General features: G+C 42.1%; 6 protein-coding genes, 2 long non-coding RNA genes and 15 other non-coding genes across 33 annotated transcripts in view; 10 read left to right on the forward strand and 13 right to left on the reverse strand.

Moving 5' to 3' along the window:
- Window positions 1-3,046: 3,046 nt before the first annotated feature.
- Window positions 3,047-54,587, reverse strand: RNASE9 (ribonuclease A family member 9 (inactive)). Of its 8 annotated transcripts, none has more exons than XM_047861532.1 (5): window positions 54,480-54,587; window positions 9,288-9,445; window positions 9,074-9,175; window positions 5,665-5,791; window positions 3,047-4,031 (listed from the first exon to the last, which is right to left on the reverse strand). In XM_047861532.1, the coding sequence occupies exon 5, from the start codon at window positions 4,014-4,016 to the stop codon at window positions 3,411-3,413; it is 606 nt and encodes a 201-aa protein (XP_047717488.1). In that variant the 5' UTR covers window positions 4,017-4,031; window positions 5,665-5,791; window positions 9,074-9,175; window positions 9,288-9,445; window positions 54,480-54,587; the 3' UTR covers window positions 3,047-3,410. The 8 variants fall into 8 exon arrangements, with proteins under 8 accessions (XP_047717488.1, XP_047717490.1, XP_047717489.1 ...); XM_047861534.1 differs by lacking the exon at window positions 9,074-9,175 and adding an exon at window positions 21,982-22,038 and having other exon boundaries at window positions 54,480-54,538; XM_047861533.1 differs by lacking the exons at window positions 9,074-9,175; window positions 54,480-54,587 and adding exons at window positions 21,982-22,038; window positions 26,403-26,524.
- On the forward strand, window positions 26,642-28,164 carry LOC125167427 (uncharacterized). Its single transcript, XR_007152783.1, has 3 exons — window positions 26,642-26,742; window positions 26,951-27,084; window positions 27,591-28,164. It is a non-coding gene; the product is annotated as an uncharacterized LOC125167427 (long non-coding RNA).
- On the reverse strand, window positions 29,141-30,415 carry RNASE11 (ribonuclease A family member 11 (inactive)). Its single transcript, XM_047861538.1, has 2 exons — window positions 30,374-30,415; window positions 29,141-29,871 (listed from the first exon to the last, which is right to left on the reverse strand). Exon 2 carries the CDS (start codon window positions 29,847-29,849, stop codon window positions 29,250-29,252), a length of 600 nt encoding a protein of 199 aa, XP_047717494.1. The 5' UTR covers window positions 29,850-29,871; window positions 30,374-30,415; the 3' UTR covers window positions 29,141-29,249.
- Window positions 34,150-58,496, reverse strand: RNASE12 (ribonuclease A family member 12 (inactive)). The gene is made up of 3 exons (XM_047861550.1): window positions 58,484-58,496; window positions 54,480-54,586; window positions 34,150-34,622 (listed from the first exon to the last, which is right to left on the reverse strand). Exon 3 carries the CDS (start codon window positions 34,585-34,587, stop codon window positions 34,150-34,152), a length of 438 nt encoding a protein of 145 aa, XP_047717506.1. The 5' UTR covers window positions 34,588-34,622; window positions 54,480-54,586; window positions 58,484-58,496.
- On the reverse strand, window positions 49,034-49,105 carry TRNAP-AGG (transfer RNA proline (anticodon AGG)). Its single transcript has one exon. It is a non-coding gene; the product is annotated as a tRNA-Pro (tRNA).
- TRNAL-AAG (transfer RNA leucine (anticodon AAG)) lies at window positions 50,007-50,088 on the forward strand. Its single transcript has one exon. It is a non-coding gene; the product is annotated as a tRNA-Leu (tRNA).
- On the reverse strand, window positions 52,211-52,282 carry TRNAP-AGG (transfer RNA proline (anticodon AGG)). The gene has a single exon. It is a non-coding gene; the product is annotated as a tRNA-Pro (tRNA).
- TRNAT-UGU (transfer RNA threonine (anticodon UGU)) lies at window positions 52,584-52,656 on the reverse strand. The gene has a single exon. It is a non-coding gene; the product is annotated as a tRNA-Thr (tRNA).
- Window positions 58,497-64,104: 5,608 nt separating the features above from the next.
- Window positions 64,105-65,998, forward strand: LOC125167426 (uncharacterized). The gene is made up of 3 exons (XR_007152782.1): window positions 64,105-64,172; window positions 64,755-64,873; window positions 65,611-65,998. It is a non-coding gene; the product is annotated as an uncharacterized LOC125167426 (long non-coding RNA).
- On the forward strand, window positions 64,916-64,997 carry TRNAL-UAG (transfer RNA leucine (anticodon UAG)). Its single transcript has one exon. It is a non-coding gene; the product is annotated as a tRNA-Leu (tRNA).
- A 2,678-nt stretch (window positions 65,999-68,676) lies between the features above and the next one.
- Window positions 68,677-68,768, reverse strand: TRNAY-GUA (transfer RNA tyrosine (anticodon GUA)). Its single transcript is given in 2 exon segments — window positions 68,677-68,712; window positions 68,732-68,768. It is a non-coding gene; the product is annotated as a tRNA-Tyr (tRNA).
- A 669-nt stretch (window positions 68,769-69,437) lies between these two features.
- Window positions 69,438-69,510, reverse strand: TRNAT-UGU (transfer RNA threonine (anticodon UGU)). Its single transcript has one exon. It is a non-coding gene; the product is annotated as a tRNA-Thr (tRNA).
- Window positions 69,511-71,059: 1,549 nt separating this feature from the next.
- On the forward strand, window positions 71,060-71,131 carry TRNAP-UGG (transfer RNA proline (anticodon UGG)). The gene has a single exon. It is a non-coding gene; the product is annotated as a tRNA-Pro (tRNA).
- Window positions 71,132-78,107: 6,976 nt separating this feature from the next.
- On the reverse strand, window positions 78,108-79,280 carry LOC125167399 (olfactory receptor 6S1). Its single transcript, XM_047861494.1, has one exon. It carries the CDS (start codon window positions 79,278-79,280, stop codon window positions 78,291-78,293), a length of 990 nt encoding a protein of 329 aa, XP_047717450.1. The 3' UTR covers window positions 78,108-78,290.
- A 22,336-nt stretch (window positions 79,281-101,616) lies between these two features.
- On the reverse strand, window positions 101,617-101,707 carry TRNAY-GUA (transfer RNA tyrosine (anticodon GUA)). The gene is given in 2 exon segments: window positions 101,617-101,652; window positions 101,671-101,707. It is a non-coding gene; the product is annotated as a tRNA-Tyr (tRNA).
- Window positions 101,708-102,963: 1,256 nt separating this feature from the next.
- On the reverse strand, window positions 102,964-103,053 carry TRNAY-GUA (transfer RNA tyrosine (anticodon GUA)). Its single transcript is given in 2 exon segments — window positions 102,964-102,999; window positions 103,017-103,053. It is a non-coding gene; the product is annotated as a tRNA-Tyr (tRNA).
- Window positions 103,054-108,891: 5,838 nt separating this feature from the next.
- Window positions 108,892-108,973, reverse strand: TRNAL-AAG (transfer RNA leucine (anticodon AAG)). Its single transcript has one exon. It is a non-coding gene; the product is annotated as a tRNA-Leu (tRNA).
- Window positions 108,974-114,648: 5,675 nt separating this feature from the next.
- On the reverse strand, window positions 114,649-114,730 carry TRNAL-UAG (transfer RNA leucine (anticodon UAG)). Its single transcript has one exon. It is a non-coding gene; the product is annotated as a tRNA-Leu (tRNA).
- Window positions 114,731-127,231: 12,501 nt separating this feature from the next.
- Window positions 127,232-127,304, forward strand: TRNAT-UGU (transfer RNA threonine (anticodon UGU)). The gene has a single exon. It is a non-coding gene; the product is annotated as a tRNA-Thr (tRNA).
- A 1,098-nt stretch (window positions 127,305-128,402) lies between these two features.
- Window positions 128,403-128,493, forward strand: TRNAY-GUA (transfer RNA tyrosine (anticodon GUA)). Its single transcript is given in 2 exon segments — window positions 128,403-128,439; window positions 128,458-128,493. It is a non-coding gene; the product is annotated as a tRNA-Tyr (tRNA).
- Window positions 128,494-129,641: 1,148 nt separating this feature from the next.
- On the forward strand, window positions 129,642-129,713 carry TRNAP-UGG (transfer RNA proline (anticodon UGG)). Its single transcript has one exon. It is a non-coding gene; the product is annotated as a tRNA-Pro (tRNA).
- A 494-nt stretch (window positions 129,714-130,207) lies between these two features.
- ANG (angiogenin) overlaps window positions 130,208-142,396 on the forward strand; it is a 16,052-nt gene continuing 3,863 nt past the window's right edge. The window contains exons 1-2 of one of the 3 annotated variants that reach the window (XM_047861544.1): window positions 130,208-130,343; window positions 141,939-142,396. The exon at window positions 141,939-142,396 is cut by the window's right edge and continues 3,863 nt beyond it. In XM_047861544.1, coding sequence (XP_047717500.1) covers window positions 141,957-142,396 — 440 coding nt within the window. In that variant the 5' untranslated portion in view covers window positions 130,208-130,343; window positions 141,939-141,956. Of the gene's footprint in view, window positions 130,372-136,678; window positions 136,701-141,938 lie in introns of those variants that run through there. The other 2 variants (XM_047861545.1, XM_047861546.1) reach the window with 2 other exon arrangements.
- RNASE4 (ribonuclease A family member 4) overlaps window positions 130,211-142,396 on the forward strand; it is an 18,766-nt gene continuing 6,580 nt past the window's right edge. The window contains exon 1 of one of the 2 annotated variants that reach the window (XM_047861548.1): window positions 130,211-130,343. The gene's annotated coding sequence lies outside the window, so the exon portion shown is untranslated. The other variant, XM_047861549.1, reaches the window with a different exon arrangement.

A 142,396-nucleotide genomic window follows, 5' to 3' on the forward strand; every position in this document is an offset into this window, starting at 1 on the left:
GACACAGGGTTATGGTGACCAACAATGAACAAGTACATGAAAACACTTTGAAATCTTTATATTATAGAGCATATACAGTGTGAGGTATTATGACTGCTATATACATTATAATTGAAAAACCGTTCTTGTATGCTTCAAGTCAACCAGAAATACGAATTCAACTTCGCACAAAAGTATGCAGGGGTAAATGGATAGGGTTCAACTAGGCATCATCAGTTTTCTTCAGTAAGGAGCAGGATAGGGATAGCGACAAGCTTTGGTTCTATACTCCCCCTAATGTTGTTGGAGAATGTTGTGCTAGAATAGAAGATATGGAACTACCGTGCTCTCTGCGTATTGGATTCTACTCTTCCACTCTTATTCAATAACATTATGTGCATCATAAATTTTCTAAAGACAATACCGATTAGGGTTTATTTTGGTTAGGAAACAAACACAATTTTTTTTTCTTACTGTTACAAATGTGGTGGCCTACATTCCTTCACTGAATAATTAAAATTTAAAATTAATGTTGTATCACCACTTCACACCTATTAGGATTGCTATTATTAAAAAAAAGAAAGAAAGAAACTGACAAGTTTTGGTGAAGATAAGATTGGAGAAAATGAAAACTTAGTGCGCTGCTAGTGGGATGTCAAATGGTGTAGCTGCTATGGAAAAGAGTGTGGTGGTTTCTCAAAAAATTAAAAATAGAATTACTATATTATCCAGCAATTTAATTTCCGGTAATAGACCCAAAAGAATAGAAAGCAAAGGCTCAAACAGATATTTGTACATGCTTGCTCAAAACAGCATTGTTCACAATAGCCAAAAAGTAGAAGCAACCCAAGTAAGTGTTCATTGATGGATGAATGGATAAACAACCTGTAGTGTCTACATTCAATGGAATACTATTCAACCTTAAAAAGGAAACAACTTCTGACACATGCTAAAATATAGATGAATCCTGAAGACATGGAATAAGACAGTCACAGAAGGACAAATACTGTATGGTTCTACTCATATGGGGTATCTAGAATAGTCAAATTCATAAGAGACAAAGTGGAATGGGGGTTGCCTGCGGCTGAGAGGAGGGGTAAATGGGGGAGTCATTGTTTAACATACACAGAGTTTTGCTTTGCAAGATGAAAATTTTCTGGAGCTGGCTGGTGTGATGGTTGCACAACAGTGTGAATGCACTTACTGCCACTGAAGTATACACTTAAAAATGGCTAAAGAAGGGGCGCCTGGACGGCTCGGTTGGTTAAGTGTCTGACTTTGGCTCAGGTCATGATCTCACGGTTCCTGAGTTTAAGTCCTGCATGGAGCTCTCCACTCCCAGCACAGGCCCGCTTCAGATCCTCTGTGTCCTTCTCTCTCTGCCCCTCTGCTGCTCATGATCTCTCTCTCAAAAATAAGTACTTTTTAAAAAAGTGGCTTAAGTAGTAAATTTTGTGCTATGTATATTTTATAACAATTAAAAAATTAATGTTGCATCAACTCAAGGGATTCTAACATAAAGAATAAATTGTGATATGAGTCAAGGTTATGGACAATATTCATCTTATTAATTTGGTATTAAGGAAGAGAGAATGCTAATGGAGACAGGATGATAATCTTTTGAAATCATACAATGGGTAAAGCTAAAAATTAGTTTTGATATATCTTAAAGAATCTCATGGATTGAGGCCAGGACCTGGATTTTTTTATGCATTATTAGATAAAAAGAACAATCTGTATAAATAATCTTTGTTCTATTTCCATGTCTCTAATGTGTATGGATCAGATCATTTATCTGGAGAGAAGGAGATATGTTATGGTCATTTCCTGCCTTATTTACTGTACTATACCATACTCTCACAAATATATTATATGTTGGATAATCCCAAGATAGGTGAAATGAGCATGTCCCAGATGAGATGGTCCATAGCACGTACTCATGCTAGCCTATATGCAGAACTTCTTCAGCTGAAGGTTGACTTTTAGAGATGGAGATTTCTAAAGTTTGATGGGATCCTCATTCACTCAGACATTACGATTAAAAGCCACAAGTCTCCATGTGAACAGTGGTTCTCCCTTAGTCACTGAAATGGGATCTGAATCTTTGTCCCTAGACCCTTATTTGCATCAACTAATTGATAAAGTAGGATCTTAGCTCTGAGTCTGAAGACAAGAATAAGGACTGGGGAAGAAATAAGTGGATTGGATTTCATTACGATGTGCAAAAGTAACAGACACTCTCCCTACCATCTCCCTTCACTCCTTCTTATCCCATTTGCCTTAAGTTATTGAAAATAATAACAAAAAGATATTAAGGGGGGGCTGGGTGGTTCAGTCAATTAAGCATCCAACATTTGATTTTGGCTCAGGTCAGAATCTCATAGTTTGTGAGATTGAGCCCCGCCTCGGGTTCCACACTTACAGCTCGGAGCCTGCTTGGGATTCTCTCTCTCCCTGTCTCTCTTCCCCTCTCCCATTCTCTCTCTCTCTCTCTCTCTCTCTCTCTCTCTCTCTCTCAAAATAAATAAACAAACTTTAAAAAAGATGTTAAGAGATTTCACAAAGGGAGAGAAATTATTACCTGAACTGGACAAATAGATTTCCTTCATCATACAGATTCTCCAGCCTTTTTTGGAAGTGGTGTATTCTCAAATGAAGCCACATCTACTGGCAAGCCAGGAAAAGGATTGTGAATAAATGTGACTGCCAGAAAGTGAGGAATTTTTTGTAGTTTTGTGAACAGTGTTGCTGCCTAAGCTAAAGCAAAGGTGTGGGAATTTACAAAAATACTATTGGACACTTGAAAAGTACCTCGGGGAGCTTGCCATCCTGAATATTTCAGTATTTATCCTGAGATGTCTCTATTAGAATCTACACCTTTATGTTTTTGTTGAGTATTTTGTTGTGTGGAAAGAACAGAATGGGTGAAATATCTACAAATATAGCACTGGAAAGTTTAATTGCACAATTTCTTGAGAAGCTTTAGGTTCTTTTTCTTTCAAATTACATCACAGAGAAAAGTAATTCCCAACCCAGAAACCCCACATAACCATACCAGAGACACTTCACTAGGTCAATGCACTTTATTATTTCTACTGAGCTAGAGATGTACATGAAGACAACATAGGAGCACACTCCAGATAACCATTTCCTGTCCCTCTTGGAGCCAGCCACCCTTTCCCTTCAGGCATTCACCCTCCAAACACATCCAAAACGTGCTAAATGACGGACCTGTTTGAAGCCACATCTCAGAGCACCGTCTGTGAACTTAGCCCACATTGTTTGCATGTTGTCAGGAGAAGAAGGGAAGAAGGTGGATGATTAAAATTGATAGTATCAACGTTACCGTTCTCAATTTTGAACTGTAAGGATCCATATGGCGAGCGATGTGTCCTACTCTTGACTTCTTAGAGAATACTCTTTTAGAAGGGTCACTGGAAGTAACCGTGGAGGACATGTTTCTCCTTGATAGTATCATTTATCTCCATAATATCATTTATGTAAGCAGGGATAACTTCTTGAATATCATTTTGCCATCGACAAGTCATAAGGACCTGTCCCTGCCTGTAAGAAGATTCATAGACACAGTCTGTCATTACCACTCCTTCGATTAAATTACAGTACACTCCTTTTATTGATTGCCTGCTCCTGTGACATCTCTTCACCCCATTCTTACAAGACACAAACAGGTTGTTACAGATGTCTTGCAGTTCCTCAAATGATATCTGGAGGAAGAAATGTTCTTTTACACAACGGAATCTGTTGTGGACATTTTTCATCTTTATTTCATCAGTGCAGTAGTTGGAATCAGTTAAGGGTCTTCCCGGATCAATAATGGTGCGCCTTTTGAAAACATCCTTAGGGGTTGGTAGGGTAGGTCCTGTGCTGCGCATTTCCTCCAAATAATCTTCAAATTGCTCTATCTCTTCCGCTGACAACGGAACATATTTGTGCAAGATTTTCAACTGCAGTGGCTGCAGTAGCAGGAGCAGCAGGAGCAGCAGAGTGAGGGGCCGCAGGGTGATCAGAGTCCACATGCTTTCCAGGGGGGACTACGAAAGATAAGGGGATGTGAGCCATTTCCATACTGTGCCCACTTCTATTCCTGTGCTGGGCAACATTCCTTTCTGCCACTTACCGCCGTTCTGAGCTCGAAGACTTTGGGCAGTATTCAAATTGACAATTCAGAATATATTTAACCATTTCTGAAGTATGGACTAAAAAGTAACCTTCCTAGGCCTGTACTCAGTCGGGAAGACTGTCGATATGAAAGGAAAAGGTGAAGGAAGGAGGGAGAGAAAAGGAGAGAGAGCGGTGAGCAAACAAGGAAGGATGAGGAAGAGAGAAAAGGAGAGATGGAGGGCAGAAGGGAAGGAGAGAGGAGGTCAAGACAGCAGTGGGGAGAGGGGAGAGAGAGAGAGACAGACAGACAGATAGACAGACAGGCAGAGAAGAGGCTCCCACCATCTGGAACAAATGCACCTGTTCTCTTCTTAGGAGTTGTGAACTCACACCGTAGAGAGCTGTAAGTGATCCTCCCTCCCCTCTGCCTGCTGCTTTGAGGAAAATTCTTCATCTTATGACTTCTCCTCTTGCTCATCTCAGACCATAGACGCCCTGGGAGAAGGGATCAAGCAAGGTACATGGGGTCGGGTGAACACCATCTGCTTTTCTTTGTGAATATGCTTTCAGCACGACCTCCTTGCCTGGAGCTGCTCGGTCCATTTTGTAGCCTCTTCTGCCTCCTGTTACCACTCAGAATGGCTCTGCCACCAAGGGGCATCACTTACCTTGTGGGGGTGTTTTTTTATCCTATTTTTTTCTTCTCTTAGATAGACTTCATGGTTCCTGCTGTGATCAGGTTTCGCATCCCTAAACTCTCTCCACCCTGTGAGCCTGTCTGCAGAGTTACGGTAACCTCATCAGGAGATATTTCAGTCCTTACTTTCCTCGATGTCAGTGCATCCGCCTGTCTATTCACCCCACAGCAGGCTGCACCAAAATCCCCCAGTACTTTATTTATTTATTTATTTATTTATTTATTTATTTATTTATTTTAAGTTTATTTATTTTTGAGAGAGAGAGTGTGAACAGGGGAGGGGCAGAGAGAAAGGGAGAGTGAGAGAATCTCAAGCAGGCTCCTCACTGTAAGTGCAGAGCCTGATGCAGGGCTCGAATTCACAAACCCTGAGATCAAGACTGGAGCTGAAATCACGACTTGGATGCTTAACCAACTGACGCATCCAGGCACCCCAATACCCCCCAGTACTTTAAATACACGTGAGCAAGTGTCTCTGCAACACAAATGCGTAAAACTGAGATGAGTTACATTATTTAAAAAATTCTTCTACCTTAAAAAGAAATGAAAATGTTTAATTTGGTACATACTAATGAAGCACATTATTACTAAGCTTTGTGGTTGTTATGTTAAATAATTATTTTAAAACTTTCCTTGCAAGAGTCTGAACAGTAGTAACATGTGTTACAGGAATTGTGCCCAACAGCTAGATACCAGGGGACAGACTACCCTTTAGTACAAAGTGTCATCTCTCACAGAGAACTCCTGGGCCTATCTATCATTTTCCATTTCTACTCCAAATCTGGCTGTTAATCAATTCTCCAAGGAGACTTCCCAGACAAAGGCAAGTGCTTTAGGTACACTGGAGAACAGGCTTCCAGGCCTACCTGTGCCTGGAGTCTCTTGACCTTGTTCAGTCCTTGTGGTGACTATGCTTCAGAGAATGGATGCCTCAGGGCTGGGCTGCAGAGATCCTGATATTAGGGGAATTGGCCTCCCCTTAGAGCACAGGAGCTTGGAGTAGAAAGGGAGAAAAACAGCTGTGAGCAGCTGAAATAAATACATAAGTAATATGTAAAATAATATTAATTTGTACATAAATAAATATATATACAAATAATAAATAATAATGGCTAACACAACAAGCAATGATGTACAAAGCACTATCTATACATTACCATCTTCATCATCCAAACAGCCTTATGATGTTTTCTAGTATTGTTTTTGTCTTCATTGTAATCAGCATTTCTTTGTGAAAGGAGGTTGCTTAAAATCTTACACTGGGCCTGGCAAAACCCTGGTTCATGCTCAGGTCACAAGTCTGTCTGACATCTACGATTCGATTCTTCACTGCTATTTTGTGGCCCTTATCAGTCTAGTTTCCCTTCCTGAGGCCAACCTGTGCTTCCTTCTCTAGGCTGTCTTTGTAACTCTGTCAGAAGAAACTAACAGAAACACAGAGATCACAAAAGTGGCAAGAACCAGGGGCGCCTGAGTGGCTCCGTCGGTGGAGCGTCTGACTCTTGTTCTCAGGTCTTCATCTCAGGGTCGTGAGTTCAAGCTCCACATTGGGCTCTGTGATGGGTGTGGAGCCTACTAAAAAAAAAAATAAGTGGGGAGGACTAGAATTGTGTTTGAACCACTGGAGTGCTGTAAGAAATTGGCCCACGTGCTGGCCCACGTGCCATGAAGCCTAGCTGAGCTGCTGCAGGAGAGTTTCCTGGGTTTTCTTACTCCACTGTGGCCTTGGCATAAGAGAAGTCTTCCCTTAAGGCAACCTGAGTGATTCTCCAATACTCATAACCCAGAGACTCTGAGCTATGTGGAGATGGAAACAGGTTGGATCTAACCTTTGTATATGTGAGTAGAAAAAGTCAGAGAATGGAGGAGTTAGAGACAGGCAGATGTTGGGGGTGCCTGAGTGGCTCAGTTGGTTAAGCATCTTACTTCAGCTCAGTTCATGATCTCAAGGTTTGTGAGTTCAAACCTGTCATCTGGCTCTTTGCTGTCAGTGCAGAGCCCGCTTCAGATCCTCTGTCTCTCTCTCTCTCTCTCTGCCCCTCCTACTTGCTCTCTCTCTCAAAAATAAATAAACATTTTTTTAAAAAAGGCAGATGTGGGGGGCACATATGAGAAAGTAGAAAGAACAGGAGGATTGAAGGCAGGAGAGCAGAGAATGGGACTGCAAAGAAAAACTGGCCTGCAGTGGTGACGTGAGACTGGGCAGTCTTGGTGTGGCCATAAGCATGAACCCTTCCTCCCACCCCTGCTTCTACACTCTTATCAGACTCCCCTGGGGAGTCTCTTCAGGAGAGTGAGACCATTGTGAAAGTCCAGGGAGCTCAGCACACATTCCCATAAATGAGAACCTGGAGTGTCTGTGGCATCTTGGGCTGCAGAAAACGGAACAGCAGGTGCATGGAGAGCAGAGTTCAGGCTCCTGCTGAGGACATGCCTCAGGGCCTGCCCAGGATACCTCCTTGACTTTTGTACCCTAAACTTCTTAATTTTTTTATTTATGAATTCAGATTGTAGTTTCATACTTGTCAAAATCCTTTCTGACCCCAAAGTATATGCATTTTTGCTTCTATTCTAATGTATTACTTTTATGGATTTTTGAAAAATGTTAAGTCTTTTACCCATCTGGAATTTATTTTGAAGTATAGTGAGAGGTGGGTTTTGTTTTCACATGATTTTTCCATAATCCCGGTACCAATGATTTGGGGTCCCTCATCACTAATTTAAAAGTTAGCTTATATATTAAACAATTCTATTTCTGAACTATCTGTTGTGTTTTGATGATGGTTTTATCTATTCACTTGCCAGTGATATGCTTTTACTTATTTTAATTTTATAAAATATTTTAATATCTAATAAAGCAACTCACATTCATTCTTCTACTTGTTCAAAAGTTAGTACTGAGACAGAACAGAAAGTAGATTAGTGGTTGCTCTGGGGCACAGGGTAGGAATGGGAATTCGCAGTAAATGGGCAAGACAGATAGACAGACAGAGACAGAAACAGAGAACAGAGAACAGATGGATTGAGACATGCTCATGCAATGCTTCTTAAGTTTTTGCCTGGCAACCTCACACAGCAGAACCACCTGGACGCCCTGTGGATTGCAGATTCCCTGGGTTTTCCTCAAACCTCATTAATCAGAACCTCTGTGAATGGGCCCATATATCTGCACTATAAACAAGTTCACAAGGTGAGTCTTAGCCCACTAAAGTTTGAGAAGGACTGCCTTTGTATACATAAAAATGTAATTTATGACATAGAAAACATCCCAAAATAGTGGGGGAAGTTTTAGACCTTTTCAGTAAATGTTTTTGGGAAAAAATTGAGATGAATTGCTTTCACTGTTTGGCTATAGTGAATAATGCTTCTTTGAACATGGGTGTGCACATATCTGATTGAGTCCCACTTTTCCTCTCCACTTTTAAACGTGCTTGGGAGGGTTAGGGTAACTTATAGGTGTATAGGCAGAGAAGGGCCTGAGAGGGGTTGTCTATCCTGGGCCTTTTCTATTATGCAGGTCTTGAGTCCCTGGTCACAATTAAAAAAAATAAAATAAAAGAGTAAGATGGGTCAAAGTCTCCCCAGGGAGACAAATACATATTTCAGAGAGATTATTAGGTTGTATTTTAAAAGTAAATCATTTTTAAAATGCAAGACTTTTAACAGACCTTACAATAAGGCATCAAAGGATTATGATTGTGTAATAGTTATATAGCTCAATCACAAAAGGAAAAATTAAAATTGTATCTTACAAATTGGTAACAATTACAATACCTCATAAACTCAATGCTGGTGAGTGAGATAAGGTGGGCAATCACTCATTTGTGATCACAATGAAAAAGTTGGCAAATATAATAAAAAGCTTTGAAAATCTGATAATATCCCCCCACTTTTAATAGCTAAGATTCTAAGCAGCAATAGTTTATATAGAAATATGGACAGTAAGCTTTACTTAATAAAGACAAAAATTTGAAATTTGAAAACATAAATATCCAAAAATTTGAGGAAAGGTTAAATTGAGTCTGATATGTTCATAAATATGGTAAAAACAATAATAACCACTGTAGTAAAAGCTAATATTTGAGATAGTATTCTGTAGTCAGAGAATTATATATTATAGAATAGATTGTTTTCCAGAATTTACAAATAAATTAACCAATGAAAATTTTAAAATATGAAATATATTTAATATTATAGTAGTAGGATTATCTGGTCACAAGTGATAGAAGTACCAAACAAATTAACTTAAACACAAGAGGAACTATATTGACTCACAGAAAACAAGTCCAAGAGGCACAGCAGGATGAAGAAATTAAATCTTTCACTGCACTCTTATTTTCTCTCTCTTCCACCACTAACTTCATTCTCATGCAGGGTCTCTCAATGTAATGGCAGAGAAAATCATTGTTACCTTTATAGCCTATATTTAAGGTCACAGTAGGAAGTGTCATCCTCTCCCACTTTCATCCAATATAGAAAATAACTTTACCGATTGGCCTTGTTTCTGTCACATGCGTAAATCCAGGATTGTGAGGTCTTCTGATTGGTCAACCTGTAACACATGTCCTCCTCGGGGAAGTAAAGGCAAAACCACACCATTAAAATTCCAGCAGAATTCCAGTTGCTGACCGAAGGAAGGGTTGTTACCTACGAAACAAGAAAGGGATGGAGACCAGTGGCAAATGTCCATTACAAATGGCTGGGCAAAAAATAAAACATTGAACTGCATCTACAACATGATCCCAATTAATGGAAATATAGATTATGTGGTGGGGGTGGAGGAACCAAAACAAAACCTCAATAAACTGTTATTTCTGAATGGTTGATTTCTTATTGTTGTCTTTAAAGCTATCTATTTTTCAAATTTAAAATAAATTAGTTCTAAGAAATGTCACTTACGAAATGGATTTTTAAGATCTGGTTTTGGACGTGTTCTTAAATATGAAGTGCCAATTTCTCAGACTGCCACATTTGGTATCAGTTAACTTCCACTTTTGCTCAGTAGCAGGAAGAGTCAGTTCCTAAGTTTGAGTGGTTAAGCAAAGATAAAAACTCAGTCTTTAGAGTTAGACTTACCTTTATGAGTAAATCCCAGAGTACCTCTTCGTTGAATTCCATAAGAAAAATCTAGGTTTTAGCTAACCTCAAATTTAGACTCTGTTTAAACATTTTGAGGCAATATTTATGCTTCTGACCTTTACACCCCTAGCCAAACTGAGAATGGTGTCAGGTTGAGAAAATCTAGAGAAAAATGTGATTTTTGTAGGTCCTAAGAGGATCCGTGACTTCCCTGAAATGCACATCTTTTGTTCAAGACATTTACTAGGGTCCAGGCCCTAGTAAAGACCTGAATATTTGCGCTCACAGAGGGAGAATACAGAAAGGAACTGACTTTTCCTGATGCAAAAGTGGAAGTTAACTGATATCAAATGTGACAGTTTGAGATACTGGCGCTTCATATTTAAGAACATGTGTCCAAAACCAGATCTTAATAGACGTACACAAAATAATAGTTACTCAATAATTGAAAATCAATCTTCACAGCACAAATATAGAGTAATTTTGACATCTTATATTGCAAAAATGGAGTCAAGCCAGCTCCGGGATGACAAAAATCTCTTCATATTTGCAGTTTCCTGCAAGTTTATATTTATGTATGCCTTAATTCGCTTTTTTATTGTATGATTGTATATAAAAATTTTTTTTTGAGATTTGTTACATTGATATCTGCTATTTTTTTTTCTGTAATGTCAGTGTGAGCTTAGCAGGTACAGACTAAGATATCGTCACTGATATGGCTTGATCTCATAATTTGGTCCTTCTCAGTGATCAGAAATAACAGGAAAATAGAAGCATAGAATATATTAGGATAGAATATTTCATAGATTTTGCCAGGGAAAAGGAAAATAAAGCCCAGTGAGACAGTGGGTTCTATATCAAGAAAAAATAGGGGAACCTGTCTGGCTCAGTCAGTGGAGCATGTGACTCTTGACCTTGGGGTTATGGGTTTGAGCCCTGCATTGGGTGTAGAGATTATAAGAAAGAAAGAAAGAAAGAAAGAAAGAAAGAAAGAAAGAAAGAAAGAAAGAAAGAAAAAATAACAGATTTCAGTGTTCACACCCACCCACCCATACACACACAAACACATTCTTCCATGTATGATGGACTAGAGGTCAAAGTAATATTTTTAAAACAACATTAAGGATATTATAATGATACAAGTATATATAGTAGAATATTTTTCACAATTTTGGAGCTAGTGAAGGATGTCTTTCTTAAACCAAACAAGAGCACAGCCACTAAGAAAATTATTGAATTATTGAAAAACTTGATTACATATGCATAGACTGAATTACATACCTGTATACATGAGTACAAAGAAAATCTGACCCCAAGACAAATAACATGACAATGATCTCTAATAGAAGACACCAAAAAAATGAACTTCAAAAACCAGCAACAGCTTGGGAAAAAAAATGTTTTGGGGGTGCCTGGGTGGCTCTGGTTAAGTGTCCAACTTCAGCTCAGGTCATGATCTCACGGTTAGTTACTGGGTTCCAGCCCCGTGTTGGGCTCTGTGCTGACAGCTCAGAGCCTGGAGCTGCTTCAGATTCTGTGTCTCCATCTCTCTCTTTGCTCATCCACTGCTAGTGCTCTGCTCTCTCTCTGCCTCTCAAAAATAGATAAAAAATGTTCAAAAAAAATTTTTAAGTGCTTTGAAAATGTGATCAGTGTGAAAGTGCTTCTCAAACTCAGGTGTAAGAAAAGTATGAATTTCTTTTCTCAATCCATTGTATCTGCACCAAAACCCTAGCTCTTAAGGGTGGCAGCACAATTTACCTCTGTTACAAAACAGAAAGTTACAGTTTTGTACATGAGTGTTGATCATCATAGTTTCATAGTTTCTCTTTCTGTTATCATCATAGTTTCTCTTTCTGTTATCAGTTGTCTTAATATGAAACATAGGGTTGTTTTTTCCTCCCCTTTTAAACAACTAACATTTTTGAAACTTAACACAAAAGCCATTGACATCCCTTTGAGCTACCAAAGAATTTGGTAAAGAATTTATTGTGCTGTAAAGAATTTCTCTCTTTCCCAATATTCTACAGCAGTAAAAGCAAAATGCTCATCTATGCCTTCACAAAGTATTCTTATTTCCTATGAGATCTTCATCAAACTCCTATATTTCTTAGCTTTTGCATCATTAACTCATTATGAGTGCAACTCTGCCATGATATATCTACCTTCTCACTAGAAAAGCAAGGAGAGGTGGTTTATCTCCAAAAATTTTAAGGAGCCTGTTTAGACAAACACACTTTAAACTTGTTTTGTTTTTTTTTTAAGATTTTATTTTCAAGCAATCTCCACACCCAACCAACGTGGGGCCCAAACCTACAAACCTGAGATTAAGAGTTGCAGGATCCACCGACTGAGCCAGCCAGGCTCCCCTAGACTTGGTTTTATTTATTTATTTATTTTAATTTTAATTTTTTTAAATGTTTATTTATTTTTGATAGAGACAGAGCACACGTGTTGGAGGGGCAGAGAGAGATGGAAATGGAAACCGAAGCAGGCTCCAGGCTCTGAGCTGTCAGCACAGAGCCCAACGCAGGACTAGAACTCACCAGCCGTGAGATCATGACCTGAGCTGAAGTCAGATGGTTAACTGACTGAGCGACCCAGGCACCCCTAATTTTTGTGGTTTTTTTAACATATAGGTTTTTAAAAATTTTTTTAATTTATTAACTTAGAGAGAGAGACAGAGAGAGTGAGAGGGAGAGGAGCAGAGAGAGAGGGAAAGAATCCCAAACCAACTCCACGCTGTCAGCACAGAGTCCAACATGGGGCTTGAACTCGTGAACCATGAGATCATGACCTGAGCTAAAACCAAGAATCAGACACTTAACTGACTGAGCCACCCAGACACCCCCAGATTTGGTTTTAAAATGAAAGCATACATAAGGATGAATATAATCTTCTAGTCAAGATGGAATAACACGGACCTGATTTACCCTCCCACCTGAAACAATTTTTAAAACTGATAAAATGCTGGAAAAATTAGTTTCAAGACACTAACATGAGACAACCAAACACACTGATCTTTGAGATACAGGAAACTAACAAGGTGAGTCCTACAATTTGCCTGGCTTACTGCCTGGAGAGAGATTTCAGGCACAAGTGAAGGGTTGGCAAACAGGAAGAGCCTGAAAACTACAGGAGATGAGGAGGAGGAATTGAGGAAACAAGGAGGCCAAGAAACTTGAGACCACAGGACACAGTACTAGAAAGGAAAGAACTGCCTTGAACAGAAATGTGGAGATCTGCACAGGGTTCCTTTCAAGTATGCAGCAGAGTACTGTTTATCATGAGTGTGGGAGAAAACCACCTGAGGCTGGGGAAAGAATTATCTAAAAGGATCAGAGAAGATAGTGCCTAATCCCATAACCAGGCTGGAAAAAGTCAAGATGCATGGGATATTAGGTAGAGTACTCAGGAAGGTCTTGCCTCAGTAATGGGCAATAATTAGCCTTAGGCTGCAACTGCTCTGTACCCGTCTAACAAATCAAAAGGATCGAGTGGTTCCGAATAGCTTATGTGCATCCCAGAAAATAGTTCAAGAAAATTTATAGGAATGCAAAAATATCCTTACCTGGTAAACCAACAAGGTAAAATTCACAACATCTGGCATCCAATCAAAAATAGCTAAGCCTGGGGGCACCTGGGTGACCCAGTAGGTTAGGCGTCCGACTCCTGGTTTCCGCTCAGGTCATGATCTCACAGTTCATGGGATTGAGCCCTGAGTCAGGCTCCATGCTGATGGAATAGAGCCTGCTTGGGATTCTCTCTCTCCCTCTCTCTCTCTCTGCCCCTTCCCCACTCACACACACTGTCTATCTCTCAAAATAAATAAATAAAAACTTTTAGAAAATTACTAAAAAAGGAAGCAGATAAACAAAAACCATACTGAGGAGAATAAGCATTCAATTGCATTTGGCCATAAGAAGGCATAGAATAAAGACATTAAAACTGTTATTATAAGGGGTGGCTCAGTTAGTTAAGCATCTGAGTCTTGATTTTGGCTCAGGTCATGACCTGATGGTTCACAGGTTTGAGCCCCTGTGTTGGGCTCTGTGCTGACAGCTCAGAGCCTGGAGTCTGCTTTGGATTCTGTGTCTCCCACTTTTTGCTCCTCCCCTCCTCATGCTCTCTCAAAAAATAAATAAACATTAAAAAATTTTTAAAATTATTATTATAACTGGATTTCTTCTGTGCAAAAAATTAAGTAGATTCATAGACAATAGAAAAAAACAAATCAAACTTTGAAACTTTTAAAGATAAAAACTAAAATGTGTGACATGAAAAATACACTGGATGAGATTAATGGCAGATTAGATATTGTAGAACAAAGATTAGTGAATCTGAAGGCTATAGAAATGATCCAAATGAAACATCAAACAAGAAAACAAAACAAAGAGTGAAAAGAGCATCAGCAAGCTGTAGAATGAATTCAAGTGACTTCAGATGAGTAATTAGAGTCTCTGAAAAGGAGAAGCAGGGGGATAGAAAAAAAATTAGAAGCAGTAATAGCCAAACACTTTCAAAAGTTGATGGAAAGTATCAATTCACAAATCAAAAAAAGCTCAATGAACTCCAAGCACAAAACGTGAAGAAAACCATACCAAGGTACATCATAACCAAATTGGGAAGAAAACAACCCTGACCTAGTCATGAAAAGAAAACCTTAGAAGCAGCCTCAGAAAAATGGCATGCTAGGATTGGAGAAGCAAAGAGAGGGGTGATGTTAGATTTCTTTTCTGAAATAATGTAAGTAAGAAGAGAGCAGGAAAATATTAAAGTACTCAAAGTAAGAAAGCTGTCAAGGTAGAAATTCTATACCTGGTAAAAATATCTTTAAAAAACGAAGGCAAAATAAAAGCATTCTTAGATTGCAGAGTTTACAAAAAGTCATCACCAGCAAACAGGGAAGGTAAACTGGCAAAGAGAAAATTATACCAATTGGAAATGTGAATCTCCACAAAGGAATGAAGAACACTGTAAATGGTAATTAATTAAATGGGCAAATACATATGATTTTTTTGTTATTATTTTTTAATATTTATTTATTTATTTATTTATTTATTTATTTATTTATTTATTTATTTTTAATGAAATTTATTGACAAATTGGTTTCCATACAACACCCAGTGCTCATCCCAAAAGGTGCCCTCCTCTATACCCATCACCCACCCTCTCCTCCCTCCCACCCCCCATCAACCCTCAGTTTGTTCTCAGTTTTTAACAGTCTCTTATGCGTTGGCTCTCTCCCATTCTAACCTCTTTTTTTTTTTTCCTTCCCCTCCCCCATGGGTTCCTGTTAAGTTTCTCAGGATCCACATAAGAGTGAAACCATATGGTATCTGTCTTTCTCTGTATGGCTTATTTCACTTAACATCACACTCTCCAGTTCCATCCATGTTGCTACAAAAGGCCATATTTCATTTTTTCTCATTGCCACGTAATATTCCATTGTGTATATAAACCACAATTTCTTTATCCATTCATCAGTTGATGGACATTTAGGCTCTTTCCATAATTTGGCTATTGTTGAGAGTGCTGCTATGAACATTGGGGTACAAGTGGCCCTATGCATCAGTGCTCCTGTATCCCTTGGATAAATTCCTAGCAGTGCTATTGCTGGGTCATAGGATAGGTCTATTTTTAATTTTCTGAGGAACCTCCACACTGCTTTCCAGAGTGGCTGCACCAATTTGCATTCCCACCAACAGTGCAAGAGGGTTCCCGTTTCTCCACATCCTCTCCAGCATCTATAGTCTCCTGATTTGTTCATTTTGGCCACTCTGACTGGCATGAGGTGATACCTGAGTGTGGTTTTGATTTGTATTTCCCTGATAAGGAGCGACGCTGAACATCTTTTCATGTGCCTGTTGGCCATCCAGATGTCTTCTTTAGAGAAGTGTCTATTCATGTTTTCTGCCCATTTCTTCACTGGGTTATTTGTTTTTCGGGTGTGGAGTTTGGTGAGCTCTTTATAGATTTTGGATACTAGCCCTTTGTCCGATATGTCATTTGCGAATATCTTTTCCCATTCCGTTGGTTGCCTTTTAGTTTTGTTGGTTGTTTCCTTTGCTGTGCAGAAGCTTTTTATCTTCATAAGATCCCAGTAATTCACTTTTGCTTTTAATTCCCTTGCCTTTGGGGATGTGTCGAGTAAGAGATTGCTACGGCTGAGGTCAGAGAGGTCTTTTCCTGCTTTCTCCTCTAAGGTTTTGATGGTTTCCTGTCTCACATTTAGGTCCTTTATCCATTTTGAGTTTATTTTTGTGAATGGTGTGAGAAAGTGGTCTAGTTTCAACCTTTTGCATGTTGCTGTCCAGTTCTCCCAGCACCATTTGTTAAAGAGGCTGTCTTTTTTCCATTGGATGTTCTTTCCTGCTTTGTCAAAGATGAGTTGGCCATACGTTTGTGGGTCTAGTTCTGGGGTTTCTATTCTATTCCATTGGTCTATGTGTCTGTTTTTGTGCCATGTTATTATTTTTTAATGTTTATTTATTTTTGAGAGAGAGAGATAAAGTGTGAGTGGGGGAAGGGCAGAGAGAGAGGGAGACACAGAATTCGGAAGCAGGCTCCAGGCTCTGAGCTGTTAGCACAGAGCCCGACGTGGGGTTTGAACTCACGAACTATGAGATCATGACCTGAGCCTAAGTCAGACGCTCAACCGACTGAGCCACCCAGGTGCCCTGCTTTTTTTTTTTTTAATTTAAATTTATTTAAAATAAAACAGACTAACCAAAACTAGTAGCAATGTATAATGGGATTTATACCATATTCCAAAGTAAAATGCATGAAAATAGCATAGAATCTGAGAGGAATCCAAGTATACTAGCATAAGGTTTTTATACTGAGTGAAGTAGTACAGTATCAGTTGAAAGTAAGCTATAAGTTATAGATATATACTGTATATCCTAATGAAACCACTGAATTAAAACAAAGATCTGTAGTTAAAAAGTCAACAAAGGAGATAAAAGTGGAATCATAAAAAAATTCATAAATCAAGTGAAGGCCCCAAAATCAGAAAAAGGGAGGAAAAAATGGAAGGGACAAATAGAACTAATAGCAGGAGTTAGACTCCAACTAACTGTATCAATAATCTCATTAAATGTAAATGGTCTTAGCATACCAATTAAAAGCTAATGATAGACTGGGATTTTAAAAAACAAAACAAGATTCATTATATACTGTCTACAAGAAATACACTTTATATGAAGACACATAAAGAAGGTAACAATAAAGGATGTAGAAACATATACCATGCTAGTGTTCATCAAAAGAAAGCTGGAGTGCTATAGTAATATCAGATAAAGCAGATTTCAAAACAAAGAATATTACCAAGGCTAATGAGGGTCGTTTCCAAATATGAGGTTCAATTAATCAACAGGACGTAACAATCCTAAATTTTTATGCCCCTAAAAATTGGTCTTCAAATTACAAGATGCAAATACAGAAAGAACTATAAGGAGAAGTGAAATCCATATATTACAGTTTGAGCTTCCATATCCATTTCTTAATAGCTGATAGGTCAAGTAGGCAGGAAATCAGCAAGAATATTGAGGACTTGAACCAAATTAACAACCAATTTACCCCCAGTTACATTTATAGAACATTCCATACAACAAAAGCAAATACATATTTTTTCAAGCTCCTGCAGAACACTTACCAGGATACACCAAATTTTCTGCCGTGAAACAAGTCTTAATAACCTCAAAAGGATCCAAGTTAAACAAAATATATTCTCTGACATTGGAAGGAAATTATAAATGAATAAGAGAAAGACCTCTCAAAAATCTCAAAATATATGGAAACTAAACAAACCGATTCTAAATAATCCATGGGACAAACAAAAAATCAAAATGGAAATTAGAAAATATTTTGATCTGACTACAGTTGAAAAGAATCACGTAGCATAGCAAAATTTGTGGGATGCTGTTAAAGCAGTATTGAAGAGAAAACTGATAAACACTACACATCCATACTAGATGCAATGCATATATATATATGCATTAAAATATATATGAATGCACATATATGCATTATAATATATATGAATGCACATATATATGCATTACAATATATATGAATGCACATATATGTGCATTATAATATATATGCACTGTAATATATATGAATCCATATATATGCATTGTATACAAATGCACACATATATGCATTATAATATATATACAAATGTACATATATATGCATTATATATATACACACACACACACACACACACACACACACATATATATATATATAAAGGACTTGTATCCAGAATATGCAACAATGAAAATGCAAATAATCCAATAAAAAAAATAGGAAAATGTTTTAACAGGCACTTCAGAAAAGAAGATATATGGATGGCAAACAAATAAGCACATGAAAAAGTTGTTCAATATCCTTAATGTTCAAGGAAATGCTACTTAAAACCATAATGAGATACCACCAGACACCTACTAGAATGGTTACAATGAAATTGGGGCGCCTGGGTGGCGCAGTCGGTTAAGCGTCCGACTTCAGCCAGGTCACGATCTCGCGGTCCGGGAGTTCGAGCCCCGCATCAGGCTCTGGGCTGATGGCTCGGAGCCTGGAGCCTGTTTCCGGTTCTGTGTCTCCCTCTCTCTCTGCCCCTCCCCCGTTCATGCTCTGTCTCTCTCTGTCCCAAAAATAAAATAAAAAAACGTTGAGAAAAAAAAAAAGAAAATGACTGACTTTACCAAGTGTCAGTAAGAATGTTGGTGAACTGGATTTCTCCTAATAGTGCTGGTGACAATATAAAATGATACAAACAAATTTGGAAACAGCTCAGTAGGTTTTTAGAAAGGTAAATACACATCCACCATTTGAGCCAGCCATTCCCCTAGTAGGTTTTACTCCAGAGAAAAAGAAATGTATGGTCACACAAAGACTTTTACATGAACGTTCACAGCAGCTTTATTTGCAATCACCAAAAACTAGAACCAACTCAAATTTCTACCATTAGGTAAATGGATAAATGAATTGTAGTATATCCATTTAATGAAATGCCACCCAGCAAGAAAAAGGAATGAGCTATTGATACACACAACAGCATAGATGAATCTCAAAATAATTAAATTGAGTTAAAGAAGCCAAACAAAAGATAGTACATAGTGTACGATTCCGTTTCTATAAAACTCTAGAAAATGGAAATTAATCTGTAGTGAAAAGAAAGCAGATCAGTGGTTGCTTGGGGATTGGGGGTAGGGAAGGTGAGAAGAAGGAATAACTAAAGGGCATGAAATTTGGTAAATGTTGGATATGATTTAATGGGCATAGACATATGTCAAAACTTACGAAATTAGACAATTCAAATATGTGCAGTTTATCATATGTCAATTACATCTCAATAAAACTGTGTTAAAAAGTTAAAATGTGGGGCACCTGGGTGGCTCAGTCGGTTAAGCATCTGACTTTGGCTCGTGTCATGATCTCCCGGTTTGTGGGTTTGGCCCCACATGGGGCTCTGTGCTGACAGCTCAGAGCCTGGAGTCTGCTTCAAATTCTGTGTCTCCCTCTCTCTCTGCCCCTCCCCTTCTCATGCTCTGTCTCTCTCTCTCTCTCTCTCTCTCTCTCTCTCTCTCTCTCTCAAAAATAAAAACATTAAAAAATTTAAAAAAATAATAAGTTAAAATGTGAAGAAATATAATAAGTCTTAGTGGCGATTGGCTTACCACTTGCCACACCCGTAGAATTCCGTCGCCAGGGAGAAAAAAAACAAAGTCTTGGGCAGAGGCTGCAGTGTTGGAACAAGGATCACCGCATGAAGATGAGAACTATAGTCTGAGGAATCTGGGGACTGATGAAAGAAAAAGATACGACCACAGTGTGGCAGTAGCACACAAGCTTTATCTGGGTGCCGCTTGGCAAGTGGGTGTGTGGGTGAGGTCCCTCGCAGCAGGAGACCACCCAGAGACCACCATCACCATGTGGTGGTGGTGAGGCACCATCCTTAAGGCCAGGGCAGGGAAGCCGGCTGGGTGGGGGTGGGGGGGTGGGGGGGTGGGGGGGGGGGAGGGGGCAAGAAAACTCCCAGGGGAGAGGGAATTAAGAGGGGGGCTTATGTGTCTAAAAGATGGCGCTCTGCAGAATGAAGGGGAGTCTTTGAGCTCCAAAGGGCAGCAGCAGCTTGTGCGTTGTTGTTGTTGTTGCTGCTGTTGTTTTATAGCTAGAGGGCTTATTTTACCCTGTGGCTTGCAGATGTTGGGTGTAGTTTTATTGGTATGCAAAGCATACATGCTCTAAAAGGCAAAAAATATGCTTACCAAGGTGACATTTAAGACAACCAGATGGGTAAAAATTTGAATTTGACACTGGTGACCTTTTAACCCTATGAATCCCACTTGTTATAAAGAAATAAACATAGGGCCTATATACAGTGGCTATGTTTGGTTCATTTATATAATAAGAATCCTCCTGAGAGTGCACAAGAAAAAAAAAATCCACACGCCACCTCTGAACTTAGAATCCAGCCAACTCACATCTCCTCATTTGGGGGCTGTATGAATACTGGGTCACTACTTTCTTCCAGTTGCAGGAAATAAACCATCCCCAAAGATAATTCTCCTTTCTATCCACTTTCAAGGAAATGTACTCTCTTCTTTCACTCTTGGCCATACTTTCTTCATGGGGCCTAACACTCAAATTAATCTCTGGGAGACTAGCACACTCTTCATTACTATTCACTGCTGTTACCTGGCCTGAAATACAAAAGATGTTAATAACCCACAAGGTTTATTTACAAAAACTTGCCTTTTTTGGTAATGGAAAAGAGAAAAGTGATTATATTGGTTTTGTCTCATAGAGAAGGACCAAAAAAAAAAAATAAACAAATAAGTGTCTTAATAAATTATCCTGCCATGTCTGTAGTATATAAAGAAAATTACTTCCTATTTGTTTAAAAGAAAAAAAGCAGCCACCCAACAGAAAATAAGTAGAGTGTTTGTAAATGGCCAGATGTCATCTGAAAAGAATCCCAACTTAAGTAGACATGAACAGATTTATATTTTTAGCAGAAAATTGTGTTTGCACACTAGAGAACGGCTAGGCAGGCACAAGGGTGTGCCAGAAGATAGGCAATTATTGGGAATATCTTAAACAAAAACTGGGCAGAACAGAGGCATCTGCATGGCTCAGTCGGTTAAGCACCCAACTCTCGATATTGGCTCAGGTCATGATCTCATAGTCGTGAGATCAAGCCCTGTTGTCAGCACAGAGCCTGCTTGGGATTCTCTCTCTCCCTCTCTCTCTACCCCTCCTCTGCATGCACACATGCTCTCTCTCTCAAAATAAGTAAAGAAAATCTAAAAAATATTGGGCAGAACAAAATTCTGTTATTAAGGGCATAAAAATCACAGGACTTGCTATTAGGATGGATGAAGGAGATCAGGAAAATGTGTCAACAATAAATTCCTTGGGTTTTTCCTTAGCAGTTTTATTGAAGTATAGTTCACATAATGTAAAAGTCACTCCTTTAAAATGCACGATTCTGTGATTTTTAGTAAACTTAGAGGTGTGCCGTTGTCTTATAATCCACTTTCAGGACATTCCCATCACCCTCAAAAGATCGCTCGTGTGCACCTCCATCACTCCCCATTCTCCCGCCAGTCCTAGACAACTATTCATCTATTTTGTGTCTTTACTTGTGATGGTTTGGCTTCATGATTTTTTTGACTTTGTGATGATGTGAAAGCAATACATATTCAGTAGAAACTACTTTGAATTTTGAATTTGGACCTTTTCCTGGGCTGCCTAGCGATATGCGATATACTCTCGTGATGCTGGGCATTCTGTACCCATCCAAGCATTCTGTTTTCACTTTCAGTACAGTATTCAATAAATTTCATGAGATATTCAACATTTTCTTATAAAATAGGCTTTGTGTTAGATGACTTTCCTGACTGCAAGCTCATGTAAGTGCTCTGCAATTGTACTGCTTCAGTCAAATTGCCTTCATCTGAATCTCCGCAGGTTCCTCTTACAGGGGCACTTACAACTGTACTCAGGAGCAACCCAGATAATCCACATCTCAAGATCCTTAACTTAATCACATCTGCAAAGTCTCTTTTGCTATATAAAGTAACACTCACCAGTTCTAGGGATTAGGACCTGGACATCTTTGGGAACCATTATTCAGCAACCACAATCTTGTAGGTAAAAAACATACAAATTATTTATTCTAATACTCCTCTGTCTATAACAATCTTTCCACCTACTTGTACTTATGTGCTACTTCCCATTTCTAGTACTTTTTTTTCTCCTATCCAAATCTTAGCTATTTGAATGGATCATCCATCAAGTTCAAAATTTTAGTTCTTTTACAGGTCCCTGCACTAATCACCCTAGACAAAAGAGATATGTCTCGCTCTTAAGATATTATTCTACTGTCCTGTATTCAATACCTTGTGCAGTAAGGGTACATTTATTTATGCTTTTTCCCCCACAACAGCTGGTATGGACAGCCTTACATATGGAAATTTCTCAATTGCTTGCCTATAAATATCTTCTGCTCATTAACTGCTCTAATTACTCTGCCCCCGTAATGGACCACATCACTGTAATCTCACTACATTTCTCTCCCCAAGGTCCAAATGCCTATTCAACCAGTCTGGGCCTACATAGACATGCCTTTAAACTTTTATAGTTTATGGACAGGTGACTGCCTGACATGAGAAATAAAACTACAAAAAAAAAAATTATGGACAGATTGTTGAAGTGTGATAAAAACAAATTTACATCAATATAATTTGCCACACACTGAGCGATGTTCACAACCATAACCGTATTGTCTGGCAGTTAGGCACAAAAATATGTTGTTTATTAAAATGATTACAATGAGTTTTATAAATATAGTTGAGAAATTCCAGTGTTTTCTAAAGGAAGACAAAGGGGAATTTAGTAGACTGGGAGGTTGCTAGAAGACTAGCTGAGGCACCCACTAAAAAGGCTCGATGTGTACCCAGGGTGAGTTCATCAATTCATGCTGTTCTTGTCCTTTTCCACCTGGGCAACTCAGAGCCACGTGCTCCATGAGCCCCAGATTCACAGGGGCTGGAACCATGACAGATTGAATAGTGGCCTAAGTCTTATGGGTGACTTGATTCCAGAACCCTTGTCACTCTACACCTGATGGGTGAGTATGAATGCAGGACACACGGAGAACACATAAAGTCAAGTGGGGCAAAGCCTAAAAGGAAACTAGAAAGCAAAAGGCCACGACAGGGTGCGAAAAGGAGATGCGTGTTGCAGGCACAGTCTGGGCAAGAGAAGAGAATACGGATGTAGGATGAGGAAGGGATGGTTGGGGGGGTGAGTGTCAGAAGGGGAAAAGTAAAGGTAGGTCACTCTTTGTGTGGGCATCTCCCAAGAGATCAGCCTCTCAACCTTGCTCTCATGCTCCTACCCCTGCTGATTCCTCCTCTGACAGGCCCTACTTCCTGAGGCCATGAGAGCTCTCAGAAGGCATGTTTAATGGGATGGGTCTGAAAGCTCAGCCCATGTTCCTGGAAAGAACATGGAGTTCTCAGAACAGCCTGAGCTGGGGAGAGCAAGGAAAGTGAACCAAGCAGCATAGCCTGGAGCTTTCATGCCTGGGGTTCTGCCCTGTTCTTTGACCATCTGTAGGACAAGCCCCAGGGCCCACTCAGGCGCCTGGGGAGATCCCCAACTCAAAGTCCTAAGGGCCAGAATTAACTGAGTTGAGTCTCTTACCTAAAGGATGTATAAGAGGAAGGAGGATTGTCATCAGTGAACTAAAGAAACCAAATGTGCAGAGAGTCTGAAAACTAGAATAGGGCTTAGTTCTATCTGTTCTCCAGAGAGATGGCAAATGTACTAATTTGTTTTCCCAGGAGGAGTGCCCAAGAATTGTCCCTTTTCCTGTACCTATGCCACCACTATGTTATTATTTTAAGTTATTTCTGTTTAGTGGGCAGGTAAACAATGATATCACACCGCTTTTATCTATATTACCTTTAGAAGAAAGGGGAAAAAAGATCTCCAAATGTTTAATGACTATTTATTTCTTTTGTTAATTTTCTGTGTCCCTGGTTTATTTTTCTTCAGGTATGTTCATCTTTAACTTATTAAATAGACAGAACTCTTCACATATTGAAGACAGAAACCCTTTCTCAGCAATAGTAAATGCTTTTCTTCAGTTGTGTGTTTAACACCGTGCCCTGATCTAATCATAATGAAAATAATAATGGCAGATACCATTTAATTATTGGAGCACCTGGGTGGCTCAGTCAGTTAAGCTTCCAACTTCAGCTCAGGTCATGATCTCTTGGTTCATGAGTTTGAGCCCCACGCCAGGCTCTGTGCTGACAGCTCAGATCCTGGAGCCAGCTTCCGATTCTGTGTCTCACTCTCTCTACCCCATCCCTGCTTGTGCTCTCTCTCTTTCTCAAAAATAAATAAATAAACATTAAAAACCTGATTTATGATCAGGAGACTATAGATGCTGGAGAGGATGTGGAGAAACGGGAACCCTCTTGCACTGTTGGTGGGAATGTAAATTGGTGCAGCCACTCTGGAAAACAGTGTGGAGGTTCCTCAGAAAGTTAAAAATAGACCTACTTTATGACCCAGCAATAGCACTGCTAGGAATTTACCCAAGGGATACAGGAGTACTGATGCATAGGGGCACTTGTACCCCAATGTTTATAGCAGCACTCTCAACAATAGCCAAATTATGGAAAGAGCCTAAATGTCCATCAACTGATGAATGGATAAAGAAATTGTGGTTTATATACACAATGGAGTACTACATGGCAATGAGAAAGAACGAAATATGGCCCTTTGTAGCAACGTGGATGGAACTGGAGAGTGTGATGCTAAGTGAAATAAGCCATACAGAGAAAGACAGATACCATATATTTTCACTCTTACGTGGATCCTGAGAAACTTAACAGAAACCCATGGGGGAGGGGAAGAAAAAAAAAAAGAGGTTAGAGTGGGAGAGAGCCAACGCATAAGAGACTGTTAAAAACTGAGAACAAACTGAGGGTTGATGGGGGGTGGGAGTGAGGGAAGGGTGGGTGATGGGTATAGAGGAGGGCACCTTTTGGGATGAGAACTGGGTGTTGTATGGAAACCAATTTGACAATAAATTTCATATATTGGAAAATAAATAAATAAAAACTAAAAAAAAACCTGATTTATGGAATCAGACCATCCTTGTTTGTTCCTGGGGGACCACTTATTATGTGTGTGACTTTGTATATTTCCTGAAGTCTTTATGCTTCAGTTTCTTCATCATTGAAGCAGGGATAATAATAATCTACCTCATGGAGGTTGCTCTGAGAATAAAGAAACCATATGTACATTTTAGACAAGCGCCTGGCACATTATAAGATCTCAGTTGGTAATTAAATATTGCTATTACCTATTAACCATCCCTGTGGTAATTATCATATGTGATCTTGAAAAAGTTTAACATATTAATAAACATGAAGGTCTGCCATTTCTCTAGTTGCCGGAGTAAAAAGGATGCATTCCATGTGTGTGACGCCTCTTCTAACATCTCAGCCACTCTCGTGTTTTTGGAAACATGAGTCCCTCTTGCAGTGTGTTTACTTCCAGGGAGTTTGAAGACAACAATGCCGCCTTGCTAGTTTGGGACACTGCGAACGAAGTTCAGAGTCAGTCGGAGTTAAACTGACTTGTTTTGCCCCAGTGCTGTCTGCAAAAGCTCTGAACACATACGCAGCAACCTTTTTTCCCCTCACTGGGACTAGAATTAGAATGTTCTATAACTAGAAGGAAAGATTTTAAGCCATCTAATCTGGTGGTGTTCAAACTTCAAACCACATCGCAAACCTAATGCTTGTAAAAGTCCTGTATGCTGTAGTCGTATCCCAGATCTATAGAACCCAAATCTCCTGGACCAGGGCCCAGGGATTCATATTTCATAACAGCTCCTACGGCTAGTAAATTTGTTAGGGTAAGGCTAGGCTAATGGAACAAAATATGGTGAATTTAAAAATATACATATTGGGGCACCTGGGTGGCTCAGTCAGTCAGTTAAGCCTCTGACTCTTGATTTCAGCTCAGGTCATGATCTCACAGTTCGTGAGTTCGAGCCCTGCGTCAGGCTCTGCCCTGACAGTGGTGAGCCTGCTTAGGATTCTCTCTCTTTCCCTCTCTCTCTCTCTAAATAAATAAAAATGTAAAAAATGTATATACATATGTATTTCTCTCTCATATAATTAAGCAGTCCAGATTGGTGAGATATCTCTGCTGCACACAGTTATTCAGGTACATGCCTTCCTTCCCTTTTGGTGTTCAGCTCATTCCTAGAACGTTCCTAGAACACTATTATCATCTAAGGGATGAAAGGTGAGTCACACTCATGTCCATTTTGGGGATCTAGCAGTTGGGAAGAAAAAAAAAAGCACAGAGGAGGCCAGTTCCATGTCACAAAACCTAGATGTAGAAGTGGCACACATCACTCCTGCTCAGAGATCCTGGGAAAAGAAGTCTGGCTGGGCAGCTCCGTGCCTCACTGTACCTCTTTGGCTTGAGGCCGAGCGGGTAGTTTGGGGCAGGCAAACAGAGAACACCACCACACTGATCCTGATGGCTATCCAAGTCAGAGAGCCCCGAGATCTAATCCAGCCTCCTCATCGTGTAGATAAGGACATTGATGTGAAGTGAGTTGGGGGTGGGGGAGCATGATGAGGCAGTAAAACATATGAGGACTTATCTGTGATGTCACAAAGGCTCCCCTTACTTCAGCATCACCCTGGGCCTTGGGAGTCAGGACTTGTTTCGCTTCAGAATTGTTGATTAAAGGGAATTTAGTGCCCTTCATGTTGGGAAAGCAGAGGGAATGGCTAAAGACAAGATGGGTATTACTTTTGTGCTACATACCCCCCTTAGTATCCCTTTCTCAAAACTCTCTATCATTACATTCCCAGCTTCCTTTCTCTATCCAACTCTCCCTTCTGTGGCCCTTGGGATTGGATCTGTCTCCTTTATTCCCTCATTTCATTCCCTCTAATGTCTCTCTGTAGCTGCAGAGAAATGACACATATCTACCCTCGGTTATCTTTCTAGGAAGTCCAAGAGACACTTGTTTGGCCCTTTGTAGCCAGGCGGGCTTGTGCAGTTGAAGGGGCTGAGGTGACAGAATGAGACCATGAAGAGGAAGCCAATCAGGACCAGCCCACCAACGGAGTGAAGACAAGGAGGTGAGTTCTGGGGACTGTGAAGACAGCAGCCTTAAAGCAACAGAAGATGGACAGTGCTGGGGTCAGGCTAGGTGAGATGAGAATGGGGCATTAGTAGCCTTGGAAGCCAGGCCAAGAAATTTAGGTGTAAAGCTACAAGAAAAATGAAAGGGAAAAAAAAGCTCTCTGTGGTTTGGGAACAGAGAAGGGACATTACAAAGACTCAAGGTTTTAAAATGTGAAATCCCTTGCCTATCATCATCATGAGGGACCTCAGGCTGCACATTATGTCAAAGGGGTGACAGGCTTTGAGGGTGGGAAATGCCAGTAGTTAGGAGTCTCAACTCTCGATGGCATCTCCACATTTGACATCTTTCAGACTTCACAGTATGATGATTAGATATGCCCTGGGAGCTCCCAATTCCTTCAGAGAAGTGGAAAGATTTGGTCTTAAGACTCTTTAGAGGATGGTCCTGGCCTAGAAAGAGGTATCTATTATGGCTCTTTGCTCTTCTCTTCTGGTGAAGGAAGAAGTCTGTACTAAATTCTGAACGAGGCTGGATTTGCGTTTTCTTTGCATATTACCAAAAAACTTTGCCAGGGCTTGAATAGTTATTGTCTCTGGGGCTGACATGCCCATCACCCAGAGCTTGACTCTACAGTAGGACTGTACTGTAGGGAAGAAGTGACTCAAATGGAACCAAGTTGGAACCAAGAAGAGACCCGATGGACCGCTCTGCTCTGGAGAACCTGTCCCACGTGTGATGAGTGGCTGGTAGCACCAGCCTTGCCACATAGAACTATCCCCAGAATGGACCCCAGGGAGCATACCTCTCCTCCAGGGCTCTAGGTTCTCCTCCTATGGAGAAGAAAACTCTGGGTACCAGGCATTTCCCTCTATCACCTTCTCCTCTGGCTGCCAAGAGAAAATTGAGTGCTAACCACACACCTATTTGGCCAAGCTCATAGTGACTATTTAAGCAGGCACCATACTGACAAGGAAAACCCAGCTGAAAGATATAAAACTATCTGCCCTAATGCTGCATATTGGTTGATTGTCAGAGTCTTGCAGTTTTAATAAAATGAGAATCCTGCACATGATGTGAAAAGCATTAGGAAAATTGATATATTAAGAGTGCTGTACAGTAAGAAAAGTGTTACAGTGATGTAACATTTGCTATACATGTATTTATTTAAAATCAGGACATTAAAAGAGTGGTCTCAGGATGGAGAGAACAGGAACACAAAAGCACCCACTAAGGAACAAGATAATTGCCCATACTTTGTGTAGAGTGTTGAACCCTAAAACTTACAAATAAACAATTGGTAGTGAAAAAAAAAAAACAATACAACATCAGAAACAGGATCGAAGACTAACCCTGACTAGTACTTGGCAGAGATGTCCTGTTTCCCATCTTTCTACCTGCTCTATTTCTCCATGGCTTGCATCCCTCTCCCGCAGTCCCAGGGAATCAAGACCATGCTGAGTAAAAATTGCAATAAGAGCTTTATCATTCCATCTGTAGCAACTTGTGACATAGATAGGAACAAGGATGGAGGAATGGAGCTTGCATAGGGCCGGAGCTGTTGACTGAGGGCAACAGCTAAGCCAAAAAGCATCTTTTTCTTCTGGCATCTTCTGGAGGACAGGCAGCACCTGGTTGCATGGGTGGGTGCTCACATTTTTGAGCATGGATGCACACACTTATTTGAAAAACGGAGATAATAGTATCCCCTATGCTCATTCATTATTTCTCTGAATAGTCTCAGAGGCAGTACAATTAACTTTCAATTATCAGTATTTGTTTTGGGCCTTTTCTCTTAATTTTGTCAGGTTGGATGGACTCTGCTTCTTGGCTTAATAGCTGAGCTAGGATAGAATTTGGTCTGGTTCCAAGAAAGTGTGTGTGTGTGTGTGTGAGAGAGAGAGAGAGAGACAGAGACAGATACAGAGACAGAGAAGTGGGGCGGAGAGAGGGGGAGAGAAAGAATCTGTACTCCAGGATCAGTTATAAATTTTAATTGAATTCACAATTTTGCATTTTTCATTCCTCCAGTTAGTATAGATAACCAAGAGTTTGCTATATTGCTGAAATGGTAGATACGGATAATAGAAGGAAATAAACAATAATGAGAATAAGGATGTCTTTCTTTAGAGAGACTCCGGTCTCAAAGCCCTGTGGGATTTACAACTTGGAGCCACTAACTAGCCAGCTCATCAGAGAATGACCTGTCAGCATTGCCAATATTTTCTTTAATGAGGTATCACTGTGGTATTGGCACCTGGTGAACTGTTTGTCCATAGTAAGCTGGCACATAGTGGTCTCCAGACGTGGGCTCCTAGAGCAGTTGATGCCAAGATTCTGTCCACACTTGCAGCTGGAGGCCTTGGGGACCCCGTGCATCACTTCCATGGAGCCATGGATGAAGTTATTGCTCAACCTGCATGACCCATTAGCTTTGGAAACTTTTCTCCAGACCACCACATCATTGCAATACTCTTTGTCGTTACCTGGGCTGTCTCCTCCGTGGAAGCTATAATGTAATCTTCTGAATGTCAATAATGAGGAAGACAGACTATCCTTAGACGTACTGGCACTAATATTTTTATGTAACAGAGTCAAGTTCATTAATACCTCACTAGTCCGTTTTTCTTGGTCCCTGTTTGCCACATCATAGTACATCTCTTCCCCCGATAATTCTTCGTTAATTATCTCCATTATGCTTTCTGGAGCTCCTGCAAGAACCAAACCCAGGCCGAGGAGCAGCAGAAAGAAAGAATCCATCTCAGATCTGGGGTACTCTCTTCTGCAGTAAAAATAAAAAAGTAAAAGATGAAAATAAGGAGAATATTAATGAGATAGTTCTCTTTTCCTCAGGGCAGTTATTCCCAGGATTGACTCCTGCATGTAAGTTCAGGCTCCTTCTATGGAAGGATGATGGCATGAAAAGATACTCAGCTGTGGAATCTGAGGACCCAGCTCCAAATCCCCGCTTACCCGCTCATACGCGATTTACTCGAACTCCTTTAAGCTCAGTTTGCCCCATGCAGAAAAAACGAAGGGGGGGGGGATGTGAGAATTGTACAAGATAGTATGTTTAAAGTGCCCCAAACCAAGTAGTTATTTCTCTCTCTTTTCTCTTTGTCTATAATCTCTTTGGGAGGGACTGTCATCTCCATAGTGGTCACAGTGATCTCACCCAACACATTCCTTACTACTTCTGAGTTTCCTACGGCCTCAAAACATGTTATTTCCCCCATCTCTCATTTCTTTCCCCACCCACTCGCAGTCATAGAATTTCTCTTTACCAGTTCCTCTGGCAAGTTGGTCCTGCAGAGAAAGAATCCAGCTGGTTACAGGGCTGAGAAGTGAAACTCTATTTGTTTCCTGGGAGTTTCTGTTATTGGTCTAGCTGAATGAGGAAGGAGGGGCAAGAAAGGGGTAGGTAGAATTGTATGGGGTAGAAGGAGGAGACAACGGGAACCAAGGATGCTCAGAGAACTTAATAAAGTGGGCATTTGGCAATGCCCAGTGGTGGTATCATTGTTTCTTCTTTGAAGAAATCATCCCTGTTTATATTTTAACCCACAGTGATTTGTTTTCAGCTTTTTTGAAACCCCACAGCATAGATTACATTGCACTTCATTTTATATGTTCTTTTTTTACTTTTCAAGTTAGATGATGTATGTAATTTTCTCCCTCTTTTTAGGGTTGAAAATTCCTTGACCCTGGAACTTTGTTTCTGCTCCTTTTTATTTGGTACAGAATCAAACACTGAACTGTATATGTGCTAGTTTCTCAACATTTGTTAACAACATAACATGTAGAAAATCCTCTACTTGAGCTCAATACTGGAAAATTCATTATGAGAATCTCAGAAAAAATGCTTATTCAGGGTGATAATTCCTTCTCTTGCTCTAGAAAGAATTTTTTTCCCTCCCACCACTGAGAGATTCATCCCCTTATATCTCCTGCATTATCACTCTAACCTCCTAACCACTGCTCCTGGCCCCTCCGATTCCTTCAATACACTGCTTTTCTAAAAATACCCCTTGCAATGACACTATTTCAAAAACCTTGAAATATTCCTCATTGCCTACTCAAGGCCATCTAATCCCCTGAGGCCATGTAGTCAAGGCTTTCTTGATCTAATCTCAATCAGCTTCTCAAGGTTTATCTCCCATTATTTTGGTACATGAACCAAATCAGCACTATCCACCCTTCTCCAAATGCACCCTATTCTGTCTCTCCATTTTTGGTCCTTTCTTGAGTGCCTACTCTTTTCCGCCTCTTGAAATCCTTCAAAGCCCAATTCAGATCACATTCTTTCTTTAACACATTTTTCACAACTTATGTCTACCAACTCTATTGTTCACTTCCCTAATCTTCTTATCACTCATTTCCTTTTTTATTATTATTGAAGTATAATTGACATGCAATGTTATATTAGTTTCAGGTGTACAACATACTGATTCGATAATTCTATATAATCATTCCCTTCTTATATCACTCATTTGACATTAACACACATGGACTTGTGGTTTTTATTATAGGTAATTTAAAAATGTTCTGTGTGTGAAGTTAGAGCAAAGACTCAGCACTAAGAATATATAAGCCTCAGTAATTGGGTTGATTGATTATTGATAAATGATTAGGAATTAAGTGGATGTGTTTGTGTGTGTGGCTTAAACCAGACTTGCTGCAGATTGAAGGTAGGAGGGAAGAAGGATTTAGATTTTTTTTCTAAATATCCTCTACTGTCAACATCAATAATGAGGTGATAACAGGAAAACAGAAAGATACTGGGGAGAAAAATAAAAAGGAAGAGCAAGGCAGAGATTCTTGACTGAAATCATTTTTCTGAAACATCCATTTCAAGTGGATAGAATTCACAGCTACTTGGGTTTGATTGGGGCTGCTAGGTGCCCATTAAAAAAAAAAAAACCCTCCCAAACTACAAATGTCTAAAACATCACAATTCATTTGAATTGGGTTTTGATCCCTATTGAATGAAAATATTCTGAGAATAGATTCCACTGGACAGTCTCAGTTACTAGCACCTTAATGAGAATGAATTTATCTGCAAAATTCTGTTTCTACTTAGAAGGAGGGGGCTTATGGGAGGAAGGGAAGGAAAAATAGTGAGAAGGAAAAAAAAAAAAGGACAATAAATCCTGGGGAGAGGGGCAGGAAAAGGAATCAGAATTCAGAATATAAAAACAGGGTCTTTAAAGACACATGTCAGTGACTTTAAAATTTTGCCCAAGAAATGATGCTGCTACTTAGACTCTAATAAGTCATCTGCCAGGGACCACCTGTTCCTACTCAGCATCTGAGGGCTCTGCTTCCTTGGTGACATCCAAACTTCCACGAAGACGACGGTGACAGTGGGACTCCCATGGAGAAATGGGTAATGAGTAAGCCTTGTCTACTTCCCAGGCTGCAAAGTGTCCTTCATTCACAAGTGTAGATGTCCTCCCTCCCTCAATCAAATCAATCAGTTAGAACTTGACGCTTGCAAAAGACAGAGTTAACAACTAGCACAGGTGTACCTCCTTTTTGGATCTGACCCTGAACTAAGTTCGAATAAATAATGCAATAGTTAAAATCTCTCAACTGAAAAGATGAGAACAGAAAGGGCCCTCTAAAGCTTGTGCATAGCCTGTGCCAGCTCTAGCTCACTGTGTTTCTGGCTCTCACAGGATCGAAATGTCATAACTCAGAATTAGTGACCCCGTAACCTGGCACTCAGCTGCCAATTATCCCTTATTTCTCACTACTCCTCAGTACTAACCCTTTCGTCCAACAAGGAGAAGCACAATTGTGGAGTAATAGGCCTGGAAAGCTCAAAGACTAGCTGGTCCAAGCCCCTAACTTCCCAGGTGAGGGGGCTAATGCTCAGAGAAGAACAGGACTTAATCAAATCCCCAGAATGAGGAACCTCTCCTCTGCATTCTTTGGGCTCACCCTCTAACTCAAAAGACACCCTGCCCATAGCTGGATGTGGGGGAGTTAAACAATCAGTTCCACTGTAAGATCTATAAGGGGAAAAGAGTCAGGAGTTAGGATGCAAATTCTCTATTTCCTCTGTGGACGCAAGCGTCCAGGTACTGAGCTCTGAGAGTCTCAATCTCTTCCTGGGAAATCTGGATTCATTTCTCACCACAGTCTTTAAGGGAAATGGTTTCTGACCCATCAGGCAATCCTTCCACTCTCCCTTTCCCCTTCTTTCAAGGCACAGAGGCAGCTGCTAAATGTAAACAGACGCAGCTTGAATTATATATGCCCTCTTCAGAGGAGACCCTCATCAATGACTCCAAATGCCTCCACACCTAGGATCAAGTCTGGGAGCATTGTGAAACAAAAGGAGGCACTCACTCCGGGTACAAATTTAAGGGGGTACCCAAAAGCCCAGTAATCAAGATAAATACTATTTTAATGCAACACTTAAAAAATATTAATTTAATGCAAAGTAATCTCTGATGACAAATACCAAAATGTCAAATAATAGGATCTGACCCTGTACTGGCTAACTCACTAATTCATGTCACCTTAAGTCCAACCCTGTCAGATTGGGTGTTGATTTAAAACTCAGATATTTTATTCATCAGAAAATTTTTGCATTAATTTTGATTTTTTAAATGTTATTTATCCAGGTTACTGGGATTTTGGGCGCCTTTAAACTGTGTACATGAAGTGAGCACCTTGCTCACTTTACCTGAATCCCAGCTCTGCCTCAGATTCACTCTTGGCTCTCAACATGTGACCCAGAGAAAAGGGACAAGAAATTAAAACACATGAAGAGTTTATGATTCAATTCAGTCGAGTTTTTATTATTATTATTATTATTATTATTAAACCAGAATGAAATTATTCCAGCTTAGCCGTACCAGCAGGACAGATGAATTACTAGTGGCTACCCAATTCACACAAAGCATTACCCCATGTCCACAGTTGAGGTGTGCTCCAGGGCGAACCAGTTACTGGTACCCCTGAGAGAGGAACCAATATACCAGTACCCCATACAGAAGTCTGCAAGAGAGGAGAGTACCAGTACCCCTCAGACCCAGGCAGTGGTCTCAACTTATTTAACATATCTCTGGAAAGTAACTGGCCCCACGTCATCACAAGTGACAACAATAAACCCCTCCACGGAGGAAATGTGGTACCTGCAGGCAGGGTATCTGGTGCCTCCAATGAGCTGACACACTGTCATTTTGAACTTTGTCAAACTCTGGAAACACAAAGTGGAAGAATGGTTCTGACAAGTCATTTTCTTGGGAGAGGTGCAAACACTGTTGATATTTCGAGGCCTCTCATGGATGAAAACATGCTCCTTTTTGCAGGTATTGTCAGGTCCCCTGATGACTCTTTGTAAGACCATGTGGTTGCAGTACCTTACAAGAGAGTCACTCTGAGGGTAGTCCACATGCAGATGCTCTATGGTGGACTCCTCTCCTTCCTCATTCTGCTCATTTTCCCAGAACAAAAGCATCAGGTAAATTATCACCATTAGTATCATCACGGGTGAGATTCCCTTCACATCTGCTGTAAGCCCTACAGAGTAAGAAGAGACAGGACATAGCAGAAGGTGATCAGATTCCTCCAGCCCCATCCCCTGACTTTGCTCCCCCACCCTTGGGATGTTTTACTTCCTTCTCTCTGCTAATCAAAATCTCAGGCTCCAGCTGGAGGAACAGTTCCCCAAACAAGCCCTTTTGATCTATTTCAGCTCTCAGCGTTTGGCATTGAACTGTTCTCTGGTCATTCCCATTGTGTCGTATTTGTTTTGCTTCTGCAAGCTCCTTGAGATCTTCCGTTTCTCCTGAATCCATCAGAGTGCTTAACACAGAGCTGGACATGTAGAAGGATGCTCAAAAGTACCCATGGCTGATTGTTTTCTTCCTACTGCTGAATGACTTCCTTTATCCTAATTGTCTCAACACTAATTCCATCCAGTTCCACATGTTTTCAGCACTATTAATCTCTTCTTCCCAGTTCTTCCAATTTCTCCTACCAAGCTAACTCCTCTCACCTTGTGTTTTTGCTGTAGTTCTCACAGGTAACATGTCCTTGTGACCATAGATCTGAGAAAGTCCTTTGTGTCTAGCTGTTCCTTGGCAATAACTGATAGGAAGCCAGGTGAGTGTGGGGAGGGCCAAAGTGAAAAGAGCAGAAAGGGAGGAGCCTGTGAAGAATGTGCTTGGGTGTCACTGGGAAGGATGAGAAGTTATCTTCAGAGGGAGAGTTACATAAGGCAGGTCCTGAATGTGTCCTCATTAAACAAACGTGGATTTTCCAAAGCATTTATTAAAGTCCTGCTGTGTGTCAGACACACTATCATCTATTTCCCAGATTTGCAGTCAGTCTTTCCTGCAAACCTAGGAAGTAGCTATTATGCCCATTTCATTCAAGAAGAAATGTTGCAGATAGATTACTGTGGAGATAGAAGAGGGCAAGAGGAACAAGAGTCTCACCCTCTTGACACTTAACACTTGAACATCGAGTCCTAGCAAGCCTCATTCTCACGTGGTGTGCAGGACAGAAACAACTCCCTGACATTAACATTAGCCTTGATCAAGCCCTGGGTTCCTGGGGAAGTATGGCAATGGTTCCCAAACCCATTGTTGAACGCTGGAATCACCTGGGCATTTTTAAAGGCCACCTTGAGACATTTGGCTTTAACTGGTGTTGGCTGTGACCTGAGTCTGAGATATTTAAAGCCCCCCCAATGATTCTAATGTGGAACAAAATTTGGGAACCACTGGCCTATGGTATTCTTGGGAAACTGACATAGGGAACCAGTGGACGAGGGTTCGATTTAAAAGACCGCGGTATAAGACACTGAGAAAATAAGAGCTTTTTTGTTGCTATCATCTCCTGGTCATTTGATATAGAAATGGGAAAATGGACTTAATTTTACTACTTCTTGCCCTAAAGTGATTTCTTTTTTGGAGAGACAGCTACATAGTCTCCTCTTTCTAACTGGTAAGAAGAAAGTGATTTTGGGGATGGAAAATGGTCTGCAATACTGGAAAAGTCTTCAAAGTCTTTCTATACATCAACAACCAAAGCGAAATCCCAGACCATGGAAATGAATGACTAAGGGGTTATTATTTACTTTCCCAAATTTTGTAGAATGGGTGTTCTTTTGGAACTCAAACTGTCCTTTTTGGGATATGTGTTGCACAGTGCCACAAAGATGTAAATGTAAATAATTAATTACCTCTAGTGACTAAATTTTGCTTTGCACACTATCTGCAGAAACATTTTCATCTTATAAAGAGAAATATATATACACATTATAACATGTTCATTATTTCCTGCCAGGACTTCCAAGTACCTGAACTATAGATGCTATATTAAGTTTACAGAAGGGGGAGGCAACATTTGTTACAAAATTTATCCTCACCTGAGGCAGCTAGACCTGTCTGTACATTTCAGAGTATTACCCTGCAGAAATTGAACAGAGACTGGGTTCACATGTTAAATAATGCTGGCAGTCTGGGAGAAAACACTTGTAATGCCTAAAACCAACAAGAGTTAACATCTAGATGTAAAGGACTCCCTAGTGTCAGCAATAAAAAGACAAGAAACTTACAAGGAGAAAAAAATGCCAAAAATTATGAAAAGCCAATTTGAGAAGAGAAAGTCAACATGGGTGATGAACAATGCTCAACCTCACTTGTAATCAAATAAACAGAAATTCAGATAACCAAGAGATAACAGTTTATAACCATCAAGTTTTCAAAAATTAGAAAATCTTATATTTTGGGCTGCCGGCTGGCTAAGTCAATGAAGGATGTGACTCTTGGCTTCAGGGTTGTGAGTTAGAGCCCTAGGTTGGGTGTAGAGATTACTTAAAAAAAAAAATGAAATATTCAGGGCGCCTGGGTAGTTCAGCTGGTTATGCAACCAACTCTTGATTTCATCTCAGGTCATGGTCTCAGGGTCGAGAGATCGAACCCCAGGTTGGGCTCCATGCACTGAGCATGGAGCCTGCTTAAGTTTCTCTCTCTCTCCCTCTCTCTCTGCCCCCTACCCCACATAGACTCTGTGCCTCTAAAAAATAAAATAAATTAAAAAATATATATATTTTTAAGAAAATCTTTTATCAAGTGCTGGCAAAAATATTAGTGGGCATGAAAATTGGTGTGGTGATACTGGAAAGTAACCTGGAAGTGTTTAGTGAAATTAAGAGTGGGTATACCTGGGGCACCTGGGTGGCTCAGTCGGTTGAATGACTGACTCATGATCCCAGGCTGGTAGGATTGAGCCCCATAACAGGCTCTGTGCTGAGCGTGGAGCCTGCTGGATTGAGATTCTCTCTCTCTCCCTCTGACCCTCTCCCCCACTCATGCTCTTTCAAATTAATTAATTAATTAATTAATTTAGAATGAATGTGTATATGCTGAGCCCTTGTGACCCCATCCTGGGCACAGACTCCACCAGAATTTTTCCAGGTGGAGCACATGTACAGTTGCTCATGGCATGACTGGTAGCAGAGCAGGCCTGGAGGCAACTTATGTGTCCCTCTTGAGGGGAATGGATGAGTGAAGATGTGTTGAATACATAAAATAAAATAGTATAAAGCAGTTTCAAAAAATAGATTTAGAAATAGCAACATGGATAGAACTAGAAAACACAGTGCCATGTGAAAAATGGTAAGAACCAGAATGAAAGTTCTATTTATTAAAATTTAAAACATACATGCTCCAAAATAATACAATGTATTTTCCAAGGCTATACAATACATAGGATGGAAGAACATGGATTAAATACTCTAGCACACGTGTCCATGAGGGTGAGAGAAATAGAAGCAGTCACAAGGAATAAAAAGAGAAATAATAAAATTGAATAAAACAAAGGAAAGGCCTAGCATAGGCTACAAACAGAATATGATAAACTCAATTTTGTGTGCCTGAAGAAGGAAGGGAGGAAGGAAAGAAGAAAGGATGGAGGGAGGGTGGAGGAGGAGAAGGGGGAGGAGGAGGAGCTAGAGGAGGAAGAAGAGAAAAGGGAGGAGTTGAAGGAGAGGGGGAGGGGGAGGGGAGGGGAGGAAGAACGAGGGGGAAGAGGGAAAGAAGGAGAGGGAGGAGGAGGAGGAGGGAGAGAGGGGGGGAGGGGAGGAAGGAAGAGGGGGAGGGGGAAAAGAGGGAGGGGGAAAAGGGGGAGGGGGAGGAGGTAGAGAGGAAGGGGAGGAGGGAGAGAAGGAGAGGGAGGGGAGGAAGGAGGAGGGGGAGGAGGGGGAGGGAGAGAAGGGTAAGGGGGGGGTAGGGGGAAGAGGAAGAAGAAAAGGAAGGAAAGGGAGGGAAAACTGGATCTATTTTTGGACTACTGAATTTTTCCTAAGACTCCTCCCCACACCCCAACCCCCCTTTGCTGAGCTTTGGGGCAAAACCCAGGGACTACAGGAGGCACATAGCTGCTGGAAACTAAAATTAGTGTCAGGATGTAACACATCATTTGCAATTCCCTAATCACTCATTTCATCAAATGAATAAGCTGTCCTTCAGGACAGCTGGGGAACTACCCAGCTCCAGTATCCCATGATACCAGGCAAGAGTCTCAAAGTGACAGCAGAGGAAGTGAGCACTTTCTCTGGGTGCCTTCAGCTGCTGTGTACGAAGTTCCACTGTGCTGAGGCCACCGCATGAAGAGGACACTTGGATAGAGAGAAGTGCTCAAAGAGCTCCCCCGGTTTTGGCTCTCCCACAGGAGACTGTGGAGGTCATTAGTGTCCTGTGGATGTGGTTGGCTACTCTTGCAAGGCGTCTGCAATTGCCCAATGCCATGCTCAACTTAAGGCTATATAGCAGGTTGTAGTTTCTAAAAATGGCCACAAAATGTTTTCCATTCCACATTCTCTTCCAGAATCTTGCGACTCCTCTATTAAAAGGTAGAGTCCACAGTCTTTCCTGAGAACTTGGGTGGGCCTTTGTGCCTGCTCCCACTAATTTAGACTGGTGCAATTGATCCCATCTCTTCTGATGACTTCTGAGACTAGGTCTGCTTGGCCATGGTTCTCTTGGGGCATTCACTCTGGGTGCCTTCAGCCACCAAGTATGAAGTCTGGTAACATTGAGGCCACTGCAAGGAGATGCCACATGGATAGAAAGAGATGCTCAGATTGCCCCACCTGTTCCAGTTCCCTGATGCTCAGGTCTTCTCAGCCCAGATGCCAGATGGCTGAGTGAAAAAGCCTGTGGGATCATTGAGCTCCAGCCGCCACGTGAGTAAAAACAGGCACGACCTCAAGTAAGAACTGCCTAGCTGAGCTTGGTCAGCCTCCAGATTGAGGGTCAACATAATTCTTATTGTTGTCAGTCACCATTTTAAGGTGATTGTAAAACAGCAAGTTGATCAACAGAATAGAGGGCTCATCACTTTGCTGAATCTCCCAAAGCAAATCTAATTCCACAAGTTTTTAGCAAGTTGTAGATACCACTGAAGTGTTCTTGGGGGTAGAGTATAGGTTATCATACCAACAATAATAAAAACTAGTTTCTAAATCTCCATCTGCTGTAAAAACCCCAAAAGTTCCTTTTTGACACCCCCATCTCTCTCCATTCCTGTCCTGAGAGCCTCCCTTGCTTGATGGGATAGCTCATGAGGTCTCCTGGATTCCACCTTCCCCTCCCTGCCCCCCACCTTCCCATCAATCTACTTATGACCAAATAAAGACCCTTTTCTGAGCATCCAGTCACTTTAAAAGATCAGTGAAGTATAGTAAATAAATATTTTGCTACCTAGCCAATATGAATCTTATTCTACAAACATGGGAAAGAAAATTACATTTCTTAATTGCTTCTATATCAAGTTGAATCTAATTCTAAGTCTTCTGTCCTACTAAGCTGGGGAGAAATTCAACTTATGCCATTATTAAGTTTCTTTTTCCTCCCTAGGTAGGGGACCAGGAGAATCTGGAAGGCAAACAATTCTTGCTCCTTCTCACTATGGGACCTGTACTAGCCAACAGCACCAACCAAGGGAAAACACTCTTCTTAATTTCCCTTATATAAACTCTCTATGTATAGAAACTTTACAAGAATACTTTCAATAACCCAATTTATTACAATTAGCATATTTATTGTTAGAATACATCTTTTAATCCTAAATTCTTTTAATAGGAAGGGCCCTCGCCTTATTCCAATCTTTCTTAATATCCTTTATTATTTTTCTTGGCTTCTATATACATTCCTAGACTATACATACATCCTAATACACAACTGGTTTTGAAAAAATATAAAAAAAAAAAAACCAAAAAACAAAACCACTGGTGCCTAGGTGCTCAGTCAGTTAAGCATCTGACTCTTAATTTCCACTCAGGTCATATCATATTCATGAGAGCAAGTCCTGCATCTGGCTCCGTACTGAGCATGAAGCCTGCTTAAGATTCTCTTTCTCCCTCTCTCTCTCTCTCCCTCTCTCCCTCTCCTGATCACGCTCACTCTCTTGTCTAAAAAAATTTTTTTTTAAATTTTTTTAAAAAGAAAAAAAGGGGTGTCATTATCTAACGGTTCGTGGTTTCGAGCCCCACATCAGGCCCTTTGCTGACAGCTCAGAGCCTGGAGCCTGCTTCAGATTCTGCATCTCGCTCTCTCTGCTCCTTCCCTGCTTGTGCGCTCTCTCTCTCTCTCTCTCTCTCTCTCTCTCTCTCGGCTCTCAAAAATAAGCATGAAAAAAAATTACAAAAAAATCTAAAGAGATTATCATTATAAATTTCCCAAATGGCGGCTAATGACAGAAAACACAAAGTAACAGCAGTATGAACAAGATGGAAGTTTATTTCTCATGTAAAAGAAAGCCAGGGGTAGTTAGTGCAGGATTGGTGAGGTGCTCCAAGGTGCTGGACTTCTATCCCAGGATGTGGTTTCTATGTTACTGTTCAGATGGCCCAGATGGCCACTTTAGCCCTAGCTAGCATCTCCAGCCAGCAGGGAGCAGGGAGCAGCCAGCAGGGAGAAAGGCACAAAAGGGGAATGGCAGTGCCTTCTAAGGGTAGATCCCAAAGTGTCACACACCATCTCCACTTGAATCTCATTGACAATGACTTGGCCACACGGTCATATTCAACTGCAAAGGATAGCGGCACACGCTGGGTTTATTCTGGGTTGTCATGTGCCCAGCTAAAATTCTGGTTGTTATTACTGAAAAGAAAGGGGGAATAAACACTGGAGGCAAAGCAAGCGCTTTTCCCACTTGCCTTCAGGTAAACACTGTTCTGGAAAATGGTAACAAGTGTGCTTCAAGAAAAGTGTCCTGATCAAAAGCTTCAGAAACATTGTTATCATATTCCTTCCCTCCAAGAGTCACGAAATTCACAAAGCATGAGATTCTGAGAGGCTTGACTAATTTCCTTTGATTTGGAACTTGACAAACTGATTTGAGCATGGAGCTTCATTTGAGCGGCACCACTGTTAGCATCCAAAGGAACAGGGTTCTATGGAATAGCAGTTTGGGAACTGCTGCAAGGGACTAGGAGCCATAGATGGCACCAGAGTGCAAACCAAGGAAACTATAAACAAAGGGAATGTAACTTAAATAGTCCCAGTTTTTTGTTTGTTTGTTTGTTTGGGGGGTTGCCCTTCAATATTCATATAAAAATAATCCAAACCCCATCACTCACTACTACTAGAATTTTAGTGCCCTTCCCAAAGGCACTTTAGAAGCTCGTTGAGGAGTGCTTTTTAAATTTATAAGTCCTGCATTAACTTCTTTAATGCCCACCAAACACAAGTATATAGAGCTGAGAAAAAAATCTTAACACTAACTCACATGCACTACTTCCAGCAGCCATCAGCAGCCCTTCACTAGAACTCCTTTTGAATGTCCCTTTCCTTGGTCATTCTGATATGGGGTTTGCTTATTCCCCTTATCATCCTTTGTTTTATATCTCCTCTTCCCCAAGGCCTGGGCCCCTCTGTCCTTGTAGTGGTGACCACAGAGTTCCCATAGAGGAGCGTGCAGGAGACAGTGATCATGCCACAAGAGGGCGCTAGGGGCACTCTTCTTGAAGATGGATTTTCTGAGTGCTTTACCTAAAGCTGAGGAAACATGAACTGCCCATAGGAAAGAATGGGAGTGGAGTTTGCAGAGTTATTAGGGAAGGGTTAATGACCTCACCACCAGCCCTTAACCACTCCTTAGTCTGCCCCTTCCTGGCGCATCTGGGTGTCAGTTGGTTAAGCATTCAACTTCAGCTCAGGTAATGATCTCACGGTTCAGTTCGTGAATTCAAACCCCACATTTGGCTGTCTGCTGTCAGCACTTAGCCCGCTTCAGATCCTGTCTCCGTCTCCCTCTCCCTCTGCTCCTCCTCTGCTCACATGCATGTGCTCTCTCTCTCAAAAATAAATAAACATGTAAAAATAAATAAGTAAGGAAAGAAAGAAAGAAAGAAAGGAAGAAAGAAAGAAAGAAAGAAAGAAAGAAAGAAAGAAAGAAAGAAAGAAAGAAAATATATGGTGGCTCAGTTGGTTAAGTGTCAGACTCTGGATTTTGGCTCAGGTCATGATCTCACTGTCAGTGAGACTGAGCCCTGCACTGGGCTCTGTGCCAACAGTGTGGGGGTTGCTTGGGATTCTCTCTCTCTCTCTTCTCTCTCTGCTTCTCCCCATGCTGGCATTCTCTCTCTCTCTCTCAAAATAAATAAACATTAAGAAAAAAAATTATAAATATATATAGTGAATGGAGGTGGTTTCTAAGTGAAAGCGTCCCTTTCTTGGCTACTAACTAAAACTACAGAAACCTGGGCCTTACCCTGGACCTACTGAATCCAAGTCTCTGGAGGTAAGGCCCTGGAATCTGCATTTGTAATCAGTAGGCCATCTCTGGTGATTATAATGCACACTGAAATTTAAGGGTCACCACAATAGATGAGCCCCAAATTGGTAAGCAGCATAATACTTTCTAAAGACTTGCAATTCCAGGATAGAACTGACTTTTACATTACAATACAGAGTACCTGACACCTCAGTCTGAAAGCACCACATCTGGATTCCTGCCCTGCTGCAGAGCTTCCATCCCACAAAGCCTGTGCAAGTGCCTCACGTCACATGACTCAAGCAGCTCCTCAGAGGGCCCCCTCCTTGGACACTGGGAGGGCCTGCCCCCAAATGCACCACACCCTTGGAAGAGGAAGGATTGGTCTGTATTCCTTAGCTGTGGTCCTCAATTACCTGTGTTCTTTCAGCAAATCTGGAGATCATTTCACAGGGATCATAGACATGAGCTAGGATGATCTGGGTTCCACCAGGGAGAGAATTTCCGGGGCTAGGCATAAGTGTGGGAGAAGTGACAGTGTGCCTGTGGCCTGGAAGCAGGGCCAGGGGGTGGGGGGTGGGGAGCACTGGCAATGAGAAGCTGGGAATGGCTTGGATTCAGTAAGGTCACTTAGGGCACAGGGTGCACTCCTCCCCCCCACCCCACGTCATTCTCTAATCTTCTTTGTGCCCATTTTTCTATCACCCAGATGCCACCTTTTAGCACCTCCCTAAAGACTGAAAGGTTGGAAGCACTTCTAAATTGGGATCTGATTTCTTTCCCCCTATTCATTTTCACCAAAGAACCCTCCCAAACCATTTTCACCTCCTATCCTGGTGTGGAGAACAGTCAGATGATGGGTTTCTTTCCAACCTTGGAAGTGGGCCTTGCTGGTGAGGAAATTTGTGCCGGTTCCCACAAACTTTCATGCAACCAAAGTAAAGCCCTGGTGTCAGGAAATATCTCTAAGTGCAGGGCAAAGGGCATGGGGCCTTACCAACTCCTCCAGGAAGCCTTCTTTCAATTAACCACCTCCATCTCCTCCTTGCATCTCCATAAGAAGCCTGTCTCCACACTCCCTGTACATAATTTGGCTTAGTGATTGCTGTGTGGAGCAGCGAAGGGTTTATTTGGCCTTCTTTCCCACATGTGGGCTTCTGGAGAGCCAGGAAAAGGAACCTGTTTGCTCTAGCACACTGCCTGGTACTTCACAAGAGATCAAAAGTTGTTTGCAGAGTGGATGTGTGAAAGAAAATTCGTAAAATGGAGTCAGACACGCTAAGGGGCCATAAAATGGAGCCTGGAGCCTTTGGGGAAGTGAGTCTGAAGCACGTCTTCACACCGATGAAACCCAAACCTCAGCACTGTACAAACAACATCCTGGAAAACATCCATACGCTTTGGCCAGAAGGCCGGAAAAACTCTTTTGCAACCTTTGCTTGCATGTGACTCTCCAGTAGCATTCTAACAGCTCAGCACTTTTGCAGCTAGCACCAATCACCTCTCATTGAAAACAACTCATGTAAATTCTCTTTCCTCTTGAAATACCCTGACCTCCATTGTCTCTTCGGGGCACACTTTTCTTCCACTCTGCGCCTTCCAGGTGGCAATCCCCAAGACCCCAAATCAGCGCATACATTTATTCTGCAGTTGCTGCTTTGTCTTTTGTTGGCCAACAGATGAAAAAGTAAAAGACTTCAGTAAAAGACTTGTTCTCCCTCTGCCATGAACTACCTAGGCGATCTTGGGCAAGTTGTGTTCCTTCGCAAGTCTGAGTCTATATTTCTAAAACGGACGTGGTAACAAAGGAAGAATTTGACTCTGAGGTTCCTTTCTGCTATCACAAACTAAGTTTCTGAGCTAAACTGAAATGACACAATTCCTATTCTCTTAAGGCGACAAATTTCTGGCAACCAATTCTATTCCCCTCCCCCCCCACACAGGGCGGGTAGAGATGTGGTCTCCGCCCCCTGGCCTGGAGTCAAGGTAAGCAGTGGGGAAACGGAGATGGAGCCTGGCTACCAGGCCCGGAAGTGGGGAGGTGGGGCTCTGATTCAGGAATGTGGTAGAGGTGGAGGAGCCCTGTGAAATGGCTTAGGAAATTGACATTTTGGTCAAAAGAACACACACTAAATCAAGAACACTAAGTATTGGCCAAAAAAAGGTGGGGAGGAATGAAGCACCACTATTCTGGTGGGGTCATCAGCTACCTTTGGCAACTGGAGAGCTGTTCCCTAAACACACTGTTAACTAGTAGATTCACGCAATACCTTTCTAAGTCTCTGGCCAGCTGCCAACCTGCCCTCCCACCACCTCACCTGTCTCTTTGTCCAGGTGAGACCATCAGCCTAGAGCTTGCATGTGTCCAAGAACAAGCAGCTCCTGACTTGGGCAGGACATGTTCAGACTCAGATCAGAGGCTATCAATCTCAGCCTTACACTTAAAAGCCTCAAGCTGTGAACATGGCAGATCCTGTTCTCCCTTGGGGGCAAAGTAAGCCTTTTTTTTTTTTCTTGGTAACTTTATGTGTGTCCCTGAAATGACTGCCAGCAGGCCATAACCCAGGGGAGGCCAGGTTGAGGGAAGCTGCATAAACATGTCTTTCTAACAGCTACTTGGTAGGCCCCCTGTCCCTTAGATTTCTACTTCTGAAAATGCTTTGATCTTAGCATATCTGGCTTCTCATGTGTGTCCCTGGACTGAGCCCCAGCAGCTTCCTCTGCACCCTCATTGAGGAAGGACCATTAACCCAGCCTTCCCCACAGCACCTCCGAGGACATTCAGATCCTTCATACCACTCCTGTCTCTGCCCTCCTCTCCGGGCCAGTTCCAGCTCCCCTGAAAATCAGTAAGATGCCCTTAAAGAATATGAATGATTGTCCCCTGAGCCCAAATAATCAGCAAGGCCCCAAAGAATCCAGATTCATTAAACAAGCAAACAAACCATCTCCCCTTTCAGAAGCACCCAGCCAGGGCAGAATGAGCAGCGGCCTGGGAGTCCTGAAAGCTAGATTCCTGTCTTGACACTGGCTCTGCCACTAACTAGCTCTGTGGCCCTGAGCTTAATTCTGTGGTTCTCACCAACATTCTTTAAAAGTGGTTGGGAACTGGCAGAGTTGGTGGAATGCACGAGCTGAAAACAAGCAGGAGGTGAAAACAACTAATAATTTTAGAGTTGGCAAAAGACATCCAGCCATAACATTTCCTGATGCAGGGCTCTAGGCCTATTAGACACAGAAATGGAGCTCCCAGTGGCTTTTTGTCAACCTTACTACCACAGTAATTTTTTAATTAAAAAAAAAATTTTTTTTCAACGTTTATTTATCCTTGAGAAAGCAAGAGAGAGAGAGACAGAACACAAACAGGGAAAGGACAGAGAGGGAGACACAGAATCTGGAGCAGTCTCCAGGCTCTAGCTGTGACCACAGAGGCCAAAGCAGGGCTCGAAGTCACAAACTGTGAGATTATGACCTGAGACGAAGTTGGACACTTAACCGACTGACCCACCCAGGTACTTCCCCCTCCCCCACCAAGTAATCTTTTTAAAACACAAATCTAGTTCTGGGGTGCCTGGGTGGCTCAGTTGATTAAGCATCCAACTCTTGATTTCAGCTCAGGTCATGATCCCACAGTTTGTGAGATGAAGCCCCACATTGGGCTCTGTGCTGACAGTGTAGAGCCTGCTTGGGATTCTCTCTCCCTCTCTCTCTGCCCCTCCCCACTTGTGTGAGCATGTGCATGCTCTCTCTCTCTCAAAATTAATAAAACACAAATCTAGGGCAGTGCCTGTGCTGTTCACCCCTATCCCCACCAAAAAGAACCTTTCAACACTTCTTCAAAATATTGACAGGGCCATATCGTGGCCTAAAAGGGGGGCTGCCACAGAATATTTTCCAGGCATGCCCCAATGATGACCCATCCCTCACACTGCAAGAGTGCTCTCTCTATTCAAGTCCCCAGAACCTCCATGCTCTTGTCTCCCCTGATGCAACAGGATCTGGCATTCTTTAAAAGCCTGTATAACTTTGTGATTTAAAGCAATTCTTGCAACTCATTAACCAAATATTTATTGAGTATCTATTAGGTGCTAAAAACTGTTCTAGCCTCTGAGGCTTCAGCAGTAAAAAAAAAAAAAAAAGAAAAAGAAAAAGAAAAAGAAAAAGAAAACAAAAAACAAAAAAAAAACCCAAACCTGTTCTCCTGGAGCTTGCAGTCCAGTGGTGGGGGGTGGGAGGAGAATTAAGAAAAGCAACAGCAGCAGCAGCCAAAGTCATGTGGCATGTGCAAAGGGGGTGTGCAAAATTAGAGAACGGGGGACAGAGAGCAAAGGGGGTGGATGCTATTTCATGTGTGTGGTCACAGAAGTCCTCTCTGATAGGCAACATCTGAATAGGGATCTTAAAAGCAGGGAGGAACTGAGCTACACAGGCAGGAGGAAGATAAGATTCAAGACAGAGAGAAGGGCATGTGCAAAGGCACTGAGGCAGGAATTTCTGAGGTGCTCAGAAGGCTAATGTAGTTGGAATGTAGCCACCAAAGGGAGTGAGCTGTAGGAGATGAGGTCAGTGAAGTGAAGGGAGTTCAAGAAGCAGCAAAGTCATGTAGAGATTTTTTTAAGCCATGGCAAGGAGCTTTGACTTAATGCTGAATGAAATGGAGATGCACAGAGGGTTTTAAGCAAAGCAATGACCAGCTCTGACCTAGGTTTCAACAAGAGTATTCTGTCTGCTCTGTTGAGAATGGACTGAAGGGGCACAAGGACCAACCAGAGAGACCTGCGAAGGGGCCATTGCAACAGCACAGGCAGAAATGGTGGCAGCTTATGCGACAGTGGTGGTGGTGGAGGTGGTGAGAAGTGTTTGGATTCTGGAAATGTTCTAACTGTGCAGCCAACATCATTTGTTAAAGGATTGAATGTGAGAACGCTAAATAATCTTGGTTTGGTTCCAAGATTATTTTGCAGTTCTTCCAAATGTTGAAGAGGTACCAGAAGTTAAATACTCAGCAGTATAGCTAAGAGTGAGGTGAAAAATAACTGTGGTTTCTAGCTCTTGTTCATCAGGTGAGTCAGGGCACATCTGACTGAGGGGGATGTAAGCACCAAACACAGCAGGCAGGGAGTGCAGGTGAAGGCTTGATGTTAGCTAGGGTCTCGACCCTGTGTGAGGAATGAGAGCCATGTACCTATCCACCTGTCCCCTTCAAACCAAGCAGGCTGAACCACTGGGCCGTCTCTTATCTTTTGGAGTTTCCTGTTCTTAGCACAGTCTGTTTCTGTGGCCTGGGGAAGTAAGGAGGGTCACAGAGAAACTAAATTTGGCATGTGGTTGCTCCCAGAACTACCCTTATCCAGGGAAGATGAAGTCCCAGCTGGGAGGCAGTGATTCTGAGGAGGGTGGATGGGATACAGGATCCGTAGAGTTACTGGGGGTACTGGGTAGAGTCTCCAGTTGTGGCCTGTGGAGCAACTGCGCAGCTGCTGTAGTTCCTAGGCCAACCCTAATTATAGCTGAGGAGCTTTTAACAAATAGCCATGCCAAGGCCCTATCATCACAAAATCCAATTTAATGGGTTGGACTCCAAACCAGTGAATGGTAAAAAGCTTCACAGGTGAGACTAATAAGCTGGCAGGCTTGAGCATCCTGCTTAGAAGTTCATTCCCAAGGTGCTACCATGCTTGAGACTCCCCCACCCCCACAGGCACATAGCCCAAGTCCCTGGAATGTTAGGCTTGAAGGAAGAAGGGACCCCAGGCTTTATGTGACAAGACATCTTGCTGCATTTGCTGACCCTTTGTGGTCCCAGTACCCGAAGAAGGGCCCCCATGATTGCAGTGGAGGAAAATTGAGGGTTATGCAAAATGATTGAGAGAAAATACAACTCTCCCAGTCCTGAATGAACAATTTTTGGATAACAACAAAAAACTGCAAAAGTGAAATGCTGGTCAATTTTAGAAATAGTGATTTTTGTCAAAGACCATATAAATGATATGTAATAACATCTGGTATTTATCCAGATTTAATAACACAAAGAACATTTGCCTGAGGATTAAGTATATAAACCTGAAGTAGTGGAGTATACAATGGTTTTCATCCAGTGACTTTAGCTACAGAAGGTGCTCCCTTCAGTGGGAAGGTGTTTAAACACCAAGAAAGCTGAAGGTCTACTGGGGATGGAAGACAACAGACAGGAAAGAAAAACAGGGCTCGTCCGGGATTTGAACCCGGGACCTCTCGCACCCTAAGCGAGAATCATACCCCTAGACCAACGAGCCACACACAACTGCTCTCTCATTTTTAAACTTTAGTAAAGAAAATTTTAGCCACGTAGACGGTTGGCCCAAAAGTCCCCTCTTTACAATTGTGGGCACGGGGTGACGCCTAGTGGATAAAGTGATCACTGCAGTCTCTCTCGCCCAAATTCCGGAAGGCGATGCCCCTCGACTACAGATTTTTTCAGAAAAAAAAGCCCAGGCATCAACGAGAATATTTCGGCACGTTTTGGCTTCCGAATGAGCCAAAGATGCTATACAGGAATGGTGGGAGGCCATCGCATCCAGGACAGTCACGGGCTGCGGGGCGACCCCGGGGGCGTGGGGAGGGCTGCCCGCGTTGGCGGGAGAGCTGGGCAACGGGGAGGCTCCTTTCGGACTAGGCACTCTGCAGACCGTTCCTGCGCTCCGACATCTCCCGCCCTGCCTCACACTCCACGGAGCGTGCTTTCCGGAAAGCTTTCGCGTGGTGTCTCCTCCAGCCGCGTCAGGGCGCCCTGCAGCCGGACGACCCCAAACTCAGTATCCTTCGCGGAGAAACAGCTCCCGTCGTGTGACGCCCTCCCTGGGGGGGAAGGGAAGCCATGAGACAGGAGAGGGCCCTGACTCTTCCTGGTGACCAGCTTGCGCCTGGCCCAGGGAAGGTGCTTCGAACGTCAAAACCTAACAGAGGTGGTCCTGTCTCTCGGGACAGGACGTGTGTTACAGCTCTTTCCACCAGTCTCAAATACTGCGGCTTAAAAGACGAAAGAAAGCAAAACAAACCAGGAAGGGATGGGCGAAAAAAGAGATACGAAGAACCCGGGAAACGACAAAACTACGAACCACACGGCGGAGGGTGGAGGGCGGGGAGCCGGGAAGAGATCGAAGGGTAGAGAATATGCTTCCTCACACTCCACCAGCAGGTAGCGTGGCCGAGCGGTCTAAGGCGCTGGATTAAGGCTCCAGTCTCTTCGGGGGCGTGGGTTCGAATCCCACCGCTGCCATATGCTTTTGAGCTAATTTGTAACAGACAGCAGCAGTGTTTGCATCAGTGTGGCCACATAATAGCACTGAATCTCTTCGCGTTCCTTTCGAGCCCCAACCTCTTTCTCCAGTTAGTGGGAATATGGGTATATGCTGTTTTGTAACTTCACATTTTTTACTCTTTCAAAACTCAAAGTTCTTATTAGTGAAAAACAATGCCATCATAAGATTATAATGATGCCTTTGAACCCATGGTTTCCCAGAGGTAAAGTACTAGTACTTTAATATCATATACCTATAACCTTTGCTTTGCCTTTCTTCACTCAAAAAGCATATTTTGATCACTTGTTTTTGGCACTGTTCTATTGAGGGGTGCAGAAAAGATGAGTAAAACATAATGCCTGCCTGTTACAAGGGAAGCCCACTGACCAAACTGGAAAAGTAAGCCATACGATTACAAAACAGTGTTGAACCATGGTAAGACATCATCAAGCAGAAAGCAAATGTCCTATAAGGAAGGCAATGTGAGGGTTTGGGGAGGATGCTGAGGACAGTGGACTCTGCAGTTAGACTACCAGAGCTCCAGTTCTCACGTTACTAGCTGTGTGGTGTGAGGCAGGTGGCTTATCTTCTGTATGCCTCAATTTCCTCATATGTAAAATGAAGGTAATACTGTATATGTCATGGAAGTGTTATGAAAATTAGTTCATACATATAAAGGTGCTTAGCACAGAGTCTGGCAGTCAAAAAAATGTTAAGTATTTTCATTACTTAAATACATATTTTGCCACACTTAAGACTACCCTTTCTTTTCTCCCATCTGGGTTGAAATTCCACTACAGATTAAATAATAAAAGATCAAACATTGTCTACAGAAAGCTACATGAAGTGAAAAAGTCTATATGATAGTCTTGTTATTATCAATACAGGTATTTGTAATTCTGGTGTCTGCAGATAAGCAGTTAGGTAGTTTCTTTCTGAGGAGGAGAAGCCTGAATTGGGTACTTAGGCCCAAGTGGAAAGATCAAGATCAGTTTAGGCTTTCCATTTTTAATGTAAGCCCATTGCCATGGTTCCTACCCTTTGGGAAGACTTTAATATGAGTCTATAGAAGCCAGAAATAAATGCTGTTTAATTGTGGCTTCTGGAAGCCAGCAAGTATGTCCAGGAATATGGTAACATTCATTCATCCATTCATCCATTCTTCACCTACTATGTATCGTATACAGTGCTAAGTGCTTAGGGCACAGCCACAAGCATAATAAAACTTTAGGCCTTTATATCTGGAATTTGTATCCTAATAGGGGGGAAAGAGAAGACAAAAGAAACAAACAAATGTGTGTAATCATGTCAAATAATTATAAGTGCTGTGAGGAAAAAAATAATGTAGGGAATAGTGACAATTGGGGGCTATTTTGGAAAGGGTGATCAAGGAACATGTCTCTAAAGAGGTGACATTTGAGCACAGAAGGAATTAAAGAGGAAGTCATACAAATATCTGAGGAAATAATATTCCAGGAGGAGGAAACAGAAAGTAAAGCTCAAAACAGGAAACCAGTGCCATGTATTTGAGGAACAGAGGGCCAGTGTGGCCAGAACAGAATGACTGAGAAGGAGGAGAAAAAAAGAGAGAGAGAGAGAAAGGGAGGGAGGGAGGAAAAGAAAAACAGAGACAACGCTATGTGACAACACATAAAAACCCTTGTAAAGGATAACACATTGTACATTTTTAAAACGATGACAATGTTAGCATGCATCAGCCCCCAGTTCCCTCTCAGGAAAGAAAACAGCTCGGTATATGTGGCACCATATAAAGTTTCCAAGAAATTTCCCATACACTGTTTTATGTGACTGAATGAGTCCCTGGAGTCAGGCAGGGGAAGGGAACGCATTACCATTTCCATTTCACTATGGAGGCACTCAGAGGCCAAAGAATGATCTGCTCTCGTACCTGCCCGCCGGCCTGTTGGCCCAGGGGAGTGAGGAAACACGTCGTGGGACAGAATTCAAAAGCTAGCTTGGAGCTGTCTCTCCTTTGCTATTTCACATCGCGTAGGGAGCCTTCGGTTGCATCATTTTAAGCAGAGAAGAGAGGACAAAATGCAGCGACAGAAACATAAACAAGTTGAAGGAAGCAAAACTGGGCTCGTCCGGGATTTGAACCCGGGACCTCTCGCACCCTAAGCGAGAATCATACCCCTAGACCAACGAGCCAGCCTACAGATACCTTTTAACTCTGCCTCAAGGCTCATTCCCGTCACTAGGGTATCCAGAACCGTATCACTCGAGTGCCTTCTGTTGGAAGGAATGCGTGTTTGTTTACCCAGAAAGCGTAAGCCTCACAACAGTCCTTTATCAGCTGCTATAATCACCAGACAGAAGCAGGGAAAGTATCGGGCATTGCCTCAACGTCTCAGTAGGTGCGGAGGACCTGGGAGATTCTGAGGTGCCAGGTCCTACCCTCCTATATCTTCTGAGGCGTCTGGAAGTGAGGTTCGGAGGAAAAAAGGACCAAAGGCCCCAGCGAGATTTGAACTCGCGACCCCTGGTTTACAAGACCAGTGCTCTAACCCCTGAGCTATGGAGCCTCATCCTGTGGGCTCTTTCTCTACCTCTCATCTTATAGAAGCACACAGTAAAGCCAACATCCCAAAACACTAAGAACTTTGACCAGAGCAAAAATCCAAGATATTCTTCCATAAAATGAGAATTTCTCCATGTCCTGTCAACCTTCTTAAAAAGTTCCTTTCGAGTAGAGCCACCACCAGGCTGTCTTGTCTTTCATCTTGATACTCTCCTGAGACAGTGCATCCCTGTGCATCTGGAGCCACAGAAAGGATGCAGATATAAGAATCTCAGATATTTGGGCACATGGTAGACCCACCTGAGAAGTAAGAGACTCCTATAGAGAGTGTCCGATGGACAGATTATAATACACTCCTTTCATTTAATATTGTGATAAAATCTGGGGAAGGTGAGAAAAGATTTATCATGGTTTTGTCCTTTCTAAAAACCTTAAGTATTTTGGGATCAATGCCTCTCTCTCAAAGGCTTAGGGGTAGGAGCATGTAGGGAAAAGGGGTGTTAGGGAGAAAGAGTTTAATCCTTCCTTAAAGGAAGATTTACCTACATCTTCGGTATGAAAATAATACAACTTTTTAAAAAGGATTTTCACTTTTTAGAAACCTTGTTTATATAAGCTAGTAAACAGGAACAAAAAAAATTATTTAAGAAAGATATTGTACTTATTTCTTACTGGAAATATAATCATAGCTGGGAACACTGGAAAAAAGCACTGATTCATGCAACCCCCAAAAGTGGACCAATTCTGTTTAGCAAGATTTCGACTCTGTCCACACGCCTGTTCTTGTGCCCACTATTTTTTAATGTTTTCATTTGTCCAAGATCATGAAGTTTCTAAGAAATCTGTAAGCTTATCTGTAAGCTTATGATTCATTGTGTTAGAGTAGGCAGTAGTTAGATTCTAACAGGATACCTGGAGGCCAGCAAGGAGGAAGTCATGGTCAGATCCAAGAAAGTCAGAGGCCTGTCCTGGAGGCATTCCATACGAAGGGGGACCAAACCCAACAGGCCCAAGATGGAGGATGCCAAGACAGGAAACCCCTGACCCAATTAGGAAGAAAAAGTGGGAAGCCCTGCTTCCAGCCCCAAGTAATGAATATTCTATGCCCTAGTTAACAACTGCTGACAAAATATAGAATCCCAAACCCCAGGGACACAGTGCTCTCTCAATTTCGCTCTTGCTCTCATATCTCGAGGGTACTTTTTGCCTTAATAAACTTTCCTGCTTGTGTCGTTCATCCGCTGTGTTGTATGTCTGTCTTTGGGTTATTTTTCATGACAAGACCAAGAACCTTCCAAGACTTCTTCAGGTGTGACTGGGTTTAAGCCCCAGGACCTCAAGTCTCTGCAGCCTAGAGGCCCCTTTCAGGCTCAGGCTTGAGCAATGGAAACTTGATCAAGGCAAAAGGGCCTGCAGTAACCCTCTGGGTGAATGCAAACAGGCCCATAAGATGACCCACTTCAAAATATCCATAGGCCCTAACTGACCAATGGGCTACTTACACATAGGCACAGTTGCCAAAAAGGGAAAGTCCATACATGCTCCCCTTCCCGGTTTAGATACATTCCTCCCCACCCCCACCTCTTGCAAGCAATCTCTCCCCTGCTCTTCCTCCCGCTTCTCCCTTGAGGTGTATTCAATAAACATCTACCACCTTTGTTTTGCCTCGGGTGTTCTTTCACCCCTCAGGCTACCTGCTTCCACCTGACCTTGCCCCACATTTGGGGGCCCCCATCCAATCAGGAAAGAAACCACACATAGTTCACCTGGCAACAATTGGCAACAACTATTTTTCATTGTATCAATGTAAAACACGGTGCCACTAACCTTACAAATCTTGAAGGAAGAGAAATCTCCATACAGGCAGAATCAGGCATTTATGGCAGATATTCTTGGTTCAGGGATGAGTCACGGAGAGGCCTCACAAGGTTGTCCTAAGACGAGAGGAACATATCCAACTGTTCAGGGCCAAGAGGGTAATAGGATCTTCTGTGGCTTGACAATAGCCATTCCTCCCAATGTTCCCTTGGTGTGCAAACCTCAGTCTTTCTCCAGACAATATCCTCCTTGTCTGTAAGACAACTACAAGGCTTTGAACTGACTGCTCTGCTTTAGAGAATCAAGAATCGGTCGCTGTATCCCATTTGCCTACACAAGGCATTTCACTGGTAGAAACTTCCAAGTTAATCAGCATGGTCATCCCTTTGGACTTGAGTATGTAGCATAGTGGTTAGAAAACACCTGGGTCAGTTAGTTAACCTTGCAAAGTTGCTGTATCCTTGTTTTGGAAATGAGAGTTCATTACTATCATCACGGTTATTACCATCTTTATTATTGTTATTTTATTCAGAGACACGGGCCTTAGGCAACATTGCTAAACAGTCAAAACCAGCACCCCAACAGCTTTCTCATCCCCTCCCTACTTGCTGTTTCTCCTCTCTTTTTCTCCCATTGCATTCTTGGCTCCTCTTAACCTTTTCCTGAAATCTGTTCCCTCATCCTAAACTGTCACAACTGAGCAAGCTTCTATTCTTTTCTATTCTCTGGATGGACTGAATTCTTCCCTATAACTGTAGACTGCTTGTTACACATCTGAAAGGAATTTAAAATGCTCAAAGGAGCCTCCAAAAAGAGAAGCTAGGACAACAACCATGGGCCTGATGGTTTTTGTTCCCCGTCACAGAGGCTGTCTTTGGGTTCAGGGTCCTCCCTCTCTTCACAGGATAACTAAACCTTTGCCCAAGAGACCCTATCTACATTCAGTCTATTTTCTACCCCTGAAGTTTGTCCCAGGACCTTACATCAATCTCTCTCATTCTTCCAGCCACTCACTGCCCTCAGCTCACTTGGGTTGGCCTGACCCAGGAGGTTCCAAGAGCCTGCTCCACTAGTCTGGTCCAGAGAGCAACATCAAAAAGGCCTGTTCCAGAGTGTTCTGGCCAATTAGAAGTTCTCTAGAACAACTTGACCCCTGGTAGGGATCTTAGAATTACTTTTAATTACTTTTTTGCATATTTGTCTGTATTTCATCCATTTCCCCTCAACTTTTTATTGTGCAAAGTTTTTTTTTTAACGTTTATTTATTTTTGGGACAGAGAGAGACAGAGCATGAACGGGCGAGGGGCAGAGAGAGAGGGAGACACAGAATCGGAAACAGGCTCCAGGCTCTGAGCCATCAGCCCAGAGCCCGACGCGGGGCTCGAACTCCCGGACCGCGAGATCGTGACCTGGCTGAAGTCGGATGCTTAACCGACTGCGCCACCCAGGTGCCCCTATTGTGCAAGGTTTTAATTCTAGTGTGGAAATAAAGGAAGACCAAGTAAATGACAACAGCAAAGGCTATTTATTCAGAGTTTGCTGTAGCAAGGAAGTCAGCCATCATCATTTGAGTTTTGTCAGAGACTCAAAGGCAGACAGAAAAGTGGGAAAGCTTTATAGTGGAAGGCTTCAGGTGTGCCTTGATTGGAGACCATTGGCATGGGGAAGCTATAGACAGTCTACCTAGAAGCAAAGCATCCTATGTGATTGGTTAGGGGTGCATATTTGACTTTCTCTGGTTGGTCCTAAATTGGAAGCAGGGACAAATATTAGGAAAGCTGTCAGTTGCTAATCAAGTCTTGGCCATTTGGGGCTGATTATTACAGAATTATTGCTTGGCTCCCTGGCTTGTTACTAGAGATAGTGGTCTGAGTTCCTAGAAGTCTGACTTAAAGATAGTAGGATGGTTTCCTGAGCTGATGAACATTGTAAGGGAAAAATACAAGTTAAAAAGAAGAGGTTTGATTCTCCCTGTCAAAACTGAGAAAAGTGATTACCCTTCTCTCCTTTTCCTTTGAACATTTATTTTAGAAAACTTGCAAGAATAAGTACATCACAGTGCTTTGCATTACTATGATGAACAATGTAGGGGCGCCTGGGTGGCTCAGTCAGTTAATGTCTGACTTCAGCTCAGGTCATGATCTCACACTTTGTGAGTTCGAGCCCCGCATCAGGCTCTGTGTTGACAGCTCAGAGCCTGGAGCCTGCTTCAGATTCTGTGTCTTCCCCTCTCTCTGCCCCTCCCCTGCTCATGCTCTGTCTCTCTCTGGCTCAAAAAAAAAAAAAAAAAAAAAAAAGAACTATGATGAACAATGTAATTAACATGTGAGACCATAAAGGAACTAAATATTTAAGTAGGAGCTCAATAAATACTCAAAAGACTATCTATTACATTCATCCAAATACATACAAATACATCCAAATACATCCAATACATATCATTCACCAGTATTTAATTTTGAGCACTATTTTTACAGTACAGGCCACTACTTGGCTGGCTCTGTACTGGAGCTAGAGAAAGAATTTTACATTGCAATGTAATGCGAGTCTCCTGCTGATCTAGAAGGATTCTGGTGGGAACTTTCAAATGCCCTAAATTGACCATGGGGGCATTTGATACATAGACCGGAACAGAGAGTACCTGTCAAAATTCTCTAACCTTTGGGTAGCTTATTAAGATTCCAATTCAATAGACCTAAGACCCTGCATTTCTAATAACTTACCAGGACATGCTGATCCTGCTGGTGCCTGGACCACAGTTTGAGTATCAAGGTCTTGAACTTACTGCTTGTAAATAAATTTTCATCATCTGGACTATTAACAAGGTAAAGATAGCAGGAAATTCAGGGTTAAACTCTCTGGCATTATTGCAGAATGCTAGAGCTTAGAATACTAGCATTCTGTGTTGAAGAGGGAAGGAATAACCATGTGTCAGATAAACCCATCACATTTATCTGTATCAGGCTTCTTTCCAAAGGGGCCATTATGTATTTGCTTCAGATACTGGACAATTAAATGTGTGACAAAGGAAATCTGAGATACCTGGCTTGTGAGTCTCTGGGCATTTCTTTCTTTTACTGTGCAATTCAACATAGCAACCACTTCTTGAGGGAAGTAGACCAAGGCTCCTCCCTCCACTGAAGGATCCAGTGAGTTCAAAGTAAGCAAGGAGTACTCAAGCACTATCCAGTGATTCAATAGGGGAAGCTATGCACACTGGTCAGTAAAGGAATTTCAGCCAGGTACGAGAGAGGGTAATACTTTCTCTCCTGATAGGAAACTGATCTCAAGTCTGTCTGTTTGGAAGCTGAAAATGCAGCATGCCAGGATCAAGGGGAGCTCTGCTGTAAACCAGGTTCTTTCCTGTTGACTGGTTCTTTTTATTGCCTGATCAAGAAGGGCCCAGAACACTTGCACCTTATGACATGTTGGTGTTGGTGGTGTTTTAACTTAAAACATAGTTACATAAACTCTGGTTTATTTAAATGTGTGTGTTTACCAAATTAGCCCTAACATACACATACACAAGTATGCCTGTATAATCGCATCTGTAAGAGCTCATCAAAAGACCTTCCCAAGGGAGGAGCCAAGATGGTGGAACAGAATGGAAGTTTTTTTGTGTGTCTCACATTCATGAAATACAGCCAGATCAACACTAAACCATCCTGCACACCTAGAAAACTGATTTGAGGATTAACACAACAATCTGCACAACATTTACCACAGAACTCAACAGGTACACAGCACAGCGAGGTGAACTGGGGGAGAGAGAATCTGCAGAGGGCAGGGAGCTGTTTATGCTTGCAGAGCGAGAACAGAGACGGGGGCGGGGGGGAGGGTGTGGGGAGAGTATGGGAAAAGCACCCCCCCCCCAAAGCAGCTGGAGAGAAAGTGGAAAAGTGGAAACAGCTACAGGGACTGAACAAAAAAGGGAGAAAGGAGAAAGGAAAGGGTTTAAATTTCATTAAGACTGTAAACAGGGGGAATGCAGAGTCTGAAACTCAGCTCAATACCTGTGGTGCTCTGGTGGGAAGGGCGAATTCCCAGGAGCAGAGTGGGGTCCGGGAAGTTCTCGGGCCACATGGGGAGAAGTGGTTCCCCTGCTAGGAGGACATTTGGTAGAGTCCGTGTGGCCACCGCTGCCGATTCCAGAGGTCTCAGCTGACTGCAAAGAACAACGACATTCGACATTTGCTGGTGCTGGAACAAGTTCCTTAAGGGTGAAGCCTGGTGCCAGATGCGTGTTGTGATTTTCCACAATTCCTGAAACGCTGCTGCTACACAACTGCGTGAACTATTTCTGGGATGGGCTGGCGCCCAGCCTCAGTCTCTGGGCAGCAGCAGCAGCACAGTCCCATAAATGTTCCTGGGTGCAGCTGGCACTGGCCATTGCTCGTTGACACGCTCCTACAGAGGGGCAGAACGGGTCAAAACCACAGTCCCTCAGAAGTGAGGGGCCGGGAAACACAGCCGCATCTGAGATAAAATTCAGGAGGGAGGTGCCGCCTGGCAACCTGACGGCTTGGTCATGGACAGTGTGAACGCGGGGAATAGACAAAAGCCAGAGACAAAGGACAGGTGTGCGATTGCTGGTCGGGGAAAACGGAATTCAGATACTACAGACCAGGCCGTTGGGTGACGCCATTTTGACCACTCCCGCGCACGCGCATACACGCCTACAAGCTCCGCAACAATCCGCCCCAGTAAGCTAAGCAGCGCCATCTAGTGGAGAATGGAGCCGTTACACTAACCCCACCCACTGGGCCAACCTCACTCTTCAGGAACACCACAAGTCTCTCCGCCTGCTTAGTTTACAGATTCTAAAGTGCTTCATAGTTTAACTTCTAGGGGTAAACAATGTAATTTCAATCGTATTTCAGTCTGTTCGCTGGTCCATGTATTCAATTTTCTTTTTTTTCTTTTTCGTTTCTATTCCTTGAATATAGAAAGAGGAAAAAAGTATTTTTATTTTCAATTTTTCTTAAAATATTTAAAAATGTTTTCTAGTATATTTTTTACTTTTTTGTAAATTTTTCAAATTCTATTTTACTTCCATCGTTTCATTTATTCTATTTCATTGTAATCATTTTTTTTTCACAGTTTCAAACGTTTTCCTTTTTTTTTTTCTTTTTCCCTTTTTTCTCTAATCTATCAACCTCCTTTCAACACCTAGACCAAAACACACCTAGGATCTAGCATCATTTATTTGATTTGTGTGTGTGTGTGTGTGTGTGTGTGTGTGTGTTGTTTTTAATTTTTTAATTTTAATTTTTTTACCTTATTAAATCCTTTTCTTCTTCAAAATGATGAAACGAAGAAATTCACCTCAAAAGAAAAAGCAGGAAGAAACAACAGCCAGGGACTTAATCAACACAGATACAAGCAAGATGTCTTAACCAGAATTTAGAATCATGATAATAATAATACTAGCTGGGGTTGAAAATAGTTTAGAATCCCTTTGTGTGGAGATAAAAGAAGTAAAAGCTAGTTGGGATGAAATAAAAAATGTTATAACTGAGCTGCAATCTCTAACAGATGCTGCAGTGGCAAGGATAGATGAGGCAGAACAGAGAATCAGCGATATAGAGGACAAATTTATGGAGAATAATTAAGCAGAAAAAAAAAGAGGTAGACTAAGGCAAAAGAGCCCAATTTAAGAATCAGAGAAATCAGCAACTCATTAAAAAGGAACAACATCAGAATCATAGGAGTCCCAGAAGATGAAGAGAGAAAAAAAGGGATAAAAGGGTTATGTGAGCAAATCATAGTGGAAAACTTTCCTAACCTGGGGAAAGACACGGGCATCAAAATCCAGGAAGCACAGAGGACTCCCATTAGATTCAACAAAAACTGACCATCGACGTCAAATTCACAAAATACTCAGGCAAGGAGAAAATCATGAAAGCAGCAAGGGAAAAAAAAGTCCCTAACATACAAGGGAAGACAGATAAGGTTCAGCAGACCTATCCACAGAAACTTGGCAGGCCAGAAAGGAGTGGCAGGATATATTCAATGTGCTGAATCAGAAAAATATGCAGCCAAGAATTCTTTATCCAGCAAGGCTGTCATTCAAAATAGAAGGAGAGATAAAAAGTTTCCCAGACATACAAAAATTAAAGGAGTTTGTGACCACTAACTGCAAGAAATTTTAAGGGGGACTCTGTGAGGGGAGAAAAGACAGAAAAAAAAAAAACAAAAGACCAAAATCAACAGACTAGAAAAGACCAGAGAAAACCATGAGAAACTCCAACTCTACGAGAAACATAATGGCAATAAATTCATATCTTTCAGTACTCACTCTAAACATCAATGGACTAAATGCTTGAATCAGAAGACATAGGGTAACAGAATGGATAAGAAAACAAGATCCATTTATATGCTGTTTACAAGAGAGCCACTTTAGACCTAAAGACACCTTCAGATTGATGGTCAACAAAAGAAAGCCGGAGTAGCCATCCTTATATCAGACAATCTAGACTTTAAAATAAAGACTATAACAAGAGATGAAGAAGAGTATTATCACCGTAAAAATTTATGCTCCAAATGTGAAAGCACCCAAATATATAAATCAATTAATCACAAACATAAAGAAACTCATTGATAATAATACCACAATAGTAGGGGACTTCAACACCCCACTGACAACAATAGATAGATCATCTAAACAGAAAATCAACAAGGAAACAGTGGCTTTGAATGACACATTGGACCAGATGGACTTAGCAGATATATTCAGAACATTTCATCCTAAAGCAGTGGAATATACATTCTTCTCCAGTGCACATGGAATGTTCTCCAGAACAGATCACATCACACACTGGAACACAAATCAGCCCTCAAAAAGTACAAAAGATCATACGTGCATATTTTCAGACCACAACACTATGAAACTTGAAATGAACCACAAGAAAAAATTTGGAAAGGTAACAAATACTTGGAGACTAAAGACCATCCTACTAAAGAATGAATAGGCTAACCAAGAAGTTAAAGAGGAAATTAAAAAGTACATAGAAGTCAATGAAAATGATAACACCACAGCCCAAAACCTCTGGGATGCACCAAAGGTGGTCATATGAATAAAGCATATAGCAATCCAGGCCTTCCTAAAGAAGGAAGGTCAGATACATAACCTAACCCTTCACCTTAAAGAGCCAGAAAAAGAACAGCAAATAAAACCCCAAACCAGCAGAAGACAGGAAATAATAAAGATTAGAGCAGAAATTAATGCTATCTAAACCAAACCAAAACAAAACAAAATAAAAACAGTAGAACAGATCAATGAAACCAGAAGCTGGTTCTTTGAAAGAATCAACAAAATTGATAAACCACTGGCCAGTTCGATAAAAAAGAAAAAAGAAAGGACCCAAATAAAATCAAGAATGAAAGAGGAGAGATCACAACAAACACAGCAGAAATACAAACAGTAATAAGAGAATATTATGAGCAATTACATGCCAATAAAATGGGCAATCTGGAAGAAATGAACAAATTCCTAGAAACTACCAAAACTGAAACAGGAAGAAATGGAAAATTTGAACAGACCCATAACCAGCAAAGAAATCGAATTTGTAATCAAAAATCTCCCAAAAAACAAGAGTCCAGGGCCAGATGGCTTTCCAGGGGAATTCTACCAAACATTGAAAGAAGAGTTAACACCTATTCTCTTGAAGCTGTTCCAAAAAATAGAAATGGAAGGAAAACTTCCAAACTCTTTCTGCGAAGCAAGCATTACCTTGATTTCAAAACTAGACAAAGACCCCACTGAAAAGGAGAACTATAGACCAATTTCCCTGATGAACATGGATGCAAAGATCCTCAACAAGATATTAGCCAACTGGATCCAACAATACATTAAAATAATTATTCACTCATGAACAAGTGGGATTTATACCTGGGATGCAGGGCTGGTTCCATATCCACAAAACAATGTGATTCATTACATCAATAAAAGAAAGGACAAGAATCACATGATCCTCTCAATAGATGCAGAGAAAGCATTTGACAAAATACAGCATCCTTTCTTGATAAAAACCTTCAAGAAAGTAGGGATAGAAGGATCATACCTCGAGATCATAAAAGCCATATATGAAAGACCCAATGCTAATATCATCCTCAATGGGGAAAAACTGAGAGCTTTCCTCCTAAGGTCAGGAACACTATAGGAATGTCCACTCCCGCCACGGTTAATTCAACATAGTATTGGAAGTCTTAGGCGCAGCAATCAGGCGACACAAAGAAATAAAAAGCATCCAAATCACCAAAAGAAAAAAAAAAGACCTTCCCAAGAGCTACCCATAGACTCCAAGTTTCTTATCTGGCTCAGTAGGAGGCATAATAGTTTAAATATTTTTAATATTTCAAAAATATTTTAGCAATAATTTATTAATATTTAAATTTTTTATTTTAACATTTAAATATTTTTATTTTAAGTAGGCTTCATGCCCAACATGGGACTTAAAGTCACTGAGATCAATGGTCGCATTGTCCACCCATTGAGCCAGCCAGGTGCCCCTTAAACTATATTTTAAATATTTGTTCTCTCCCTCCCCACTTTTTTCAAGTAATGAAAAGCCCCAAGGTCTTTTCTTTCTTTCAAACTGATGCTTCCTTATCTTACACTTAGAGGTGGCTATACATGACTTCTATGTTCTCCACAATTTGAGATTAACAACAATCTTCCCACATCATTCTTTCCAAAGTGGCAAAGACTTTTGTGCACTGCTGAAGGCAATCAGTTCACACTCGCTTTTTTTTCTGAGGATTCTGAAACACAAAGTGAAATTTCTTAGAAGTCCTACACTTCAGCCAAAAGGGCCAGGGAGGGGTATTGGAATCCCTCTGCCTCTAGAGTAGGGAGCAGAAGCCACACCCTTGACCAGTCCTCTAGACCGGTGGATCACTGGCCTCCCGTGCTGACCACCTCCAAGCTGACCATTGCACCTCACTCTTAACTCTGGGAGCTTCTGGAGAGAAAGAGAACTTGGTTGGAGCCTACTGGGGGACACCCAGTTCTGCTCAGGTTGCTCAGATTGCCCATGAACTCGAACTAGAGAGAGGAAAGCAGAAGGCAAAAGAAGCAACCAGGAGGCACTTAATTTCTTGTGTGCAAGGAGGGATCCGGTTGGGGTCGGGTGGAGGTGGCGGAGTGAAGGGGAGATGACCCACCAGACAGCCGGGCCTGGCTGGAATGGGGTGCTGCTGATGAGGCGTCTAAGAAGACCCCGCCTCTGACCTTGGACCGTCCAGGACTCTTCCTTCGCGGACCCCAGCCTTCTACCCCCATTTCCCCGCCTGGGTCTACCTCCATCAAATGCTCTCGACACCCTATTTCCAAGCAACTTTTCTAGAACTTTTCTGTTCTTCGTCCCCCAACCGTGGCAGCGAGGGCGGGAGCTAGCGGGACACTCGCCCCGTGAAGATCCAGTGAAGAACAATTTTGCCTCTCTCGGCGCACCCCCAGCCCCCGACCCTCAGGCCACCAAGTCTCGGAAAACCCTCAGGCAAGGAAAGGCAAGAGGAGGTGGGTGGGGGAGGGGCCCTTGAAGTTCGGAAACAGATTCCTGGGAGAATTTCTGGTTCTGAAGACCCAGAAATGGCCAATCAGAAACCGCAAAGAATAGAGCTAAGGCAGAATCCAGGGCCTTGAGCCGGGTAGAGTTCATGTACAGGTACAAGATCCCACTTTGGGTCAGCAGACCGCAGGTATCACTCATGAAACTTTTATCTAGATTTCTCTCTGCTCCTTTTAAAAGAAATTGAACGGAGCTAGGGGCGCTTGCACCCAAGGGAAGCCCCGAACCCACCCCTTCCTGGGCTGGGGACGCTCCTGGAACACAACCTCCCTTGGTGGGGTGGGGGTGGGGGGTCATTTCGGTCCCTACGTAAGGGAAATAGTTCCGATACTACAGCAGTGCGGTAGTTACTGACCCAGAAGGCCGCACCTCGACCCAATCTCTCCATTCTGACTGAATCTTCAGGAGGAGGAGACCAAGGAGTTCCCTGGAATTCTGTGTTAGGCTGGCCAGATCTGTGAATGAAAGGGCGCTTCCTTCTGGAGCTGAACTCAGACTCCATTTGCACTCAGGCTCACAGCCACAGACCAACGACGCAACGGCAAGGAGGCCCTTATTCAAGCTTCTCTAATCACGGGCAGTAAGTCGCCGGCGGGATTTTTTTTTTTTTTTTTTTTTCCTGCGTCTTATTGCCTAGGTTACAGAAAAGGTAAAAATCTTCTAAGGACATTCACTGTAATGATCGTTGACTAGTTTATGTTTCACTTCACAGGCGTGTGAGAACACGATGACTCCTCTCTTGTTCAGATCCGTAGGGTTGAACGAAAACCCTGCGGGGAAGTCCACTAACCGAGAAGAAAACTCCAAATTTTGAGCTCATATGCTGCATAGGTACATAACTTAAAGGTTAAAAAAAAGCTCTGTATAGCAAGCGGTAGTGTGGCCGAGCGGTCTAAGGCGCTGGATTTAGGCTCCAGTCTCTTCGGAGGCGTGGGTTCGAATCCCACCACTGCCATTAGTGTGTTTTAATCTAGCTACAAACCCCGAGCTCTTCGGCCCTGAAAAAAGGGTTACGTAACAATAATTCACATAACTCGTAGTAATTCCTCTTCTCCGTTCTTCCGTACTTCCATCCACCGGACACTGATTTCTATGTTTGCAATCAAACCACCTCCGTTTACTACACGATAATCTCCCACTTCGAGCTCCTCTGACATTCCCTTCCAGGTTGTATTTGCACCCGACTTACTCCTTGTCAAAGCTTTTGCACTGCTTTTGTGTTCCCTCACTCGGCAACTCCTTTGGTCTCATTCTTGTAAAATCCACATTCGCACTGATTCATTCTTTTGACCCGGTTTAGGCATCATCGGGTCAGGAACACTTCCCAGAAATTGTGTGGTTGCCCCCATCAGCCTACTGCTGACACTGGTTTAAGAGCTGCAGCTCTATACTCCGAAAATAACCTGCACAGATCCGATTTGGATTTCAATCACATTACTTTTGTAATTGAGTATGATGAATGAATGAGAAAACCAATACTTACCAGGCTTCAAGCTTTCACTCAGGCTTGATTGCTTCATGGGGGTGGGGTTGGATAGGTAAACAGTTACTTTGAATTTCATTTGCAGGTGGGTTTCTGATTCCAAAAACACTTCCAAGCTGATTCTTGGCTGACTCCTTGCATCCGGCCCAGGGAGTGTGTGCTGTGAATGGTGTTGACCTAGCCACTCCCCTGTCCTTCCAAATGAATCTACTTATCTTGGAGACTACTTAGATTTGGAGACTAAACCACTCAACTGCAAGAACTGTGCAGCACCTGATTCAGTGTGGGAAAGAGAAGATACGCTCAGGGACTACTTAGTGGCGTCTTCTCAGAAGGGCTGTCCCACTGCATTTTTCAGCCATGACAGTCCCTATTTCCTAACAGTAGTACTTCTGGATTTGGGCAGTCTGCTCCCCTCAAGAAGGAAATCCCCTGCAATTTCCCAGCACTGTCATGAAGAATGAATGAAATAAATGGAGGAGGGAACTAGGATTCTGCAAGAATCAAGGTCTTGGGGCTTTTCATGCTACATTTTTATTGTGTCTTTTTATTATTATTATTATTATTACTTTCCCTCTCCCCATTCAAATCCTCTTCCATGTTTCCTAGGCCACCTTCGTGTCACTTTGATGACTCCTCTTTGATGTTCACTTCCTTTTCACCCACCTCTCACCAAGAAATATCTTGGCCACCTGAGGTTTTCACAAAAGAGGCCATATTTTTCTCAGAAATTGAGAGATTTCTCTCTTACCCATGCAAGGATACAGAGGCAAGGCAGTTGTCCACAAGCCAAAAAGCAGGGCTTTGTCAGACACCATGTGTTAGCCCCTGGATCTGGGACTTGCCAGTCTCCAGAACTGTGAGCGATACATTTTGGTTTAAGCCACCCAGTCTATGGTACTTTTGTTATAGCAGTCTGAACTATGACTAGCAGTTTTAGGTTTATAGCAAAAATGAGTAAGAAAATACAGAGTTTCTATGTACCGTCTCTCCTCTCTGCCCACCCACAGCCTCCTTACCATCAACATTCTGCACTAGTGAGATTTGTTACAGTGAATGAACAATTATACATCACTATCAACTAAAGTCCATAGTTTATGATGTGGGAAACAAAGGCAAATGAAAAATTAAATTCCTTTACTGCCTACAGCCCACTGACAAAGCCTTGAAACAGGCAGAGTGACCTTCCTCTGAGGCTCAGCTGCCTCAATGATGACACTTTGCTAAGGGCAAAAGGCAGTCTTAGCTTAACACTTTCCCAACCCCTCAGGATCCTGTATGTCTACTTTAACATATAAAAATCCCTTTGGAAGCTTCCTTTATATCTTACCCCCCCCCCCCCCGCCCACCCTCAAGATATATGTTGGCAATCATACTCCAAGCTTATGGCCTCCTGATATACATCTGAAGGGTGTCATGACTGAGTTTTTACTAAACAGTAAGAAATGATCTTTTCCCAACAACAGGCAGCCCCCTCAGGATCCTGAAAACCTTGTTTCCAAAACACCTTAGAGACTTAGACTATCCCTAAACTCTCCCAATCTGAAGGTATATAATCAGTCACCCATCACAACCCCAGTGCAGCTCTTTCTGCCCATGGGTCCTGTCCCTGTGCTTCAATAAAACCACCTTTTTGCACTGAAGACATCTCAAGAATTGTCTCTTGGCCATAGGCTCTGAACCCCAACATTTCCACATCAGTTTACACTAGGATTTACCTTTGTATTATACACGCCATGAGTTTTGACAAATGTGTAATGACATACATCTACCAGTACACTGTAGTATCATACACAATAGTTTCACTGCCCTAAAAATTGTGTTCTGCCAATGCACCCCTCCCTTCTTTCAACCATTGGCAGCCACTTTTACTGTTTCCATAATTTTGCATTTTCCAGAATGTCATATACTTGGAATCATGCAGTATGAAGCCTTTTCAGATTGGCTTCTCTCACTTAGTGAATGTGCATTTAAAGTTTCTCCATATCATTTCATGGCTTAATGTCCCATTTCTTCTTAGTGCTGAATATTCCATTTGTATCAATGTACCATAGTTTATTTACCTAATCACCTGTCAGAGGACATCTTTATTACTTCCAAGTTTTGGCATAAAGCTGCTATAAACATAAATGGGCAAGTTTCTGTGTGGGCATAGTTTTCTACCATTGGGGTAGTAGTTACCTAGGAACATGATTCCTAGATTGTATGATAACAGTATGTCTAGTTTTATAAGAAAATGCCAAAATGTCTTCCACAGTGACACAGAGTATGTTTAGACTTCATTTTGTAAGATTAAAACACTGTTTTTTATTAATGTAATGTATCCACGTGATATATTTTGAAAAAAATACATAAAAATATAAAGATACAAATCACCCACAAATAACTATTTTGCCATATATCCTTTTTTCATGTATGAATAAATTTCTAAGAGTAGAATAGAATACTTGATCAAACATTATCTTTTTAAGGTTCCTGATTTACTTTTTTTAAAGATTAAAAAAAAATTTTTTAAGTATCTCTACATCCAACATGGGGCTTGAAGTCACCCCAAGACACCCCAAGGTTCCTGATTTATAACACCCAATGTCCTCCAGAAAGTAGTACCATTCTACAAGAAAGTCCTCACTGCATCTTGGTCAGTATTACATATTAGTCAACATTTTCTGATTTGGTGATGAAACAATATCCTCTTGTTTAAATTAGTATTTCTTTCTTATTAATGAAAGAACATCTCCATGTGCATATTTAGTCTTTTGCATTGCTCACTCTCTATTGTGTATTTACCTTTTCCAAAGGCAGACTTTCTAATATATTTCTCCTTAAGCCCTGATTTGCCTAGTATGCATTATTTGCGCTTATGAAAAAATATAGGTATCTGGTGAGGTGGAGCGCAGTTACCCCAATATTTAATCAACGTAAATTGGTTCTAAAGATTAGAAGGTAACAGATTCAAATCTAATATGAAAGCCATTAGTTCACATTTCCTGAGTGAACCACATCTACTCCATGATCATAAAGATAAGTGAAATTAGGTTTCTTGGCAGGTGGAAAGCTCTTCTCTTGTTGCCTGAAAATAGAATCAAAAGAAACCGGAGGGCAAAAGTTTCAGGACGTTTGAGTACGGGATTACATCAAAACAGCAAGCACCTCCTTCGAGCCGGAGTCGAACCAGCGACCTAAGGATAACAGCAGACGTCGTTCCTCTACAGTCCTCCGCTCTACCAACTGAGCTATCGAAGGGCGCGACTCCTGCGCGTTACTGTAGATTTTTGTGGATATAGTACCAGCTAGTGAGAAGTCTGGCTTCTTTGTATTTGAGATTCAGACTAAGACTGAAGCTCGTCAAGTCCCCCGAGAGTCGAATCTATAATAAATCGAATCCCAGGAGTAGCCTGGGGCGTAGGAAGCAGACTCTGAGTCGGAGAAAGTGAGTATGGAAGCAGAGCAGAAGCCGGATTGGGGTTTATACCTAGTTTCTGGCCTAAACTGGCCGATTAACCCACGAACCAGTTCTCCAGGAGCGCAGGAGAAACTGGGCGCCCGGCTGGTGTACTTGGGAGGTGTGCCGAACTCCACCCCGCCGGGGGTCACTGCTATCAATGGGCCCGAGCTGATTTGCTCTCTTCCTCAAATACGGAGGTGTGGACTCCGCCAACCCATCCAGTCTTCTAGCAGAAACTTGAGGAATCTGGTTCCTCTCCTACTTACCGAAAGGTACACACACACATTGTCTTTTCCTTGGGATCCCAGGAGCTCCGGTTCTATAACCCTCCGTCCCAGATCTCCAGGATCTGATTTTACCAAAAAGATTACACAGTGCTTCCCCCCCCCCCCCTTCCCCCATCAAGACTGGGTCAAGAAGTAGACAAAAACGGAGAATGACGTTATGGGAAAACAAGCACCCGCCTAAGGCTCCAGCGAGATTTGAACTCGCGACCCCTGGTTTACAAGACCAGTGCTCTAACCCCTGAGCTATGGAGCCGCCCTACAGGTCCATTTTTACCGTTGTATCCCTTGTTTTAAAAACTGCAGCCAAACTGGCTTTTACATCTAAACAAAATTTAATAGATAAATCTAAATGAAAACAAATTCGTTTTGAAGGAAGCATCTTCAAACAAGAGAATGACTAAGAACCATGTTCCTGACTAGGCCTAAACTCGAATGTAGGTCTCTAGAAGACCACCGGTAGAGCCCATAGCACAGGCTCCTCAGCCTCAGTCCTAACAAGTCATTGAGCTCCGCCAACACCCGGGCTTCCAGTGAGCCCTGGGGTAAAGTGGGGTAGGGTGAGGGCTCCTTACAGAAGAGGATGCAAGATATGTCCGCGACCTCATGTCTCCCATCTGCTTGGACTCATAAAACTTTTTTTTTTTTAATGGAGATGGTTTTCTCTAAGCACAGTTCATACCCTTCGGACCCTCAGAATTTGGGGACCGCCACAGTGAAGGCGCCAAGGCATCCAGACATCCCTCGCCCCCTCCCCAAGCCTTTCAGCGGAATCAGACCCCGTCACAGTCGATCTGGACCTGAGACTCCTCCAGGTTTCCTGAAGCAGATGCTGGCTAAAAGAGTGTAACCCTCTCCTCAGTCCTTTAACGCTCTTCGCTAACAACGTGGACTCCCCCGAGACAGCTTCTCTCTGGGCCTTCAGGCTCTCCTGAAGTCCAGAACAAATACAAAGTGGAGACACATGAAAGGATTGGAAAGGGAACGCTCCTTTTTTCCTTTTCTCTCCTCTGGTCTCAGCCCGCCCAGGAGTCTGGGGCCTGGTTCAGGAGATTCAGTAGCTATTTACCCAGTGTGCCAGAAATGTGCTCAGCACAGGGTAGAGAGTGTGACCAGGGCAGACAAGCTAGAGCCCAAGAACATCGTTCCCTTTGCAGAAAGCACTGCAGAGCAAGGACAACGCCCTCCCTTCCTTTTCCACCCACCATCTTCTGGGTGATAGAGAAGCAGGAGGGTCCAGCCTTCTCAAAAAGACGGTATGGAAAGGACAACCCTTCCCCAAGGTCACCTTATGCCCACCCTTGAAGGGTGCCTTAAATCTAGACCTAAAACACAACGTTTATTAAATAAAGCTGAAAGGAACAGCAAAAGCAAGCTCAGTGGACTAAAGCAGTAGTTTTGGGATTTGACTCCAAGGGTGGGGTGGGGTGGGGGGGCATAGTGTCGAGCTCCTCTGTTGGTCCTGGAGGTAACCTTTGCCTCTTAGTGAACTCGGTGGTTCCTATTTTTACTGTGTCCTTACACCCCGGTGCGCCTGCGATGGTTCTGGTCCTAACCCCGTAAGCAATCAGACCCCACCTCAGGAGGGTCCGCGGACAGACTCGCAGCTCAGCCTGAGCTCCATAATGAACATTCCTATCTCTGGGACGCTGTGGCTCAGATTCCTTCGAATGCGCTCATTGATATTCTTGGGGTCTGGAAAAAATCAGTGGGCTTACGAGAAGCGTCAAAAACGGTCCAGTAGTGTGATGCAACAAACGAGGATGAATGATCATTTCAAGAGAGGAAAGCCCACCTTCAGGGCTGGCTCGTTGGTCTAGTGGTATGATTCTCGCTTTGGGTGCGAGAGGTCCCGGGTTCAAATCCCGGACGAGCCCCGTACTTTTTGGTTTTGTTTCCTTCTCTTCCCCGTCCTTTTAGAGCCAAATACAATTAATACAACCCAAGCTTAAGTCCACCTAGGCTGAGGTCCGTTCCAACCTGGACCTGTTTCGAGATCAGCTTGCGAGCAAGTTGGACACTTCTGTGGACCGATGCAAGGACAATGAAGATGCTACGGTGAGCCAAGGGTTTCATGAGATAGGGGTGCCCCAGTCTGGCTCTGACAGGCTCTTTTGTCAGGAGTAGCTTGCTCCGGCAGTGTTTAGCGAGGCACATTTCGCGGGAAAAAAACTCGTGCAATTCTCACTACAGCATTTCACACGGAAGAGAGTGGTACCTGGAGGTGTGCTGGGAGCACAATGCCGGGCCAGAACCCTCTTCCTGGGGCCACTGGTCCCCTGCAGTGATCCCTGGGCGGTGCGGAATCTAGCACCCGCCTGGGAGCAGCCGCGCGGTTAGGAGCGCGGCTGCGCTCTTGGTTGCGGACACCGTCTGCCGCACAGTCACAAGTGCCCTGGAAATCTTCCCAATAATGCAAAGTTGCGGCCTGGGAACCCTTGGGCTCCAAAGGCTCAGACATCCGTTCTATTCAAAGAGAGCATAACTGAATTTTTTCCAAGACTCAATATAACCTAGTGATAGTAGTCTTGCCATTTCTAGCAAGAATCCACGAGCCCCGTTGGTATTCTTTGATTGCTTACCTGGAAAGCCAGCCGGCTGTAGTGTGAGGTGTCTACCTGAAACCTTAGAGTATGGTTGATTCCGGCTTGTAGAAGTGGCCCAAACCTGTGAACTGTTGGAATGATAGGCCTTCAAACCTACTTATCGTCTCAAACTGCTTGTACACTGGGAATCTTCGAGTTTCTGACTGACTCCATAATATTTGTCCTTTCCGGAGTTGTTAGGTTATGTGGCCAGGCAAGAATAAAGAGTTTTGTGATTGGTTATTGGATGACGGGAAAAGAAAGAGTAGAATTTTCCAGGATGCCCTGACTTCCAGTTGGTTGTCCCGTCAGAAATGCGATACACCTAGCCTGGGCTTTGTTGTGTTTGATGTATTTGCTACTGGGGAGATGCACAGTAGGAATCTGGATATAAAGGCATGGGGTTCCAGAGAAAGATTCAAACTAAAGGAAGGAATTTTAGGAATTAAAAACATCGTAATTGTACATATGGTGACAGGTGGTAGCTACGTTTGTGGTGAGCACAATATAATGTATAGAGTTATTGAATCACTGTGTTGTACACCTGAAACTAATGTAATATTGGGTTTCAACTATACTTCAATTAAACACGCACACACATACGCACAGTGGCGGTTAATGTTGCTTTGGCTAAAAATGTGCAGGGAAGAGCATTCACAGAGAAAGAATTTAAGAACCAGCCCTGGTGATCATCGGTGTTTAAAAAGTTGGGAATGGAATCCAGTGAGTAGAAGAACTAGAGAAGGAAACCTCCTGACAGTCACTTGTTCTGACAGCTGATTTGGTTACTCAGGGGCTGTTGACAGCCTTTACCAGCATTTAAAACAGAAAGTATAGGGAAGATGACAGAGCTGGGTGGGTTGAAGAATGAGGGGGAAAGTGTGGCCATGTAGGTAAAGAATTCTTTGTAGGAGTTTGGCTGTGAAGGGGAAGACCTAGTCCTTTCACATGTTTGGTTCAAAGGTCTTAGGGGTAGTTCGTGATTATTTAGTGAGTCCTTGTCTTTCCCTGCCCTTAAAGGTTCCTTGGGTTATCAAGAACTTGTAAGGACTTTTAAGACCAGCACACATGAAAGTGGCGCTATTACTGCTCCTATTACTGTGTAGAAGGCAGGAATACTGGTTGGGTTGACAATCAAGACAGGAAGAACTCAGCAGCACTGGAACAAAGGCAGAAAGGAGCAAATTAAAGGGGGATGATAGCTCACAGCCTGAGGAGGGAGGTAAAAGAAGGAAAGCCAGTTCTGAAAAAGCAGAAATAGGTGTAAGATAATCTTAGGTGGGAGAGAAGTGCGGGTTTCAGAACCCAAATAATAGTTATATTAACTGAAGTTCCTAACGGTCTAAGTCTGCTTTTCATTGTTTATCTGTTTACTCTTAGAGTCCTGATTGCTTGTGTTTTATAATATAACTGCCTTTTAAAAAAATAATATTGATTTGTAGGAGCTGGTGCGGGCCTTTAGTACTCTCCACTATTATGAACATGACCTGTCCCCCTTGAATCATGCAAAAGGGTCCACAGCAAATCACCAGTGAGCATGACTAGTTGATACATATGTAACCCTTATGTAATCTGTGCTTTCAAAAAATAATGTGATGAGATTTTGCTGTGTTCCAAATTATCAGGTACTCTTCTGATTGGCAAGAAAGCAAACTCAGGTATGACCCAGTTTCTGTCTTCATTTTTAAAAATAATGGGATACAGGGGCGCCTGGGTGGCGCAGTCGGTTGAGCATCCGACTTCAGCCAGGTCACGATCTCGCGGTCCGGGAGTTCGAGCCCCGCGTCAGGCTCTGGGCTGATGGCTCGGAGCCTGGAGCCTGTTTCCGATTCTGTGTCTCCCTCTCTCTCTGCCCCTCCCCCGTTCATGCTCTGTCTCTCTCTGTCCCAAAAATAAATAAAAATGTTGAAAAAAAATTTAAAAAAAAATGGGATACAGGGAAAATGGGGGCTGATTACCAGAGAAAATGTATCAGGATTCAAAGTGGAATCACTATAAGTGATGAAGCATAAGATCCATTATAAGAATTATTGATATAATTTATCCACTTAAAATACACAAATGTGGTTTTTTACATATTTGCATATTTTCAGATTAATGTAATCAATTTTACAGCATTTTTGTCACTCCCAAAAAACCCCATTATGCCCAATTAAAAGTCACTCCTCATTTCCTCCCATCCCTCTCCTGCAGCTCAGGGCAACTACTAATCTACTTTCTCTCTATACAGATTTGCCTATTCTGGATACTTTAGGTGAGTGGAATCATACAATGTATAGTCTTTTATGACTGGCTTCTTTCACTTAGCATTAAGTTTTTAAGATTCATCCATGTTGTAGCATGTATCAATACTTCATTCCTTTTTGTGAAGCAATATTCTGTTGTATGGATATACCACGTTTTATGTATCCATTCATCAGTTGATGGGCACTTGAGTTGTTTCCACTTTTGGCATTATAATGCCGCTATGAATGTCATGTCCAAGTTTTTGTGTGGACACAAAAATTTTCATTTCTCCTGGGCATATACCTAGAAGTCGAATTGATGAGTCATATGTAACACTATGCTTAAACTTTTGAGGAGCTGCCATATTGTTTTCTAACGTGGGAATTTACATTCCCCTTATGAGTGTTCCAATTTTTCACATCTTCATCAGTACTTATTATTATGTCTTTTCCATTAAAACCATCTTAGCAGGTAGGAAGTGGTCCCTCATTATGGTTTCATTTGATTTCCCTCATGACTAATAATGCTGAGTTTCATGTATTTATTGACTATTTGTATAAATTCCTTGGAGAAATGTCTCTTCATATCGTTTTGAGGTTTATATTTATACTGCCTATGAACATTAAAAATATTAAAATATTAAAAATTTTAAAAACATTAAAAATATTTGTGTCATCTGGGAAAATGGGAATAATGTTATATTAATGTATTAGTTTGCAGTGTCCCAGATGACACAAATATTTTTAATGTTTTTTTATAATCCTTATTTTTTTAATTTTTTGTTTTAACTCTAGTGTAGTTAACATACAGTGTTATATTAGTTTCAGGTGTACAATATAGTGATTCAACAATTCTGTACATCACTCAGTGCTTATTACAAGTGCACTCCTTAATCCCCATCACCTATTTCACCCATCACCCCACCCACCTGCCCTCTGGTAACCCCAGATGACACAAATTTTATGTAGCAAGGCAGAGCTTCCGTTGAGAATTTTCAAGGATGACTTTTTCCTAGAGGCAGAAAATTTTGTTGATTGCTGCAAGGGAAATTTTTTCTAGTCTACTGTTAATAACCCTCTAAGGGCTCTAGCTACATGTGAGAGGTTCAGTTTCTAATAGTCACTGGAGTGGGCTGAGTGTGGGAATGAGTACTAACACTCAAGCTGCTGGATACTTGAGCTCAGCATCTCTCTCAGGGCTGTGGCTATCATCTGCTCATGAGTCTTTAATTCATTCAGCAAATTTTTCTTGGTTACATTCAATGGACCAGGCTCTGTTCTAGGTGTTGGAAATACATTCTTATTTTCAGCGTCCTCTTAATTTGTGATTTCTAGAAATAACTTTACAACTTAGCTAATGTTTAATAGCTTTATTGAAGTGGATACACCTGCAAAACAAAACAAAGTAGCTGGAAATGTGGACAGAAAACCAGGCAAGTGCAGTCCCAGGGAAACCAAAGAACAAAACTATATTCAATACAAGTCCAAGATCAGTTGTGAGAAGTGCTGTTGAGATTTAAGATGAAGAGTAAAAAATTCATGGGGCACCTTGGTGGCTCAGTTGGTAAAGTGTCTAACTTTGGCTCAGGTCATGATCTTCATGATCTTCATGATCTCCATGATCTTGTAGTTTGTGAGTTCAAGCCCTGCATGGGGCTCTGTGCTGACAGCTCAGAGCCTGGAGCCTACTTCAGATTCTGTGTCTCACTCTCTCCCTGCCTCTCATTCTCTCCCACCTCCCCCCTCTCCCCGCCCCGCTCAAAACTAAACATTAGAAAAAAAAATTTTTTTAAGAGTAAAAAATTCCTATGGAACAGGAACTTGTAAAGTAAGATTGAAAAAATAAAATCACAGATTGCTCCCTAGTACAATTTTTATTGTGATATTTCCATTCTTAATCACATTCAATTACCTAATATTTGTTCTTATGCTTTGTTAGTAAAATGTCATTTTGTCAGACCCACTTTTAAATTTTACAATGGTCTATTATATTTTGACCCACAGTCATATATATATTACTTTTATTTATTAATATAATTTTATTATATATTATAATATTTATACCTATATAGTCTGTGAGTTCCTTGATGGCAGAGATCATGTATTTGTACTTCTCCATACCAACTTATTTCCCAGAATATGGTATTCGATAAACTTTTATTGAATTGAGTCCAAAGTCATTTCCTACAATAAAATAATTTTGAAAATAGATGGTTTAACACACTTTATTGCCAAAATATGGGAGTGGTTCCTTCCAAAAATATCATAAACTGTGATACAAATTCCTCTCTTTGGTCAGTGCCTGGAATTGGCTGAAGGTTTTTAGGCTTCATGAAATTAGGTAGATTTTAAGGTAATAAATAGTTCATCTGCTCTCTGGGCAGCGCTCCTAGATCACTCCTGAAGAATTCTTTTTCTCTCTCAAACCACTGGTCATTCCTTCCATCCCTTTCGTTTTCACTCAGAAATCTTTGGGATTGAATTATTTAGTGTGTGTTTGTGTGTATTATTAATAGAACTAGATGAAAGCATTACTATTTCCAGAGCCCACTGAAGCTTTATGGCTATCTCTTTGCATGCTAATGCTCAGCTTGCCAATGTTGAGGTTGATGTGCTGTTTCTATATATATGGTGTCTGTGTATACAAACACACTCTAACATGGAATTAATCCCTATTTAATGAATGACAGCCTCTGAACATTTCTTTTTTTTTTTTTTAATTTTTTTTTTCAACGTTTATTTATTTTTGGGACAGAGAGAGACAGAGCATGAACGGGGAGGGGCAGAGAGAGAGGGAGACACAGAATCGGAAACAGGCTCCAGGCTCCGAGCCATCAGCCCAGAGCCTGACGCGGGGCTCGAACTCACGGACTGTGAAATCGTGACCTGGCTGAAGTCGGACGCTTAACCGACTGCGCCACCCAGGCGCCCCTCTGAACATTTCTTTAACAAGAAAATACGAGAGGGTAAATCAGTTTTCATATAATTTCCAATGTTGTTTTATAAACGCCTTTATCATCCCCATTCCTTTGCATAATCATTTGTCTCTCAGTCTTCCCCTCTAAAATCAAAGCTGCATGAGGTGAGGAACCATTTCTTGTTCCTCTGAGCATATATCACTATATATGATATATAGCATATGTCAGATGCCTAAAAGACCTTTGCGGAGCAAATGAATAAATAAATGGAAAAAAAATAAGTGAATGAAGAAATAAGTGAATATTTGTCCAAGATTTCCAGGGGTACCACAAATAGGAATCTTCACTCCCTTTCAAATATCTAGTGAAGTACATAAAACGTACCACAAAGTCTGGTTCCTGGCAGGTACAGCAATAGTTGACATTTGTAATTCTTTGATATTAAAGGTCCTTGCCCCAATTCCAATTTTACTAAAAACAAAACAAGACTGAACACAACAGATATAAGGATATAAAAAATGGACAAAGGAAAGGAACACAATCCAGTGAAAAAATGAGTGATATCTTTAAATCATCTTTATAATAAAGTGCAAATTAGAAAACCACACTAAATGCTAATATTCATGAACTTTATTTTGGATCTGCTTTTGCAAAGACACTGGGATTACTGTGGGGAAGTGCATAAGTCCCTTACTCAGTTTGCTTTACCTCTTTTCCACCTGACAGTAAATGCAATGTTTTCCATAAAATGTATACAAAAATACACAGGTAATCTATTTTATTTTTATTTATTTTTAAGATTATAAGGAAATTTTTCTTAAAATTCTTGTTTTTCATAAATAACCAAAAGATACTACCGAAAATTTTAATCAGTTTCTAACTTTTGGCAAAGGTCACACAGATCTCCCAAGAATTGGATTAAAACTGTGGATCCTCTTCCCAGACAAATGCATATGAAGTCAAACACATAAAATTTAAATAGTAAGGCAGCTTATAAATTTTCTGAAGTCCATCCCTAGACTCCCTGGTGACCATGGACTCTTAGGTTAAGATCTCACCGGCTGGAGGATCTTAAGATGTAATGATGGTATTGATCATGATATATCAATAATAATATGGGGTATGTATGAGATAGAATCAAGAAATTTTGCCTGAAGGAGAAGAAGGGTAGACTTGATGACTTTGGAATTCTTTTGGGATTACAGAATTTGGTCATTTGGTGATGTCCATGATAACCACAGGAAAAAGAATGACAATGGAGAAGACTTGGACTTATGACTGGTTATTACATCCCCCTTCACTTTCACTTCACTCCTTCCTACTGAAACTCTTAGGAAGCAAAAGTTCCCCCCAAAAGCCTTCTACCACTTTCCTAAACATATCCTTCAAAGCTTCCTTGACTCGCTCATTGCGTAAGGCATAGATGAATGGATTCATCAGTGGTGTCACAAATGTTGTTACCACTGTCACTGCCCAGTTAGTATCCACAGAGCCACTCTGTGATGGTCGCACATAAAGAAAAATGGCACTTCCATAGAAGAGGGTCACCACCATCAAGTGGGAGGTACAGGTAGAGAAGGCCCTCTGTCGGCCTGAAACAGAGGGTATGCGCAGGACAGCCAGAACTATGTGACCATAGGACACAGCAGTAATCATCAGTGAGGATACAATGACGAGAAAGGCCAGTACAAAGTCTGTTTCCTCCAGCTTCTCGGTGTCGGTGCATGCCAGGCGGAGCAGTGGACCACTGTCACAGAAGAAGTGCTGCACCATGGCGTCCTGTTCACAGAAAGGAAGTAAGGCCACAGCCACTGTGGGGCCAAGCACAGGAAAAAGTCCCCCCATCCAGCAGGCCAAGGCCACCCGAAAGCACACAGTGCCATTCATGAGCAAGGGGTAGTGCAGAGGGTGACAGATGGCCAGGTAGCGATCCACAGACATGGCAGCCAACAGCAGGAACTCCGAGGCCCCAAGAAAGAAGTAGAAATAGAACTGGGTAATACATGCAGCAAAGGAAATAGTGTGTTGCCTTGATAGGAAATTGCTCAGCATCTTGGGAATGATGACAGAAGTGAGCAAGATCTCTAGGCAGGACAAGTTACCCAGAAAGAAGTACATAGGAGTCTGCAGGCGAGTGTCAGCTCCTACCACTCCAACAATCAACACGTTGCCTGTTAGAGTCAGCAGATAGACGAGAAGGAAGACAGAAAACAATTCTGCTTTTGTGCTGTTGAGATTTGGGAAACCTTCCAGGATGAACTCTGTAACACCAATGCTCTGGTTCCCCCCAGGAACCATTATCTTTCCCACCTGTGCAACAACATGAACATGATTGTGGCGAGGACACATCATCTCCAGAACAATCCTGAAACTTATTTTATCGTGATATGGCACACACTTCCCCACTTTCTCCAACCACTGTTAAGATCTGAAGAACCTGAGGTCCTCATCTAATTACTTTTAAAGCTGGAGAAGATTTTCCAGAAAGGGTGGCAAAAACTTAGATATGAAAATGCCAGGAGTCTCCTTCTCAGACCTTAAATAGTGATGCCCCATTGTTATAATACTGATATCACTGAGTATATGAGTTGGACAAAAATATCAAAAACTTATTTCATGAAGAATATGATCCCCATTCTACCAGGATCAGGACTTGAGCCAGACTGCCTGGTTTTGAATTCCATTATCTCCATTTACTAGCCGAGTAGCCTCAGAAAAGTTACTTAACCACTTCTGCGATCCTCAATTGTAAACCGCTAAAAGAAGCAAGTTAAATGAGAGTGCAAAGGATTCAAAAGAGTTTCTAGATCTTAGTCAACAAACACTGTGGTATAGAAACCCCTGTAAGTTAGGGCACCAGACTCTAGGCTTGACTTGCCATTTGCCTTGGAAGGTGTTCAATGCATCCATCTCATTTGTCCTTGAACTGTTCAGCTATGAAATGAGTCATAGGAATCTAGGTCATTAGTACATCTATTACATAAAATTACTCTTTTTGTGAAGAATTTCCACAGCAACCCAAGGGTCTAACTGAAAGCTTGTCATAAAATGCTTGCCTATCTAAAGCAAGTTATGGCATATTTAAAAGGGAGAATAGGGCTAAACTACATTGAATCATCCAGTCAGGTTTCCACATCTATTTATTTAGTGTCAACTTTAAGCTAAGTATTCTGGGTAATATTAGGATGAATTTCTTATGCTTTTTCAGTCCATGATACTAATCCAAAGGCCTTTCACAAACTTGGGCTCTATTAGATGGCTTGTCAGAGACAGAACTAGGAATCCCTGAAAATCACTCATGAAATCAGAAATTAAGTCCTTGCCATCTGACTCAAGTCCTTCTAGTTTTGAAGACCACCAACAGTTGTAAGGACCAAATCAATGATATTCTGAAAGTGTTTTTAAAACGCCTCAGTTATTAGGAGAATACTGATCCCCTTTAGCCATGCAAAGCATGAGACTTGACCTTAAGGCCTTGATTCTCAGCCCTACTATTCTCTGGCACACCGCAGCAGTCCTTGCTCCTAGCAAACAGGAACCTCTTTACTTACAGTGTCTCAATTGTGGGTCCTACCTGAGCAGAAAAATATTTGTGCCTTTTCTCTAGGATAAAGCAATTCTGTGGTCTTTCTCCTTAAGGATTCCATTCAGAGCCTCATCTCCAGCTTCTATAGAAATTGCCTTACTATCAGTAAAATCATTCAACTCTTGCTCTGTATTGATTATGTATCGGATGCTATATGTGGTGATTCAGAAATAAAGGAGATGTTGTCACTACTCTCATGTAGCTCACTGCCTAATGAGAATGATGGAAAAGTTAATATGTGTCACAGGTGGAATGTCACAGGTAAGAATAGGGTCTAAGGGGGCACATGGGGAAAAAAATCCAAACTGAGACTTTAGAGAGATAGGAAGTATTTTGGAGAAAAGTGATGCCTAAAATAAACACTAAAAAGTGAGTATGGATTTGATAGGAGAGAAAAGAGATTTTTTAATGGAAAAGGGCAGCATGTGAACATAGTACATCTGGGCCAAAGCACAGGACATAATGCATGGAGTGCAATGAGATAGAACCGGTCACCTCAAAGGGGACTCTTTCTGGCTCTCTGTGAAAATATTTCCACTGAACCGAACCTAACTATACCTTAAGTAAGAGGAAGATGAGTCGCAACCTTAAATGTGGAAGGAGTCCCTCCTACCTACCCCTGAATGTCCTTGATGTTTCCATGAGGGTGGGGATCACCTTGTAAGGATTCTCTTTCCCTTTTTATGACCCAATGGTCAGCTCCACCCTGGTGCTTTTCATACCCTGTAGTGTGAGGTTAACCATAGCCTAGAGTTCCTAAGGATGCGCAAAGCATTTGGGAAAACAGACAGCAGTTAGATAATCTGCCTCTTCTCTTGTGTTTTCCTCTTGGGCATAATTCCTCCGATGCTATTCTTCTGCCTTGTAAACAAAGGGGCTTTCTGATCCTGAGATGGCTGCATCACACTTGTCCCTTTGTATGGCCATGTACAGGTCAACCATCAGGGCCCACCTTTCCCTCCTTGTAAAAACAGTGTCTTCTACAATGTGATCACCGTCTTAGGCTTAAACAGGCACACTTCAAGTGAAGGACCATGATCTCACAATGCTCCAAGGTATGGTACTCTAGAATAACATGGGGTTGGAAGGCAAAGGGTGGATATGGAGGGGTCAAATCGTTCATCTAGCTATGAAAGGACTTACTGCACTTACCTATAGTTCTTTTCATTTCCAATAGTTGAAAAATGTTCCATCTAAAGGCAGGTCTTCACTTTTTTGCTGATGCATTTATGCACAGTAAATTTTCCTGTTCTACAATGCATCCTCCCTAAATCCTGGCATTAGCCTAAGTGCAGAGAAGGAAAAGCCTGAAGACTTGTTTCTAACTAACCCCTGTATTGTAGGACAGAATCCTTTGTGCATAACTTCAGTTTCCAATGGAGATGTCCTAAAATGAGGATTGATTAATCCAGACATTGGGAGCCTGGTTAGCAGCAGTACCTGCTAGAGAAGTGAGACCCAAGTGTTGAGGTAAAACCATGAGAGAGAACGAGAAAATAATTCTGAGAAGACCCAAGGGAGATATGCAATTCAATGGAAATTTTCCAGACTCCATTACTGATAAATCTGAAAAAGAGGCTGATCCTTCATCCAACAAGAGGTGACTGGGAATGTTTCTGCCTTCATCTGCCAACCCCCTCAAGCCCAGCAGCCCCAAAAGGCTTGGGGCAATACAGAAGGAATGAGAGAAAAAATTGACCCAGACCAAGTGTGGAAGACCATAGTCATCATCCAACTTTCTTCTGCATGGCACTTAGGGGAAATGTTTACTCCCCAGGTAACACAGACATTGTGTCTTCTCCCTGAGGACTTAAAGTGATATTGGGAATCCCTACCCTTGATTCTGGGTTGGCAAGTGATAGGAGCCTTCAGGGTATAATAAGATAGGGAAAGATTCCTCATGTCATTTCTATCTTCTTCTGCTTATCCCAGTCTTTTACTTTGTCCTCTGGTAATATATACCATACCACACACCCAAACAATGTTTAGAATTCTGGACTGTTGTTCACATTTTTTTTCATTTGTGTCTACTCTATGCCCCTGGCTGAAAACTTGACTAACTCCTATTCATACTTACTCTGGTGCATATCAGTTCTTCTGAGAATCTTCTCCTACCCACCACTCCCTATCCCACCACTCTGCCTGCTCTCCAACCTGAATTGGGGCACGTTCTGCTGACCTCTCTCTCAATACTTAACCCATTGTATTTCTGCTTTCTCATCTGCATCCCCTGTTAGACTCTGAATTCCTAGGTAGGAATTATATATTTTTAAAAATTTTTAAAAACATTTATTCATTTTTTGAGAGACAGGGAGAAACAGACAGAGTATGAGCAGGGGAGGGGCAGAGAGAGAGGGAGACACAGAATCCAAAGCAGGCTCCAGGCTCTGAGCTATCAGCACAGAGCCTGACGTGGGGCTCGACTTCAGGAACTGCGAGATCATGACCTGAGCCGAAGTCAGACATTCAACTAACAGAGCCACACAGGCGCCCCAGGAATTATATTTTGATCTCTGTATTTCTAGCACCAAGCACAGTGCCTGGCACACATTAGGTGCTCAATAATGGTATGTGAACTAAACTGCTCTGAACCCCAAACTTGAGAGCAGCAGCTCTTGCAACTCTATGTCAAAAAATAAGTTATAGCAAAATGATATATCTGGGATTTGCTTCCAAGTAAAGTGATTGGGGGGGGGGGGGTAGGTAAAATTAGCTTCGCCCTGAATTGGTAATTCATGGAACTGTGCATTGGCTACACCGTGATTCATTATATTATTCTATTTTTAGTATGCTTGAAATTTTTTATAATAAAAAAGCCTCAGAAATATGACCCTAAAGAAAATTCTAAGTTTTTGGAAATTGATTAAAAATTAATGTCAGAAATACTTTCTTAAATATAGCAACTCTAATTCCACAAAATTAGCCAAGTAGCCACTGGGGAATATCAAATACCATGTGGGCTACTCAGAGCCAGAAAATGTAAAACTATAATGAACTACTAACTCCAAGAGGAATTCAAGTCTCTCAGCAACACCCTGTTTTCTGATCCAAAAATAATGGAGGCAATGCCAAAACACACACATAGAGAATCATAGTTCAGAATCGGGAGACTGGATTAAAATACTACACTGAATACAGAAACCTATCTTTCTCACTATGACAAGTTCCTTAAAATGAAATAAAAATTATGTTTTCTCTTCTTCTTTTTCTTGCCTTTTCATTTTTTAAAAGGGTAACTACATAACAACATTAAAAAAAACAAGGCAGAGTGCCACTACCAAATGTTTATGTAAAAAGAACTTCTAGGAGAAAAAAACATGGTAGATAATTGAATTACGAACGGAGAAATACAATGTAAATCTAAAATACAAACAGGAGATAACCACTCCATAGTCCTTAATTGATACATTTTAACTGACCTTCAAATATCACCTGGCTTTGAATATAGCCACAGTGGAAAGAGAAGGATAAAACAGGACAAGTGGCTTTAGAGGAAACACGTACTTAAAAGTAGAAAAAAAAAAAATCTTTAATTTTTCAAATTTGAAAAAGGCATAAATCTACATCTACTCCTTCCTGAAGCCCCACTAAAACCATAGCATGGAAAAGGAAACAGTAGCGACACCATTTCAGAAGAAGAAAAGCAGATAATTTAGCAGTGGCTGACCTGAAAAGATTTGTCAAAAAAGATGAATTCTCTTCAAGCAGTGAGAAAAAACAAAAAATCAGTTCAATTTATTCCAGACTCCCTCTCTTTTTGGAAGTGGAGTGAGTGGAAGGCTAAATTAAGAGTTGGATGAAAAATGTTTAAGAAGCAGTTTGGGTCTACATACCTTCTCTATTACCCACGCTAATTGTCATCCCCTTCATTCCCAGCAAGAGACTGGATGGTTTGTCTCTGGAACAGGTAAAGCAGAAGGTCTTATACCTTTGAAACTAGGGGATTAAATAAATTATGTGTACTGGTTACTGTGATGTCTGTTTTAGATGCCACATATTTAGCAGTTAGATAAGAAACTGAAGAATTTTCTTTTTTTAAATCAATGTCTTCGTTGACCTTTCTTTTTGTATCTCAGTCTCTTTTTCAAGGCTCATTTTCATTTTTTCCCCCTTATCAGAAACAAGACAAGGATGACCACTTTCTTCATTTCTATTCAATATTGAACTAGAAATTCCAGCCAGGGCATTTAGGCAAATAGAATAGAATGGAATGCTATGCAATGAAATGACACAAGATGAGATTAAACAAAACAAAACAATATAATATATACAGTGCATCCAAATTGGAAAGGAAGAAATTAAAACTATCTCTACTGGGAGATTTTATGATTTTTATATAGAAAATCCTAAGGAATCCACACACATATTCACACAAAAATTAGAGCAAATAAATGAATTCAGCAATGCTGTAGGTATCAAAGTCAACATACAAAAATCATTTGTATTTCTATACACTAACAATAAATAATCCAATTAAATTGAGAAAACAATTCTACCATTTACAATAGCATAATAACAAAATACTTAGAAACAAATTTAACCAAGGAGATGTAGGACTTGTACACTAAAAATTAAACATATTGTTGAGAGAAATTTAAGTATCCCTAATTAAATGGAAAGACATCCCATGTTCATGGTTCAAAAGACTTAATACAGTTGACCCTTGAACAACACTGGGGTTAGGGATACTGGCCCTCCTGCACAGTCGAAAATCCAAGTATAATTTTTGAGTCTCTAAAAACTTAACTGCTAATAGCATACTGTTAACCTGAAGCCTGACTAATAACATACACAGTCAATTAACACACATTTTATATGTTATATGTATTTTTATATGCTATATTTACAATAGAGTAAGCAAAAGAAAATGTTATTAATAAAGTTATAAGGGGCACCTGACTGGCTCAGTTGGTAGAGCATGTGACTCTTGATGTCAGGGTTGTGAGTTCAAGACCCATGTTCAGAGTAGAGATTACTTAAAAATTTTTTAAAAATTAAAAAAAAAGTCATAGGGAAAAGAAAAAACACAGTACTGTACTTTGTTTTTTTTTTTTTAATCTGAATATAAATGGACCTATGCAGTTGAAGGATCAACTGCATTGTTAAGATGGCATTACTAACCGAAGTAATCTATAGATTCAACACAATCCTTATCAAAACCTCAACTGGGGGTGCCTGGGTGGCGCGGTCGGTTAAGCGTCCGACTTCAGCCAGGTCACGATCTCGCGGTCCGTGAGTTCGAGCCCTGCCCGTGAGTTCGAGCCCTGCCCGTGAGTTCGAGCCCTGCCCGTGAGTTCGAGCCCTGCCCGTGAGTTCGAGCCCTGCGTCAGGCTCTGCGCTGATGGCTCAGAGCCTGGAGCCTGTTTCCAATTCTGTGTCTCCCTCTCTCTCTGCCCCTCCCCCGTTCATGCTCTGTCTCTCTCTGTCCCAAAAATAAATAAAAGTTGAAAAAAAAATTAAAAAAAAAACACCTCAACTGCATTTTTTTTTCCAGAAATGGACATGCTGATTCTAAAATTCTTATGGGGTTTCAAGAGACCCCAACTAGCCAAGCCAGTATTGAAAAATAAAAATAAAGTTGGAGGATTCACATTTCCTGATTTAAAAATTTTTTTTAACGTTTATTTATTTTTGAGACAGAGAGAGACTGAGCACGAATGGGGGAGGGTCAGAGAGAGGGACACACAGAATCCGAAACAGGCTCCAGGCTCTGAGCTGTCAGCACAGAGCCCAAGGCAGGGCTCGAACTCACAGACCGCGAGATCATGACCTGAGCTGAAGTCAGCTGCTTAACCGACTGAGCCACCCAGGTGCCCCCACATTTCCTGATTTTAAAGTCATCTACAAAGATACAGCACTCAAAACAGTATGGTACTGGCATAAGGACAGATATATATGTGTGTGTATATAGATAGATAGATCAATGGAATAGAATAGAGAGTCTAAAATTAATCCATACATCTATAGTCAAGAGTGCCAGGGTGCCTGGGAGGCCTAGTCAGTTGAATATCTGACTCTTGATTTGGGCTCAGGTCATGATTCTCTCTCCCTCTCCTTCTGCCACTCCGCAGCTTGTGCATCTGCATTCGTTCTCTCTCAAAATAAATAAATAAAAATTTAAAAAAAAGAGTGCCAAGACTACTTAATGAGAGAAAAAAAGTCTTTTAACAAATGGTGTTAGAACAATTAGTTATTTAATTGCTGCAAAAGAATGAAGAATGAAGTTGGACTTTTAGCTCACACCATGTACAAAAATTAACTCAAAATGGACCAAAGACCCAAACAAGAGAGCTAAAACTATAAAACTGCTAAAAGAAAACCTAAGGGTAAATCTTCATGACCTTGGTTTGGCAACAGACTCTCAGACGTAACACCAAAAGCACCAGTATCAAAATTTTTAAAAAATAGATCTATTGTACTTCAGCAAAAATAAACACTTTTTAAAAATAATCTCTACACCCAAAATGGGGCTCAAATTCACAACCCTAAGATCAAGAGTCATATGTGGGGTGCCTGGGTGGCTCAGTCAGTTAAGCATCTGACTTTGGCTCAGGTCATGATCTCATGGTTTGTGAGTTTGAGCCTTTATCGGGCTCTGTGCTGACAGCTCTGAGACTGGAGTCTGTTTCGGATTCTGTGTGTGTGTCTGTCTCCCTGCCCCTCCCCTGCTCACTCTCTGTCTCTCAAAAATAAATAAATGCTAAAAAAAAAAAAAAAAAAAAAAAGAGTCACATGCTTTACTGACCGAGCCAGCCAGGTGCCCCAACAATAAAGACTTTTGAATATCAAACAACATCATCAAGAAACTAATGCCCTTGAAATATAGTAAATTTTCAGGCATCATTTTGGCAATTTTTCTGTCTCCATTTTTCCTCTCTTCTTTTATCAACTGGAAATACAACCTCCTTTACTGATCCTGAAATGTTCTTACTTTTCTATCTTATTCTCTATTAGTAAGTATTTGCTTTACTTGCCTTTATGTTATGGCACATTTTAAAATCTATCATATTTTTTAATTCATATAATTCTTTTTTGTTTGGTTTGGTTTTGCAAAACTTTTCTGTCTTATGATTGTAACATATTCTCTCTGAGAACATTAATGACATTAAAAAAATTTTTTTAACGTTTATTTATTATTGAGAGACAGAGAGAGACAGAGCATGATCATGGGAGGTGCAGAGAGAGGAGGAGACACAGAATTCGAAGGAGGCTCCAGGCTCCAAGCCATCAGCACAAAGCCCGACGCGGAGCTCGAGCCCACAAACCGAGTGAGATCATAACCTGTGCCGAAGTCAGACTTCCAACCTACCGACCGAGCCACCCAGGCGCCCCTGTGACATTTTTTTTTTTTTAATGTTTATTCACTTTGGAGAGATGGAGAGACAGAGTATGAGTAGGGGAGGGGCAGAGAGAGGGAGACACCAAATCCAAAGCAGGCTCTAGGCTCTGAGCTGTCAGCACAGAGCCTGACGCTGGGCTGGAACTCACAAATTGTGAGATCATAACCTGAGCTGAGGTCAGACGCTTAACCATCTGAGCCACCCAGGCACCCTGTTAATGACACTTTCAAATTATCAGGGCATCTGGCAAGCTTAGTTGAGCATGTGACTCTTGATGTACGTTGCGTGTAGAGCTCACTTAAAAACAAAATCTTTAAGAAAAAATTTTTTAAGTAAAATTATCTTCTCCCTATATGGTCACTGCTTCCTCCAAGTTATCTTCTCTCGCTTACTTGTTTCAGACAAATAAAATCACATTAGATGATTTTTTTCCAATAATTGGCTGATCCTTGGTTAAATGTTTATATTAAGAGAGGGAAACTAAGTAGCTATTTGGAAGCTCTGAGTGCATGGATGGTACTTGATAATTCTCAGCCTCACTCTATGGTGATACCACTGGCTTGTATCTTAGGAAGCACCTATACCAGTATCTTCATACTTTTCCTTTTGGACTTGTCAGATAATGCAAAGAAAATTCTTCAGTTTCCTATCTAACTGCTAAATATGTGGCATCTAAAACAGACATCACAGTAACCAGTATATATAATTTATTTAATCCCCTAGTTTCAAAGGTAAAAGACTTTCTGCTTTACCTACCTGTTCCAGAGACAAACCATCCAGTCTCTTGCTGGGAGTGAGAGGGATGACAACTAGCCTGGGTAATAAAGAAGGCCTCAGCTTCTTAAGACCACATGTGACCCATGTTCTCCACCAATCACACCTGACAGGACAAGAAGTCCCTAACCCTTACCAGAAGCCTTCATGTTCCGAAGCAATAATGTTTGTGAATATTCCACCAAGGGAGAGTCATCTCTTTCATGAATGTGTGGACTCTTTCCCTTTGATCCCCAGAGGACAACATGGTCTCTGAAGTTGAAGTTCAGCCTCCTTAACCTCCCACATAGGAAGTATAATATGTTCCCTAAGCTGTTACGCAGGAATCCAGGTGGATGTGCCTAGCAGGGATTCTAGGGGAAGGTTTGATTGACTCAAAGCTTGAGTCAATCATTGAGACTTACAAGGTTGCCACCATGGAGGTCTTACGTTCCTAGAGGGAGCGTGATCACTGTGGCCTGCTGATTCCCAGTTTCCTGTAGGAGTCTTGCCTGACAGGCCAGGGTTTCTTTCAGACCAGGCTGTCGCTCTGTGCTCTAAATTTGGAGTTGGAATTGTTTGCACATGGTGGGCAAGTATTTGAGTTGGGTTTCCTCCATCGTAACTTGCTCTGAATCTCAATTTTAGCACCTCTCCCAAATGGTGCTGGTAAAGAGGCTGTGTTCTCAGGAGTTAGGGCTGAGTTGTGCATTAACTGCCAGAGACTTTAAGCTTCTTAACACCTTCTTGCTGGGTTTGACAGGAGTAAGCTCCTTCCTTACTGAAAAGGATTTTGCAATTTAGGATTTTGGCTAGGAAAAAAAAAAGAATCATTCTAGTGCTCTCCTTGCTGTACTGATATAAGCTGATTTTGGTGGACCACAGTCTGGGTCATAAAATACATGTTTACAATTTTAAAAGAATAGAAACTATATAATTCTCTCAGACCACAATGGAATTAAACCAGAAAGCAATAATACAAAGATAGCTGGAAAATCCCCAAATATTTGTAGATTAGACAACACACTTCCAAGTGACTCATGGGTCAAAAAAGAAACATGAAAGGACGTTTTAAAATATTTTGAACTAGGGGAGCCTGGGTAGCTCAGTCGGTTGAGTGTCCAACTCTTGATTTTTAGGTCATGAGCCCAGGGTTGTGGGATCAGGCCCAGCATTGGGCTCTGCACTGAGCATGGGAACCTGCTTAAGATTCTCTCTCCCTCTGCCCCTCTCCCCTGCTCACACACTCTCTCTCTAAAAAAAACCAAATAAAATATTTTTAACTAAATTAAAATGAAAACACAGCTTGTCAAAAAGTGTTGAATGCAGAAAACACAATGATTAGGGGAAATTTTATTACATTGAATACACATATTAGGAAAGAAGAAAGATCTAAAATCGGTAATCTAGGCTTCCATCTTAGGAAACTAGAAGAAGATGAAATTAGATCCAAATAAGCAGAAGAAAAGAAATAATAATAATTAGAACAAATATCAATGAAATTGAAAACAGGAAATTAGTAGAGAAAACCAGTGAAAAAAAGGCTGGTTCTTTGAAAAGATCAGTAACATTTATAAACTTCTAAATAAGCTAACCTATTTAGTGAAATATAAATTGAAAAGATGCAAATTACTAGAAAGAAAGAAAGAAAGAAAGAAAGAAAGAAAGAAAGAAAAAAGACACAGATTATTAATGTCAGAAATGAAATAGAGGTATTCACTACTGATCTCATGGACATTAAAAGAATTATAGGGGAATATTATTAACAATTCTATGCCTGTAAATCTGATAACTTAGGTGAAATAGGCCAAATCCTTAACAGACACATTTTACCAAAACTCACACAAGGAGAAGTAGGTCTTGTGATTAGGCCTTTCTATATTAAAGAAATTGAATCAAAAATTTATAACCTTCTAAAAAAAAAAGCACCATTCCTGGATGGTTTCACTGGTGAGTTCTATCAGACATTTAAGAAAGAAATGATACCAGTTTTCTACAATCTCTTATAGAAGTTAGAAACAGAAGGAATACTTCCTAGTCATTCCATGAGGCCAAAATTACCCTAATATGAAAACCAGACAAAAACAATAAAGGAAAATTACCGACCAATATCTCTCATGAACACAGATATAAAAATCTTCAACACAATTATCAAATCAAATCCAACAATGTATTTTACACCATGACCAAGTGGGATTTATTATAGATATGAAGATTTAACATCAAAAAACCAATTAATGTAATCCATTACATCAACAGCCTAAAGAGCAAATATCATATAATCATATCAGTTGATATAGAAAAAGCATCTGACATATCCATCATTCATTCATGATAAAAATGCTCAGTAAACTAAGAATAGAGGGGAACTTTCTCAACTCGATGAAGAATATCTACAAAAAACCTATAGCTAATATCATACTTAACTGTGAGGAACTAGATGCTTTCCCCCTAACATCAAGAACAAAAACAATGATATTCTCTTTCATCACTCATATTCAACATCATACTGGAAGTCCTAGCTAATGCAGACAATAAGATAAAGGTATACAGATAGAGAAGGGAGAAATAAAACTGTCTTTGTGCACTGATGATATAATTGTTTATATAGAAATTTCCAAATGGACCAAAAAACCATCCTCTTGTAATTACTAAGTAATTATAGCACAACTATAGGATACAAGTTTAATACCGAAGTCAATTGTTTTCCTCTATAGCAGCTAGTATATAGGAACAGTTGGGATTTGAAATTTAATGGGCTCTGGGGTGGCTCAGTCAGTAGAGTGGCTGACTTCAGCTCAGGTCATGATCTCACAGTTCATGAGTGCCAGTCCCTTGTCGAGCTCTGCGCTGACAGCTTGGACGGAGCCTGGAGTCTGCTTTGGGTTCTGTGTCTTCCTCTCTCTCTGCCCCTCCCCTGCTCGCTCTCTCTCTCTCTCTCTCTCTCTCTCTCAAAAATAATAATAAAACGTTAAAAAGAAATTTAAAACACAGTATCATTTATATTAGCACAACAAAAAATAAATCTTTAGGTATAATTCTAACAAAATATGTATAGGGGAAAGGGTTAAGATGGAGGAGGAGTAGAGCAACCCCAAGCTTGCCTCCTCTCCGAACAGCTAGATAAATATCAAATCATTCTGCACACCTAAGAAATTGATTGGAAGTCTTAGAGAGCAAAGCTGCATGTCTACAAACAGGAAAATCACTGCGGAACGTAGGAATTGAGGAGAGTTGATTTGTGGGAGAAAAGAGCCATGGGAGCAGAGTGGGGAGGGAGCCCTGACCTTAGAGAGGTGAGCTAGAGAGAAAGAGAGAAAGACTAACAAAATATGTATAAGATCTGTATGAGGAAAACTACAAAATGCTGATGAAAAAATCAAAGAAGAATTAAAGGAGAGATATTTTATGTACATGGGTCTTCCTAGACTCAATATTGTTAAGATGTCAGTTCTTCTGAACTTGACCTATAGAATCAACACAATCCCAATAAAAATCCCAGCAAATTTTGTGGTATCAAAAACTTAAAGTTTATATGGAAAGGCCCACAATTCACATGACACTGAAGATCAATGTTGGAAGACTGACACTACCCAACTTTAAGACTTACTACACAGCTACAGTGATCAACACACTAATGGAATTGGCAAGAGAACAAACAGATCAATGGATTAGAATAAAAAACTCAGAAATAGACCTACATAAATATAAGATTAGAAGAAGGCTACTTTGAAGAAGTAGCAAGGGCAATTCAATGGAGAAAATGGGACTGTCTTGGGGTACCTGGCTGGCTCAGTCGGAAGGGCATGCAATTCTTGATCTTGGGATCATCATTGGGTGTAGAGATAACTAAAAATATAAATGAATACACTTTAAAAAAGAGAGAGAGAGAGAAAGGGGATAGTTTTTTCAACAAATGGTGCTCAACTAGATATCCACATACCAAAAGAAAAAAAAAAGCCTCTAGACACAGATCTTACACCTTTCACAAAAAGGAACTCAAAAGAGATCATAGACTTAAATGTAAAACGCAAAATAAAATTTCCAGAATATAGCATAGGAAAAAAATCCAAATTACCTTGCATTTGGCACTGGGTCTTTTAATACAACCCAGAAAGCAGGCTATGAAGAAAATATTGATACATTGGACTTCATTAAAATTGAAAGCTTTAGCTCTGTGAAAGACACTGTTAGAAGGATGAAAACACAAGCCACAGACTAGGAGAAAATATTTGCAAAACATATGTGTGGTAAAGAACTTGTATCCAAAACATAAAATGAACTCTTAAAACTCAACAATAAAATAACAAGCAGCCTAGTTTTAAAAATGGGTAAAAGATCTGAACACACATCTCACCAAAGAAGACACGCAGATGGCAAATAAGCATATGAAAAAGCATTACACATCATTAGGAATGGCAAATTAAAACAATGAGATACCCTACATACCTAGTAGAATGGCTGAAATCCAAAACACTGACAACACCAAATGCTGACAAGAGTGGAATAGCAATTAGTAATAGGAATAGGAATAGCAATTCATTGCTGGCAGGGATAAAAAGGATACAGCCACTTTGGAAGACAGTTTGTCAGTTTCTTACACAGCTCAACATAGACTTACCATATGATCCAGCAATCATGCTCCTATGTATTTACCCAAATGAGTTGAAAACTATGACTACACAAAAATCTGCACATGAATATTTATAGTAGCTTTATGCATAACTGCCAAAACTTAGAATCCACCAAGATATCCTTCAGTAGATGAAGGGATAAATAAACTGGGATTCTTCCAGATAAATCCATCAGTGCTAAAAAAGAAATGAGCTATCAAGCTATAAAAAGACATGAAGGGAAACTTAAATGCATATTGCTAAGTAAGGGAAACTAGTCTAAAAAGGATACTGTGTAGTTATAACAATATGATATTCTAGAAAAGGCAAAACTATTGGAAAAGTAAAAAGGTCAGTGGTCGGTTTCCTGGTTGGCTCAGTCAGTAGAGCATGTGACACTTGATCTCAAGGTTGTGAGTTCAAACCCCATGTTGGGTATGTAGATTACTTAAAAATCTTAAAGAAAAAAAAAATCAGAGGTTTACAAGGGAGGGATGAATAAGTGGGGCACAAGGCATTTGGGGGGCAGAAAAATTACTCTGTATGTTACTGTAATGATGGATACATGAAATTATGCGTTTCTCAAATCTATACAACACAAAGAGTAATGTCTATAGACTTTAGTTATATATCAATGTATCAATATTGGTTCATTGATTATAACAAATGTATTACATTAATGCAACATTTTAATAATAGGGGAAACATGAGGAGTATGGTGACTTGTAATTTCTATGCAATTTTTCCGTAAACCTAAAACGGCTCTAAAAAGTAGTCTAATGACTTTTTAAGAGATTCTTAAGGCTCCAATATCTAACAACATAAATTAAAGGTGGAGGAAAAACTAAGTTTCCAGACTTTACTGTCATGTATTGGGTTGTAAAGTGATATTTATTTTTTAATTGCCTATCTTTAGAATATCATACTTGAATTATGTATGGGATATCAATGACCTCATATAACTTAAAATACCCTTCAGACCATGCAATTCCTTCTGATTTTTGACTATCTAGAAACAGTAGCACTTGCGTGTTATTGGCTTTTGAGCTATTGAAAACTATAAGATAGTTCTTTAATATGTGAAATCTGAACACCTTTGGCTCCATAATAGTTGAAAAATTTGATTCATGTAATTTCAAGTTTTTAAACAGCTGTAGTTTGAGAGTTTGTTAAAGATAGTGAAATAGTTTGTGTTTCTCTTTAGGGAAAAGGTGATAAAAGCACTTTTTTTTTTTGTACGAGCATTCATCCATTTTTAAAAATAGTTGACTTTAGGGATGCTTGGGTGGCTCAATTGGTTAGTCATCTAACTTTGGCTCAGGTCATCATCTCACTGTTCATGGGTTCAAGCCCTGCATCAGGATCTGTTCTGTCAGAACCTGGAGCCTGCTTTGGATTCTGTGTCTACCTCTCTCTCTTTGCCCCTCCCCCTTTCATGCTCTGTCTCTCAAAAATAAATAAAAGTGTTACAAAAACATTTTTAATAAAAAAAGATTGATTTTAATATCTTTTTCTTTAGATATTAAAAGTTATTTTCCTGAAGAAAGTAAATGTTTCACATAAAACCTCAAAGAAAAATTTAAGACTTTTAAAATGTTGTATTTAAAACCTTTGGAACATAGATACATTGTTTGTGAAGTTTTAGGAGAACCTATTTTTTCTAATAGAATAAAAGGTCATCAAAATATTATTTCAGGAATTACATTGCTTTAAAAACTGATGAAAAAAAAGCATTTGGGATGGGTTATCAATTGTTTTTCTTATAAATTTGTAGGCATTCTTCACATATTTGGGATATAAATCCTTTGTTGTATACACAAATACATTCTCCACTCTGTGCAGGACTGTTCACTCAACGGAATTTTTTGTTTTTTGTTTTTTTATTTTTTTCAGTGGAATTTTTTAAATGAGATTTTACTTCTAATGTAGCCCAATTTATCATATTTATCTCTTTATGTTTGTTTTTATAGGTCTTGTTTAAGAAATATTTGCCTGTCTCAAGGTCATCAAGACATTCTCTTATGTTTTTTTAAAATAAGCTTTACTATTTTACACTTCACAATTGGGTTTATCATTTATCATTTTACATGTGATATGTGCTTTAATAAATCAAGATTAATTTCCCCCATTATGTTAGGTGAATGATCCATCACCATTTATTGAAAAGTCTGTTCCCTCCCCTGTCTCACTAATCTTTGTCATAAATCAGCGACCAACCATTCGTCTATTTTTCTAAACTGTACTGTTCCATTGGTATATTTGCCTATCCTATATCACTACCACTCTGACTAAATTGTGTCTTCATAATAATTATGACTACTTTCTGATACAGCAAGTCTTCTCTATTTGTTTTTCTCCAAGAGTCTATTAAACTAGTTTTGGCCCTTTGCATGCCTATATATACTTTAGAATTGTCAAGTTGCACTGCCTAAGTGTGGAATTTTTATTGGATTTTAAGATCATAGATTACTTTAAGATTTGACATTTTTATAGTATTGAGTTTTCCAGTACAGGAAAAAAACAGGGGCTGTCTTTCCCTTTGTGTAGCTTTTCCTTAATTCTCCAATAATATTTTGCATTTTGTGTCTGGAGATTTTTGCACATTTTAAAAGATGTGTTTCTAGGTATTTCATTGTTTGATGCTATTATAAAGGTAATCTTTTTAAATTTAACATTCTAACTAGTTGATTATGGCATAGAAGAACGTAAGTAATCTTTGACTATTACTTATTATTTCTAGTAATACACCTGTAGATTTTTTTTCTTTGGCTTTATGCAGTGAAGATTTATTTCTCAGTCATTTCACAGTCTTGTGGGCTGCAGCAGTGGCTTGGAGATCCAGGCTCCTCAATGTAAGGTCTGCACAGTCACCAAGGATGAGGAGGAGAGCACAGGGTTGGCATACGAGGACACTTATATCACTTGTGCTCACATATCTCAGGCCAGGACTGATGAGGTTAACTGCAAGGGCGGGGGAGGGGCGTGGCGGTATGTGTCATGGTGTACATGAGCCTTCACACCTCACCACAGACACCAGAGAGAAGAGAGAGGCGAGAAGAGAAGGTGTTTCAGACTATTGTCACCAAAAGCCATCCCACTAACCAAGAGGGACAAACACCTAGGAGTTCATTGATTTTCAGTTGGTGGATCTTAAATCCTACAAATGGTGTCCACAGTATTGTTACTTCGTAGATTTCTTCACATTTTCTTTTTACTCAATCATTTCTTCATTTTTATTTCTTCTAACGAAAGCCTTCAGTATAATGTGAAACAGCAGATTAGTGGGCATCCTAATCGTGTTTCAGGCTCAAACAGAAATCTAACACCATTTCACCATTAAATATATTGTGAGATACAAGATACAATGAGACTTCCTTTTTGCAGAAACACTTCCTCAAACCAAGTAAATTGACGTCTATTCCTAGTTTATTTATCATTTTTACCATGACAGATATTGGATTTTATTAGACGGATTTTCTGCATCTATTTTTCTCCTTTGGTATCTTAGTGTAGTGAAGAGCATTAATTTTTCTAATGTTAAATCAATCCTACTTTTATCTAATAGCTCCAGTTCTGTCAGATAAGTTATAATTTCTATATATATCACTATTTGGTTTGCTAATTTTCTGTTTACAATTTAGGGGCGCCTGGGTGGCGCAGTCGGTTAAGCGTCCGACTTCAGCCAGGTCACGATCTCGCGGTCCGTGAGTTAGAGCCCCGCGTCGGGCTCTGGGCTGATGGCTCAGAGCCTGGAGCCTGTTTCCGATTCTGTGTCTCCCTCTCTCTCTGCCCCTCCCCCGTTCATGCTCTGTCTCTCTCTGTCCCAAAAATAAAAATAAACGTTGAAAAAAAACAATTAAAAAAAAATTTTCTGTTTACAATTTTTTATATCTATGTTTATGAATGAAACTGGCCCATGGTAATTTTCTTATGTTCTTGCTTGCTTCTGACATACAATTCACATTGGCAGCATAATATGAATTATTTCTTTATACATGGGGAGTTTCTAGTTAATATCACTGTAGATTTCTAGTTGTTATCACTCCTATATTTTGGCTAAATAACTCTTCTTATCTTTGTTTTATCTCTCCGATGTCATCAGTAGATATTTTCATGTATTTTTTTCAACTTTCAAATTTCCTCAGGGGTAGAGTTAATTTGAATATCTTACTGTGTGATTCCCAGATGCTTCCTCATTCACTTTTCATCACAGAAAACCCTGGGCTCTTTATGTGGGATATGTCATCTCTGGTTGTTATCTTAGAAGAAATTATGGGGCTGTTTTTGGTCTTCCAATAAAGCAGGTCTCTAGTTATTACTCCGAGTTGTAATGATTCATTCACAACCCTCATCTTCCTTGAACTGATGCTGTAATGCCTTAGGCCAGTTAATATTTTCACATATGCTGGGTGTCTGTCCTATGCAAAATGAATACAGCATTGCCCCAAATTTCAAGGAGCTCACTCCTAAAGAGGATGTGAAAGTATACCATCAGTATGTTGTGATAGGTGGAAAGGTGAAAGTAATCAAGGAGTACCAAAGAGACAAAGAGGAGGAGAACGAAATTGAATCTTGAGGAGCTAGGAGAAGATTGTGGTAAAAGATGATCCTGAAATGATTCAGAGATAATGGGAAGGACTTTGATAAAGGATGAGGCAGAGGGATCAAAGCAGAGTGAGAACCTTGTCATCACCTGGTGTTTGTAAGCCAGGAAACATGGTACATTTTGACTGAGTCACAGAGTTTGGGCCGAGGTGGGAATGGAGGGAATGGAATTGAATGTGCAGAAGGGGCAGAGAGAGAAGAAGAGAGACAGAATCCCAAGCAGGGTCTGCTCCATCAGTGAGGAGTGTGATGCGGGGCTTGATGTGGGGCTCCAACCCATTTGAATGGTGACATCATTACCTGAGTCGAAGTGGGACACTTAATTCAGACGCTTAACTGACTGAGCCACCCAGGCACCCCCATTAGAATATTAAGGTGAGAGGCAGAAAATATCACTTGTAAAAAGAGCAATACTTGCCATCTTCTGCGACAGTGCTGGCCTTCCACTGAGGGTGGGTCATGCTACAGGACAGAGGGACAGGAACTCATTTCCCCTCTTTGTGACACAGATTCTTGCCCTGTTATCTGACATACTGAGGGGGAAGTGAGGCTGCAGGGATGGGAACAGCACTCAGGAAACCAAGCCCTGCCTACGAAGAAACTACTTGTTTTTTTATGTTTTAATCTCAAGTGCGGCTTCTCAGATTCAGTTTTCTGCCTGGTTAAAAAAAAAAAAAAGAGGGGGGAGGGTGCCTTCTGATTCTGAGTCACTGTATTATCTCTCAAGGCTACCAACTTCTAGGATCTCACCCTCTCCTGTTTCAGAGAGTTTTATTTATTGGACAGTGCTCAATGATTTTAGTAGGCTCTGAGTTTATCTGATACGTTATCTGACATTTTTAAAGTAGGGCCCACAGCCAACATGGGGCTTGAATTCACAAGCTCTGAGATCAAGAGTCCAGTGCTCTACCAATTGAGCCAGCCAGGCACCCCTCTAAAAGCTACTATTTAAATAAGGAGGCTTTGCCACAAAATGCCCCAAGATATTTCAGTCTGTGTGCAATATAGGACTAGCAGGCAAAAGTGTACCTGAGAGGAAGATATCCCTTGTCCTCCATCTTGAACAGATGCTGACATTTTTCCACTCTCCTTTACACACTGATTGAAAACATATACCACTTGAGGTCAGGTCTCAGGTTTCTCACTTATGGATTTTACATGCAAATAGTCATATATAAATATATATATTTATACATATATACATTTATACATATATATTCATTTATACATATATATGTATATATTTTGTTTGTTTGTTTGTTTGTTTTTGCCAGTCTTGGACTACATCCTTCTTGACTGCTGGTATTAGCACAAGTGCAGAGATGGAGGAGAGTGACAAAAGCTTTGGTTTCTAATTAATCCCATTAGTGAAAAGTAAACATTTTTATTTATAACCTGTTTGGAACTATTTAGTTACCACTGGGGGTGACCTGCATTCAAGAATTATATTGATCCAGGCATCAGGAACCCCCTTGCTGAGAAAGGCTACCCAGGTGGTAAAGAGATGGTGAGGTTTAAGAAAGAAAGAAGACAATTTCAAAGGATCTTTTTTATTTTACTTTGTTTTTAAGTAATCTCTACACCCAAAGTGGGGTCTGAACTCACAACCCCAAGATCAGGAATTGCATGTGCCAACTGAGCCAGCCAGGCACTGCTCAGGAGATCTTGAATGGAAATTTCCCGATTCCCTATTCTAGTCAAATCTGAAAAAGAAGTAAAGCCTTCATTCAACATAAGATTTTTCTCTCTCGACATTGGCAATGTTTCTGCCTTTATCTGTCAGCTCACCCAAGCCAGGCAGCAACAAAAATGTATGTGCAGAGAAAGTGATAACGGGAGTGGAGATGAATGTTGAAGTACATGAACATTATGCATTTTTCTTCTTCTTGCCATTCTGCTAGAATAACATATAGATCAAGTGATAAAGCCATGGTGCTTTCTCTATGAAGACTCAAACGGGATGTTGAGAAATCTTCCCCTTGCTTCTGGAGTGAGTAGCAATTAAAACCCAAGGGATATGATGAGATTGGGTTAAATTTCATGCATGATTATCAATACTTCATTTCTGGCTAGTCCTGGACTTGTATGTATGCTCTAGTGATATTATATACGGTTACACACAAAATCAACACTCTTCAGGTTTCTGTGTATTTTTCTAAAGCTGTTCTGTGTCCACTGAACTCACCTGATCACAGATCTAGTCTCCTGTTCTAAAAGTCAACTGACTCCAGGCCATTGGTGCTACCAGGAGACCTCTCCCATTTTTTACTCTGACCTCTACCCCAGCCTGAATTAAAAATTTCCAAGGTTAGTTTTAGTTTTAGATTTGCATGGAATGTCCTATGTACCTCTACTACAGTTTTCAGGACATTATATTTTAATTATCTGCTTCCATCTGTCTGTCCCCTACAAATACTAAACTATTTAGGGCAAGACCTATGTTTTAATCTCTCTTTCCCTGGCACAATCACAGTACTTGGGACAGATTAGGTACCTATTAAAGGGTTTGTGACTAAAACATACACAGTCTTAAGGAGTGACAGCTTTTTTGAGCCAACATGACCTAGGTTCTTGAGCTAAGAGGATGTAGGACTTGCTATACCCTTATTGATGAATACCTGCTTCAGTTCATATTCTCAGGGAACATTTCTCAGTAGACAGGAAAAAACAAATCTAAATGTAATGGTGGAAGCATTAGCCGAGTGCACAAAGAAGTAGAATTCTCGGGTGTCAAAGAGAGGCCAGAAATGTCATCGTTGATCCCACAATGCTAATTTCTGCATATGGTGACATTCAAACCTGAGGTCTCTTTGCCGAGAAAGAGTTATAAAATCTTCATGTAGATCACCTGTATGTGCCCAATGGTGTGAACAGAGTAGGAAAGATCACTGTTCTTATGACAAAAGCCACAAAACTCCAGAGGCAAAAAGTGCAACACAAATAAAACCTGTGTCTGTCAGGAGCAACAATCTAGACACCCACGTAAATAGGCCACTGAGAGTTATAATCATCCCTTTCAAACTACATACAAAATTACATTTGCATCCTACAAATGTCAGCTAAGGTGCAGTCCAGAACTGGCAATTATTTGAAAGTTCTCCAAGGGCAATTCTGTACAAATACTACGCTAAGCACGAAGATGAGCCATTTCTGTCTTTGTATATCAAAATATTTATCCAGCATTGGAATTGGGAAGCAAAAACATAGAGGAAAGAAAAGAGTACACCCGTGCACAGATACAGAGAATGAAACAGTGAGTCTCCAAGAAGGATGCCAAGGTTGTCCTCTAACCGCTGTGTTGGCCTGTGTGCTTGGGGGCCTCCAGGGCTTGCCCTGGGCAGCACCTATTTGGCCACCTCTTTGGCAGGGATCTGCCCATCTGGGCAAATTGGTGTTGGTGGCAGAGCCCAGAACACAGGGGGTGGGTGCATGAGTGTAAAGTGCCCTGGATGGTGTGGGAAGTGGCTGCTCAGGGCTCCTCCATAAAGCCCCAGCAGGGTGGACTGTTTTTGCGCTGCAAGGCACCCGTCTGTGGACTGCAGAAAGGTGGTGCAGGTGTTCCTTAACGACAGCATACACCTGGCTGTGCAGGGGTTCCCGAAAGCTTCTCCTGGCTTTGGACTGTGAGAGTGAGTTTGCTGTAATCCTGACCCTGCCAGGTTCAGAGGAGGGCTTTGGCGTTAAGCACTAGCCGCTGGTGGAGGCCTTCATGAGGGCCAGTAAAAATGACAGGCACCTCCTTCGAGCCGGAATCGAACCAGCGACCTAAGGATGTCCACATCGCGTTTAGTCTACAGTCCTCCGCTCTACCAGCTGAGCTATCGAAGGGTGCACGGCATTGGGGCTGAGTCACCGCTCTTTCTGGAAATGACGAGGCCAAGACTGGACCGCCCCAGGCGCAATTTGCCTTGGATTCGTCAGAAGCTGCCTTTGAAGGGAACCAAACATACGCTGCTACGTGATGGCAGCCGGCTGTCCTGGGACCGCGATTTTCAAGATTCCCGACTGGGGCCCTCACCTGTTGCGTCTTTTCGCCTCCCAGAGTTCCTTAATACAGTGGGAGAGGAGACGATGGGGGGACTACGGCCATCCGTCGGGGCCAGAAAGTCATTAAGAGGGGGAGGGGGAGGGGAAGGGACGTTGGCGAAATGGATGCGAGGGTCGGGTGGGAAGGGCTTGCGGAGCAAGGGAAAGGAGAACCCACCCCATGGGCGCTGGGTGGGCGGCCGCGAATCGCAGGACCTCAGGCTCAGGTGGAGGCCCCTTGGAGGAATCTCGCCTCTCAGCGCCCTCGCCTTCCCCGTGTTGTGAGTGCCAGCCCCCGCCTCGTCCCCACGCCACCCACTCACCATGCACCTGCCGCGTTGCGCCCCCAGGACCTCGGGGTTCACTTTTCTGAGCGGGGAGCCTTACTGGGAAGTGATGGGGAAAGGCTCTGGCGCCAGGCTCAGAGACCACGGCCACGGGGCCCCGGCGTCGCGGCCATTCTGGGCACTCCTCTCCCCGCCTCTGCCCCCAGACCCGGATTCCTGTGGCTGAGACGGCTGCTCCCCGAAATAGCTCACAGTTCTGTAGGCTTCCCGGAGACGCATCGAAGACAATTTCAAGAGTCTGAAGTTGGGCTAGACAGACGTGAGACGGTGCTCAAGCTAGGAGGAAGCTGAGGAGAAGGAGACTGAGACAGACGTTGAGAGAGTGGGTTTTCAAGAAGGATGCCCAAGACCCGTGTGATGGCCTGTGTGCTTATCAGCCTCCAGGGCTTGCCGAGGACAGTGCCTGTTTGGTAGGGATGTATGTTTAGCAAAAACGGTGGTGGCAGATCCCGGAGCTACAGCACCGGGTGCATAAAAAGGGCTGGCGTCAGGGCTCCTTGATAAGGCAGGAGTACCAAGCAGACTGAGCGCTGCAGGCCATGGGTGTGCGGACTGCGGAAAAGAGGTGCAGGTGTGTTCCCTGGGGATAGATAGCACACACGTAGCTGTATAGGAGTTCTGAAATTGTTTCCTGGCTTTGGTCCCTCCTGCGAGGCCTTTGACACTAGCCGGTGGAGGCCTTCATGAGGTCCAGTAAAAATGACAGGCACCTCCTTCGAGCCGGAATCGAACCAGCGACCTAAGGATGTCCACATGCGTCTAGTCTACAGTCCTCCGCTCTACCAGCTGAGCTATCGAAGGGTGCACGGCACTGGGGCTGAGTCACCGCTCTTTCTGGAAATGACGAAGCCAAGACACTGGTCCGTCACAGGTGCAGTTTGTCTTGGGTTGGTCGGAAAGTCCCTTTGAAGAGAGCCAAACACACGCTTCCACGTGATGGTAGTCAGGTGTCCTGGGACCGGGATTTTCAAAATACCCAACCCGGGCCCTCACGTGTGGCGTCATTTCCCCTCCCGGAGTTCCTTAATACAATGGAGAGGGGGGGGCGACTAAGGCCGTCTGTCAGGGGCCAGAAAGCGGTAAGAGGGAGGGGGGCGGAGATGGAGGCGTTGGCGAAACAGATGCATGGGTCGGGTGGGGAGGGCTTGCGGAGCAAGGGAAAGGAGAACCCACCCCATGGGCACCGGGTGGGCGGCCGCGAACCGCAGGACCTCAGGCTCAGGTGGAAGCCCCTGAAGGAACGCCGCCTCTCAGCGCCCTCGCCTCCCCAGTGTTGTGAGTGCCCGCCCCCGCCTCGTCCCCACGCCACTCACCCACCACGCACCTGCCGCGCTGCGCCCCCAGTGGGGCTCACTTTTTGGCGTGGGGACCCTTGCTGGGAAGTGATGGGGAGAGGCTCTGGGGACAGGCTTAGAGACCACGGCCACGGGGCCCAGGCGTCGCGGCCATTCTGGGCACTTGTCTCCCCACCTCTGCCCCCCGACCCGGATTCCTGTGGCGGAGGCGGCTGTTCCCCGAAATAGCTCACGGTTCTGTGGGCTTCCCGGAGACGCACCGAAGACAAGAGCGGCAGAGATCACCGGCGTGAGCCCGGTTGGACTCCTTTGCCCTAGCTCCGCGTCTTTCTCAGACGTTTCAGATCCCATGCTCCCCAAGACATCTCATCCATCCAGCGAAGGTCTCCCAGAGGCACAACAAGCCACACTCAAGTGCCCCTGCCTCGAGCGTGTGTGGGCGGCAGGTGTATCTGCACCTTCGAGGATAGGGGTGAGGGGCAGTGCCTTTGAGCCGGTACTACTCTCTCTGTGTGGTACCAGGCAGAAAGAGTCAGCCAGGCCGGGTTTGTAGTTTTGCATGCTCTGGTCCTCTCAGGCTGTGCTGCATTCCTCTCTTGTCTTGTTGGGAGCAAGCTTCAATTTTGAGCCCAGGTATTTTGCCATAGTGAAAATGTGTCTTTGGATTTTAATTATTAATAAACCCTCAAAATTGTCTCATCAACTGCAGCAAAATATACCACAGCAGTGCACGTTATCATTATAGGAGACAACAGTGGATGAAGGGCAGTTAGAGTATACATGGGAACTCTGTGCTTAATTTAACATAATACTGTCCCCAAACATAAAGTGTATTAATTGAAAAATTAATAAATTGATTTGACTAATTTTATTTATTCAGATGTATATATACTGACTTACCAGTCTCTAAGAGAACTATTCCCCAAAACATTAAGAGTAACAAGGTATAGAATATAAAATGTAAATGTTAAAATAACGAGTGGTTAGGGGCGCCTGGGTGGCTCACTCGGTTAAGCGTCCGGCTTGGGCTCAAGTCATGATCTTGCGGTCTGTGGGTTCGAGCCCGCGTCAGGCTCTGTGCTGACAGCTCAGAGCCTGGAGCCTGTTTCAGATTCTATGTCTCCCTCTTCCTCTGACCATCCCCTGTCCATGCTGTCTCTCTCTCTCTGTCTCAAAAATAAATAAATATTAAAAAAAAATTTTTTTTAAATAATGAGTGGTTAATCCTGAATATCTAACCCTAATGTTACAGGAGTTTTAGTAAGAAGTACAAAGAAAACTTTGGTAAACGTAGTTAAAATAACAGTAATCTGAACCAATGGGAACTAATCTGCACAATGAAATAGTCCAATCATAGATGAGCAGGATAAATATAAAATAAACAACACCTACACATTGGAGATACAAATCAGGACACTAAAAATAGAATAGTAAGTCTTACTTGGTTCTAGAGAATGAGAATGTTTTTACTACATAAGTGAAGTTTATGTTTCGCATCAGATTTTTGTAAATACTAAGCATAATAATGTAACATTTTCACAAGTCTAAAGGAATTTCATTTTTATCTTTATTTTATCAATTTTCATATAAAGTAAATGGTGAGATACCATAATCATAATCATTACCCAGATTCAACAATCTTCAGGGTTTTACTAATTTATCCCTTTTTCTTCTTCTTCTTCTTCTTCTTCTTCTTCTTCTTTTTTTTTTTAAGTAGGCTCCATACTGGATGTGGGGCTTGAACTCATGATCCTGAGATCAAGAGTCTCATGCTTTACCAGCTGAACCAGCCTGGGTCCCCTCTTCTATTTCCTCTTATCTGAAGTATGATAAAACAAACCTATATCATGTATTATCACCATTTATATTTCAGTATGGTTCTCTAATCATATGAACATTATTACATATCCACAAATTTATACCTAAGAAAATTAGTATTCATTCTTTTGTAACATTTATTACATAATGCATATTGAAATTTCCCTGATTTTCTCAAAATGGCACATAAAGAGGTTTTAATCTAATCAAGAGCGAAACAGATTTTACGCATATATTTGCTTTGTGTGTAAATCTCCTCTATTTTGGATCAGTCTCTTTCAGTGTCTCTGTGTCTCTCCTCTTTTCTCTCTCTTGCCAGTGAGATAATAAAGAAATGAATCAGTTGTTTTGGACAATGTTATACATTTTTCCAAATCCAATGCTTTCCTTCATTTTAATTTATACTGCTCTTTCATTTCTTGAAAATAGAACATTAAACTGTCAATTCTTGATTAAGGTTAGAGTTTTTACAAAAGTACTTCAGAAGCAATTCTATGTACTTCACGTATTGAGTATCAGCTCAAAAGTCACACAATCTTTCAATTTTAAATGTTAGTGTTGATCAGTGGGTTCACATACAGAGAGCCTGATCCCTCCATTGCAAATTGCCCCATCAGCTTATCCTTAAATATTAATATCATCACAGCTAAATCATGATATCCAATTTTATATTTCATCCATATTTACTGGCTTGATTTCCTCTTCACAGAAGTTTTATTCACCAGCTAGGGCTACTTGGTTATCTTAAACAGAATGAACATTTAATAGGTAGGGATAATGCTTGATTCTAACCCATTAATTGCCGAATTTCACATTAAATAATTTTCTCCCTGGTTGTCCCCACTGGTGATCAATGGGTTGTTTTTCTTTCTGCCTTTAGGAGATCATTATATGTTTTTATATTCAATGTTTTGGAGTAGGTATTCCTTTTGGTCATCCGTTTGTTCCATCTTTGGCCAGTGGAAACTTGTTGGCTCCTGAGAACTTTTGCCATGGCCTAGTAGCTTGCAGAAATTCTTGCTTCCTTGCCAGCTCTTCATGTATGTTTCTTGCCCCAAACCTGAAATCGGCCTAGTTCTTTTTGATCAGAATGGTTTTGGGAGACCACAACATTTCAATTATTTCATGGAGCAGCAATTCCCTTTTCTCTGTAAATTATAGAAAAAGGAAATTTATATGTCTTCTCACTGAGGGATCAGTAATATGTACCCGGCTGGATTGTGAGGGTCTCCCTCAATGACTAGACACCAGCTATTAATCACATTTTTTTGTACTAACTTTTTAGTACATAAGAGAAGTTTAAAGGATGGATTTTTTTTTAATTTTAAAAACATCAAAGCATTCATTAGCAGTGGTGGAATTCAAACCTACAAATCCAAGAGACGATAGCCTAAACCCTGCACCTCAGACCACTCTGCCACACTACCTCATACTTAACCTCTTCACTTATTTTCACATTTTGTAATCTAGATGGAAGGTGATTGGGTTGAACATCACCATTTGTTTGAGAAAGTAATCCTTTGACTTCTAGGAAGTGAATTCCCTGGGATCACAACCTTACCTCCTCCAGCCAAGGTCAATCCTTGGCAAAAAATAGGCACTCACTAATTTGTGGAAGGTGCATACATCTTGATCTACATCACCTCCTACCAGCGTTGGGGAGAAAGAGGTTAAGGAGAAAACAGAAATGTCCATTCTCACACTCCACCCATGCAACCAAATTTCAGGCCTTTGCACCACTTATTAGCGTGATACTAAGAGACCTAGAAAAAGCCGCATGAAGATTTAGAGTGACCGTGAGTATAAAGCGAGCCTTGTATCTGCTCCCATCATTGCTGCCAGAACGTGCTATTTTTATTTGATAATTGGATCTTAATAGCCGCGTAGGCTGATGGGAATGATCCCGCAGAACAGAGAAGAAACAAGTGTTGGAAAGAATGTTTTGGGGTAAGCAAGAGAGGACGGCATCTCCTGCACCAAGGGTAGAGATGGCCTTAGCTAGGATCTCGCTTAGATCATCCACAGTAACGGGAGTCCTAAAGATACTCAGAAAGCAGCAGGTGGATGAGGACCTTGTAGAAGTTCTCCTGTGACTGCTTCTGTTTTCTCGGTGAAAGAGAAAGCTGAGCATTAGAATGCATGAGGAGGTGATGGCTGTTTTGAGAAGGGATGAAACAGCAGTCTTTAAGAATCCTATATAGTAGAGGACTCTCGAAAACTTGTAAGATTGTCATGCAGACACGCTTGAGATCACTGCCATGAATTTAAATTGAGGCCAGTCTAGCATTACTGTTTCTCTCCATTCTAGATGAGCCAGGTGAGTGCGGGGACAGAAGGCTTTCTTTAAATAAGGATTGTGATTTTGTTAAGTGAGTATGCTTAAGCAAAAGAGGAACAACCATACTCGAACTCCTAGATGGAGAAGCAGCCCAGAAACTTGGTTTCTCTTGGTCATTCTTTTAAGGACACGGGCCACCTCCGTTTCTTCACCCCCTCCTCGAAAGGAAGTTTCTCCCCGTTGCCCAAAAGCGCTCTCACCACAACCTCCCCCAAGAGACACAGTGAGAGGGGCAAATCTTAGATTGCACTTGGGTTCCACCCATCCACTCTTCGGGGGAGCCCCCAAACCACACGCACAGATCCGGAAGTTCTGACAGTTCAAGACGTGAAAATGTCTGATAGGAGTTCGCACTTGGGGTCGAAACTTTCTCGGGCTTTCTGAGAGCAAGCGCTTAGGGTCAGTGAGCTTATTTTCCAAGTTGGTCATCAAGGATCCCTGACTCAGGTCTGCGAAAACCGAAACACCCCCCTCCTCCCGCGGGCATTGCCTCCTTTCCGAGACACATCTTCAGACAGTCTCGCTCAGCCGTGTCCTTCCTTCTCGCTTCCTGGCCGAGAAGACCTGGAGGAACCGGGAGACACTGCGTCGAGAGAGCGGAAACGGGGCTTGGGAGTGGGGAGGCAGAAACGCGAGCCGGAAGGCTCCAGGAAACAGGCCAACGGGGACCTAAGAACCCAGGAGCCGGCGCAAAAGTTGCAGGTACGTGCGGGCGACAGTACAGCCCTAGGGTCTGAGCCCTGTGATCTTGCCAAAGGAGTTTCCTCTGGACGTTTTGCTCCGGGACTGGCTGCAAAGCCTCTGTGCGTTTCCGTTTATGAGTGGGAAAAACGTAAGACAAAAAAGCACTCCCTGTCCCTTCCAAGCCCTTCTATCAATCCTTATATCAATCCGCGTGTGACAGCTACTTCTGTGGACACACCTGCCACTGTGAAGTCTTAACATTTGTTTCTTGCCGTCCCTTAACCTCCTGGGGAACTTCGTCTTTGAAGACTTATCAAAACGTTGCGGGTTGGCAAAACTTTCCAGAGCCCTACCCAGGCCAGAAAGCAGGCGCTCTCTGCACTTGACCTGAAAGTTCACCCTCGTGTACTCACCCCAGACCCATTCCGGTGCTACCTATGTAGACACTGGAGTGATTATTCGTCATCCTCTGACCTCAGTTCCGCTGCTGGTAAAAATCTTACGTGGCAGCGGTGGGATTCGAACCCACGCCCCCGAAGAGACTGGAGCCTTAATCCAGCGCCTTAGACCGCTCGGCCACGCTACCGCTGGCTTGTAGTGGCTCTGCCTGGTTTTTTCTGATGGTAACTACCTTCCTTTACATCTCCGTTCTATTACATAGATTTGTGTTCTGAAGTCCTAAATCTCAAGAACATATGGAGGAAGGGACAGAGGAACCGTAGGGCTCATCGCGAAAGCTTACTTTCCTCCTAGACTCTGGATTGTCCATCTCCCACCCACGGCTTAAAGAGGAATATTTTACTGAGTGAATGAAGAATACATGAGTAATAAGTGAATGAAATTTGTAACACAAGAGAAGGCTGTGGGCCTTTTGCAGGTGTCGACTATGTTGGCTTCCTCTCCGTCTTGCTACAAATATCTTAGGGAAGATCAATGAAGTATTCAAGCTAATTAAAGCCACAAAATCCTTGCTCCGAGGGAGCATGTCTTATCAAACGGAGATCTAGGGCATTTGCAAATACCTGAACACCTACTTAGAGCTAGAATCTAACCAACAACCTAGATGCCAATGGAAATCTACAGTCCTTTCTTTTACTAGGTGAGATATCAAAGAGTTCAGGCATGTGTCTCTGCTAAATTATTTCTTCAGAGGAAGTGAAGCCCCTTATATGGTTTTACACTCCATTCCTAAGACACTTGGAGATGTCTTCTTTCTGCTCTCATAGAGCGGGTGCTCGTTTCTTTTGAATCTGAGGGCTTTTAGGACCTTAGAGGTTTCCCAGGCCACCACATTGGCATCTAAGCATGGCAAAATCAACCCTCTGAGACTGCTCCTGTCACTCCAGAATTTGTGCAGGGGAATGTCCAGGTGAGTAGAGAGAGCAGCGCTCAAGTTCCCTGCTGACCAACTCTGCCGGTCTCCACACACACTGCAGAGCTATGCCCAAGCCCCAGGAAGGAACGTCATCTCCAGGCTTTCCTCTGAGCTCAGGGACACGATGTGCTCATTTTTCCGAGAAAAACATTTTAGTGAGAAGTGACAGGAGACGGTCCTGCAGCTGCACAGAGGCTAGACTGGGACTGCCAGTCCCTGCAGCTCCCCTCTCCCATCAGGCAGTTTTTATTATTGCAGGATATTCTGTCCCTGTTGCCTTCATTTGATAGCTGCCTCCAGTTTTCAAAAGAGCTTTCGGGTTCTGTCGGGTTTTTGCTCCAGCACATCACAGCCAAAATAATCATGACATCCCTAGAGCAGTAGTTCTAAGCTCTGTTCATTAGAATCACGTGTGGAACTTTTAAAAATTCTGACGTGAACCTGGGCTCTAGACCAATTACCTCATAATCTCTATGGGTGGTATCCAGGCATCAGTATTCTATAGTTTCTCACATGCAGCCAACATAGAAAACCAGTGCCTGAGGATATTCCAACAAGCAGTTCTATTTCTTTTAAGGACTTCTCACTTGTCCCACCTGTCATGTCCAAACCTGCTTGACACAGGCTGTTTCTCTGGATACCTGCTGTGACACAGCCAAGAAGTTGCCAGGTTCAATGCCTGAGTGGCAGTCGCAATGCTGCTTGACTACCACATGCCAGACCATGTGACTTGGTAAGGACCGTGTGCTGGAACAGAGGTGAAGTTGTTCACAGATTATAATGTGGAGCCACGTATCGGAAGGGTTCTTCCCTAATCCCTCCATGTTCTTCTATTTGTCTTTCAGCCTCGTTCTTTTATATATCTCAGGATGACCCAAGGCTTCTCACCTCCTTATCTCCTCCCACACACCTGGGGTGAGCTCTGGACTGAACTAGCCTTAGTTCTAGGACCAAATACATACCCGAAATGACAGCTGAGAATGGGCCTTCCAGTTCAAGATTGCATGGATCTTAAATCATTCATTTAATCCTCAGAGCTGACTTTATCAATATATTCTAACGTATTGGCTTTTCCATGACCTTTTACAGTTTATAGAAGAGATGGGATAGAGAAGCCCCTTCCAGTGCCACAGCGTTCTTCCCAAAGTTCAGCCCAGGAATCTGGGAGGCTATGGGAGGCGGGGAATCTTGGGGGAGGGTTTGGTGCCACTCCCAGAGTGATCTGCAGGACACTTCAGAGATTTTCCACATTAGGAGAGACTAGGGGTCCTGATGGATATTGTGCAGGATAAATCGTACACAAGGGGGCAGTGTAGCTCAGGCTTCCTCCAGACTCCAATGCACAGGTTGCACTTTAGAAGGTTTGGTTCCTGTCTGGTTGTGGGATGAGGGGGAATTGGGGGGCTTTGTCTTAGAGTGTGATGGCCTGGGGATGTTGAGTTGCAATTACTTGAGGCAAGGACAAGTATCTGTTACTTCTTCCTTCTGCCAGTTTTGTTGGTTGTGGATCAACAAAATGAAGATCTCTCTTACAAGAATAGTGTAAGAAGCTGTAACTCAAGAGTGAGTGCACCAGTCAGGGGCTAAAATATGAAATCCAGTTCCTCCGAGTTGAACAACTTTAGCTAGTTGAATCCACAATATATAAAATAACAATACATCTGGATCAACTGGGATTTATCCCAGAAAAGCAAAGTTGGTTTGATATTCAAAATCAATGTGATTTATTATTTCAACAGACTAAAAAGAAAAATCATATGATCTTACCCAAAAATGCAGACAAAGCATTTGACAAAGTCCACATTCATTCCAGACACAGACTCACAGCAAATTAGGAAAAGAAGGAAACTTCCTCAACCTGATAAAGGGAAGCTATGAAAAACTTCTGCTAATATCATGCTCAATGATGAAAGACTGAATGTTTTCCCTGTAAGATTGGGAGTAAACATGGACATCTGCTTTCATCACTTTTGTTCAACATGGTGCAGGGGATTCTTGCCCAATCAATAATGGGGGAAAGAATGAAATGGAAGGCATCTAGGTTTTTTTTTTTTAATTTATTTTTTAATGTTTATTTATTTTTTGACAGAGAGACAGAGCATGAGCGGGGGAGGGGCAGAGAGAGAGAGGGAGACACAGAATCAGAAACAGGCTCCAGGCTCTGAGCTGTCAGCACAGAGCCTGGCATGGGGCTCCTGAACCGAAGTCAGACGCTCAACCGACTGAGCCACCCAGGTGCCCCAGGAGGCATCTAGGTTTAAACAAACAAGTAAAGGTATCTTTTATCCCAAGAAAACATGAAAATCTATGTAAAATTCCGACAGAATCTACGGAAAGCTGTAACTAATAAGTGAATCCAGCAAAGTTGTTGGATATAAAGCAAATATTACAATTAATTGCATATATTACTGTCTATATACTGTATCTATATATATATAATTGTACCTAGCAATGAACTATCAGAAACTGACAATTTTAAAAACAATCCAATTTACGTTAAATGTGAGATACTTAGGGACAAAATATGTCCAAGATTTGTACACCAGAAAAAAAAATGCTGAGATAGATAAAAGAAAACCTAAATACAAGGATCCTTGGATCATTTCACGTTTGTGAATGAGAAGATTCAATATCATTAAGATATCAATTATCCCTAAGTTGATTTATAGATTCAATGCAATCCTAATCAAAATAACAAGGTTTTTAAATGTATTTTTAAGACATTTTTTTTAATTTAAAGTTTATTTATTTTTGGTAGTCTCTACACCCAAAACGGGGCTCAAACTCATGACTCATGATATCAAGAGTCCCATGTGCTTCCAACTGAGCCACCCATGTGACTCTGGTTTCTCTTTTCTTTTTCCTTTGTTTTAGAAATTGGCTAGCTAATTCCAAAATTCCTATGGAAATTCAAAGATATAGCATGCCCAAAACAACTTTAAAAAGAAGAACAAAGTTGGAGCAAACTCACTCTGACTGACATCAAGACTCATAAAAGCTGCTCTAATCAAGACCATAGTATTGGTATTAAAATATAAAAAATAGATATACGAAACAGGAGTACAGAGATAGAACCATACATAAATTATCTATTGATTGTTGACAAAGTTTCAAAGGCAATTCAGTAGAGACAGGTAGTCTTTTTTAATTTACTTTTTATTTTTTATTAAGTTTTTAATTTTAATTCCAGGATAGCTAACACAGTGTTATATTAGTTTCAGGTGTATGAGATAGTGATACAATTCTATACACATTACTCAGTGCTCATCACGATAAATGTGTTCTTTAGAAAGGTAGTTTTTTCAATAATGTTAAAAAATAATTTTGATCCCTACTTAACACCACATAAAAAAACAATTCAAAATGGATCATAAACCCAAACTATAAAGTACTTAGAATGATATCTTTATCAAGTTGTATCAGGGAAAGATTTTTTTTAGAAGCAACACCAAAAGCATGATCCATAAAAGAAAAATATGATTAATTGTACTTCATCAAAATTAGGAGACTTTGCCCTTCAAAGACACTGTTGAGAGACTGAGAAAACAAGCCACAAAGTGGGAACATAATAGTAGTACCCTCAGTCTTTAAGAACGATTTTGTCTCCTAAGGGACATTGACAATGTCTGGAGACATTTCAGTTGTCATAACTGAGACAGTATTACTGGTATCCAGTGAGTAAAGGCCAGGGATACTGCTAAACATCCTATACTACACATGACCTCTGACCCCCACAGTAAAGAATTATCCGGTCCAAAAATGTCACTATTGTTGATGTTGACTAGAATAACAAGCCACATGGACAAACTTAACTCTTGCCTCCTTTAGGGCACAGGCCAGTCAGGTTCCACCACCATCTACTAAAATGAGCAGAGAACTCCTTCTCAAAGCCTTGAGGAGGGGACAGTGCCTGGATTCAAATCTGAATGTGGTATATATTCATAAACATGTGTATGTATCCAAATCATGCTTAATGCACCCTCTAGGTACCAAAGGCTATACACGTACATGGCGCAGGAAAGGCATTGCCCTCAAAGGCCAGAAAGTGAGAATGTTCCTTAAAGAGCTCAAATTCTTACTTCAAACCCATTCTAGGACTCTTTGGGGGCTAGGTAAGAGTCAGAGTGGTCTTCCTGGCCTGGCTCAAGTCTGGTGGTTGAATCACTTACCTGACCTGGTGAGAACTTGCCTCCCTTGACAATAAGCTTCCTGCTTAACACATCTCCTTTGCTGTCCTGTGGTGAACTTGGAGGGAGAGACAGAGTGTGGGTTGGGAGGGGGTGCCGTAGTAGCAGAGAGACCAGAGGCACCTGGAAAGAGAAATAAGACGGAACATCCTATAGGTAACGCATTAGGGGTCCGAGAGGCAGCACCGGGGACCACAGGGACACTTTGGGTGCCCTGTGCAACTGTCTGAATTTTTTTACTTTGGCTCTGAGTGGAACTGCTGAAATTTTCCGAGTTAACCCTTAGGAGCAAAGGCTGACTTCATTCCCTGCTCCCCTCCGTGCCCCACCTTACCTGTTTACTGCACTTTCAAGGTTCTGTCAAGATTCCAAGACTACCTCTCCTCTCCTAAGTGCCCAGGTTAAATGCCATCCTTTGGCCAGCAAGGCCTTATCCTCTCCCTTCCAAACAGCGGCGGGGGGGGGGGGGGGGGGGGGGGGGGGATTGGGGATCCGGAGGAGTGCGTCTTTTAAAGATCTGCTTGTGAGCTCCCTGCCAGTAAAACGGAGTCCTTCATTCACTAGTCCCACCCCATCAGTCAAGAGCCGAGTAGTCAGAAAATCCACACATTGAGTTTTGGTCAAATCCCGCAGGGGTACTATAGTTTTATTTGGAGTGAAGGCAAAGGCCGTGACTACTTATGACTAGAAACAAAACCCTGGCAGCGGTGGGATTCGAACCCACGCCCCCGAAGAGACTGGAGCCTAAATCCAGCGCCTTAGACCGCTCGGCCACGCTACCAAATCCACGGAAGTGGGCTGCCTACACTTCCTACTCATACATTTCTGCTCTTTTTTACAGCATTGGTCTTTAAACCTTCAACCTGGGACCAAGATTGTAGGTATCACCAAAGGACCCTAAGGAAGAGACTCTTCCCTCCCTGCTTCGCTCCACTAGGATTCCAATCTGCATCCGCCCACCTCGGAACAGCTCTTCTCACTCCAGTAACTAAAGGGAAAGATCTTCAAACCAAACCATCCGTTCCGGAAGCGAAGCTCTTGGGATCTAGAACCTTAAGAGCATTCCAAAGACAGGGGTCGCGTCAGCTTCCGCCTAGCACCTAGTAAGCGCTCAGAAAGTATTTATTGAACGGATGAATGAACTCTTTTTGACTCCAGATAGCTTCGGGGTGGGGCTGGTGGGGTAAAGAAGACCAAAGCAGCAGCTTTTGCTACATTTTGAGTTTGATACTTTTCGGTTCCGAAGCCAGGAGAGAAGCCTTGGAGTCTCCAGGAAGCGTAGGACGTGAATTAAAACCACCGAGAAAAAAAGCTTGCCTCCTGGTTCCCTTTTGCTCCTTTGAGACCTAACTGCAAATAGGCGGTGCCAATCTCCGCCAGCTCCCTAGTCTGGACGGAACAGAGTCTACAGAGTCTTCCTCCCCCCGTCCTGCTTGCCCGAAAGGAAGGCTGTGTCAGAATGGATCGGTTCCTGCTGCTGGGAAGCCTTCAGTCCCTTTCTTTAGAACTAACTCTTCGTCTGCCAGGCAGGTCCCCTTTCCCCTGATCAGTAGTAGCCACGTGGCGCCTGTTATTACGAGCGACTACGGACGGAGATAGCCAGAAATGCCCTTCCCTGGGGACAGAGCCGTGATTCTGAGCCCGCACGGGTGCTCCTAGCACCCAGGATTCCGGAGAACTTCCCTCTTCTCATCTTCCCCGGAAGCCCAAGCCAGGTTCCAGAATGGGGGAGAAAAAAGATTCACACTTATTCTCTTCTTGACACAGGGAAGGTAGACACACCTCAGTTCTCCAAATGTCAGCGTTTCTGTTCTGGGCCTACCAAACTTTGGTTTCCATGCTCCTTTTGATTACATCCAAGTGGAAATTACAGAATGCCAATAGCTGATGTGTCTCTTTTGTTAGTGTGTGGCAGTAGCAGAGAAATAAATTCAGTTAGTGCCTAGTCTTCAGAGAAAAACAGGTGCCTGTGTCACAGAGAAAGGCTGGGGGATGTGGGTTGGGTGATGTTTCGGCTAATTTTCTGCCTTCTGAAGGTGGAAATTGTGGCTCCCTGGTGACATGCAATCATATTTGGCTAACATTATTTATTTGATAAAATTAAGGATATTTGGGGGCAACTTTACACAAAGAGCTTTAAACAGGGAGGTTGTGTATGGTTATGCTTTATGCTTCCCTCTCTCTTGCAAATATACAGCCTATGTCAGGGAAGAAGCCGCCAGACCGGGCTTACTTTCCTAAAAATAGACAATAGTCATTGTCTATTAATCAATTATGCTTCCCAAGAGAAGGGAAAAATAATCCCATGGTGGTGTTGGGACACATAAAGGATATTCCCCCCCCCCCCCCCCAAGAGCCTCCTGTAAAATTCTACGGTCCTTGTTATGGGTGGAATCCTGTCCCCCTCTCCCATGCCCCCCGCCCTCGAAAAAAAGATCTATAGAGTCCAAATCCCCAGTACCTCAAAATGTGACCATATTTAGAAGCAGGGTCTATACAGAGGTAATCAAGTTAAAATGAGGTCTTTAGTGTGGGCCCTAATCTAATATGACTGGTGTCCTTATAAAAAGGGGAAAAAGGGCATAGAGGCAGAGATCTCTTTCTGGAATCCCATAAGCTTCAACATAAAGAGAGCAATGCTAACTCTGATATATTCTGTGGGGCTCTCAGAAAAAGAACTGCAATGCATTTTCAAGGGTATAGGTGTAGGCACATTGGGGCCACTTGTGTGGAGACAAATAACTGGAGAGAGGGACAGGGTTTTAAGCACAGAGCAGTGGTTCTCAAACTTTAACATGCACCCAATCACCTGCAGGGTTTGTTAAAAAGCCATTGCTGGACACAACCCCTGCAATTTCTCATTTAGTAAACCTGAGAACTTGCATTTCTCATAAGTTGCGAGCTGATGCTGTTACTGAGCCAGGGAACATGCTTTGAGAACCACCGCCCTGGAGATCAGTTTTGTAATTTAGAATTCTGGTAGAAGTGAGGAAAAAGAATTGAGGAAGTCAAAGACCTGAGACCTCTTGAGAGCAGTGTCCAGGGAAGATATGTGTGCTTAATTGACAGCAGTGGGAATAAATGAGAAATCACAAATAAAATAAATTTATAAGTGAGGGAGAAAAGCCTGGCAAAATAGTGAAGCCTAATGTTTTTTTAAATTATTTTAAGTTTATTTATTTTGAGAGAGCGCAAGAGCACAAGCAGGAGAGAGGCAGAGAGAGAGGGAGAGAGAGAGAGAGAGAGAGAGAGAGAGAGAGAGAGAGAGAATCCCAAACAGGCTCCTCACCACCAGCACAGAGTCCGATGTGGGGCTCAAATCCACTAACCATGAGATCATGACCTAAGCCAAAACCAAGTGTCAGATGCTTAACTGAGTGAGCCACCCAGGCACCCCTAGTGAATCCTAATGTTAGGGACAGGGAAAAGGGCCTCCCAATACTGGACAATGGTAGTGGCCACTTCACCACCCTTTGGGATTTCGATAGAGCTTCCACTTAAGGATACCCACCTGTAGAAACACAGAGATCTCAAATGAACCACAGAAAATGGAAAATGGTGCTATCTTCTGTGATCTCTGGGCATGTTTATTTGTCCTGCTGGGTAAGACATAATGATAAGCAAGGGTGCAGGAGAAACTAGGAGAAATGCTTGCAGCCTTACCCTCTCCTGGACCATTTGGAAAGTTCAGTACATGCCCAAAACAATCGCCTGAGGCCCCCAGAAAACTTGCTGCTGGAGATCTTTCTCATCTGTGAAAGAACTTCAGAGACATTAAGCCTGGGAAGGCTGAGGTCCCAGAACAATGCACCTGCAAGATCTCAGCCCAAGAACAGGGAATGTCACCCACTACTGTGTGGTTCCTTTTTTGTTCAACTCTCAAAAGTAGAATACTTGGTCTCCTAATTTCAAAGACTTACCACAGACTTCTGTATGACTATGGGGGCAGAAATCCTGCAATTGTACCCAGTATTCAAAGAAAAAACAAATTATAAATAGAGTTTATATTTACAATCTCTTTCACTTGATTTTCTAAGTCCAAGTGTGTTTTTTTTTATCATGTCCATTGTATGGGCTTAGACAAGGTGGAGTCCACACCCTTGTCAGTAGTGTGCAATACCTGAACTCTCCTTTGATCTTAATCAGAGACCTAAGGATGTCTACCAGGATGTACATCCTACTGTCCTCCACTCTATCAACTGAGCTACTCAAAGATGCATAGTAAAATTTATGCAAAATTTATTGAGGAATCTATTCTATTACCTCTCACAACCATATATTTATTGGTTACTGTGTTGATTAAACCTTTTATGCCCTTACTGATATTTTGTCTACTTGTTTAACACCTACTGAGAGAGGATTGTTAAAATATCCGATGATAACTGTGTATTTTTCTATTTCTCCTCTTAGTTCTGTCAACTTTTGTGTCTTATGTATCTTATTCTTACAATGCTTCTTATATTTTGCTTCTTATATTTGCTTGTTATATTTTGCTTTTTATATTTATGTTTTATAACAAGCTGCATTATTAGATACATGGAAATCCAGAAATATTGTGGGGTTTTTAAATAGAGTTTATTTTTTAGGGCAGTTTTAGGTTCACAGCAAAATTGATTAGAAAGTACAAAGAGTTTGGGTGCTTGGGTGGCTCAGTAGGTTAAGGGTCAAACTTCTGCTCAGGTCATGATCTCGCAATCCAGTCCATGGATTAGAGCCCCACGTTGGGCTCTGTGCTGAGAGCTCAGAGCCTCAAGCGTGCTTCATATTCTGTGTCTCCCTCTCTCTCGCTACCCCTCCCCTGCTCCCACTCTGTCTCTCTCTCAAAAATAAATAAGCATTAAAAAACTAAAGAAAGTATAAAGAGTTCCCATATACCTCCTGCCCCCACATATACACAGCCTCCTCCATTATTAACATCCCACACCACGGTGGTGTATCTGTTACAATAGATGAACCAACACTGACACATCATTCTCACCCAGAACCGTAGTTTACATTAGGGACCTTTGTGAATTCCTGTGAATTTTCGGATTGTTTGTTTCTATCTCTATAAAGAATGCCATTGGGATTTTGATATGGATTGCCTTGAATCTGTAGAGCACTTTGGGTAGTTTGGATATTTTAACAATTTTGGATAGTTTGGATTCTTCCAATCCATGGACACAGGATGTTTTTCTTTTTTTTTTTTTTTTAAATTTTTTTTTTCAACATTTATTTATTTTTGGGACAGAGAGAGACACAGCATGAATGGGGGAGGGGCAGAGAGAGAGGGAGACACAGATACGGAAACAGGCTCCAGGCTCTGAGCCATCAGCCCAGAGCCTGATGCGGGGCTCGAACTCCCGGACCGCGAGATCGTGACCTGGCTGAAGTCGGACGCTTAACCGACTGCGCCACCCAGGCGCCCCCACAGGATGTTTTTCTATTTATCTGTGTCCTCTTTAGTTTCCTTCATTAATGTTTTATAATTTTCAGTGTATGAGTCTTTTACACATTTAGTTAAGTATATGCATATACAGGAGCACCTGGGTGGCTCAGTTGGTTAAGTGTCCAACCCTGGCTTAGGTCATGATCTTGTGGTTTGTGAGTTCGAGCCCTACATTGGGCTCTGTGCTGTCTGTTTCAGATTCTGTGTCTCCTTCTCTCTCTGCCCCTCCCCCACTCGTGCTCTGTCTCTCAAAAAATAAATAAATGTAAAAAGGATTTTTTTGGAAGTATATGCATACCCATGTCTATAAATAACAATTTCCTGTAACTTGAGAGTTGGTTCTCTTTTATCACCAAGAATACTTATATTTCCTCTTTCCTCACGGCAGCCTATCAGGTATTTGAGGATGGTGATGATGTCCCTCAAGTTTTCTCTTTCGCATACCTAAAAACTTGAGTTCCATTAAACATTCTTCCTCTAGTGAGGTAGCCAGCTAGCCAGCCACTCAGTCCCTCTGCATTCCTGTGGTTCACCTGGGCATAATGCCTGAGAACAGTGCTTACAAAATGATCCCGATAGAAAAAAAGTTGGACAGCCATGAGCAGTGTAGGGAGAAAGAAATCAAAGGCAAGAAGACAGTAGTGGAAGGTCTGAACAGAAGTAGCAAGAGAAAGCTTTTTACAGAGACCAGAGTAATCTGCAGGTGATATTTAAAGGGGCTATGGAAAGCAGAATAAGTCAGCAGGAATTCCAGGGCACCAGGCAAATGTTTGCAGGGTAGGGCTTGACTTTTCAATTCTTAAAAGATTTCCTTTAGACAGCACAGAGCCTGTTCGGGATTCTCTCTCCACCCCTCCCCTGCTAGCTTGCTCACTCTCTCCCTCTCCCTCTCTCTCTCCCCCCCAAAATAAATAAATGAACTTAAATTTAAAAAAGCAAGCCATCAACTTTTGTAGAAAGTCAGCTGCCACCCTTCCCCAGCTGGTTGAGGGAATCAGCGGCTCAAGGATAGCTATACACTAAGCCCTACTGTCCTCCCCTCTTCTGGCTGAGCTATGTATGGCTATATGCCACATTTCTCCATTTTGTGTTTAGGATACTGCAAAGTTTGAATCTTTTAATAGATGGGACAGAACAGTCTTACAAGGTTGTTGGGTCCAAAATGGGGGTGGGGACACGAATGAAATGCAGAAATGAAGTCTTGGGAAGTAACTATCGTTTTTAGTTTAAGCATCATAGGTTTGGATCTTACAGGTTTGAACCCTGGCCCTCTGGTGTCCAAAGTGAGAATCACATGTCATGAGAATCACATCATGAGTCAAGGAACTGAACCGCACATCCTTTAAAGGACCTGCATTTCCATGGCCACTCATCTCAGTCAGTTTCTGGGGAGTTTTGTGACATTCTCTACTGTGTTTTCATTTGCTCTGATCCCCTAAATACCCAGTCTTAGTTTCCTCACACTGTTAAAAACATGAAATCTCTTGCTCAAATCCTGCAATTAAGCTCAACCTATTTGGGATTGAAGGCCATTCCCTCCAGGTCTTAGAAACGCAGAGTCTTGTAGAAGCTGAGTCCAAGAAAAATCCCCTTTGCCTACCTTACTTGCCAAACCTGAGAGCACCCAGATGCAGCTCAGACCACACCCAGCATTGCTCAGGCCTGAAGAAAAGCCGAAAGGTGGCTGGCACTGGTCATCCACTTAGCAGGACAGAATGAGGCTTCTCCCAGTGGAAAGCATGTTTCCTTGGGAGTCTGAAACTATGCACTAACTTGAGAGAGGAGGCAAGACATTTTCCAGGGGAACCTTCCCAGCAGGGCTGAAGGCACATGCCACATCAAACTGATTCTACTTAGTGTTTGCTTAGTGTTTGGTTGAGGACATTACCTTAGAGATTCTCACTCTCAGTAGGTAACCATATGTTTATGTTTAGGTAAGTTCTCCCCTTTTCCATGAGGATGCTCTGTGTGCTGGTATCTGGCACACCATTTAGTGACCACATACATATGAGAATTGGCACCTGAATTCCAGGTGCCTCCTGGTTTCCTGGAATTTACACTTAAACTGTATGAGAGCTGGAATGCCCTTGGAGATTTTTAGTGTTTGTTTTACCAAGAATTCCAGGAAGAGGAAAGTAAAAGATTCCATGGTAGTCCAGATTTCTGTGGGTTATGATATCCTTTTTTCTTTGCACATAAATCTGCATTTGTTAGCTCTCCATTTCAAATACTTATTAATGCCCTGAGATGTGCTGGTCTCTTGGCTAGGTAGCTGGAGACTCAGAAGTATGAACCATACAACCTTCCCTTCAAGGAGCTGAGGTATAAGCTGAGGACGTTATATTAATGTATATGATTTTTTAATGTTTATTTATTTTGACAGAGAGAGAGACAGCATGCATGCTTGTGGGGAGGGGCAGAGAGAGAGAGAATCCTAAGCAGGCTCCTTGCCATCAGTGCATGGGCTCCATTCAACAAACCATGAGATCACAACCTGAACTGAAATTAGAAGTCAGATGCTCAACCATCTGAGCCACCCAGGTGCCCCGTTAATGCATATGATTCTTTTTTTTTATTTTTTTGCATATGATTCTTAAAACAAAATAAACTTAGTAGTCTATAGCTAAGTGCACTAGAATCTCCTTCCCTTTTTTCTTTGCCTTCTCATTTGTTCTTTCTTTGTGTCTTTCTTTGCATTTTCAAAAAGATGGACACAGGTGGGGTGCCTAGCTAGCTCCATTGGTAGAACAGGCAACTCTTGATCTCAGGGTTGTGAATTCAAGCCCCACCTTGATGTAGAGATTACTTAAAAATAAAATCTTTTTTAAAAAGTAAAATAAGAAAAATAGGAATAGATAGGAAACCACAACTTAGAAGTAGGTCTGGAAGACTAAAAAATAAAATTAAAATATGTGTTACCTTTTGACAGTCTTTCATATAAGATGAAGAAATATGGGAAGGGGAACAGAACAATTCAATAATTTCATAAGCAACTGAATATATGTTGAGTGGGTAATGTCAGGCTGGATGCTTACTTCCTAGGTGCCATGGGTCACCTCCATTATATCTGTCCTCCTCAGTCTTTTGAGAGTGGGAGTGAAATGGAAAGAACAGCAAGGATAAGAAAAAGTATCATGGATTTCAGAGGACAGAAGAGATGAAATCTATTTGTTAAACAGTAAAGGCTTTCTGAGTTAGAACAGTGAGATGGTCTTTCCAGGATAAGTAGTGTTTGACAGGTAAGGTGAAAAGGGAAATCACTCTAGTTGAATAAATGATAAGCAAATGATCACAACTGAAAAAGGTGTGAGTTCTGTTTGGGGAATTATAAGTGGATCAAGTTGACTGGAACAGAGATCTGTTGTCAATATACACCTGTCATTGGGTAAATGTTGATCTGAATATTAGAAGACAAAAGCGGTAAGGTAAAGAGGCACAGACTGAGAGCACTTTAGGGTACTTGAGAGTCTTTAAGTTGAAAACAATTTTTGCTAAAATAAAAAAGGAGGATTTCTGTAAGGATCCAGAAAAATCTCATAGATTCCAAAAGTGGAGCATGCTGAGGCCTCTGGAGTGGGCCACAGCCAGGGACTCAGAAGGTGTGCAGGCAGGCTCCCTCTCTCACTATCACCTCCCCATGCTCTCCCTTGTGTTCTTCCTACAGTAATGCCTTCTTTGCTTCTCAGTTCATGTGGTAGAATATGATTGATGTTACAGCTCTTCCAACTCTAATGTCCTTTCTAGTAATTGTGGGCTAATTAATTTGGACCAAACTCTTTGAGGAAAAATGATAAGAATATTGGATAAGATTTTACCAAATCTTCTTAAAAGCATCAAAATACTTAAAATGGTAGTAAGCAACGACTAGGCCAGAATCTAAACAAAAGACAGAATCTGAGAGGCAAGGGAAGCATGGACCTTTGTAGCTCTGAAGACACTTGCTAATTACTGCAAAACTGGGCTAGAATTTTGGCAGCCTCTTTGGGTGGGAGAAACAATAGGGACAGATGTCAAGACCCAGCACCTAGCAAAAATAGAAAGTCTGGTGAGACACTCTCCCCAAATATTAAGTTTAAATTCGTAATATTAAAGAGCTGTTCCCATAAGATGAACAAGAAGTAAACCTACCTCTATCCTCCTACTTCCAATAATGGTTATGGAGCTCAGCAGAAATCAGCTGAGCTTAGCAAGGGAAAACAGAAAGAATGAGAAGCTGTGACTGCAGGTTTCCATTCTCCCTGATTTACAGCTTGGTAACATCATCTTGGAGGCTCAGCAAATGTCTGGCCACTAACATTTTTTTAGTGTCCTTTTACGTTGATGGTGCTCCAGGTGCCTGGGAGACACCGAAGCTATATGTGTATGTGTGTATATATATATATATATATATATATATATATATATACATATATATACATATATATATATGTATATATATGTGTGTGTGTATATATATGTATATATGTGTGTGTGTATATATATATATATATATATATATATATATATATATATATTTTCCCCCCCAAGAAGTCTCCTTCATCTTGGCCCCCAAAATTCACTGCATATAATTTTGAAAAGACATTGAGCAGTGCTCATTGAAAAAGATGACCAATTACACAAGGAAACAAAGTGAAACAAAGTGACTTGAGTAAGAATTACCTAAAACAGTAGATAGAATACTATTGGAATTATCCATTATAGATATTAAAATGAATATAATTACTATGTTTAAAGAAATAAAAAACAAGCTGGTAAATGTCTGCAAGGAATAGGAAATTACAAAATTTGGCTTTACTGTTGGTGGGATTATAAACTAGTACAGCCGCAATAGCAAACAATATGGAGAATCATCAGAAAAATAAAAAACAGAACTACCATATGATCCAACAATTCTGCTTCTGGGAAAATACCCAAAGGAAACAAAAGTAACAACTTGCTGCCTTCTTTTTCTCTTAAGTAGGCTTTGCGCTCAGCATAGAGGGCAACAGGGGCTTGAAGTTGCCAAGACCTAAGTTGAGATCGAGAGTCAGACACTCAACTGACTGAGCCACCCAGGCACCCCTGAAAGCACTAGCTTAAAACAATACTTGCAATTGCATGTTCATGGCAGCATTATTTACAACAGCCAAGACATGAAAACTACCTAAGTGTCCACTGACAAATGAATAAAGTTGTTATATATAATATATAGTATCTAATATATAATATCTCACACAACATGTAATATAATAATATATGAATATTATTTAGCCATAAAAATGAGGAAATATTGCCATTTGGGACAACATGGATGGACCTTGAGGGCATTATGCTAAGTGAAACTAGTCAAACAAAGGCAAGTACTATATGATCTCATTTATATGTGGAATTTAAAAACAAAAACAAACCTCCCCCCCCCAAAATCATAGAAAAAGAGATCAGATTTGTGGTTACCAGAGGCAGGGGTTGGGGAGACGGGGATAGGAGAAAGGTGGTTAAAAGGTACAAATTATCAGTTACAAGATAAATAAGTACTTAAGTACATGTAATGGACACCTGATGACTACAGTTACCCATGTTCTAGGATATATATGAAAATCGCTCAAAGAATAAATCCTGAGTTCTCCTCACAAGGAAAAACTTTTTTCTTTTTTTTTGCTCTCTCTTTTTATTGTATCTAAATGAGATAATGGATGCTACTAAGCCAAAGCAGTGATCATTTAACAATATATGGAAGTCAAACCATTATGCTGTACAGCTTAAACTTATGCAGTGATGTATGTCAATAATATCTCAGTAAAACTGGAAAAATTTTTGGCTTCATAGTTTTAAAAAAGAATAAAATAGAACTTCTAGAATTGAAAATTAGAATTTATAAGTGCAATTGACTCAGTAGGCAGATATAACAGCTGATTAAACACAGCTGTAGAGAGCAGTAGTATCTTACGTGTATGGTATTCAGAATGCAACCTGGAGAGACAAAAAGAAAATATGGAAGAGAAGTTAAAAGAAATGAAGGACAAGGTGTGAAGGTTTAACTCCAGTTTCATAAATGAATAAAGAAAAATATAGCAAAACAGCATTTGAAAAGTTGACCAAGAATTTTCCCAACCCGAAGAAAGATAACGGTCTACAGACTTATGAAAGCCCTTTATCTCACCATTGAAAAAACATGGGATTTCCCTCTGGTGTCATTCACCACCTAAATTGAAATCTTCCTTGGATTAATCTTACTGGTGGAACCTAGGTCACATGTCCACCCAGCTGGGAAAGCAAGTTTTCTAAGACAGACTTATATTATGTGAAATTACCAAATATAAGGACAATGTTCAAAAATGTTGGGGAGTCACTCATAGGACAAATGCCTGCAACAGAGCTATTCAGTTCATGTTCAGACTTTCTCAGTTTTCCTTTTGTACTCTCTTCCTTCAAGAGCACATGACTCTTAGAGGCTCTAACTCAGTGGATAATTCATGTAAATTGATCTAATCATGGCCTATTAATCTGTGGACTTCAGGACACAAGTATTCTAGCTATTGTACAATTCCCATAAACTCCTCCAATCTCACTTCAAATCCAGCCTACCTAAATCCCAGCAATTCACCCCTCTGTCCATTCCAAATACCTATCTCTCCTTTGGACTTTTTTTTCCCCTCTGAAAATATCATCTTGCCTTTTTGAGATATAATATTTGAGAGTCCTCCCTGACTCCGGACTGACTCTTTATTCATATTTAACTTCAGCTGAATCTGCTTTCCCTCTCTCTCCCTCATTCCTTCCTTCCTTTCCAGTCCCATAACTGTCACCCTCTTGCAGCTTTATAGTTGCGTACCTGTACCGTGGCCAGTCTCTGATGTTCCTTTGACTCTGGTTTCTCTTCCTTTCAATTCATTCTGCATATCAATGCCTGGTGAGTTTCCATTTTCAATTTTTTAAAGGGCGTAACCTCATTCCAAAAGTCTCTTGGTCTCCTACTAACCTGTCTTACCTTCCCATGCTTCCAGGAGGTCAGACATCTGCCCCAGCCACTGTTCTGCCTTGGCTCCTTAAATGCCTCCGTTTTTCTCTCACAACTTTGCTCATATATTTTCTTGTACCAGAGATCACTCCGCCCCCAGACTTGTGCCTTAATCTCCCTTCGAAGTGCAGCTCAAACCCCATCCCCACCTGAAGGCCTGCCTCTGTGATGGCTCACTGTGAATCTGCGAAGCTCAGCCCTGTCCACTACCCCCCTCACACCTGGCACAGCTACTTTTCACTGTTCTCTTTCATAAAAAAGTAAAGTTCTTTTATTCCACAAGACTATATGACAGGGACTTCAAGTTCAAGACCCTATCTGATGCCTTGTTCCTCGTGCCTAGCACAGAATTCGAGTTCAGTCAGTGTCTGTTGAATGGAGAAATGAATTAAATAATGAATTAACAAATGCTTGCTCTGGCGTGGAAACTCAAGCTGTAAGAAAGGTCCCTACATGTAAGGAACTTGAGGCAGGCGGTTGAAAGTCGGCGGCCATCCTGAGTCACAGAGAAAATAAGTGGGAAGGTCCAGTTTCAGCTGAGAGACCCATGGTAGGCAACTTCCTCTGCGCCTGGTTTCCCCTCTTAATTTTCAGTGTGAGGGCGGGGAGGTGGACTCTTTCACTGTGTTAGATTGTGTTGGGTTAAGCAGATTTCTCCAATCTTAAAATAGTGGTGGTTGCTGTTACTGGCCTTCACACTGTGTTATCCCTAGCAGGAGCCTGCTGACCGAATTCCAAAAGTAAACTGATTGAAACGAAATTCGGATTTGATCTGCCTCCTACACTTGATCCTCTAACAAAGAACCAGCATTAAAAACTTTCCTTTTCAAAGAAAGAAGCGAGACGTTAGCTCGCGAGGCCCTATAGCTCAGGGGTTAGAGCACTGGTCTTGTAAACCAGGGGTCGCGAGTTCAAATCTCGCTGGGGCCTGCTTGATCTTTCTTATTGTTTTACATCTCTCTCACTCCTGGACCCCTTCTCTCTCCAGTAACTTTGACCCCCGACGAAATTCGGTCCTTATAATCTTCTCGCCGCAGGGCTGACAACCTGAATACACCACGCAGAGCAGCCACCTCGTAGGCGCTACTGCGCAAGTGCAGCTCTGCTGCCTAGATTGTGGCGGAGGCCATTACAAGCGGCGGGAAGCGCTGCCTGCCCCGCGGACGTACAGACTCTGTTGACCAGGCCGCGAGAGCCCTCTCTGAGGGCGGCGGGAGCCCTAGCGGGGCTGATGGCGGTGGGGGAAAAGAATGGGGTCCAACCCTCTGGCAGGCTTGGAGCCCAGAACAAGCTCCCCTCGCCAAAGGGGAGGAGCCGTCCGGGCGAGGGGTTCTGGAGTGTGGGCACTCCAGCAAGGTGTCCCGTTTCAGTGGGTTTTCGAACACCTTCAGTATGCCAGCGGGAACAGTAAGGTCGAGACTTGGGTCACTAAGTTTGTTACTGACTCAAAGGAACTGTGGATTCCTCTTTACAAAAACCTTTAAATATTTTCTCCAGAAGTCTTCTCACAGAAACATCAGGCTTACCCGTACATGCCATATTCCACATCCTCCGCCTCCCCGAGTCTGTGGACGTGTAAACGGAAGAGAGCTGCAGCTCGCCAGTGCAGCCGCGCCTGGATTGGGAGGCGAGCGCAGGAAGGGAGGGAACGGGAAGGGGCGCAGGCTTGAGTCCCGAGGCCCGCCCTCCGCCTGGCGCCGGGTTCCGCGGCAAAAACCGCGTCTCCCACCGCGGCAGCCAACGGCCCCCGGGCGAGCAGACGCCCCCGCCCCGCGCGGCCACGTGATGCAAGGGACCTGGGGGTGCCTGTGAAGAGCTCATGGGTTGGCCCTGCTTTGGAACCCTCTGGGTGAAAGAGGGGAATCCCACTCTAGAAGGGTTGTCCCCAGAACTGCGAAAGCGGGACTTTTTTCACACGCTGGCTTTGTGACTCTGAAGTGTCCGCTCGCCGGCAGAAGATCTTTTCCCACGCGCCTCTGTTTATGGATGTCCTGAATAGGTGACTCTGGAGAGGTGCTACGTGTGCCCCCTTCGATAGCTCAGCTGGTAGAGCGGAGGACTGTAGTGCGCTTCCCGTGCGGTCATCCTTAGGTCGCTGGTTCGATTCCGGCTCGAAGGAGGAGTTCCAGTTTTGGTGTCACCCAAGAATCCATCGCTCTCTTGTTTCTTTGGGGGGTCTTCTAGAGTTGCTTTGTCCAGACCTTATTCCTGTCCCAAAGAAAGAGTTTGAGCTCCACCAAGCGTGAGTGAACAAGTGGAAACCGTTCGGCACAGAGTCTAGGGAGGAGGCGACTGCGAGCCAACTCTGGCAGCGAGTTGGAAGGGCTGGGAGTTAATTTTAATTTTCCCTCAGATGTGTTCTTTTGGCTTCTACTTGATCCTGGATCGCTGCCTGAAGTCTACGGTTCGAAAACCCAAGACCACTGTTTGGTACAGAAGAACATTGTCTATAAACGCTGTACGCACATGTCTGCGCCCTACGGGCTGAGAGGCCCCAATTTGCAAAAGAAAACCCCTAAACTGTGGCCCTTGTCCCGAGTGTTCGCCCGCACTCTATATACACAGCCATTCAGGGGGAGGCCCTTACAAGACAACTTTTATATATTTTTATACTTTTACAAAAAAGATTTTGAGCCAGAGCAGTTAACTGCAACAGGTTTGGACGTGAGTTGGGCTGAGCCTAGGAGAGAGAATTCCAGACCCAGGAAGCAAGTGAGGCAAGGTGGGGAGATGGAAAAGTCGATTCTCCCTCAGGGGCCTGAACTATCCCCACACGTGCCAGACGGCCGCACGTCCCACTGACCTCGGCTCCCCATATGTTGAGCCCACCATTTCCTGCCCCTAGGGTGTTAGGCTCGCGCGAGGTAGCTGCAAGCGTGTCCGGCCTGGGCTCAGGACCCTACAGCCTCGCAGGCGAGGTTGGCTCGGACCCTCGGGCCCCCGCCAGGCTCCCTCCAGGATCCAGCTCGCAGCTTCAGCCGTCTGGCGGTGCTCGGTGGAGCCCAACACGCCGCCTGAGGTCTGAAAAGTCGCCTCTCTTCACCCTATCCGGCCTCTGGAGGGCTCCAAAACGTGGATCGGGGAGAATAAGCGAAGCTAGAACTCGTGTCAGCTTTCAAAAGGGTGAGATTTTGTGAAGATGGGAGAAAGGGCTGCAAGGCAAAAGGTAATGTCACCACATGCAGCAGAACTCAGGAGCAGCCTGGCGGCCAACTGTGAATAGAAAAGTAATGTTCAGAGGAAACATGGGCAAACTTTTGCTGTCGTGGCTCGTTGGTCTAGGGGTATGATTCTCGCTTTGGGTGCGAGAGGTCCCGGGTTCAAATCCCGGACGAGCCCAGGCTTTTGCTTTTTCTCCTTCCTTCCAAACTACGCCAAAGTTAGTTCTGTACAAACTTTCTCACTTTCCGACTGTCCTGCAAAAGAAAGGTGCACTGGACGAACACGTGCCAGGTGAGGCTGATGAGCTATGAGGGAAGAAACTGCCTGGTCTCCTGGACTCTCCGCCAGCGGACACTTCGGAGGGACCGCCTCGCTCCTGGGAGCCGGGACCGGTGTCCCAAGGCCCACTGTCCCCGGAGGTCGCGTCCTAGAGGCCGCGGCGCGTGGGGCTCGGGGCTCCAAGGCCCTCTCCTTTTCCAGGCAGGGACCTGCCCGCAGCTCCTGCTCCAGAGGCAGGTCCCGGCCGGAAAGGCCCCCTCGGGGAAACAGGGCGCGGTCCCAACTGCACAGAGGCTCCAACGCCGTCCTCCTCCCCGCCCCCTTTCCGCTGCATCCCCCGCCCGTCGGTGTAGCAGTGTACACAATCGCAAACTGACCCCACCCAGGATCCAAAACAGGATTCAAAAGAACGTCTTTGCGTCTTCTACCAGCTCCCTATCATCAAACAAGGGGAGGGGAAGAAGCCGGTGAGAAAAACCTCTCTTCCCGCCGCCCTGCGCGTTTCTGCAGCCTTGCTCCGAGGCCGAGGTGGGTTCACATTCCGCTGCTCCTCCTTGTGAGTAGTTTTACCAAGAGTGTTTTGTCCCGAGGAGCCCCTTCTTAGCAGAGTCAGTGTGGGGCTCTTCGGGGAGGCGTTTGCGGAATCGGGTTGGAGCTGCTGAGGAATGGGAAGGAAGGTAAAAGTCCTGTTCTCATACGACTTAGCGAGTCTACATTCCCGCCCTGAGGTTTACTTCCCGCAGCTGAGCAGAGATGGCAGCATGACAATCTGTTGCCTAGAATGTGGGCTCAGAGGGGGACCACAGAATTGGCGGACAGAATGGAGGCGGGGAGTGGGGAGCCTGCACTTGCTCAAACCTAAGGATTCTTTACCTGGTACCCAGGTGGATCGCCAGATTGATGAAGCAGGCCTTGTTCTTTTTTGCCAGCATAACTGGCACTTGGGGCTGATGTTTTCATTTTCTGGTTACTCACATCTGTCTCCTCACCCTTAACCCACCATCAGCCAGGGCTGAACTTCTTGGAGACACTGCAAACAACCTCTAACCCAAGCTTTCTTACTAGAATGTTGGGATCCTTGGCCTTCTTACTCTGAGACAGCATGTCATATGATAACACATGGTAACACATGGGCGAAACAGAGCATCTTTATTTAGGAAGGACAGTAAAAACAGTTTTAGCATCATGCCAGGGACTAGGGAAATCGCAAATGAGGCAAGACCCTCCCTCTGTGTTGTTAAGAACCTTATAATCAAGTCATAAATGTAATCACTAGAAACGCAAGTGACATAATTACCTGAATAGCACTGGCCAACTAACTTCCCAGAAGCAGCCTCAGGTATTCAAAGAACTCCTTAACTACAGTTACTAACTAGTTAGTGCCGAAGGACAATTTTGATACACTTTATTTTAAGCAACTCTTTTACAGATAAAGAGGGAGTAAAATATTTTTGAAATTCATGGAAATGGTCAATAGGTTTCCCTTAAACAACAACTTTCAGTGGCACCTTTAAAATAAGCTTTAATTTTCTAGAAATTGCTAGTGTGGAATACGAAAGCTGTGTGGTGTGTTGGAAAGCTTCTAGGTCCTGGAACACCAGATGTTCCTTGGAGAATGCATGTTATCTTTCTCTGTTCCTCAGTTTCCTTACCTGTAAAATGAGGGCTTGATAGTCCTCCAGGTCTCCCTCTTTCTTATTCTAGGACATCTTGGGGTGGCAGTGTGTAAATGACCCTTATATAAAAGAGGGTACTCTAGTAATGTGGAGAAGAGCTGTGGTTTGGCAGAGAAGATGGGGGAAAAACCATTCCAGGAAAAGAAGAATGTTTCTGGCTATTGTTGAAAGGGCAGATGTCAGGTTATAAGCAGGCAAAGGTAAGAGATTTGTCAAGCTATTGTTGGAAGCATTTGCCCATGCGATTCAGAAATTAAAGTAGATGGCTAAGAAAGTGGACCATATCAGGCCAGTAAAACCCCTCAGTAGGAGTTTTCACTTAATCCATATTTGAGCAAAGAGCAATTTCTGTTAATAGTAATTCTTAGAAGAACACCTTGAGATGCCTGGGAGAGAGAATGGGCACAAAGCCCCACATTTGTTGACAGTACATGTGTAATTTTTGTCTTTGTTTGAAAATACACAGGCATGTAAGCAAGAGTGTGGCTTATTTTCCCCCAGTCATACTGCCCCCCCCACCCACCCATCCCTGGAGATGTGATCCTTCTTTTCATCGGAGCTTCATCCTCTTTTAACCATTACTTCTGTTAGTCAATAAGTTTCATGCTTATAAACCTAAAAAAAAGTTAGAGTTAAAACAAATTTAGAGATTAGTCATTTCTCCCCATCACCTAATTTTATAATTAGTGTTAAGGACAGAATTAAACATATGTACTCTGTCTAAAGGGTAAAGGACACCAGCACTTGAGTCCTTAGAAGGAGAACCCCAGGCTTCCTGTGTCTACATGCAAGGAAACTAGTGGCGTGAAGAAGAGACACAAGAAAAATTTCAGGAAGAGGGGAATGACTTTCAAATTCAAGGTGTCAGAACATTTTTTAAATATATGAGTGGGTTTTTCTCAATTGACAATTACTTCACACCTATTAAAATTACTGAAAAAATATAGATATAATTCCTTGTTGTAGGTATTTAGAAATACAAATGAGTAAGCACTTAAATGCATTAAAAAAATTTTTTTAACGTTTATTTATTTTTGAGATAGAGAGAGACAGAGCATGAATGGGGGAGGGTCAGAGAGAGGGAGACACAGAATCCAAAACAGGCTCTAGGTTCTGAGCTGTCAGCACAAAGCCCGACACGGGCTCGAACTCACGGACCGCGAGATCATGACCTGAGCCGAAGTCCGCTGCCCAACGGACTGAGCCACCCAGGTGCCCCACACTTGAATGCATTTTAATGAAATAGTCAAACTCCCACCCCCCCAAACCTTTCTTTTATGTTTTTCATCATAACCACATTGTGCCAAGCTGAAAAGAAAGGAAAAACCATGGGACCGAAAGCAAACCATTCACCATTCACCTAACTGGCTTTTTGCATTGTCACCTATGTGGGGGAGGGTGTTAATTCTCCCCAAGTTGTCAGGTGAAATACCACAGGCAAAGAAGGGACCTGGCTGTGTGCAGAGGCCTGAGGTTGCTCCCAGCAATACAGCATAAAGCTAACATCAGAGGCTCGTCTGTTTGTGTGAGTTGGTGTTTGGCCTGGTGCTTCAGGCCATGGGACTCTGTGTGTGTGTGTGTGTGTGTGTGTGTGTGTGTGAGTGTGTGCGAGTGCGCGCTCACATTTTAGGTGATTTATCAGAGAAGGATCCTGTTAATCAAGTCCTCTTGATCTCCACAGACTGTGGGAGTTTGCTACTGCTTCACTGTCCAGGATTGCTGAGGCCATAGGGGTGTTGCAATGGGCCTGGCCGTGTCCTCCCCACTAAATGACTGACTAATAACTTTAATTTTTTTTTAATATGTGTTTATTTTGAGAGACAGAGAGAGAGCAGGCAGGGGAGGGGCAGAGATGGAGAGAGAGTATCCCAAGCAGGCTCCACACTGCCAGCACAGAGACCAACAACATGGGCCTTGATCCCATGAACCGTGAGATCCTGACCCTCAGCCGAGCCGATATCAAGAGTCAGACGCTTAACTGGCTGAACCACGCAGGCAACCCATTAACAACTTTTTAGAACTCAGCTCTTCAGCGTCTCTTTAAATAGTGATATATGATTAATTTAAAATAGGTACCACTCTCAAATATCAGGTTTGCCCACAAAAGGAAAGTGAGGACTAGGGCACCCTGTTAGGTGCAGGTAGAGTCCCCACTCTGTGGGCCCCTTGTCTTGTTGATTCTCTTGGTACCTAACAGACTTTGAACTTTGGTATTTGGCAGAACAATGGTGTGGATCAGGGACACGCCTGTCCCTTCCTTTCCAGAGACTTCAGTAACCCTGAGGCACCAGGTACTGAGGGAGAGGCAGTTTGCGGTTGTGTGCTCGACCCTTTTCTCACTCCCCCAGACTTTTTTCCTTTTAGCTCAGACTTTGGCACCAGACTTTTTCCTTTTAGCTCAGACTTTGGCTGGGGGGTGCCGGGAAAAGGGAAGAGAACAGGGGGAAAAAGTGAAGCTCAGGCAGGGCTGGGCCTCAACACAGCTGAAAAGCCAGTGAAGGTTGTCCTTCCAGGCTCTCCGTGTTGCCCACTCTTCTTTCTCCTCAAATCCTCAGGCCATTCCAGTTGCCTAAAACCATTCTTCAGCTGGGCCATAAAGCCCATGCCCAAGCATGTGTGAATCACAGACAGCTGTTTAAGGAGTTTATCCTCCTAGGAATTTTGGCATTGGAACAGGGACCAGTACCTAAGAAATGAAGGTCTATCCATGGGCTTTCAGGATTTACCAGTCAGCCAGAAGCAGAGCCTTCCTGGTAACCTTGGAAGCCTTCCTGCTCTACGTGGGAGTCAGGCCCGCCTTGTCCAGTAGCTGTTGCCAAACCCAATTGTGTTTGTAAGTCTTAAGAGAATCCAGGAGAGTTTGTGGTTGGGATTTCCAAAGTGAGATCAGATGGTATATTTCTAGAAGCAATGAGAGGTAACAAAAAAGCTTGGGGCCTAGGAGTCAGTCACTCTTTTATATACTAAGAATGCAGAGATGAATGAAACCATTATTCTTCTCTCTAAGGATTCCATCTAATGGAGAGACAGAAATCATCAAAGGGTGATGGCTAACGACCTGTTTCCTAACCTGAAGTAAAGCCAGATCCATCCCACCCGTGTTGTAAGAACTCCAGATCAGCTCGCATTCTTCCCTGAGCATTCCTGAAGTTCCCAGGGGGTGCAAACATGTTTGCAAATAGCCCCTTTAGCCAACATAGTGAGGCTGCCATTTGGTTCTTTCTTACTCCAGCTCCCTGGGGGAGGTCTATCCCTGCCCTAAAAGGGTCCCATGCTGCTGAGAATGCTTGAAGATGCCAACACACAGTGTCCTCTTCCTTTTTGATAGAGCACATGGTCTGACCTGTTGCTGTAGTTCTTGTCCAGACTCGACTCAACTCTGTCTCAACAGGAGCCTCCTCCAGGAAGGTATTTTGCCTCCTGCCCCACCCCCCTCACAACCTGCAGTCAACCATGTAGTGAACTTGTTTACAGTGGTTTGCTGTGTGCTTCCTGAATCTTAGAGAGATTTCATGAAACAACCTTGATTTTTATTGTAGAGCCCTCCCTGTAGGCCCAGGAGGCCAGGTCAGAGGGGATGTGAATGAAGCACATCATATTCCTTGCCCAACACCGGTCCACAGCCTTGGCATCTTTCTCCCACCTCTTATCATAGCCTTCTCTATGGATGAATCCATCCCTGGAGCGTCACAGACTCTGACACAAATAGCTTCACTTGGGCTGACCCACTAGCTTTTCACCCACACCAGGACCCACCTGAAGTCTAGAGTCAGCTTGGGACCGCTGCTCCATGCTGGCCTCAGCACGGTGTGTCCTGGGTACAGAGAATCCCCCAAAGGAAGACGTGGGCAACTCCTCCTGGGATCGGTGGGACTGTGAAGCACCTGGCAGGACTCAGAGAAGGCGCCGCTCATGCTGAGTCTGGAAAGATGAGTAGATCCGCTCCCCGAAGATGAGGGGTTTGAAGTCTGCCTAAACCGTTCCCCTGCTGTTTGATCTGGGAGCTTCCTGGCTTAACGTAACACCTACCTCACACAGTCCTGGTGACAGTTAAATATGATCACGTATGTGAGAGCATCATAAAATGAAAGGCAATGACTGTAATTATGATTATTATGATGATTTCAAGTACAGTTATTTTATTGGCAGGCAGCCTGTCTTTACTGACACCTTCTCAAAGACAGGCAGGCAGAAAACAGGTGGATGGATGACAAGAGAGGGTTGAGAATTTTTTTAAAAAGAGCCCTGTTGGAGATGCCACACCAGTGTAGATGGTTGCTGAAGGTCTGTGAAGCAGTTGGCAGCCTGCAGCTACCTGATATTTGAAACTATAGGATCTTTATAAAGTGACCCCAGTGACCTTTGGCTCACTTGGCTTGTTTCTATTCAAGCAACAAATCCAAATCTGCTTTGTGAGTAGATGCAGTATCAGTGTTGCACTGATGGTGGAGATAAATTTCGCAACTGTGTTACAAGGAACAGAAAATTGAGTGCTTGCGATTTATCTCTTGTGAACAGGTTAGGATGAAAGGAAGGAGAAGCCCAGGAAATACAGCCAGGAAACTTCTGAGGGTTAGTAGCTGGAAGGTTGAGGTCACAGGCAGGGTATGAATAGCTGTCACGTAACCTTCTCTGGGAATACTTTCCTGGTTCTGTGAAGTCGATGAAATAGCCTACTTAGCATTTTTCATGAAACAAAATTATGTGGGTAAGAACAAAGGACAGTGAAACAGCATCGTCTTACGCTGCAGGCTTTCTCCAAGGCAGTTCTTGGAGATGGCCCATAGGATCAGAAACAACATCTTCTGGATCCAGATTACTGCATGTCCTGTCATGGGCAAGAGTCAGAACCACAGACATCAGAAATAGGCAGCTATGGGACAAAAGGCCATGTTTATCAAACTTGGCCTTCCAGAACAAATTTCTAATCCATTCAGGTGGGTTAATATTTGACCCAGTCATGCCCAGGGAAAAGGTGAATGACTCTCCTTGTTTGTCCAAGAGCAGTGTCCTTGGTTTTCATGTCTCTGCCAGGATCAGAGATCTTTAGATCTAATCTTCCCACCCCATTTATCTGATCACTATATAATCAGAACCAAAAGGGGCCTCTAGGTTCACACAGCTGGAACTCATCTCCAGGAACAAACAGCTGGAACCCATCTTCAGTTGGAGGGAAACTTCCAGACTTTTGTAAGATTCTTCCTCCTGGGTAATCTATTTTTCTGTTTGTTTATATGTATACTATTTCTAGACATCCATCCACTTCAGTGAAACCATTTTTTCCCTTTTAAAAACTCTTGGTCCAAGTTCACGAATTAAGAAGGAAATAAGTCAGATTCTAAAATGTAAAATGCAAACAGATTTCTTCTGGGATAGCCTAAATGTAGAAATAAAAGGAAATTAGTGATACTGGGAACAAGTGGAGATTTAGAAGGGATTCCTAAATTGTGATAAAGTCCCCACAGATCTGGGAAAAGCATTTGCTGAAGGGTATCTGGACCCCCACCCCTCCGCCCTGATGTCATATGTGGCTTAACAAGGAAAGAAACAGAAAGTATACTTTTACCTTTGTTTTCTTGTAATCTTTCCTGCTAATTCTTTCCTTAAGAAAGTTTTGGGTCTCTTTGAAAGCACAATAGAACAACACATGGCAAAAGCAAAAAAAAAAAAAAAAAAAAAAAAAGAAAGAAAGAAAAGAAAAGGTACACTGCAGGTTGAACAGAAGAAGGAAGGAAAGGGGACAAGGGAGGAATATGCATTAGGTGTCCTGCTTCCACTTTGGAGAATATTGCCCTAGGACAAATAAAAGTGTGAGACCATATTTATGGAAGCTGTAACCATAGTCACTGATCATAAACTGTCTAGTTAACTCCCTAGTGAATAAAGTTTGATAGATCTCTTGAATACAAAGCATTGCCTGTGAGGAGAGAGAATATTAGTTTTTGTGAAGATTAAAGGATTGTTTGAGGTAGAAGGTAAAGTTAATCTAGAAAACAAATTGTGGGACAAATTCCAGTAAGAAAAATGTGATAGTTATGTGCTTGGGTGTGGAAGGACAAATGTGAATGAATTTGACCACCAGATCTCTGTACCCTTGGCCTGGGCAGATTTGCTTCCCCACCACAAATAATCTCTTACTTGTTTTCTCCCAATTCCATTTGACCTCTCTTTAGGGGAAGTTTAGTATTGAGTATATAAGTGAGGAAGTTATGAGTGGGAGAGCAGATGTTGTTACTGGTGGCCCTAGTGTATACTTGCTAGGATTGGTTTCTGGGTGGCTGAGGGAGTTAAGATTGCAGTAAACCTGGGCAAACCTCAGCTAAGTTGTTACAGAATGAATGTACAAATGCTGCAAATCAGAAACAAAAATATTCCTTAACCTCTAAGGCTAGGACATGAGGGCCTTCAAGCTCCAACAAGCAAGCGGTTTTTTAGGATGTGAAGTTCCTGTGTTGTGTCAGTCCAATGTCTTAACTAGAGGTGGGCTGTAGGCTTGGCTTACACACCAAGCCTTAAGAGATGATGCGTCTCAGTCAACCTATCATCTGTTTCTTCCAGGTGGTGCCTTGTGCCACCAACTACACTTAGACACAAACTTGTCTCTGCAATTCCATCCTGGTGGAACTAGAAAAGGCTTTTATGCTTAATGAGAACCATGGAGAAAGAGGCATTTAGAGTTAGCAACCCTAAAAGTTTTACAGATGAATACAGTAGGCCTGGAGAGGAAAATGAAGTCAGCCATTAAAAACATAATTATTGAGGGTCTACCATGAGGCAGACACTGTGATTCAAGGTGACTAATATCGGCTCTGCCCTCCTATAGATTACACACCAGTAGGAAACACTGACAAACAGGTCATTGTTGTCCCAAGATCACATAGATAATGGCTTGGAAATGGCACCCATGAAACCCGACAAGAAATAACCTTTATTTTATTATATCCTTGTGGACAGATCAGCTTCGTGACTTTTGCTTTAACACTTATATCTAGTAAAGTGTCCTTGATATTAATATCTAAAGCATAGAGTGTTTGGACAGACACTCTTGGCAGACCTGTCAGCTCATATTCCCTTCTGTGAGCAGTGATATCCCCACAGCCTGTTAACACTGGCACTTCCTACAAGCACCCATGGTCTCCTCCCCAGCGTGGAAACCCTTGGCAACATTCCTATCCACCACTGCCACCTAATGACTCTTTTGGGTACTACCAGCTCTGGTTCTACTTCCTGATTTTTTTTTTTTTTTCTTTTTAACTCTGGGATTTCTCCCTCTCTGGCAGAGAGGTGTTGACTGTGTGGTCTCTAACGTCCCTTCTGTCTTGACATCCTGTTATTCTACAATACCTTTGATGTTAGAAGGCATTGCTGAACAGGAAACTTAGTTGATTACAAGTCAGTAAAACTTTGATGAGGTCTTCCAAAAAAAACTAGAAAAAGAAAACACAGCCAGGAGAATGAAAAGTGCAAGTGTAAAGAACTTGGTAGATACTGTATTGGAGCAGCAACCATGTAGGAATACTTGTTACTCTTTTAGGAGTGGCTCTCCTCCCTGCAATGATGTGCCACTTTCTTGCTAAACTTCCAAGAACACAATTTCACTTGATTCTATTACAAATGATACTCTGTGTGCTTAATGGAAACCTTTTCAGCCGCTGGTTATTTCAGTATTGTAGAATGGTCAAAAGATTCCTCAGTGTCTAATCTGGTATTTTTCAACAGTGTACCAAATTTGTTTATAGTTATTATGAAACAGACAAGGTGGATCAATGCCAAATGTTGATGAGAATGAGAGCTCACTTTGCTTACTCTGTCACATGCCTTCCATGTAACCAGCAAAACCCTGGATCATACTCCCAGGGCTGTTTAGCAACAGGCTTACTGCTAGGACCTATTGCCTCTGTAAGGTCTACCAAAATAATTTTATATGAAAATAATGTTTATTGACTTACACACAAAAAAGCACAACATAAAAATCAATAATTAATTTAATATCTATGATAATATACCATCTATTATTAAATTTAGTATTCAAAAGAATTATATTACATTCAAGAATAATTCAAAGGTCAAAATTTTCTCCCATTATGAGAATTTCTCAGTGTGTGTGATGATTGCCAAAAAAACCTAGCTGTTCATAAATTAAATTAATTACTCACAGACAATTTGAGAAACAAAATTATAAAAATCAGTTTCAGATATTCAGTGAAAAGTCATTTTTTTTATTGTTGGATATGGGGCATTCACATGTATTTGATATAATGTGTAGGACTATGGTTTTTTTTTCTGACTTATGTAGAATCAAGATGATATTTTTCCTCAAATTTTTATTTAAATTCTAGATTGTAAACATATAATGTAATATTGTTTTCAAGGACTATGGTGGTTTTAAAAGGCACTGAATACTCTTTAAGGTTTTCTCCAAAGAACTAAAGGTATAGTCAGAAACTACTTGCTGCAAACACCAGATATCTTTCAATTCTCAAATCTACAAATTTCATAAGAAATACAATCTTAAAAGTCCATAAAGAATTTCTTCTCTATTTTGTTATCATCTATACTTGTTTAATTCTATTTTTTTTTCTTGAGAGAGAGAAAGAGAAAGAGAGTGCAAGCAGAGGGTTGGAGGGAGAGGGAGAGAAAGAATATTAAAAAGGCTCCATGCCCAGTGTGCAGCTGGACATGGCTAGATCTCACAACCGTGAGATCATGACCTGAGCCAAAATAAGAGTTGGATGCTTAACCAACTGAGCCACCCAGGCGTCCCTAATCCTATTTTTATTTATTTATTTTTTTTTTAATTTTGTTTTTTTTTCAACGCTTTTTATTTATTTTTGGGACAGAGAGAGACAGAGCATGAACGAGGGAGGGGCAGAGAGAGAGGGAGACACAGAATCGGAAACAGGCTCCAGGCTCCGAGCCATCAGCCCAGAGCCTGACGCGGGGCTCCAACTCACGGACCGCGAGATCGTGACCTGGCTGAAGTCGGACGCTTAACCGACTGCGCCACCCAGGTGCCCCCCTAATCCTATTTTTAATTATCTATCACTGAGTAAACATCATGTTCCAGGTAAAAAGCACCTTGTTTACCCTGTGGGTGTGTTTGAGTGTCTGACACACCACCCCTGGGATGTGTGAGTTCTACAGTTTGAGATTGACAGCTCCTGAGAGAGAATGGTGGCAATCCTATTCTCCTTGTTCTTCCTCTGAGAAAAATTTGAGAAATCATCGCAGCAAATCGTAAGGCCTTTGACTTGAAAAAGTCTAAGGAGGGGTGCCTGGCAGGACTCTTGATCTCAGGGTTGTGAGTTTGAGCCATAGAGTTTAAGGGGGAAAAAGTGTCTAAGGAGTTGTTTTTATTTTGTTTTTGTTTTTATCACAAGGTAACATCATTTGCCTGTGTGTAAACAGTCTGCGTACACGTGCAGGAAAAATTAGAAAATATTCTCTGAGGGGCGCCTGGGTGGCTCAGTCAGTTAAGCGTCCCACTCTTGATTTTGGCTTGGAGCCTGCTTGGGACTCTGACTCTCTCTCTCTCTCTCTCTCTCTCTCTCTCTCTCTCTCTCAAAATAAATAGTTTTTTTTTTTTAAAAAGAAAATGTTATCTGAGAATGATTCAAAGTGTCCCCAATGCATAAAACAACTGAGGATAAGCTTTTATTATTCTTCTTCCAGTCCTAAGAGTTGACCCAGACCCAGTTCCAAGCATTACATGGGTTCTTCCATGTTCCTCCCTGTTCGTTCTAAATAGCACCTCATAATTCCACCTTTGGCCATGAAACACCTACTTCTTGGGGAACTAGGTCTGCCTCCTTTCTCCTGAGGATAAAACTGCTCTCAACTGCTCTCCTCACAGCCGGCTTACTAACTGACTTGAGTATCTGACATCCTGTCTTCAATAGTCCTCTGATCGACCCTTCCCTGGGCTCAGGGTTCCCTCTAAGTACCCCTTCTTCATAGCTCTCGCCTCCTATTTTACTGTCTCATCTCAGGAAATTGGAGCTCCGTCCCTTCTCCCTGGATGCACCATTCTCTTTCAGGGAGGCATTTGGTGTATCTTGATGGTCTTTGTGTTCCAGGACCTAGCACAGTGTCTGGTACCCAGTAGGGACTTACATAAAGGTTGTTAATATGTTAATCAGTGAAGTAAAGAATGTGGATGGATTTTGTAATACTGTGATTGATAGAAAGGTAAATAGCGATCCTAAGGGATAGGAAAGAATGGTTGGGGCAGGGAGTTGTGTTCAGGAAACTTTTAATTCGACTTTGCAAAGGAATGGACTGATGAAACGTTTGAGATTAATGAGGAAGGGAAAAGAAAAGATGTATTTAGGTGACTGAGGATACCTGATTCTAGAAGCTCTGTCAGAGAGGAAAGTCCCTGTCCTTTTAGCCTAATCTGGCAATGCCATTCTGTGCCCCGACCACAACCTCCTTTTGCCCTTGGCAGGAGCCCCTGTTGGAAGAGATGGTGATGGGCCAGGGTCCTCTGTTGTTGATCTTCATGCTGGGTCTGGGTCTGACCCCGCCAACCCTGGCTCAGGATGACTCCAGGTACAAACACTTCCTGACCCAGCACTATGACGCCAAACCAAAGGGCCGGAATGACAGATACTGTGAAAGCATGATGGAGAGACGAGGCCTGACCACACCCTGCAAAGACACCAACACCTTTATTCATGGCAACAAGGGCAGCATCAAGGCCATCTGTGGAAATAAGAATGGAAACCCTTACAGAGAAGCTTTAAGACTAAGCAAGTCTCCTTTCCAGATCACCACCTGCAGGCACGTAGGAGGGTCTCCCCGGCCTCCCTGCCGGTACAGAGCTACACCAGGCTTCAGACACATTGCTGTTGCCTGTGAAAATGGCCTGCCTGTCCACTTTGATGAGTCCTTTTTCCGTCCATA

This window comes from Prionailurus viverrinus, chromosome B3 (assembly GCF_022837055.1).
Source record: "Prionailurus viverrinus isolate Anna chromosome B3, UM_Priviv_1.0, whole genome shotgun sequence".
In the NCBI taxonomy this organism is placed as follows: domain Eukaryota; kingdom Metazoa; phylum Chordata; class Mammalia; order Carnivora; family Felidae; genus Prionailurus; species Prionailurus viverrinus.

Excerpts from the sequence above, each read along its gene's own strand:
- RNASE9 (XM_047861537.1), bottom strand. The coding sequence starts at position 4,016 with ATGTGGACTCTGATCACCCTGCGGCCCCTCACTCTGCTGCTCCTGCTG.
- RNASE11 (XM_047861538.1), bottom strand. The coding sequence starts at position 29,849 with ATGGATTCTTTCTTTCTGCTGCTCCTCGGCCTGGGTTTGGTTCTTGCA.
- LOC125167399 (XM_047861494.1), bottom strand. The coding sequence starts at position 79,280 with ATGGTTCCTGGGGGGAACCAGAGCATTGGTGTTACAGAGTTCATCCTG.
- RNASE12 (XM_047861550.1), bottom strand. The coding sequence starts at position 34,587 with ATGATACTAATGGTGATAATTTACCTGATGCTTTTGTTCTGGGAAAAT.